A 144179-nucleotide genomic window follows, 5' to 3' on the forward strand; every position below is an offset into this window, starting at 1 on the left:
AATTTAGCGGTAAAATTAATTTTTTTTTTTTTAAGAATTTTTTTTTTGGGGAGGAAAACCCCGGCCTTGGGGGGCCAAAGCAGGGGTAGCTCCGCCCCTGATTATATACAATTATCAAGAAAAGTGTAAAAGATGTAAAAAGTTATACATAAGAAGAATATAAGTAACTGAATATGTGTCTAGTTATCCAAAGTCATCTTCCACCACAATAGTAGCGAGCCAGGATTTTTATTTACAGAAGCAAAATTAAAAGATAAAATTGAAAAAAAAAGTTAATTAAAAGCACCGGAGAATATAAATAAATAAACAATTCAAAAAATAATAATTACCATTTAAAACATAGAAATATAACTAATAATTTAGGAAAAAATTTCACTTGTAACTCCTGATCTTTCATCACTTTTGAAAAAATGTACTCAAATTTTAAAAAGTTTCAATTTAAGGTATCTATCTTTCAATTTTTTTCAATTTCAACTATCCATTATAATTTTCTGTTAAATCATATCAAAATTTCTAAAATACATCTATGTTTATTTTTTTATAAAAATTTATAAAAAAAAAATCAAAGATTCGAGCATAGGTATTTTTGTGAATTTCGTTAAATTCTGATCAACACCTAAATCCTAAGATTTTTTTTTCTTATAAAAAAAATGTATTTTGTAAATTTTGAAATGATTTAACGAAAAATTCTAACGAATGGTTGAAATTAAAAAAATAAATAAATTAAAAATTAAAGATATATACCCTAAATTGATACTTTTTAAAGTTTTGGTATATTTTTTTAAAAATGATGAAAGATCAAGGGTTATAAATGAAGTTCTCCCTATAGTTTATTTATTTTTTCACGACTTGCGTTAATTTGTCCGTTTCTCTTTATAAAGCTTGGGTTAAATAGGGTATTCGTACCAGTGGTTTGATTTTTTTTTTTTTTTTGTTGCCCCATGTGCTTCAATTTTTATCGTAGATGGTACCTGGGCTATGGGAAAAGATATAGAAGTGTAGTTGGACATGGGCTGGCAGTAGTTGAATTGGTTATTGCAATTGGGCTGAGCAATTGGACTGGCTGTTACAATTCAGTTAGTTAGTTGGGCCGAGGAAAATTGTATAAAAGGCTGCTTCCTGTAATAGAATACTCATGCGAATTGATATGATCTTTGTATTAGCTTTAGGGATTCGGTTGGTGATAATGGGAGGCCGATCTACCTTGAATCTGATCATACTTGTAATTCTCCATTTCCATTGATTTTATATACAACAATCATCCATTGAATTCCATTGTTCTTTATACAAATTTACCAAAATAATCAAAGTAATCGTCCAAAAACTAACAGTAATCCAAGTGTTGGGGGTGTTTTGGCCATTAGTAAAGGTGGTTCAGCCACCACTAATGGCCAAAACCCACTTGATTTTTATTTTTTTGGTTCTTTGGCCCTTGGGCGTGACCAAATCACCTTCATAGACCACGAAGGTGGTTCGGCCACTCTCATACTGCCCAAGGGGGTGGAACCCTCATCTTTTTTCTTTTCTTTTTTAAGGTTTTTTTTTTAAAAAATAAAAATAAAAAAACAAGTTTTTATTACTTTTTTTTTTTTATAAGTTTTATTATTTTCAATTTTTTTATTAATTCTTGAAGCTTTTTATTTTCATTTTTTTTTTAATGTGTATGACACATATGAACACCTGAGAGTAGATATATCATCTCTATCTTTTTTCATAGTCCAAGTATTATCTTTGATAAAAATTAAAGTACATGGAGTAAAAAAAAAAAAAAAAAAAGAAGTCAAACCAAAGGGAACAAAAAGGTATTTAACCCTATAAGTTTTCATATCTTGAAATAGCTGCATGAAATTTAACTATCATAGTAATGTTTGTCTTTGGTTTTTAAACAAAAATTCCTTACAAAAGCATGGGAAGCATGTGTTGTCACATTTTAAATTACAAATTCATGAGAAAAGCACCTTTTGAAGGCGATGCCATGATGACGATCCAGTAATGGAACGCATCTTTCGCCAAAGAAGCAATGGAGTAGAAAAGCAGAGGTTGGTCTTCTTGGTAGCAACAGAACAGAGTGAACATTGGATGGATAATACCACAATCAGACCATGAAAATGGAAAGGGAGATGAAATTGTGATTATTGGAACAACGAGAGCGCTGAAATAAATTAATCATCCAGAATTGACAAGAATGGAAGGTGGTGTAAGAGAAGATCGAGCACCTTCACCTTGGAACAGAGTGTAGAAAAACAGAGCACCTTATTAGCATCATATATGAATAGGTGGTGCATATTTAGGTTACGGCTTGAAGCCTCCAGAATTTGAAAATTCTTTTAAAATCTATACAAAACTTATCAACAAGGAATGATAATCTCTGGACACAAGATCAAGCCATAAAGGAACAGAGAGATTGTAACCCCCCACACACATAAGCAGTGTCGGGAGCATATTGCGAATGTCCGCCCACTCAAACCAAATGGCTCCTAGTGCTTGTTGTAGATTCCAAGTTGTTCAGCTTCTTGACCTGCTTCAGACATCGCTTTGCAATGTCATTTATTGGTCTTTAGATCAAGATGTAGAGGACCGGGTCATTTTTTGCTCATTTCTTATTTATTGTTTGTAATTTTTTTTTTTTTTTTTTGATATGTCCACACAAGAGGGGGAGAGAAAGAATTCGAATTAGTGATCTCTGCTTCATGAGGTGTAGTCCCCGACCAATTAAGCTACCCCTCGAGAACAAGGGCAATTTATTTTTGAATTGGATCAATACTTCCAATTTGAATGAGTATATAAGTACTAAAGGATCTATGGATAAAGAGTGCGTAGATTCATCTCAATACCAAACACTGCCTGATCAGCTACGTTGAGCCAAGCCGCCATGAACATTGAAAGTTTGAAACAATTAATTAAAAAAAAAAAAAAAAAGTCGAAACCGTTTCCACGCAATATTGTATATAATAGTGGTAAGCAATTACAAATATTTATAGGCAAATTATTTTTGCGTTAAATTTCACAATTTACGTGAAATTAATTGTAATCACCAATTAGTGCATTGATCGTAACTCGAGGAGGCGATCCTATAGAGACATATATTTTTGTTCGTAAACTGCCAATAGCAATATTTACGGCACCGTTTATGGTCCCTTCTATAGCCGTAGATCATAAACGCGCGGGTATTTGCTGTCCACACAAATGAACAATTATAATATGTAGTCCCCAAAATGTCTGGTCTGAATCGAAACTGGAAGAAGGCATGTGGTTTGATTGTCTGATTCCCAAGATTGTCTTCTGAATGACAGTTAACGAAAGCGTCCTGGGTTGGAGCCAATTCGTTAGAGATTCGGACGGTTGCAATGTCTCTTTGGAAAATATTTGCTGCAGCAATAGTAGACAACACCAGCCACGTTAGGAGCAACGTTACATTTTTGGCTGACGAAATCATGTTGCTGGTTTGTTCTTGTCTACGTACGTTGTCTTGGGTAGCTTTCTAAGAGAAATCTGAAGACGTATTCTACATATATGTGTATATATATACGGTGGTGAAAACTAGAGGTTAAAGATGATAAAGTTAAAAAGAAATTGAAGTGGTCAATGGATTCTATTTGAAGGAAATGTGAACGAGTCAATTTAGTGATCGAATTTTTACATTACTTATTTTTAAAAAAAAAGAGGGGGGTTTCGGTTAGATTAGATTTACATTTGCTAATTCAAAACGTATTTCCTTAGTTAGACACGCAGCTTTAATTAACTATTTATCTAATGTGCCTTGTTTTTTTTTTTTTTTTTAATAAAAATTTATCTTTTTTCAGATAATCCCAAATAAAATCTAGACAGTAAAATAGCTTATTTCTATTCCCATTCATTTCACTTTTTTTTTTATTATTATTATTTTGGATCGTATTCCATTCATAACTAACGAATTTATTTATGGGTTTTTACTATAGCTAAGAAAAGAATAAAAATGAAGTAAAATAAATAAGATACGTCCCCAATAATTAATATTCAAATTCTCCAAGTTATTCATGACAAGAGATAAGAATTAATATAAAATGATAAGATTTTGCTCCTCTTCTCCAACTTGTTTGGGTTCTCAAATCTATTATTTAAGATTTATATAAATTTATTTAGTGGACCTCATGGCAAGAATTATATAAACTAGAGAGTCAAATGTTTCATTTGGGTGTGGTGTGCTTCTTTTTTCTTTTTTTATTATTATTATATTCAAAATTATAAGGGAAAAGTACACATAACCCCCTCAAACTACCATATCATTGTCAATGTACCCCCCAAACTACCAATTGTGTCAATCTCCCCCCTTAAACTACCAGAAAATGTCAATGTCCCCCTAATGACAAAAATGCCCTTCATAAAATTATTAAAATAAAATAAAAACAAAAAAAAATTATTAAAAAAATATAAAGGGAAAAGTACACATAACCCCCTCAAACTACCACTCAATTGTCAATGTACCCCCTAAACTACCAATTGTGTCAATCTCCCCCCTTAAACTACCAGAAAATGTCAATGTCCCCCCTAAGACCAACAAAAAGACAAAAATGACCCTAATTTTTTTTGAATAAGACAAAAATATCCTCATAAATTCAAAAAAATTAAAAATAAAACTAAAAAACGAAAAAAAAAATTAAATAAAAAACGAAAAAAAAAATTTAAAAAAAGAACTAATTTTTTAATTTTTTTAAAAAAGTAAACAAAAAATAACTGATTTTTTTTTTTAAAAAAAAACAAATGAAAAAAACAAAAAAGAAAAGCCAGTTTTTATTAAATTAAAAAACGAAAAATAACAAATTTTTTTAAAGAAAAAAAACGAAAAAACAAAAAATAACTGAAATTTATTTATTTTAAAAAAAATAAAACAAATGAAAAAAAAACCAATTTTTATTAAATTAAAAAACGAAAAAGAACATTTTTTTTAAAGAAAAAAAAAACGAAAAAAAAAATAATAACTGAAATTTATTTATTTATTTTTTAAAAAATAAAACAAATGAAAAAAAAACAGTTTTTATTAAATTAAAGAAACGAAAAAGAACAATTTTTTTTTTTTAAAAAAAATTATTATTTAAAAAAAATAATAAAAAACAGTTTTAATTTTTTAATTTTTTTTGGAATAATTTTTTGTTATTTTATATTTTTTTAATAATTTTTTTTTGTTTTTATTTTATTTTAATAATTTTATGAAGGGCATTTTTGTCATTAGGGGGACATTGACATTTTCTGGTAGTTTAAGGGGGGAGATTGACATAATTGGTAGTTTGGGGGGTACATCGACAATGATGTGGTAGTTTGAGGGGGTTATGTGTACTTTTCCCAAATATAAAATAACAAAAAATTATTCCAAAAAAAATTTAAAAATTAAAACTGTTTTTTATTATTTTTTTTAAATAATAATTTTTTTTTTTTTTTAAAAAAAATTGTTCTTTTTCGTTTTTTTAATTTAATAAAAACTGTTTTTTTTTCATTTGTTTTATTTTTAAAAAAATAAATAAATAAATTTCAGTTATTATTTTTTTTTTCGTTTTTTTTTTCTTTAAAAAAAATGTTCTTTTTCGTTTTTTAATTTAATAAAAATTGGTTTTTTTTTTTCATTTGTTTTATTTTTTAAAAAATAAATAAATTTCAGTTATTTTTTGTTTTTTCGTTTTTTTTCTTTAAAAAAATTTGTTATTTTTCGTTTTTTAATTTAATAAAAACTGGCTTTTCTTTTTTGTTTTTTTTTTTTTAAAAAAAAATCAGTTATTTTTTGTTTACTTTTTAAAAAAAATTAAAAAATTAGTTCTTTTTTAAAAAAAATTTTTCGTTTTTTATTTAATTTTTTAAAGTTTTTTAGTTTTATTTTTAATTTTTTTGAATTTATGAGGATATTTTTGTCTTATTAAAAAAAAATTAGGGACATTTTTGTCTTTTTGTTGGTCTTAGGGGGGACATTGACATTTTCTGGTAGTTTAAGGGGGGAGATTGACACAATTGGTAGTTTATGAGGTACATTGACAATTGAGTGGTAGTTTGAGGGGGTTATGTGTACTTTTCCCAAATTATAAAGACAGAGTGAACTTGTTTTTTGAAATTTTGTTTTGATCGTTTAGAAAACGAGACAAAATTAGAAAAAGTTGGATAAAATTTTAGTAGAATTTGAATTTTAAAAACAACCCAAATATGTTTTTGAAAAATAATAAAATATAATAAGGGGAAAGTACACTTTACCCCCCCGATGTATCCACTCATTGGCAATTTGACACCCAATGTTTAAAAATTGGTAGATGACCCCCCTAATATAACCAGCTTTGGCACTTAAAACCTTCCGTCCACTTAATTTGTCAAAAGTGACGGAAAAGAAGTCACATGATACGCACATGACCTTTTAAAGCCTAACTTTTCAAAATCACCCCTGCTTCTATTCAAAACACACCGTTTCATTTAATAGTCAATACACACCGTTTCAACAAGCCCTGTATCCTTCACCTCCAATGGCCACATTGGCCAGAACACAGTGAAAAACAAATCGACTTAAGGTACTTTTGTCTTCTATCAGGACCACCTGCATGCGAACTCCATCTTTTTATGTAACTTAGTTTGCAAACACTTGTTGTTTATGATTTCTTTTCGTATTTTATCTTTTAATAGAGAGAAACTATATATAGGGACGATCATAGTTAAGAGAGTGAGAGAGAAGCAATTAAGTAGAAAAAGAAACAAGAAATCGACACACTACCTACGTACATCCTTATTATTTAGACGTGCACACAAAACCAAAACATGCAAACGACTGCATCCTTATTATTTATGTTCGGACTTTTATTTACTTTATTTATATATTCAGGTGAAGCCTTCCATATTTAAGAGCAATTATATATAGAGGGATGGTCACAGTAATAACCAATTAAAACTGAGAGAAGTAGAAAAAATATATATAACGTGAGAAATAAACTACAAATATTTTATTACGTGGTCCTCGTCATATTATATATACATGACAACAAGAATCATTGACGTTCTTCACATAGCTGCTGAATCTTTGGTCACCGGCGTTGGCGTTCTTGTTGTAGGCCAAGAACGTGTGGGCATGGCCATTGGAATCGTCAGAGTAGAAAGTGAACCAGAGGTTAGGGACATTCATGTCGTCAGCGTGGAGGCGCAGAACTCCGGCAAGTGTGAGTGAGGACAGATCATTCTGCGCCGCAAGCTTGACGAAAGCCGCCGAGTCCACCATACTCAAAGGGGACGCCTTACAGTGAAACACAGTAGTGAGACTTGGCAACTACAAATAATCACACACACACACACACACACACACACATATATATAATTGGCCAAGTTGTATCAAGTACAAATTAACAAGTTTCTCAACACTCTGACACCAGAAGAAATGAGCAAAGAAACAAAGAAATGTAAAAAAGATGTTGTCACAGCAAATTAAATGCAACAAACCAACTAGGTTACATGGAGTGTCAGGGGTTGCTGGGTTACAGTAAAAGTCGTGTGGTATTTTTCTTAGGCATGAATGTTGTTTTGGGGACGGACGTGGATATGAAGGTTGACGTGGTGGTTTTGGTTAGGCCTCGCACCATAGTCTGCTGCGGGTAGTGTTGCTCGAGCTAGGGATGGTGTCCACAAAATGCCGCGGTTTTGGTTATCTCCTTTTCTTTATTGCAACTTATTATTATCTGCAAAAGAGATAATCACTACTTTACATATCTTTTTCTCCCATAATGGCAATTATGGAAAGGTAGAATTGGCTGACAGTTATGGAAAGAGTGGGTAGTTAGAAGCTGAGAAATGGTCATATGTTCAGCATCCAAGCATACTCTTTTCATTTCAAAAGAAAATAATAGCACTGAGAATATTGCAACAACTAATGGAAAAGAAAGATGAGGCTAACGGAGTAGTAGTAAGAAGCAGTGAGAAAATTAGTAGAGAGAAAGAAGGAAAAGGGAAGGATAACCACCACCCACTTCCTCTAATGGCCTTAAATCACGTATCAAGACTACAAAATTGTGAAAGAGTCCATAAATTTCTACACCAAAGTTCTGTGGTTTGTTTTAATATAGAGCTAGAAAACCCTCTGTTCTCCCCTGTTTTATAGTGTGCGAACAGAGGATGCGTTTTAACAAGGAATGGGTTATGGGAACACAATGTCCAATGCTGGATAGATTGCAAAACAAGATCTTTTGAGAAAAAAACATATAACTGATCGATGATTTCTTCGATGCCCAGATAAGTATAGCTCTTGTGTTATTGGATGCTAAGCTTGAAGCAGGGCGGCCCACATCCAGAAAAGGAGCCATGAGGTTCCATTTTGATCTCAATTTTGTGAGTGAAAATTGGCGAATAATCCAATGCATTCCATACGAGGGCAACAAAACCATCTACGACGTTCTTATAAATCAACGTGTTGAGGTTGGCACTCTGGTTAGTATTGTAGCAAGAGATGGGAAAACCCAAATGGTGAAAAGAGAGGAAGAGCAGCAACCTTGCGAGAAACGATAGCTTCATCTTCTCGCTGTTGCTGCTTGCAAAATGACTTGGGTCTGTGAGGGACATGGGCTTTTGATGTTTTCTATAGGCCAAGGGCTTTTGGGTTAGCCTTGCCTTGCACCATGATGGTGTTCTGAGAGAGAGCGAGAGAGAGAAATGGAGTTGCAAGAGAGAGAAATAGATTTTTAATTTAAATGGTGCTTATTAACCAAACTCTCCGTTTTGAAGAAGGGATAATTTTGGAACTTTAGCTTTTAAGTGGCCACGTGCAACACATGTAACCTCTTTTCTGTCTCTTTGGACGGATTAAGTAGACAAAAGGTTTTAAGTGTCAAAGTTGGCTATATTAGGGGGGTCATCTACCATTTTTTAAACATTGAACGTCAAATTGCCAATAAGTGGATACATCAGGAGGGGTAAAGTGTACTTTGCCCATATAATAAAAAAATAATTGTTACCCAAACATGCCCTAAACCATTACATCACGAATTACAATCACAATGTACAAGTCACTACAACATAAAGAGAGATTTACTAATATCAAGTCAGTGCCATACCAAACAGTAACTCGAAGGAGTCTCTTCGATGACTACTTAGCTCGCACACAATCTATTGCACACGACACCTAAACCTGCAACAAAAACATCTACACAATCGGGATGTTAGTCACGTTCGCATAAGTTTTCGTAATGCGCTGAGATTTCTCTCTTTCTACCATGCGCTTACAGTAACAACTACCATTGGTATAATACTTCATTTTAAAATATTTCGTAACTGATAAGATAAACGCTGGTGTTTTATAAACATGTGAAATCATACTACGCTATTGTAAACATATATACGCGTTCCAATCTCCCGCTTGGAAGCATAAATATATAAACTCATCTATAACATACTATATATACATATATATCATGTGGCTCAACTATACTTGTATACAAACTTTTCAAACCTCAAACTTTTGGAAAATACACAAGTATACAAATATATCTAAGCAAGAAACAAATGACATCATAACTCAATTATACTCATATACAAGCATTTTAAACATTTGTGAAATACAAGTATTTAAGTACACCTAAGCATGACGCCACATAAACCATTATATGCAACCCAGCTGCAATAATATACATATGTTCTGTTCCATTTAACTCGTAGGCATATTTATACATCTAGCATGAAATACCACATAAATCATTATATGCAATCTAGCTGTAACGGTATACATATGTTTTATTCTATTTAAACTCATATACTACATACTAATACATCTAGCATGAAATCTATCATAAAACATGTCACACATCATCATCATGTCATGCTTGCATTTAATTCATTTTCATCATTTCATACTGCCTTTGGGACTTGAACCCATACGGTCTTACACTTGCTCTGCCGATGGGACTTTTTTTTTTTTTTTTTTGAAGTTAAAGATCTCTTTCAATAGATCGAATCGAGACCAAATTGGTCTAATGTCCAGGGTTACAAAGAATCCCTAATAAACTAAGTGAAAGGCACAGGGTTAGAGTATTCTCCACCCAGGCAACATCAGACTTAGACCACCATAACAAACCACAACTGCTACAAAATAACCTAGATAACAGCAGATGCCTCCACATATACATAAGCCTCTACAAGATCAAGGAGAGGTCACGCAAACTGTGCTATACACTAGCTTTTACAGACCAGGTTTGATTAAAATACAGAGCAACTGCCTTACAAAACAACAAACACAACAGGGAACAAACGACAAATCCGGAACAAAACTCGGCCATGCCATCAGACCAACCAGAAGAAACCGAACCAACACCCGGCAAACACGCCCCCACGAGCTCGCCTAAAAAGACCCATGTACACAAAGAAAAGCCTTTCTTGCAGGGGAACGGTTCCCCCTAGAAGATAACCGTCACTCTAGCCAACGATCCAAACCTGCAAGACCATCGAAGAAACAAACAGGGGCATCAACAGACAAAACTGCCGGAAGTGGAGAAAACGCTAGATCCAGCACCGATGTCCACCAATCAAACTGGAAATCCAATATGTAAAGCCCTTCCCGTTAACAAAGCCCCCAAAGCACGCCCGAAAAAATGCCCTGTACACAAAAGGCCCATTTAATAAGAAAACGATAAATTAAAGAAGGAAAACCATCCCCCGAACCACCAATCCGTCGCCGGCGAGTCTAATTAGACCAAACAGGGCAACCTTCAGACAGTGCCGCTGATGTGGAAAAACTCTAGAACTCAGACCCAAAATCAGCACCGGTGGTCACGAAGCAAGTCCCCAACGACCGCCGTTAACCCCAACAAACCAACACTACAACATCCTTCTCAGACCAAATAAGGCCGAGAAAAACAAACCATTTCTCCTCTAGGGTGCCGATGACGCCCAAAGAGAGAAAACTTTTATTGGGAAAAACAAAACCTAAACAAACAAACGGAGGAGGAGGGAAGCGTAGGGCTTCCCTCCTCCAAAGCACGCTCCACAAAGACGATTTTCTCAGAGGCCGAAGAATCACGAAATCGCCAGAGCAGTTTTTTTACAGTTTTTCTCACTGCTGTTTAATGAGGGTAGTAATTCTGCCGATGGGACTTGAACCCATGGTCTTACATTCAACGTTCATAATTTCATTCATGCTCATGCTCATGCTTTCACACATTTATGCATCAATTAACATCATATAATTTGCATGTCATTTTCTAACTCATCATAAAAGCTCATAAAAAACATATTTCATTTCTTATTTTCATAAACATACTTTGAAACCCATAAATCATCATTAAATCATATCTCAATTCTCATTTACATAAACATACTTTATAGCTCATAAACCATCAGAAAATCATATCTCAACATAATTCAAAGTATTGGAAACATTCTCAAACATATATCATTACAAATATTATCGGCTCAAATTTATAACAAATATAGCATTTTGTAATATCATAAAACCCCAAACCTTAGTATCTTTTCTCAGTGAGTTAAATACTCACCTATTCTTGTTTTGTTGCAATGGACCCCCAACTTGAACAATGACTGAATTAAAACATCACTAACCATGCACTCGGACACAAACACCTAACATAGACAATACAATAAAACTCAAATACCCCCCCTGAGTATTGATGTTTCCTATCACAACTTATAGTAAAACACATATGTAAAACTAAGGTTAATACCAAAACTCACAATTAACCATTCACATAAGAGGTTCTAGGGTATATAATAAAAACCTCCAATATATACTACTCTAAACAGTGGCGGACCCAGATAACTGACATTGCAGGGGCCAATAAATATAATTTAAAATAGAAATTGAATAATTTGTCACACAATATGTATCACAAAAGTACATTATAAAAATTCATTATAATCTGTGCCAAAATTAATATATTAGCAACAAAAACATGTTGGCACTAGTACAAAAAGACAGAAATATAAAGTGTTCAAAAACCTAGTTTACGTCCTTTTAGAGAAACAAAATCATCAAGTATCGAATCTAAATTGAAGCTCTCAGCAATTTCCCTTTCAATATACACAACTAAACTATTTGCAAGAAATTCATCTTCCATTTTGTTGCGAAGTCTTGTTTTAACAATTTTTCATAGCTGAGAATGCTCGTTCGGTAGTCGCTGTAGACACTGGAAGAGTCAAAACAAGACGAATCAATCTATCAATAAGATAGTATGTCTTTGATTTTCCTGTCTCTACCAATCCTTGACATAATTCTGCAACAGAAGACAAATTTTGCAACTTCAAATCATTATGCACATCAAGCTCAAAATACTTCAACTGGAATCCCAAATTAATTTTCTCCTGCTCAGAAAAATCAAGAGGATAATACACCTCTGCAAGACTACATATATCATCAATTTTAAATGATTTATAACCATCATTTGGATCCAAAGGTGAGCTAAGTGTCAAAAGTCTGACTGCCCTTTCACCAAACCTACAATTAAGCTCTTGCAGTTGAAAGTCTATAGCAGAATTGAATATGTCAAAATGATAATGATGCTCCACTGTAATGTGATTCCGTTGATTACGACCTCGACCTTCAATATAACGAGCACTCAAGTCTGGGATGTCAATTTCAAATTTCTTGGAGAAAGAGACAACGCTCTCAAGCAATTTCTCCCAATCATCATCTCTCAGCTTCTGGATAAGCTTTTTTGCAGTAGAAACTGAATTAATAGCATTCAAAATGTCTTGAGATTTTTGCTGCAAAGCTTGACAAAGAATATCAGTGATACCCATAATTTCCTTCATCAAATGTAAAATAAAAATGAATTCGAAGGATGTAATCATTTTATAAGCAGCATTAGCATCTCCCCGTTGAGAGTAATTAGCTCATTCTCTTCTAATTATTTCAAGCACTGAACAAGTAGCATCAAACATACTTATTAGGCTGCAAATAGAATTATAATGAGAACCCCAACGAGTATCACCAGCTCGTTTCAAAGTGCCAATTTGGTTAGCTCCTTTTCCAGTTTCAAGATCACCAATAGCTCGCATATGTACAATTTTTTCTGCTTGAGCAGCTTGTAGTTGATCGTGACGTTTACATGAAGCACCAACCATATTGATAATGAAATTCAAATTTGTGAAGAACTCATGAACAGAAACCACTTCTCTAGATGCAACAACTAATGCTAATTGCAATCGGTGAGCAAAACAATGAACATAGTATGCATAAGGACAATCATTAATAAATAATGCCTGCAATCCTTTCCATTCACCACGCATATTGCTAGCACCATCATATCCTTGTCCACGAATATTTTGAATGTCAAGTCCATGATGAGAAAGAACATCAGATATTTTATTCTTGAGAGTCAATGCCGATGTATCTTTAACATGAACAAGATCAAAGAAGCGTTCTTGTATAAAACCATATTTGTCAACAAATCTCAAAACAATAGCCATTTGTTCTCTTTTAGACTCATCTCGTGCTTCATCAACAATAATACAAAATTTAGAGTCTCCAATATCTTCACGAATTTTATCTCGCACTTTACTTGCCATGACTTGCAAAATCTCCTTTTGAATTCTATTAGAAGTATACTTTGCAGATTTAGGAGCATTTTCCAAAACAACTGTTGCAACTTTTTCATTATATGATGCCAAAATTTTAATCATCTCAAGAAAATTACCCCGATTTTTTGAATCAAGAGTCTCATCATGACCTCTAAAAGCACATCCTCGAAATGCAAGCCACCGAACAACATCAATAGAAGTTTTTACACGTAATCGATTATTTTGAATTTGTTCAGTACTTTGTACATTCAATAATTTATCGATATGCTGTGATTGTTGTTTTAAATCCTCACAAGATTTCACAGCATTATTATGGGGTGAACAAGGATCCTCTCCAATATGAGTCAAAAAGGCACATTTCTTTCCATCGTGAACCTTTTTCCAATTTCTAAATCCCTTGGTGATAAATACATCCCATCCATGACGTCCAACTGGTTTCATTGTAAAAAGATAACATGGTAGACAATATGCGGCATCCGTAGTAGGAGAATACTCAAGCCAAGATGAAAATTGTGTAAACCATGAAGCTTGAAAACGACGGGGATGATTTTCAGGTCCAGAAAATGGATAGTCTCGACGCAAAATTTGATATGGACGTGCTTTCAAATAAGCCATTCTTATTTCATCACGTCGATTGACTGGATAGTCCCACATCGGAGGACGTTTTCCTGGATCCCGTTCTATAGAAAAACCATCAACTTCGTTAACATTAAGCGTGGAGGATTTAAAAGGAATCTCTTGAGCTTCCACAATTAGAGATTCATAAGGATGTTTTTCAACTTCAATCCTTTGAGATTTAAGAGGACGTTCTTTGAGATTTGAAGTTTCAGCATTAAAATTCAATGGTGGATTACTTTCTGGAACATCAACTTCTTTTCTTTTGAAGAATGACTCGATAGTTTTAAACTTTGACATGCTTGATGAACCTAAATTTTCCAAATTAAATTACAATCCCATAAGATACAATCAAACTATCAAACAAAACAAAACAAAAAAAAAATTATCAGAGTCTAATAAGTAACAATCATACAAACTAAAAAAAAAAAGCCAAAAAAAACAAGAGTCTATATAACACTAAACTAAAAATAATAATATGAAAAACTAAAAACTTCAAAACTAACATCATTGATAATTTCATATATAATCCAAAATCAAAAAATATTCTGAAAATTTGAATAGAGAAATTACTTTGTAGACAAAAGTCACAAGATCAGCACAAGTATAATAGAGAAGCAATGCCCAAAAATAATGAAAAATCTCTTGTCCTCTTCCTTTTTATGCTCTTCAAGACTTCAACACCTACAAATCAGTCAAACCTCAAAACTAACCTTTTTTTTTTAAAAAGAGAAAAGTTTTTCATACTCATTGAACACTAAAAAAAAATACCTCAAAAAAATGTTAAACTTCCACACTTTAAAGTTTCTAAGTTTCACACTTTCACTTCAGCTTCTTTTTCCACCACAGGTCCACAGCCACAAAACTCACGGTACTCACCTGGCAGTCACTAGCAATGGCGCAGTGCAGGCTTTTTTTTTTTTTCGTTCGTTCGTTCTTTTTTTTTTTTGGTTTTTCGTTCGTTCTTTAGTTCTTTGTTTAAGAGCTTTTACAGATTTTTTTCCTTTTTTTTTTTTTTTTTTTTTCTCTTCTATCATTTCATTTCTTGAGCCGTGCGTGCTTGAGGTGCTGCAGGGCAGCAGGTCTGCAAGTGAGATGGGCTGTGCGTGCTTGATGTGCTGCAGGGCAGAATCGTGAGATGGGCTGTGGACTGATGAAGCGACTGATGGAGTGTAACTGTGTAAGCAATGAACTGATTCCAGATTGAAAAAACCATGTTGTGGGCCCCTTTAAAAAAAAAAAAAAAATCTATTGGATTGTAATGATGATTATGGTGGGGCCAAGTTTGAATTAACCTTAGAACTTAGTATAGTAAATTTTTTTTTTTTTTTTCTCAGGAGCCAGCAGGGGCCACGGCCCCTGCTGGCCCCAACGCTGGTCCGCCACTGACTCTAAAAACATAGCACATTGCACCCATTTAGCATTCTAAACAATAAATACTCTAAGTAGCACTTGAATTGCTCAAGAGCTATACTGTTGGATTATCCATAAAATTCTAAGGGTTCCAAACATATGCCTATAAACAATATTCACTAACCCAACCGCAATAATGTTAACCCATAAGAAAGTTTTAAAGTTAAACCCATCAAATACTACTAAAATAAAATACCTATAGATTTAGGGTTTGAGGAAACTTACCAAAAGTTCACCTTAAATCAACCCGGAATTTGTGAAAACTTTGAGAAGCTCCAAATTGCCCAAAACCTAAAGATTAACTAAGATTAAACTCACATTTATCAAGATTTAGCCCAAAATCTCAAAAATAAGAATTTAGCGATTTACCTCAAAATAATTGGTCAAAACGTAGATCCTCTTGCGTAGATCACGTTTATGAAGTTAGATTTGAGGTATGAGGCTTGAATTTTTGTAGATCTAGGGTATTCAATTGTGTTTAAGGTGTGATCCGACAGAAATGAGTCCAAAAAGACTTATTCTCGCATTTATCTTAGGTGCCGTCTAGATGGGTTAAGTGAGCGTTCGAACACCCGTGTTTTATGTCAAAGATTTACTCTCTATGACTGCCGTTCGAACGGGTGTTGTGGGCCTGTGGCCGTCCGGACGCCTACCCCAGAGAGCAAAACATTGCTCTCTGTGGCTCCCATTCGGTGGCCGTCTAGACGCTACGTCCAAGAACTCTATTTGTAGTACTTCTAAGTGTTTTTCTTGCATTTTCACGACATCTAATTAATTCTAATAATTTAATCACTCAATTTTTATACTTTAAACATTAAATAATGTCTCAGATATTACACACACGCACGCACACACACACACACACACACACACAGCCATCTTGGAGGATTGTCTCCTCAAAGCTTTGAAAAGCTCTTACCATGTTGTAAGAAGGCTTAACCCAATTTTGAATTAATCCTCTATTTTTATGCATGCTTTTTCCGTAATTTTCGTAACTAAATATGTTTAGCTATTTCTCTAATTGCATGAGTTAAAGTTAGTATTTTATTTTAAGAAAGTTTAATTCTTTCATACAAAGTATGAACTTTAGAGGATAGATTTCCTTTTTATGTCAAAACAATATCAAAGCATCTATATTTTAGTACTTTAATAAATAAATAAAAATTATTGGTTGATTTGCAATGGATTATGATTATGAGAACAAAAGCGAGCATCTTTTATGTTTTAAAGCAATGTATGGGGATATGATCGATTGAAACACATGTGCATGACATTTGATGTATATTAGGATTTCTGGGATCATTATGAGTCTTATTTGAGCATGAGACTAGGTTTTGATAGAGGATATTTAGTTATTATAGCTATTGGTAGAGCATCGATCAATTGACCCTATAGAATTGATCAACCGATGAAGGAAAAGAATGTATAATTAGGTTGAGTAATACTAGAAGTCCATCTTGTGTCCATAAAAAAATGAAGTGGTTTTTAAAATTACTATTGGGCGTGTGATTGATCACTATTGAATTTTGATCAAGTAGTGATTTTAAAAGCTACCTCATTTTTAAATGGACATTTAGAATTACTCAATTATGTTAAGTGCATGATTATAGTTTTTTAGATGCATGATTAAGGTTTCAAGTGTAAGATTATGATGTAAGTATAGAATGTGTCTAATATTATAGTATGATTGCAGAAACATGAAGTTAGACTTTTAAGATGGTTCAGGATTGAGGATGAGCGCTTAAGGTAAGTAAATGCTTACGAAACGGTTAATTATTTTTTAATATGCAAACATGTTATTTTTGTAATACCCGAACATTAATTAGGGTTAAGCACACTCTAATTACAACTTTAGGATATTATGATTGGTTCTTAGTTTGCAAAGTGTGAGATTTTATACTTCTAAGAATTTATGTGCTTGCCGAACGTTCGAGTAGAACATCAAACGCTCAATGACGAATGTTCGAGTGAGATGTTGAACATTTGATTGTAGTCCAAACTGAACATTTGATAGTACAACTGATTGTTCGCTTAAAACCCTAAGACCGTTAGTCCGATAGTACATCGAATGTTTGATGGTACAACCCGAACGTTCGATGCCTACAATACTTGAAAAATCAGATGGTTTAGTCTTATCCTAAACTTTATATGCCTATAAAGAGGACCCTTGCAACCCTTAAGCCTCATTTTTGGTTTCCTCTAGTTTTCAAATTGGTAAGAGGGAGAGAGGGAGAGTGATTTGGAGAGAGAGAAAGAGCTCTCTTGGTTATTGTTCTTAAAATGAGGTAACTTTTCTAGCCTAACTTGTTTTTATCAATGTTATTAGGTTGTTATCTTGTTTATAACCTATTATTTAGTTAGTGTTCATATCCTAGCTTTTGAATCTCTAGTTAGTTTTGGATTAGTGGCTTAATGATGTTTGACGTATCATGTTATGCATGAGAGTACTATTGTGGTTTTGGACCATGTTAGAGATCATATAAGGACTTTTGGTCGTGTCATAATGAAGTCTAGAAGGGACTTTTAGTTTAGAATGAGTTTCTGTCTAACACCAAACGTTCGACCCTCTCTTGGATGAACGTTTAATGTCGTGACCGGACGTTCAACATACTCTGTCCGAATGTTCGATGGTCTGGCAATAAGTCTATTTTGATTAGTTTAGGACATTAGGGCCTATTTAGCTCAAGGATAGGAACTAATGTCAGGTCATTTCATAGATTTAGAGGTTGGAGAGTGCCAAGTGGATTACCCGATAGAAACCTACGACTTAAGTGAGTAAAACTTGCACAAATACTTGTTATTAATATTCCGCATAGCATGATTATTTTATATATCAAACTTGAATATTTACAGAAGGTTCAAGTCGGTATTTAAGTTTGCGATAGGTACCATTTGTAATACTTTTTGAAATCGAGATACCAATTTGATTTTGGCCCTAATTACAAGTACTAAAAAAGTGTTTAACCTTTTTTCTTTTCTTTTTTTTCTTTTCTAAATGGCAAACATGTAAGTCCCATCACAAATTTCTTCCATCTCGTTTTCTCTCTGAAACCAAGAAGTGAAGCTGTCGGTCTCTAGTCCATAACGAGCTTGGAGTTGTCGTATTGTCTTTTTGTGAGGTGAAACTGGGTAACCAGAGTCTTTTGTGAATGGCAGATGAGCTTACTGCCATGTGGGAGGACTCCTCGCTGCTGGATGAGGAAAACTTGGGGGTCTCTATGGAATCTATAGAGATATCCCCTTTGGTGTCTCGAGGCAAGGCGTGCCTTGTAGGGAAGTTGATATCGAACATGATTGTTCTGGAGGAGTTTTTGAAAGCACCTGTAATGCGGGTCTGGTGGCCGAAGGGCAATGTCAATTTTAATATTCTAGGGGAGAATAAATTTGTAGCGGAGTTTGAATACTCGTAGGATAATGCCAGAATTATGGAGGGCCGACCTTGGCTTTTTTATGGTAATTTGGTGTTATTGGTAGATTTTGATGGACTGACGCCACCTTCCGTATTGTGCTTTGACCATGAATCCTTTTGGGTTCGGATGTACAATATTCCCTTAGCCTGCATGGGGAAGGAGATAGGATGGAAGATCAGTTCATATGTGGGGACAGTGGAAGAAGTGGATGTCAATGATGAAGAAGCCGGTTGGGGGGAATACCTCCGTGTGAAAATGAGTTTGGATCTTTCCAAGCCATTGGCAGGCGGTCGTATGCTCCATCTTCAAACTGGATCTACATGGGTGGGCTTCAAATATGAGAAGCTTCTGAAATTATGTTTCCAATGCGAAGTTATTCGTCATGGGAGATTTGGCTGTGACAAAACGGGAGAAAAGAAGTTAGGATCAAAGAGGGGTGATGCTCCCTAAGGGCGCTGGCTGAGGGTAAATTTCCCGACAAAGAGAGGTCCAGAGGGTGGTTTCAAACTAACCAGACCTGAGGCTGTTTAGTAGGACACGGAAGAAGATGCTTGTTCTGGTACCAGAAAGAGGCCGACAATGAGTCAGAAGGATGACTCATTGTCGTCAAAAGGCGGTGAGTCGACTGGTGCGGAAACCATGCATATGTTATGGAATTCAAAGCTATTGATTCCAGAGAATGCCAATATGGAAACCATGCAAACGTTACAGAGCAATATTGATGGGCAAGGTATAAAGAGGGACGACCAGCGTGGAAACATAAAGAAAGAATCTCGTAATAAAGGAAAGAAGGTGCGAGCTGGGGGTGGGGAATTTAAGGCTGTGGTTTGGAAATTAGTCGAAAAAGAAACTTTCAAAAGTCAAGGGTAGCGAAGATCATGCGATCTGCTTGCAAATAATGCTAGTAATGAAAAAGGGGGGAACTTCTGCCATGTGCCTTAACCAAATGCCCCCTACTGCTGCCACGTGCTTTAAACATATGCTTCCTATGGAAAGTGTCGATGAAGTAGCAGAAGGGGAGACAGGTGGCAATAACTCCACTAAATATTTGGGCCACTGGGACTCGGGATTGGGTTGCATGGTTTGGGAATCAATTGAAGCAGGTCTCATGGATTTAGCAAAAGATCTAGTAACAGGAAATTATTTTCCATGTGTTGTTCACCCACAGAGGCACTCCTCTACGACAGTTTCTAAAAGTGGAAACTCACCTTCTAGTTCGAAAGTTCTAGGCAGTGCCGAGCCTCCTTAAACAGAGGTAAAACAAAACTTTTCTACTTTGGGTGTTTATACAAGATGGAAGAAGTGTGCTCGCCAATCTCAGGCTTGCCATAATCAGGCAGTCCAGATGGGTCAATGGAAGGGGAACGAAAGGGAAAGTCTCCAGCTCCTAGGGGGGATGATTATCCTTCTAAGAAAGGTAGGAAAACCGTGAAAGGACATAGGCACTCATTGAATGTTTAGGTGGAGGCTGTGGCACAGCCCCGCCCATCCAAATGATTCTACTTAGTTGGAACTGTCGAGGGCTTGGGAACCTCCGGGCAGTTCGTACTCTCACCCATTTGGTGAGAACAAAAAAACCCGATTTGGTTTTCATTATGGAAACCAAACTATTGAGTCAGAAGGCAGATTTCTTAAAGAATAAATTAGGGTTCTTTAATCAATTTGTGGTGGACAGTAAGGGCAGAAGTGGGGGACTGATTTTACTCTAGCATTCGACAGTCAATATGGACATTCAAAACCCCTTAATTTACATATATTAAACCCTAATTTGTGTTGTTAAATAATATGTTATTATGTTTTAGTGTTTCATCTCTTTTTTAGGTTTTAATTGAAAACAAGAAAAAAAATCAACAAGTTAAGCCTAATGAAGACATTTGAAGTTCAAGTGCTCTAGAAGAGGAAAATCGATCAAGTACATTCGATCGATCGAAATTTTCAAGGCAAAATAAATCGATCGATCGACTTCGGATATTTCAGAAAAGATCTTCAGATGTCGACAAATTTTTGTGTGGCCTAAAATCATCCTCAAGTTGTGCGGTCCTAATCAGAAGTTGTCACCATCATGTTGTGCGGCTGAGAGTGATTGTTTAAGCTAAGTTTGTTGTACCAAATCCTTTATAAATAGAGGATGGACGTGAGAGTTTAATAGAGAGATAGTTTTTAGTTGATAATCTTGTTTTTAGTTTTTGTGCATTCAAGTGATGCACCATTTTCTTCATATTTTCCAGAGAGCTTAGTTTTAAAGGTATGTTGATGTTGTAATTTATTTTAAATTCGTTTTTAGTAAAGTGAAGTTGGAATTTAGTTGATGCAAGTTCTTTACATTTTCCAGCATTTCTTTCTTCTTCTTTGTGTCATTTTATGTTTACTACAACTCTGGAATCCTAAAATTCCAAAGTCTTGAGCTAGTTCTTTAATGCTTTTCTATGTTTTCTTTCCTTTAAAGCTTTTATTGAGTACTTTTAGTTGTTAAGTTAGATTCCTTCATTAAAATTAGTTGTTTTACATCTTGTTAGTGTGGGTTATAGTTCTTATACCTCTTAGAGAAATGGGTTCTTCTTCTTCTATAAGAGAATTCCATATCTCCATGAGTAGCTAATTTAGTTGTAGGGTGTTGATGAACTCTTTCTAAGTGCCATGGTTTGATTGTATTGTTCTTAGATTTCCATACAAGTGTAATGATTACATAGCCTAAAGATGGTTATGTAATGATGCTTATGACACAATTTATGTGGACTTGATAACTCATGCTAGGAAACACATATTACTCCACACTCTTTTAGTCTAATTATTGCTTAAATGCTTTTCCATTCTAGTGTAATTTCCTGTGGAGATTATGTGTTAACTAAGATGGTTTATGCCTTTTCCATAGATGTGTATGCTTATTAAAATGTCTTATAATCCATACTAGGGAGCATGAATCATTCAACCCTAGATATAAGTTGAATGACTTTTGTATAAATAGATGGATTATCATTGTGTTTAACTAAAGTAATTTCATGTTGAGGTCGTCGTGTGATTGACAATCATTACGCGCTTGTGTTACATTTGTGAAGGAAATCCGGGAGGAATATAGTATGCCATGTGTATGAGGATTGAGTGAAACCAATGCCCTATACTTTCCTTGTTCTTAAATCTCTCCATTTTACTTGTTTTAGCCTAGTGATAAAACTAAACAAATCATCTTTTTCATAATTAAATTAGGCAACGTCTTAAGTATTTCGTAACTAAACAACCCACCAATCCTTGTGGTACATGATGAGTATCAAATATTGCATATGTGGACCCCTTAAATTGCATTTACAAAATCTTTAGCCTTGTTATTTTCTAATGTTTTTTGTTAGTTTTGGTATTTTAGTATTTTGTAGGTCATTGAGAGAAAACAATAGCTTTAAGGTGAAAGAGAGCATACTTTGAGAAGACCTAGATGATGTGGTTATGTTCAACCAAATCAAGGAGATAACTAAATCAAAATTTCTCTAATTGGAGTCAAAATCGGATTAGAATTCAAATTCTGCACATGTTATAGTATTTTGGCCATAACTTTCCGCTCAAATATTTGATTGAAGTGAATCAAGCAGCGTTAGAACGATATCTCAATTTTCTACAAATAATTGTGAAATAGGATTTTCCTAATTCGGACGCGTGCAATGTCAAAATCACCTCGTAATAAAAGACCGTAAATCTAGACGAATTTGGAGTCATTTTCCTTCTTGGATTGAGTTTTGAGTCTCCTACTCAAATTAGAAGACTAACCTCTGATTTTTTTCTATTTTCTATCGCTTATAGGATTTGTTTTCTCCCTATAAATAGACCTCTAAGCCTCAAGAAAAAAAAAGGTGTGAAGCTAGAGTTCAAATATATTTTATTCTTTTTAGTTTTTCTTAGGGTAGGTTTTATTTTCAATAATCATGTGTAGCTAGATTTTCAACTAAGGTTGAGGATGAAGCCTCACCATTGAAGAGTAACAATATTTTCATGTAATGCTCCGTTTGTTTCGGTGTAAAATGGTTTCTGTCGTAAAATAGTTTCAGGGAAGTCATTTTTCAGAAAAATATTTTCCGTCGAAATCATTTTTCGATGTTTGGCAAGTACGAAAAATTAAAAATATTTTTTATATTTTAATTTAATCATATTAATTTAAAAAAATTAAATTTTATTTACAAAAATAAAAAATATTAATAAAAAATAATATATATATATATATATATATATTTTATTTGGAAGATACAAATTCCGGCAAAAGTAGCCGGAATTTGGCCATTTTTGCCGGGTTTCGGCGATCTTTGCCGAATTCTGGCCAGTTGACTGGAAGCCGGCCGTCCTAGCCAGTTTTTGGCCAGAACAGCCGGATCCGGCCAGATGCCGGGGGTCTGGCTGTTCTAGCCAGATCCAGGTCGGATCCGTCTTGGATTCCGGCCAGATGGCTGGTGATCCGGCGTTCTAGCCGGATCCTGGACGGGATCCGGCCAGATGTCCCGGATCGGGACGCTTCGGCAAGTATCCCGGCCAGACAGCCGAATCCGTCCAAGATCATGGCCAGATGGCCGGTGATCCGGCGTTCTGGCCGGATCCGGCCAGGTAGCCGGAGATCCGGCCAATCCGGGCAGCCTGGGCGGAATTTGGCATTGGTATCCCAGGAATTTGGCGACATCTGCCGAAAGTTGCCAGATTCCGGCATCGACCGGAGTCGAAATCTGACTTGTCGAAATTCGCCAATAGTCAACTGCTTGAACGTAAAGATCGACTGCGTTGTTTAAAAGAGAGTCGACTGCATCTACCATCTACGGAAAATGATTTACGCTTTTAAAAAGCGTAAATCATTTTCCGAAATTTATTAAACATTTTTCGTCAAATGGAAATCATTTTTCGGTTGACTATTATTTTCACCCCTACCAAACACCGGAAAATACAGAAATCATTTTTCATAAATCATTTTACGCCGAAACAAATGGAGCATAAGTTTATACTATCCGATTTTATTTGGTTTAATTTTTCCAATGTTTTACTTCTTTTCAATTTGTGGAATGATTCTTGGATATCTTTTGTGATTCAAGGATACATTTGATGATTTGAGATAATTTCACATAATTGATTGCTTGGGTTTTTATTTATCAAAACGGTGGATATTCATTGTGTTTCGTTCTACGAATACATTTGATGATTTGGTTTAAACCGGATATTTTTTTTGATTTGTGCAAAGAACGGATTCATTGATTGATTTAATGATTTTTTGAAGCATAGTAGAACATACATAAGATTTATATGGTGAGAACTTCATATGTGTATTGATGAACATGAGAATATATTGCTATGATTTGGTGGGTGTGGATTCCAAAACCTTAGTACCTTTTGATTTGTTTTATTTTGGTTTTATTTTATTTATGTTTTTCTTTTTATCATCAAAAATCTTTTCTGGAACTACGTTAAGATTTAATTAGTTTAGAAACAAAATTGTTTTTCAAGAACACAATTCTCTGTGGGATCGACCTTGCACTTGCAAAACCTTTTATTGCAAACGATTCGTGTACTTGCAAGTACAATTAAAATTCACATCAGTTCGATACCCTCCTTAGTTCTATACTGCAAAGTCTCGTACTATTGCGAACGGTTTCAAATATTGAAATCCACGTAGTTGTGAAAACCGATAAATTGCAAAACCAAAATTCTTATTTTTAATCATCGGTTGGAACGCTACTACCGGCATATTAACGTTGTTATCTAGTGCCGAGATGGTGAGATGTTCTGGAAGCTGACTGGATTTTATGGCCACCCGAAGACTGCTCCCAGGCCTGAGGCTTGGGCTCTGCTTCGCCACTTGTCTCATTTAACGCCTATTCTGTGGTTATGCCTGGGTGATTTTAACGAAATCCTTTCGAATGGGGAGAAATTGAGTGGTCCTCCCAGACCTAACACTCATATGGCTGATTTTCGAAGAGCAATAGAGGATAGTGGACTGCATGATCTGGGGTTCAATGGACCTCAATTCACTTGGAGCAATGTTCAGAGCGTCAATGATTTTAATTGTGAAAGACTGGATCGTGTGTTGGCAAATAATCATTGGTCTCAGGTTTTCAATGTGGTGAATGTAGAAGTGTTGCCGAGACATTGCTCGGATCACAACCCTGTGTTGGTTACCCTCTTGACGTCACAGGATATAAAATGGCAGAAATCCAGGACGTTTAGGTTTGAAGCAGGATGGCTGAAGCACAAGGATCATAAGGATTTAATAAAACAGGCTTGGAGGATTAGTCCGAACCAGACAAACAAGTGGAGGAAGCTTCAGTCAAAGTTAAAAGGGTGCAGGAAGACTCTTCAGGTTTGGGTCCGAAAACAGAAAAATGAAACTGCTGTCCAGGTGCAAAACAAGCTTGCTGAACTCCAAGTCCTACAAGCTCAGGATCCTCATGCGTTGTTTGAAGAAGAAGCTCATGTTAAAACAACTTTGAAAGACCTCATGGCGGAGGAGAAGATGAAATGGAAACAACGTGCAAAAGTATACTGGCTCAGAGAGGGAGATCGAAACACCAAATATTTCCACATGTGTGCTAATCAAAGAAACAGACAAAATCAGATAGTGGAGATTAAAGACATGCATGGAACTCAATGCACAACTCAGGGGCATATTGAGATGGGTTTTATTCACTATTTTCAAGAACTCTTTCTGGCAAGGGATGCTTTGGACATGGAACCAAGTGTGGAAGCGTTGGAATGCAAGGTGACCACCGAGATGAACAACAGGCTCATGGCCGAATTCACAGTGGAAGAGATCACTAGTGCTCTTAACCAAATGGCACCAACTAAGGCTCCGGGTCCATACGGGTTTTCAGCTTTTTTCTATCAACAGAATTACGCACTATTCATTGTAAGGTTTGTAATGCAATTCTACATTTTCTAAATTTTAGTGATATGAATGTGAAAATAAATTCTACATACGTAGCTCTTGTGCCAAAAATTGTATCTCCTGCTAGTGTGTCGGACTTCCGACCCATTAGTCTATGTAATGTCTTCTACAAGCTTATTTCAAAAGTTCTAGCGAACCACCTTAAGCTTGTGCTTCCAGAAATTATATCATATACGCAGAGTGCCTTCATCCCGGGGCATTTGATCACAGATAACATCATTGCTGCTTATGAAACTCTGCACTCTATGCAAAGTCGTATATGGAACAAAACAGGATTCATGGGCCTAAAGCTGGACTTGAGCAAGGCTTATGACTTGATGGAATGGAAGTTTCTGGAGACAGCCATGCAAAGGTTGGGTTTTGCTAACAGGTGGATCAAGCTCATTATGGCATGTGTGTCCTCGGTCTCCTATTATGTGCTTGTAAATGGAAATCTAGTAGGAAATATCAAACCTTTTAGGGGACTCTGACAGGGCAACCCAATACCACCTTATTTATTTTTATTGTGTGCATAGACGTTGAGCTCATTACTTTCAAAGCAGAGAATAAGGGATTCATCACGGGAGTGCCAACATCCCCAAGAGGGCCTCGTTTAAGCCATTTGTTTTTCGCAGATGATAGCTTGCTTTTTTGCAAGGCTAACTCAGTTGAATGGCGAAGGCTCATCAAAATCTTAGGAGTCTACGAGGCAGGATCGAGGCAGAAATTAAACTTGCAAAAGACTTCTCTATTCTTTAGTAGGAACACTTCCATAGCCTAAAAACAGGAGATTGTGCAGCTCTAGGGGATTTCGGAGGCTAGTCTCCTAGATACTTATTTGGGTGTTCCAGCTTGGATTGGCAAGAATAAAGGTCAAGCTTTTAAAGAGATTGTTGAGAGGGTGCGGAAAAAACTAGTAAATTGGAAGGTCAAGTTTCTATCCCAAGTTGGAAAGGAAATTTTATTTAAGGATGTTGTTCAGGCCATTCCTACATACACTATGAGTGTTTTTCAAGTTCCCACCTCTCTATGTTCGGAGCTAAACCGAATGATGCAAAATTTTTGGTGGGGTCATATGGAAAAGTCGTCCAAAATCCATTGGTGCAGCTGGGAGAAGCTAGGAAAGTCCAAAGCTATAAGGGGTCTTGCGTTTAGAGATCTCAGACTTTTCAACAAAGCTCTTCTTGCTAAACAAGGATGGAGGCTCCTTAACCAACCTTCTTCAATCATTGCCCAGATTCTAAAAGCCAAGTACGTCCCTCATTCCAATTTTCTGGATTCAAATTTGGTGAACCGTCTTTCCTTTATTTGGAGAAGTATGTTTGGTGCTAGAGAACTTTTGAAAGAAGGGCTGATTTGGAGGGTGGGAGATGGTCGAAGCATAAAAGTTTGGGGAGATAGATGGTTGCCAACTCCTGTAACTCATGCTGTACAAACTCCCCTTAACAACTTGGCAGACACTTCAATGGTAGAAATGTTGATAGATAAGGAACAGGGCGGTTGGAACTCTACCTTGGTTCGGAATATTTTTTTCTCCAGTTGAGGCGGAGGTGATTTTGAACATCCCACTAAGCCCCATCTTTCCCCCAGATAGGCTCATTTGGAAGGGCACAAAGGATGGTGTTTTCTCATTTGTAGTGCTTATCACTTGGGGATCGAATTACAGGCGAACAGTAGAGGTCAAAGTTCCCATACAGGTCCAAGTAATGAAATCTGGAAATTCCTTTGGTCCCTTCATGTCTCTAACCCGGTTAAAGCTTTTCTTTGGCGGGCTTGCAATAATCTATTGCCCACAAAGATGAATTTGTTTAAAAAACGGGTGGTAGAGGAAGCTCTTTGTCCTATATGTGGGAGGGAAGAGGAAGACACGACACATGTGGTATGGAACTGTCCAGGTGCACGTGATGTGTGGGGAGGAGATGCTTCATGTGATGACCCTTTTTCTTTTCTTCCTCTTTATTTTTAATTTATATATATATATACAAAACATTTCATGAACATTAATCTCTTAAAATATAAATGGATTTTCATAGTGGCACGACGATATGTCGCAAAGACAACATATGATACATACCCCATAATATGTACCTGGTAAATCAGAGTATGACATCTATCTAACTATGCAGCAGAAAACATAAATTTAATAGCGGAAATCACATCTTAATCATCTATCATAAATTAATTACAACAATAGCCATTTAACATCTATCTGTTTAAGTCTTTCCTCAATATAATAAATACGTAACAGAAATGGCTTGACAAAGATTAGGTGACACAAGCGTCACAAGCCATAAACAAATTATCTAAAATAATGAACATCCCGCGGTCAATCACACTACAACCGTCGCGTCGAGCTTTGGTCATAATATCCCAAAACACATCTATGAGACATTCAACTACGACTGGAGTACTTGCAGCCAACATCAGAATTTGCACGGTTGCGGGAGTTTCGCATCCACACAGGTAGAATTATGAGCCCACTGTCTCCGTATAAAACATATTGAGACATCAGTGATATTAAACTAACTGAGTTTTTGCAATGAACCAACTTTTTCTTTCTAGTCTCACGTACACTATAACAGCTACCAATTTATAAAATTTTGTTTGAAAACCCCATAGCTGATATAGTAAACACCGACTATCAGAAAATATTTAAAACATACTATGTAGTTGGACCTATACGTAGAAGTTTCATTGGCTTGGAAGCAAACTACGTACACGCCCATCTACAATAATACTTTTATGTTGGTAGTTCAAATGCACAGAGAGCTAACGTTATTAACTGTGATATCACCATGCCTCAGGGCATTACAACTTCATATCTATGGCACATAGTTGTCTATGCGGTTACTAGAGTAAAACTCTGATATCCAGACACTTCTTACTGATGTGCCACGACAATCCATCTACCTACTCCAAGTCACACTGATATCCCAACCAATAGCATCACATCCAAGTACACCAAGCTTAAAACATGCCATTTTGGTTTTTAGTACGAGCATACTATCCCCCGAATATAGGTAACACCGAATCCTAGGGCATTACAACTTCATGTCCATGGCACATAGTTGTCCATGCGGTTACTAGAGTAAAACTCTGATATCCAAGCACTTCTTACTGATGTACCACGACAATCCATCTACCTACTCCTAGGACACTGTATTACTCATACCGGAACAATGAAAATACCCTTGTGTGTCCAAGTTCAATGTTCTTAAATCATGCAACTAGACGATAGAAGTATACATAAGTTCTTTACTAGTAAAACTCTTAGGCATACAAATACGTCTAGCATAAAAATTACAATATTCTAGATCATGAAAAGATTACACGATTTAAACAATGACATGCATGCTCATGATTGTCTTTTTATTCATTGTGAGGCTTACCCTCCATTTCATTCTTATGTTTATGCTTTATGTTTTACAGTTCAAACTTTATACTCCTATTCTTTGCAAATCATGCTTTCTTCAAATACGATAAACCAATTAACATATAATTTTGTCACTCTACTTTGCATAATTTAAATCCAACCGCAGCATACATTCAAAAACTTTAAATCAATTCAATACCTTTCATTCATGCATCATTTCATAACATCATTAATATTATTTGAATGTAATCAAAACTACTCAAATCAACCAAAACATATATATTCAACATACAGTTGGTTTGGATTTTCAAAATAATATATATATTTTGCAATTCTAATATACATAAAAATAATAGTTTCTTAGTGAGTAAAATATCACCTGGCTGCATTATACTCCTGACTTGAACATCCCCTCGGATTCTAGTCACTTGGACTCTACATTGGAGAATCAATTGAAGTCTCCAATCCAAACACTTTCCTGCAAACACTTGTGACGTTAGACTATGCTATTGAACTTCATACTCTATGTGACACAAACTACCCGCGTGCTCACACGTTGCGTTATTCGCCCTAAAGCTAGCTAAGTGCCTAAACAATTATTAGATTTTTTATTGGTTCTAGGTTCTTATTATATCTTGCTTATTAATTAGAAGATGCATTTACTATTTCATTTGCCTACTTATTATTATTAAGTCACCTTATCATTGTTAACCCATTAATGACTTGCTACTTATTTACTAGGGTTAACAATATATATTTAACCCATATACATGTATGTGAATATATACATTTATACATATGCACACATAACATTTAAATCTAAACTAATAATACACATAAGGTTGGTTTAGTAATTCCTTATATGAGCTATGTCTCTTACGCTATAATCTTTATGCCTTCCATTTATTTACTACACTCTTTCACTTACTTATTCTTTTCTTTAACTATTCCATATTCATTTATTCAATTTGACACCATAATAACCTATTCTCTATTTCCACCGTATTTGTCATTTATATAAAAATGATCTAAACACTTTAACTTCAAACTCTTCCATCTTTTCCTAACTTCCTATACTCAAACCGTATTCATCAAGAATTCCCATTTCAACCAAACACGGCCTACCAACTAAACCAATCCATCATCATCAACCAACCCAAAATCCAGCCATCACCCATGCATTCAAAATCCACTACAAACTCACCCTATGTCATACAACAATCAAAGTCAATCAACAATTATATCCTAAAGAAAATCAACACCTAACATGAACTAACCATAATTACCTAGATAGGAAATCCACACCAGGTTTGCGTTCTACCAAGAGCATGCCTCAAAATTCATTTCCAATAAAACATCAATAATCTACAATAAAGCATTTCTCATAGGCTAACATAATCATCAATTTACAATTTCAAAACCATATTTCAATTTCACCAAAACACCTATCAAAATCTCTAATCCAAGATTCCATCATTGAATCAATCCTTCAACAAAACAATACAAGAATCAATTATAATCATCAACTAAACCATAGTTCCCCAAGCACTCCCCATTCTCCTAATCGGGTATCAACATCCATAGGTAGATTTTATTAATATAGAACCACTCCAAAGCTTCTTCAAGATTTCTCCAAATCAGCCCATAAAGATCATTCCATATGAAATACCAAAGGCCCAACTATTTACAAGCAATATCAACCTGAAATCATTAAAAACCATCAACGAATCAACTAAACACATATCCATGGTTAACACAAATTAGTACTTAAAGGAATACTCAAAAATCAACTCCAATCCATCAATAATTCATTACAACTAAACTAAATACCCAACAATTTTAACAATAATATTCTCAAACCAATGGTCTTACAAATAAACCAACATCAACACCGAATTTACAAATCCAAGCCAAAAATCATTTAATCACATGCCCATTCGGTTTCAGCAAACAACACCCATAAGAGGACCCAAATTCAAACATCCAACTTTAAGAACACCAACTAAAGCTATTAAAACCGAAACCCATAGATTCTATTCCCCAAATTTGCCGGTATAAATCCAAAACATAACACTACCAAGCAAAACACCCACTAATTGAAACCCAATCAGAAATAGCAACCAAAATACCCATCAAAACACCCCATAAAACACACACCCAACCGATTGCTAGAAGGACTCAAGAGAAGACCCATTCGATCCTTCCACTAAAACTCCCATCAAACCAAACAATCCAGTACAACTATGAATCGGAAAAATGATTAAAATAATGGTATTCAAACAAACATCACACAGTCAACAAAACAGGGGATTGAACTACAAAATCACACGAAAATTACCTCTGTAAGCTTCTTAGAAAACTACCGGAAATCCCCATTGATTTTCATCGGAAATTTCTTCACATCGCCGGAGATCGTGTCTCCTGAGTTCACCAGCAACGACTCACCAAAAATCACATCCCCCAGCCGGCCACTCGGTCACACGGGTCACGTTTGATCTCTCCCGATCTCAAGCCTCTCCAAGTCTCTCGGGTTTCCAGCTCTCCCTCTCTAATTCGGGTCTCTCTCTCTGTGTGTATCTCTCTCATCTTCAACATGTGTGTGAGGAGAAGAGAGGAAGAGAGAAATGGGAAGGGGGTGCTGTGTGACGGAAGAAGGAAGGAGAAATGGAGAGGGGGAGGGGGTCGGGTCGTGCAGAACAGGGAGAGGGTGAGAGGGGCGTGCGGTGTGAAAGGAAGGGAAAGAAAGGGAGAAGAAAAGAGAAAAAGAAGAAGGAAGAGGCGTTGGTAGAGAGGGGGAAGAGAAGAGAGGAAAAGAAAATAAAGAAGAAAAAGAAAAAGAGAAGAAATGTGATAATGTGACATATGGCACCTTGTGAGTGGTTGGGAGAAGATAATGAAATCTCTCCAACCAATCGGGTTGTGACACATGGCAATGTGAGATTTCTTTTATTTTAAAACCTACACTTTCAATAAATTACTGCAGTACCCCACTTTATATTATTTCATCATTTACTAATTAACATTTGACCCCATATTTAATTTAAATACATTTTACCCATTCAATTAATTATTTGTTCCACTAGGACCCATTATTATTATTACTATAGTTCTCTTATTTTAATATAGACTTATTTTATTTTCTTAACATAAATATTATTACCTAAAATATAATTATTAGTCTCATTTATTTAATAAAAATAATCTATTAATTGCTAAAATCCCTATTTAATTTCGTGGTCTTTATACTTCAAGTTTTCAGAAATGTATATGGAATGGAAACAGCTTCCAACAATTGCTCAGGTACGTAATGTTGAAATTTGAGAAGGATAAGGTGGAGCTTTTTGTTGTGGTAGCTCGGGGAGTTTGGTTCGGTAGGAATAAATGGTTATTTGACGGCATCTTTCTTCACCCAAATGAAGTTTACAACTTGGCAATGTTGTCCATGGAGGAATTTCGGAATAGCAACAATATAACACCCTAGAAAATATTTATTAAGAATAATATTATTAAAAGAGATTAAGTTTTATAAATATTTTATTTAGGATAAATAATAAGGTGTTGTTAATAAATAAATTTATAGAAAACTAGAAGAGAGAGTGACGTGGAGATTTTTTTTAGAATGTTGCTCCAGGAGAATCTTCTAAAGAAATGGGTGAAGGCTTGATTTATTAAAGGAGATTAGGTTTAACTAAACTCTTTATAAAGACTTTTAAATAAAATATTGATAGGTTAAAAATATATATAAAAAGGGAAAAGGTTCTAGAAATGCTGTGGACTTAATTTGGGTTTTAGTTTGGACGTGATGTCCTTCATGCATGGCCCACCAGCCATGTAAAAATATCTATATTATATATATATATATATATATATATATATATATATATATATATATATATAGAGAGAGAGAGAGAGAGAGAGAGAGAGAGAGAGAGAGAGAGAGAGATGTGTAGAACCAACTAGAACCATGCCATCAAGAGTCTTCTTCTTCAAGTTTAGCGATTTTGTCCCTGCAGGTATTTTATTTTCTTTTCCTCTCTTTCAGCCACCTCACTTTTTCCTCTTCTCGACATGGCTGCAGTCCCCCTTACACCTTGCAACCATGCATTTCCACCTTAGTATACTGCTGCCACGAACTTCTTTACTTCATATGTTAATAATAAATCAGGTTTGCATCTCCTTCATCCATCTTCCACGTTTCATCCTTCCCCCTCATTTTCTTGAACACTTGTCTGTCATGCAGACTCATGCTTGTACATTTTGGGACATTTGTCTGCCCCCATTCTCTACTAAAGAAAATCGCACTTCTTGTCTTTTTTTTTTTCCCACTCACAAGCAAGTCAGTCAGATTCAATCTTCCGCAAACAGAACTTTTACCCCGGTAAATTACTCATTTTCATGATTGATTTTATTTCGGTGAAAATTTTTGTAGTCTACATCTTGTCTCTTTTCCAAAATTTCAATTTCTTTTCTACCAATGATATGTACAATTTCTTGTATCATTTTGATGTCTTGTGCTTTGTTTAGACACTATTTAGATGGCTCCTAGTACTCGTGATAAATATATATATATATACACTCTTTGCTTTCGGTTTGTCATCCGCTTCTTGGTATTTAGTTTATGCCAAAATTGTTATTTCGTCAACATGTTTATTTTCCCTTATTGTTTTGCTAAGGGGAAATGTCTTTCTAATAAAACCATGCACAATGTCTTTATTTTTCTTGCTTGAATTGTTTTTAATTATCTCTCTGTTGTGTTCATCTATCTAAGCTATTTGTTTTTCAGCTTTCTTTGATGAATTTTGGCTCGTATTCCATTGAAATTCACTGGGCTTGCGTTGGCTAAAAACACACTGTTTTTTTTAATTAGGCAAGTTTTGGAGTAGTAACTTGGACTACAAATTTCGTGAGACTGAAGAGATATATTGGTTCCATATATTAATTTAGACCGGAAGGTAGTGGTCTTATTAGTCAGGTGTTGTTGCATTGCCGTCCCCACAGTGGCTGTTGTGGAGGGGTTAATAATTATGGTTGTAGTCCTAGTATGGTTTGCAATATTGGTTATCAATTTTTTTAGATTATCAGTATACTTTTTATCATTCATTTTCGTACTATTATGGAAACGATTCTTGTGAATATTCATTTAAGTGGGGCCTTTTTCTGTCTTCACTTTTATAGAGTTAACCTAGTCATGTCTTAAAAATGATGATTATCTATAATGGTATTCTTGCTATAGATGTTCGTTACTATTATTTAAGAAGCCGTTTTTGAGATAATTGCAATTATTGATTCTGAAATGCTTAAATTTTAATAGTTATAAGACATAATTTAATTTTCCTTTGGATGGTCTCTAAGAATAATTTTATGGTCTAATCTAGGTAGAGAAATTTAAGAGCCTGCTCAGAAAATCCAGGTAAGGGAACACAACCTTAAAAACCCCGGCAAATTTTTAAATAAAATCTTTTCAAAAGAAAAGTGTCGGGAATTTTTGAAAGACTCTTTCACTTTAATATTATTTGTTCTATTATCTCAAGTATGAAATAATGAATATGTTATCTTAATCACATGAATGAATGAAGCTAGTGATTATATATTTCATGTGCACCATAAGAATGGAGAGGACGACGTAATTATGATTTTCAAATATGTATATGATACATATGCACCATGAGAATGAGGATGATGATATATGTGTTACATGTGCACTAAATGAACATGATGATGAATTTATGATTGAATATTTGTTTTATGTGCACCACACAAAGTTTTGTCACTCGGTACCATAATGCTGCGATCCGGATCTTATGATGATGATGATGGGTAGCGGGGCAACCACACCAAAAGTGTGGGGCTATCAGCCGGGGGGTTCTCAGCTAGGGAGCTTTCTAACCCGGCAGCTCTCCCCTGTGATGACAGGATGAGCCATGGGTCTTTCGGGATCGGTCCTATGGACGAGCCCAACGTGCACCGCTCATGGTAAAAATGCGGAAGTGGGCCAGTGATAGACAAAACTTACACATTATGTCTGATGATATATATATGTACATTGCTTGTTAATGCTGTTATTTTTATACATGGACTCTGGAAATTTTAAGATATCAAAATGTAGTATACCCCCATATATTTTGTTGTGTCACTTACTGAGTTGTCAAACTCACCCCTTTCCCCTCAACATTTTTTTAGATGACAGTATACATTATAATACTGAGGGATGGAGTACCTGTAGGCCTGTTGACGGTTAGGGACCCCCAAATTTGACCCTATGAGTGGGAGACTTGGACATATTGTATTATAGTGTAGCGGATGTAGCTGTCCAATCATAATATCAGTTTAGCAGCCTGGAGACCCTATCATTACCCTGGACTGTAGAGCGACTAGTCATGATGTAGTACAGCTTATATCTATTTTTTTGTAGCTGTACATCATATCGTCCTTTATGTATCTGGGAGGATTATTCACAACTTCGATTGTTGATTTTTGATGTATATTTCCTCTCTTTTGTGTAAAAAAAAAAAAAAAAAAAAAAAAAAAAAACTAGACAATAGTCCCCAGTAATAGACTTATATTTTGATGCTGCTATTATAATTATGAAAATACTCCTTTCATGTATGCCTCAAGTCTTTTATGATCTGTTTGGATAGAGAGAAGAAATGTTATTCTTCTCCGGGTTTTTTTTCAAAATCCGAAACCACGGTTCAACCCGGAAAAAACCCGAATATTATTGCTTTTCAAACAATCAGAACTCGACTTCCCACGCGAGAAATAAATGCCCCGAAACAGCTGCCTTAGTCAGACGTCTGCTCACATTTTTCCATTATGCTGCGTCAGCCATCATCATGATTTGTGCAGGGTGAGAGATTTGCGCCGAGCATATATTATTATAGGTCCATCTATGCTGTAATTCAAAACACCTATTATGTAACTATGCCCCATTAATAGCCATTAGATGAATGATTCGTGGATTAGATCTAATCTGTTCCTTCGGTTCCCTATGTACCTGTACTTGCGCCCACACCCAATCACTCTCACTTTGTCTCGTAGACCAAGGTTTGCACGAAAACAAAAAAATAAATAAATAAATAAAAAAAATGAAAAAGTGGTCAGACGCGTGAAGGTGGCAGATTAGACTAGGTGTAAAATATTTACACCATATTTTTCAGTTTACGTGATTATTAGCCCTTGGATTTATACAACAATGGCAAAGATATCATCTGAAACGTCCAATCTTTATGCAATCTGTCTAAGCACCACACCCTATAACTCCCCATTTCAAAGGAAGCGTGTAGAAGCCAATTTGTATCCCCAATGCATCAGATGCCATTATGCTTCAAGTAATTCACATGTTTTTTCCTCACCTTTAGAACAATCTGATGAACCCGAAGCTGAGATTCATTTTCATCTTCCCAAAATAGACACTCCTCATTTTACTTCCCCTCCTCTACTGTGCGAGGACATGGCTTATCAGGTAGCAGCGTGACGGGGTTCTTTCTAGGCATCCATCACCTCTACAGCCGTTGTCCTCACAAAGTGCAATATTTTGCATATCTTCCCCATCAGATCTTGAAAAAGATTTTGTTCGGTATGTATTTTTTTCTAAGTTTTTTCCTTCAATAGCTTTTACTTCTTATTACTGACCTCAACCTACTGATTTTGGGGCAGTGTGTTCTGAGTATCCTGTGGCTGAGTTGAGGCTGATTTGAGGCCTCGCACAGTGCCGTGCACTGTCTATAACTTCGAGCATTGGAAAGGCAGAACCCATCCATGACATCGAAGAATGCTCTTCACTCGGAATCACCTTCTTCATCCAGTGGCTCCAACTCCTCGTGGTACCGAGTTCCTCCGGTGAAGCAAGTCCACGTGGTCGGTCCGAGAACACGATCTTGGAGGGTTAGTTTTATAAATTTGATATTAGTATGTTGTTCCATTTTTTTTTCATTAGTTGTCTGTAATGTTGCCCAAGAACACTGCCAATGATTTTCGATGGACTATTATTGGGTTTTTATTATCATGGTCTATTTATTCCTTTGCAATTATTTCCGTTTGAATGTTGTTCCTATTTGTAATTTCCGTTTGAATGTTGTATTCAATGGTGTTCTTCCCACTAATTATGCAATGTATGTATTTATCTCGCGGTCATTTATCTTGAATGGTGTTCTTCCAGTATGATTTTTTTTCGTTTTTGTTTTATTATATTTTTATTTGTCACCTACTAAAATTCTGTTCGTTCTGCAAAATAATGCATTTTATCAATTTTTAATGGAAGGAAAAATTGGGACGACAATAACAAATATTTCGCTACAAGAAGGAAAACGGGAACGGGAAAAAAAAAATTGCCAAATTATTTGAGTTTTGGAAATGCAACAACAATCTGCTTGTGTTGATTTGTTTGTCAATATTTTTACTTTTTACTTAAAAAAAAAGTCCTAAAAAGCATTAACAAAAGACGAATAAAAACATCTCCACTTTCCAGCAAAAATACACTAGTAAAAAAGTGTAACTCTCCATTTTAACTATGCTTTTTTTATACACTAGTCTACCTACTTGTTTTTTAACTATTATTTCTCAATCTTTTTTTCTTACATTATATTTTTTTATATTATCATTTGAAAGAAATAAAATGATGAGAAACAATTTTTTACTTGGACATCTTGTAGCACCCGTATTTTAGTACTCCTCTAACTAATCTTCTAGAAATAAAAATAAATAAATAAAAGAAAAAAGGCACAATATTAATTAAATTTAAATAACATTAACATTTTACCTCGTACCCAACATTTATCTTGGGGTTGATAGAACTGCCATTTACTGGGACAAATATTTCAATGTGAACCGCATCTCGTATATTCAATAAATTCCAGAATTTTATATAAATTATGTGTTGTTGTTTAATGAAAAATAGATACACAGTTTCTATTGAATTTTGTTCAGGAAAAAATAGAGTTCCACCTTTTTTATGTTTTGTTATTAATGTTATTATCAACTAGAACCCATCTGTTATTCTAATTTAACATATACAATTGGTCGAAAATTAGATCCCCTAATTGACATAATATTTGGGTGTAAGACATTTTAAAATTTACATGGTCGTTAGTACTGGTTAATTATAATTATAGAGTTGTACATATAATTTGTGCATCTTTTTTTTCTTTTTCTGGTTTTATTATTTTTTTTTTCTCCTGAATTGATTTTTTTTTTTTTAAATGATTTGATGGTAGTGCCTTAAATATATGTACGAATAACAAAATTTGATCGAATATAACATGGGTTTCAGCCTAGGTGTTATTACTCATAGTTAAAAAATATAACATAGTTAAACAAATTAATAATAAATAAATAAAATCTAAAGTAAACATGGGTTTCAGCCTAGGTGTTATTACTCATAGTTAAAAAATATAACATAGTTAAACAAATTAATAATAAATAAATAAAATCTAAAGTAAACATGGGTTTCAGCCTAGGTGTTATTACTCATAGTTAAAAAATTTAACAGAGTTAAACAAAATAATAATAAATAACCAAAATCTAAAGTAAACAGGGGGGCCAAATTGAAAGGAAAAAATTGGGGGGTCGAGACTAAAAAAAATAAAATAAAAAAGTTGGAGGTAAAATTAATTTTTCAATCTTAATTTTTTTTTTTTTTTTTGGGGAGGGACCACCTTGGGCCTTGAATCTTCATATGGTAATTTGATAAAATACCAAATAACATGAATCTCTAGAGTCGAACATTTTATTAAAAAACAATACTGGTTTTCTATAAAAATTAAATTTATTTTTAATTCAAGAACTCATGTGTCACAATGCTGGACTAATTGAATTTACATGGTGCACAGCCTTATTTAACGAGAAGTGGGAAGCACAATTTATTACGAGTGACTAGTTCTTCTCATATTCGAAAGGTATTACGCACAACCTTCTCCTGTTTTAATTAAAATACAAATTTCAGTTATATGTTAAAACATGTGCCTTTAATAGGATTTCGGTTATTACTATACATCTATAATAGCCCTACTCTTCCTTACCATACTAGAGAAAACGAGACTCAATGTCAAGCGATAAATCAAATAAGTGGCCACCAGAGGATGAGGACCTACTTGTCCAACTTTTACTCCAATGTGTGCACAACGGTTCCATTATTCGAGGGACCGCGAATAAGAAATTGTGGGTGTCCCTAGCAAATGCTATGGCTCCGAGTGCGAGTAAAGTCTGGACTCCTAGCCAGATAACATCGAAATATGGAAGGTTGCGAGACGACCACAGCAACTTTTCTGCTCTGTTAAATCATGAAACTGGCTTTGGCTGGGATCCAATACTAAACACAGTTTCAGGCACCCCGACGCAATGGGAGCGAGCGAAGATGGTACGCTCTATTCCGAACTAGCTTGGTATGATCACTCCTATATATTATTTGGGGATAATAATTTCTCTGCGTTTCCGTAGGTGGATCCGAAAATTGGTTGGTTCAAAGCAAAAGGGTGTCGTAACTATAAGGAACTCGGGGTCATATTCAATCGGTCCTCAGCAACTGGCATTCTCGCTAGGTCCTCCGCACGGTCCCCGCCAAACACCGATGAGGAAGCAGATCTTATGCACCGTATGCAAACAGAATCCATACACGTGTGGGATGCTGGGGTAGGTTGTACAGGTCAACCCGAAGGTCATCCGTCACCCACATTTATTGACCTTGACAATCCGCATGATGAGGAGATTGGTGGACCTTCGATTGTTATGGGTCGTCGTAGAGGGAAGGAGCCAATGGTGGAGGCTACAAGGGGTAGGGAAAATGCCCCGGCACGTAGTATCGGATTGGGCGTCAGCATGGGATCTTCAGGGAAAGGATCCTCAGGTAAAAAATCCTCCAGGGAATCAAAAGCGAGTGTAATTCGTTCGAAGCAGGCTCTGTATGATGAGATGAAGGAGCTGGCGATAGCAAGAAGAGAATCCATACAGCAGCAAATTCCGGCGGACTTGAGTTCGACGCAACATTTAAGCACTGGCAAATCCTCACCTCCAATAAACCAAGCAATCGCCGTGCTTAATGAGTTGCAGGATGAAATTACACTCGATACTTACGTGGCTGCATCAATTCAGCTACTAGATGAAAAACTTCAAAACTTGTTTCTCCTTTGGAACAAAGAACACAGAATGCTTTGGCTATCAAAGGTCAAGCCCCTGGATTGACAATCTGTGTTAATTGGTGGCATGTGTTATTTTATGTTAGTTTCATGTATTTTAGCTATTAACTATGAGACAAGTTAAGTTATGTTCAATAGTTTAATGTATTTTCGCTATTAGCTATGAGACAAGTTATTTGATGTTAGTTTAATGTATTGTAGCTATTAGCTATGAGAGTAGTTAATTGGTGCAATGTGTTTTACTACGTGCATATGTGACAATAATTAATTGTTGAATGTGTGTTAGATTGTATTATTCACCAAATTATTTGAAACTGTATTGAACTAAGTCTTTTTTAGTAGGATGGACGGATCTAACCTGCCTTTCGTACCCGCATATGGAAATATAGATGATGAAATTGATGACGATATTTTCTTTTTACTGAGTGCGATTGACTCATCAGACGACGATGAAAACACCAAAATGCCGCAACGCAACTTGCCATTACGAGGGGGCATGTACATAACATACATGCTGAACGGTCACCCAGAGCCGTGTTTTCAAATGTTTCGTATGGAGCCACCAGATTTTATAGCTTTGTGTTTTGAGTTGAGGGAGCGCCGACTCATAGAGAGTACAAGGAATCTTGATGTTGAGGAAAGTGTTGCTATATTTCTTGTGCTTACTGGGCACTGCCAAGGGCAGCGGATCGCTGCAGATCGATTCCAACACTCCACGGAGACAATAAACCGGCATTATAATAAGGTGTTGAAAGCACTGGGCCATCTGGCCAAGGTTTACATCAAAGTGAGACATAGGACTGGGGTGCACCCACATGTACAGGGTAATCCTAAATATTATCCTTGGTTCAAGGTGAGTGTCAATCTTTATAACACATCGGCCCTATCAACGCTACTGTTTATGAGTTGTAAAACAATGTACATGTTTTAGTTAATTTTTGTTTCAAAATTATTACAGGATTGTATTGGTGCAGTCGACGGCACACACATAAAGGCCCAAATCCCGGCTGAGCACCAACGCCTCTATCGTGGCCGGAAAAAGGAATGCACACATAACATTATGGCAATATGCGATTTTGATATGTTATTCACGTTCGTGTACGCTGGCTGGGAGGGAACCGCGAACGATGGCCGGGTTTTCAAGGATGCTGTTACAACTGACCAAGGCTTTGAGTGGCCTACAGATGGTTAGTACGTTGCATACAATTGCGTAATTTTCTATATATCATAAAAATTCATGCTCTTCAATAAACTTTGGCTATTTTATTTATGAAGGGCACTATTATGTGGCTGATTCTGCATACCCATGCACACGAGGTTTCTTGCCTCCGTATAAAGGGGAGAGGTATCATCTCTCCCATTTTCGTAATAGGCCTCTGCCCCGTGGGTACAAGGAACTGTTTAATTTCAGACACTCCTCACTACGAATGATGATTGAGAACTGCTTCGCTAGATTAAAGAGGAGATGACGTATTTTGTACGATATGCCTAGGTACTTATTGACACTTCAACCTGGCATTATCATGGCATGCTGTACACTGCACAACTTCATCGGGACACGTAATCCAAATGATCAAATATTCAACGGCACTGATGCAGCAGAACCAGAGACGATTGAGCAGCCTTATGCATATGGCAACAATGATGAGGCAGGCCCCTCGCATTCGGGACAGTATGACTTCTCATCTGCAGCTGGCATTGAAATGGCCAATTTTAGAGAAGGCATTGCACAAGCAATGTGGGATAATGCACATGGAAACGAAGATGGAGATAATTAAAAAAAGGGGCAATTATAATGTTGAAGTAATATTTTTTAGAATGCCCGTTCATTTTGTTATGGTTGAGTTTGTTTTATGGTTGATAAGACTTTTCAATGTAAGACAAATATGTGAAATTGACTGATATGTATGTTGTTTGTGTGGGTCATTTGAATTACATATTTATGTATGTAAATATATATATATTTTTTTGGTCCATAGATTTAAGTAAATTGAGCCATATATTAGTTTTTTAAACTTTTTAAACCTAAAAGACAGTAAAGAAAAAAGAAAAAAACAAAAACAAAAGGAGCCTATTTTATAAAAAATTTTGAGGTTTTTAAAAAATTAAAAAAAAAAAAAAAACTCCTGATTTTATGTTTTTTTATGAGTTTAACTCTCCAAAAAAAAATCGCTGCTCCTTGCTTTCGAACCACTCGATCACTACCTACAAGCTTTGCATGTTGATAACGTAGGTTGACAAGATAAAAAAGAAAAAAGAAAAAAAGAAAAAAAGAAATATACAATAATATGATAAAGAGGAGTGCTACGTATGAGAGGCGTGAGTCACTCGTATGCATGCATGCATGCATGTTAATTGGGAGTAGCCATAGATTAGATTAAGTATAAAATTTAATTTAAATTAAGTATAAAATTTTCCTTTTAAAAGTCATTTTTTTTATTATTATATTTATTTCAATCATAATTCCACACTACTTTTCATAACACCAATCATTATACACAACTTTTCATATCTCCAATCATTTCTAATCATTTCCTACCATTAAAAAATAATACTTTTCAATCTCAAAATTCAACACCCAAACACAATTTCAAAAAAAACTCTAAACTCTATTTGCCTAGAAATTCGTAAAGAGAATAAGAATTCAATTCTGATTCTAAAAATTCAATACCCAAACGCACCATTAGTCTTTAATTATTGTTATATGCTTTAGTTCGCGTTTCCCTTATTTTCTTAAAACGGGGGCGTGACAAACAAGGCTCAACAAGATCTGGCCGATTTGGTACCCGGCGCCTCCAGTATGACAACCCCCTTCGTCAGGCATCGTGAAAATAAACTGGGATGCATCCATTAATGAGAAGGACGGTTGTCTTGGGGTGGGCTTGGTAGCTCGGGATGAATATGGGGTTGTTTTGGGAGCTCGATGTTTAACAAGAAGTCTATGAGTGGACCCACAAACTGTAGAGGCAATGGCAGTGCTTTATGCGGTGCAATTCAACATGGAGGTGGGTTTCTTTGATGTGGTGTTTAAGGGTGATGCTCAGGCGGTAATTAAGGAGATCGACTCATAGCCCCCACACCTTTCCAGAATAGGGCATTTCATAGAGAGCATTACCTTAGAAAGGCAACAATGTAGAAAGTCCAGCTTTGTTTATGCCCATTGAAGTAAAAATGGGGTTGCCCATGTTCTGGCATGTGAGACAGCTTTTGGTAATGTAAATGAGACTTGGTTAGAGGATATTCCACGGAATATCGCTCATATTGTAACTAGAGAATTAATCCCTAGATCCTAATTCTGTTTGGGATTATTTCAATGAATAAAAGCATGAAGTATTTGTTAAAAAAAAAAAACCATGTAAGTCACTTAAAACATACAATGTTAGTCAGTGTAAAATAAGTGTGATAAATGCGTATGGAGAATAACATTATTCTTGAGCAAAATTTTACAAAGATGACGCAAGGTCTTTGTTTTCATTCTATCTAATTAGATATATTAGATTAGTGAATGACTAATAGACTTTTTGTAGTAGAATAGGATCTTCTCCCTTATAGGTGAAATTGAGAGGAGTTATTTTATTGTTAAGATTTCATGTTGTTGTATTTAATAATAAAAATAATACGACATTCAAAAAATATAAGTAATGTAACATCATTTATACCATTTGAAGCCTTATTTATACCGTTAAATGCAATAATATTAAATATTAACAATCAAATAATATTATTAAGATTTAATATTATTGTATTTAACGATATAAATGATACGTGACTCAAAAAATTTAAATAATTTAACATCATTTATACAATTTGTAGCATTTTTTAATACTCTTTTTTTTCTCTATTATGGTGAGCCACTTTTTTAAAATTTTCACAGTAGCCTTACCATTTTAACTATTCACTATTCTATTTAAATAATATTTTTTCAGATTTCTTTACCCTTTCTCTATTTAATATTTTTATACAATAAGCTACCATACACATTATTCTTAAGATTAGATCATTGTTAAGAAATTCGCAGAAGTTTTTATTTGTTTCTTAACCAAATTCAAGAAAGAAAGAAAGAAAAGATAAATGAAAGAACCACAAAGTTTATGTTAGGGACAAAAAAAACTTTCATGTCCATGAAATAAGATCATCATCGTGTGAGAGAGATGGGAGATGAAAATGAGAGAAAAAAGGAAAAAAAATGTTGCTTATCATGTGAGAGATAAATAAGAAACAAAATTGGTGAGAGAGGTGAGAGAGTTGGTGAATGAATATTACTCATTAAAATTATTGAGTATTTTCATTCACCAAAACTTTTTGGTTAAAGTAGCGAGGTTGCTTAGAGTGATTTTTTAACATTTTCATCAAATTACCTATTTTAACGAGACTACTAAGAATGCTCTTAAGCGTAACACGAAGTCAACATCCAACCTGTGGTAACGAAATCACCACGCACCCCCAAAACCCCATTAAACCCTCGACGGAGATCTTAGCGAACCAATTTCTACACTCTCTGACTCTCCGACACCATGAGAAGAGCTTCCACTCTCGCGTCCTCCGTCCTCTCCCGAACTGTCGCCACCGCCCACGGAGGCGCCACCGTGAACCACCGGATCCTCCAGGCGGCGCTCTACGGAAGCAGCAGCAAGGGCGGCTCGTACACCCGCGGGCGGTGGTTCTCTTCCTTCTCTAGCTCTCCGGCGCGAGCAGTTTCTCTCGGTGTAGCAGGGGCCTTGATCTCGATCTCCACCGCCGTGTCACTCTCCAATGAGGTCCACGCGAAGGAGCCACCCCCGCCGGAGCTCGTTCCCAAGGAAGTCGTTCTTTACCAGTACGAAGCCTGCCCCTTTTGCAATAAAGTTAAAGGTAAATATCTCTTATTCTAATTTTCTTCTTGAATTCTTTGATAAAGTTGAAGATTATTGCATCCAAAATCTAATTTCCTCTTGCTACGAATTGGAAATCGAGGCTCTATGTGTTGGTTTTCTGTGTATGGAACTGCGTAAAGAGTCTGTTAGGAGTAGGATTGTTTTTTATGAATTGTGTTAAGAATAGGAAATTGCAATGGATGACTGGGAAAAAAGAAATTCTTTTTTGTCTGGAAAGACAGAAATTGAAATTGCTCGTTAATTGTCCGTTTTAGTTGGATTATACCGAGTTAGAAATGGGATTCTTAGTTCCTCCCTTAAAGGTCCAAAATGGTGGAAAACTTGATATTAGATAATGTGAAGGCACACACTTCTTTTTTGGTTTATTAAGTTTTCAAGAAGTTTTGATTTGGTCCATAAAATTATTTCCACTACTGCAATTAAGTTATTTTTGCTGCCGATTTGGCAACCTCTTCATGCTCGTCCTGCCCCTCTTCCTCTACATGGACTTCCGGTTGCCAAATCATTGACAATGGTGGAACTACATAAGCGTTTGCTTAATATGTTATATCTTTGGATAGTGTCCCATCATTGTTTGAATGGTTTTACTTATGTAAAAATTTTAAATTTACTCTCTTCTCGTCCCATTTATTGGGCTCTCTTGTATACTTCCCGTATATAAGGGTTGCGCCCTTCCGCACTTTCATTTAATTGATTTGCAATTACTTATAAAAAAAAAGTAAAAAATAAAAAATAAAATTAGGGACTTGATTGTGAACTTTTTAATGTTAGGGACCAAATTAGAGACCAAAATAGGTGTTTGCTCATTCTGTTATTTATTTTCTTTCGTTTCCTGTCTTTTCTCTGCTACCAAGTTAGTGGATTATCCTCGAGCAGCTTCATTTTCACCTTTTGTTTTTATCAGTTGAAGTAACACATTTAGTCAGTAATAGTTACTATTGTGCTGGTTACCTCTTGATGCGTTGTATTGTTTTGTATAAAGTTTCTTACAAGTTGGTGATATGTTTTTGCCATCTCAGCTTTTCTTGACTACTATGACATACCATACAAAGTTGTAGAGGTCAATCCAATTAGTAAGAAAGAAATTAAATGGTCTGACTATAAAAAGGTGCCGATATTGATGGTAGATGGGGAACAGCTGGTTGACTCCTCAGGTACTTGTCTTTGAATGATCATGGGCTTGTTTATACTTGTTGAGTTCCATTTTAAGTGTCCATTGAACTGATATGTGACATGTTTGCAGCTATTATTGACAAGTTGGGCCGTAAGATTCTTCCGGGAAGAAAGGCTGATTCAGACTTGGATGATGATGATAATGAAGAGAAAAAGTGGCGTAGGTAAATTTTTTTTTTTTCACTAGCTTATTTTGATGATCTATTATTTTTTTGCCTTGGCCAAGCAAATGCTCATGATCAAAGTACTTCTATGTGTTGCCAGAAGCAACTCTGGTTAGCAGTATTCTTTGAGAAGTTTGAAATTTCTGTAATAAACTTCACTTGTTAAGCAAACAAAGTTTTATACAAGGTATTGCAAGTTTATGCATAAAATGTTTGTTTTCATGTTTTAGAGTCCTCAAAAGTATGTTTCGTTCGCAAGAGTATCTGCAAATATACTTTAATGTTTATGTTTGCATGTACTGACATGTATATACATACTCATATATATTTATACATGTGTGTGTGCGTGTGTATATATAGTTATTTATAGTAAATAAAGTTATGTACCTTGATTGAAAACATTCTAAAATGATGCTCTCCTCCTTCTCCTGCTCTGATTTATCATTTCTAAGCTTCCACTTGAGTTGTGTGGCATAATTATGCTTTATTTGGCACAGTATTATCAACATTTATATTTGTGATCATGTTTTAGCAGGTATTACGCTTGCAACTATGGCTTTTGATAAATCCAGTGTGCTAATTTTTATGGCTTCATGATATAGGTGGGTTGACAATCACTTGGTGCATATGTTATCACCAAACATATATCGAAATACTTCTGAGGCACTTGAGTCCTTTGACTATATCACAAGCAATGGTAAGACTTGTGCTGTTTGTGTATAATTATTTAATTTTTAGAATTAATTTATCAAATTTTCTTTCTTAATTTAAACAAAAAAATAAGTGTTCTATATTTTTTTTACTTATAAATAAAATAGGCGTTCTATATATTTTCTATCAAATAGATGTGATGCTGAAATCCTCTTTCTTGAGAATGTTGTGGCATTGGATGTTGGCCATAAGCAGTGTTTCATGCTTTTCTTCGTTCCTTGAATATTTTGATTGTCTGAAATTTAGATTGTAATTCTTTAAGGAGATCTATTGTACATGTCCCATGTATTTAGTCTCTTGCTAAGACAACTAATGCATAATATCAAGTATGCTTCCCTGATATGAAGCATCAGAAAAAGAAATAGTGATAAAATTCCATATTTAGATTTATAGTCTGCTTGGCAACTGTTTATTTGTGCTCTTAGAAGGAACACCTTTAGAAGATCTGGGTAATAAGTAATAGTTGTTATTGTGTTGCTACTAATACTTTGTGAGTGGTGTGGTGGAAATGGAGAGGTGGTGTTGCGTGGAATCTAAGACGTTTGTGCTTTCGGTGATAGAAGGTGCTTCGGTGGTAAGAGTGGAGGAAAGGAGGAGGAGATGTACAGGGCTCGTACTGCTTGGTGCCCAGAGCAGTGGGTGGCTGTTTTCGACCCTGGAGAGTGTGCTGAGGTTTACAGGGAAGGATTTTGTAAGGTCTTTCAGGGAGGGGTCCAAGGTCTTCATCGTTAGGCGAGGAGGCAACATAGCTGGAAGATTCATCGAAGTAGCAGCCTATGCCTTGGGTGGTTTGAAAGGGATTATTTACATTCCTGAAGGTCGGAATGGGTGGGGATGGAGCAGATTCCTAGCAGAGCTGGGTAAGATCAGGGATTTCCTCTTAGAGTCAGCAGGGAAAGATTTGGTTCGGACTGGACCTCCGCCAGCGATGGAGCGGGTTAACGGAAATGGAGCCGTCACTGATGCTGCTACTGGTTCAAACGCCTCAGACAAAGCACCATCTTACGCAGAAGTTCTATGCACAGGTTCTCGCCGACCGGAGGAGGAAGGGTTGAAGCAGGTTCAGCCGGTGTACCATTTGGGTAAAGACCATCATGACCGTTACGCCTTCGACAATGTGCAGGGGGTAAGAAGATTTCCTAATTCGGAAGCAAAGTTCCCTGCTGTTTTCTGAGGCAAGTCAGACTACTCTATTGGTGAAACTAGCGATGGGTTTCAGATGTTTGGAGGGAAAGACACGTTACCCTCCCTGCTGCTCTGGCAAAGCCAGCTGGAGAAGTTGAAAACTGAGGTGGACCGAGCACTGAGTAGTGTGCGTGAAGGGTTATTGTTGGTTGGGCCGGGCTTCAAGCCCAATGGTGATAGGCGGAAGAGAAAGAAGAACAGGAAGAAGAAAAAGCAGAGGACTTGTTGGGTTCCGAAAACTAAGCCCAACCCAAGTGTTTCAACGGCCGATCTGGCTACGCCTCCAGCAACAGGACCGTTGTCAGCGATGGGTTCCGGTGGACAAGAGAGTGTTCCGGAGAGAGCGACGACTTCCGACGGGATCTGTCATCCACCTACGACGATCACGTCTTCGGAGATCACGCTCGCCGAGTCTGTCTCCAGGCCAGAGCGGGGGTCTCGACCTAATACCACAGTTGCGGATATGAGGGAAGAAAAGGAAGAAATGGGTATAGCCAGGAGTGTGGTTCAGTCTGTGGGATGCACAGAGGCTGACGGTGGTGTTTCTGCTCCTCTCGAAATCCAAGCACCGATAAGCAACACCAATCTGTTGGAGTTAGGTTCCGGGCTAGTCATCAACGTGGTGGACACCGTCATTTGCCCACCTCTGCTCTGCGCCGGAGGGCCGACTGTAGTCCCTGCCTCGGAAAGCTTAACCTCCCAGCCGGTTCCTAGTAATGGGTTTGAGCTACCCGTTTCTATGTTGGAGGTTGTTCCGGATGCCCCTGCCACAGTTCAGATGGATTCAGACTCAATGATGGTTGTCTGGGCTGGTCGGAGTTCGTTGGATCCTTTGGTTCCTTCGGGCTTTTATCCCTCGGTTTCAGAAGTTGACAATGCCTCTATTACCCTCTTCTCCCCCTCCGGTTTGGGGCCCACGAATGGAATGGAGCTTATTGAGCCCCCGGAGGAAGAGCCGGCTCCTTTGTGTTGCTGTCCGGGTGATAATATCAGGGGTTTTTCCGGTAAAAAATCTCCAATGGACTTCTTGAAGGCGATTCTGGAGTATAGCCAGTCGGTGGGGGTCACGTGCGATGGCTATGAAGGTCAGCTTTCAGCCGTGTTTGAGGCTATCCTTGCTGAAAATGACAAGAAGGAGACGGGTTCTTCTCTGAAAGCGGGCAACAAGTTCAATAGAGAACTTAATAGATTATCTTGTTCTATTAACTATGATGCGCGAAGCGGAAGCAGTTCTCAGAGTAGGTGTAAAGGGAGGGCGATTGGAGGTTTTTTATGAAGCCAAAAATTCTTTCGTGGAATGTCAGGGGCTTAAATGAGGGTAGCAAGCGGTTGAAAGTTAAAAACTTAATTAGACAATGGAAGGCAGACATTATTTGCTTGCAAGAAACCAAATTGGAGTTCATCTCCAACAGTTTAGTGAGGAGCCTTTGGGGACGTCACTTCGTTGATTGGTGTTACTTACCCTCCTGCGGGGCCTCTGGTGGTATCCTTATCATGTGGGATAGAAGGGTTGTTGAGAAATTAGATGTGTATGTGGGGGAGTTTGCTGTTGCTTGTTCTTTTAGGAGCGTTGCCGATGACTTTACTTGGGCCTTTGCGGGGGTATACGGTCCTAACCTTGATTCTTTAAGAAGCTCGCTCTGGGACGAGCTGGCTGGCCTTGCTTCTTGGTGGGAGATGCCTTGGTGTATTGGGGGTGATTTCAATGTCACTCGCTTTCCTTCTGAAAGGTCTAGGGAAGGTCGCCTCAACGCTGCTATGATGGAGTTCTCAGACTTTATTTTCGAGCAGGGCCTCATGGACTTTCCTCTCGCTGGAGGGACTTTCACGTGGTCCAATAATCAGGAGAACCCTTCTTGGTCTCGTATTGACAGATTTCTTGTCTCTCCAGATTGGGAGGTCAAGTTTCCAGGGTCTATTCAGAAAAGGCTTCCTAGATTGTGTTCTGATCATTTCCCTATCCTCCTGGATTGTGGTGGCATTCAATGGGGTTCCAGACCGTTCAAATTTGAGAATATGTGGTTGAAGGCTGAAGGGTTTGTGAATAGGGTCCGGCTTTGGTGGGAGTCTTATCGCTTCCAGGGTTCTCCTAGCTTCATCTTCACTCAAAAGCTTAAGGCCTTAAAGGCTGATCTCAAGAGATGGAATGAACAGGAGTTTGGCAATGTGGAGTTTCGCAAAAAAATGCACATGGAAGAGTTATGTACTCTTGATAGGTTGGAGGAACAACAAGGTTTATCTTCCGAAGAAAAGGAGAGGAAATGTGTGGTCATCAGAGACTTGGAGAACTCTATCTTGCAGGAAGAGATTAGTTGGAGACAGAAGTCTAGGGTTCTTTGGCTGAGAGAGGGTGATAAATGCACTAAATTTTTTCACCGAATTGCTAACTCGAATAGGAGGTCCAATTCCATAGAGTCGCTCTCTATCAATGGCTCTGTTTCTTCCGACCAGCAGGTTATCAGAGAGCATGTTGCTCAATTCTATGAGTCTCTCTTTACAGAACCTTTCCCATGGAGACCTAGTATGGATAATATTGCTTTCGACACCTTGGATGCAGCTGAGGCCTCTACTTTAGAACTTCCTTTCGAGGAGATGGAGGTCTTAGAGGTGGTGAAAAGCATGAATCGAGACAAGGCACCTGGTCCAGATGGGTTTTCTCTTGCGTTTTTCCAAGTCTGCTGGGATGTGATCAAGACAGATCTTATGAGGGTCTTCTGGGACTTTCACTCTCAAAGCAAGTTTGTCAAAAGTGTTAACGCCACTTTTATTGCCTTAATTCCGAAGAAGTCTGGGGCTGTGGATCTAAAGGACTTTCGTCCTATCAGTCTTGTAAGTGGTGTGTACAAGATCATTGCAAAAGTCCTTGCAAATAGACTTAAAAAGGTGGTGGAGAAGATTATAGCATCCCCTCAAAATGCTTTTGTGAAAGGTAGGCAAATTCTTGATTCTGTTCTTATTGCCAATGAGTGCTTGGATAGTCGAATCAAATCCGGCGAACCAGGGTTACTTTGTAAGCTGGATGTTGAGAAGGCCTACGATCACGTTAACTGGGATTTCTTATTGTATATGTTGAGAAGATGTGGCTTTGGGGAGAGATGGTGCTCCTGGATAGCGCACTGTATATCTACGGTGCGGTTCTCTGTGCTGGTGAATGGCTCCCCAACCGGTTTTTTCAGTAGCTCTCGTGGCCTTAGACAGGGTGACCCACTGTCACCACTATTGTTCGTCATTGTGATGGAGGCTCTTAGTAAGTTTTTCTTTGCTACTGTCCAAAAGGGCTACCTTTCAGGGTTTTCTGTGGGTTCTGGCAACAGCGAAGCTATTAACATTTCTCACCTATTGTTCGCAGACGATACTTTAGTCTTTTGTGGGGCTAGTTCTGATCATCTTCATTATCTTCGTATGCTTCTTATTTCTTTTGAAGCTGTGTCAGGATTGAAGATTAATCTGGCCAAATCTGTTATGGTTCCTGTGGGTGAGGTGGATAATATGAACGGTCTAGCTAACATATTAGGCTGTGGAGTTTCCTCTCTTCCTATAAAGTATCTTGGTCTTCCGTTGGGAGCTCCTTTCAAGGCTAAGTCTTGTTGGGATGAAGTTGTAGGGAAGATTGAGAGGCGGTTGGCTAGCTGGAAGCGGTTGTATTTGTCGAAGGGGGGTAGGGTTACCCTTATAAAGAGTACTCTCTCCAACCTTCCTACATATTTTCTCTCTCTTTTCCCTATTCCATCCAGTGTTGCTAGTCGCATTGAGAAGCTGCATCGAGACTTTTTGTGGGGTGGCATAGGTGACGAATTCAAATACCACTTGGTTAGTTGGTCCAAGGTTTGTCATCCTATTTCTGAAGGTGGTTTGGGCATACGAAACTTGAGAACTTTCAACAAGGCGCTTTTAGGGAAGTGGTTGTGGCGTTATGCTTATGAGAGAGAAACTCTGTGGAAATCCGTGGTGGATGCAAAGTATGGCTCTACTAGGGCTGGTTGGTGTTCCTTAGATCCCCTTGGGTCTCACGGTGTGGGGATTTGGAAGAACATTAGGAAGGGGTGGAGCTTGTTTTGTAGCTATACCAGACTTATCTTGGGCAATGGGTCGAGGATACGTTTTTGGGATGATGTATGGTGTGGAGAGATGTCCCTCAAGGAAGCTTTTCCAGTTCTGTATGATATAGCTTGTGTCAAGGATACTTTGGTAGAAGACCATTTGGTAGTGGTAAGTGGTTCCTATCAGTGGGATGTCAGATTTTTCCGTGATGTTCACGATTGGGAGGTGGACGTTATGGCTTCCTTTTTCTCCTTACTGTATTCATCCAAGATGGCTCAAGATGGGGGGGACCGGCTTTGGTGGTCCCTCTCTCGCAAAGAGTCTTTTGATGTTAGATCATTCTATAAGGCTCTTGCCTGCAAAGAAGCTTCTTTATTCCCCTGGAAAAGTATTTGGCGGACCAAGGCCCCATTGAAAGTGGCCTTCTTCGCTTGGACGGCAGCGTTAGGGAAAATCCTCACCTTGGACAATCTCAGAAAGAAGCGTGTCATTGTGATTGATAGATGCTGCATGTGTAAAATGACCGGGGAGACTGTGGATCATCTTCTTCTTCATTGCGAGGTTGCACGCGCTCTTTGGTATGTCATCCTTAGCCGTTTCGGTCTGTATTGGGTGATGCCTTTTCGGGTGATAGACTTATTTGCCTGTTGGTGGTCGGGGGGACGGTCCCGAAGTGCGGTCGTGTGGAAAATGGCTCCTTGTTGTCTTATGTGGTGCTTGTGGACGGAACGCAACGATAGACAGTTTGAGGACAAAGAAAGAACCATAGAGGAGCTCATTTCCTTTTTTCTTCATTCTTTGTACTCCTGGACGGCTGCGTATCTAGCACCTCTAGAGATCAGTTTTAACGATTTCCTTGTATTGCTTTCTTCTTCTTCTTAATTGTCTTTCTTGTATACCCCCTGTATACTTGATTGCGCTTTGCGTTTTTCTAATAAAATTCTCTACTTACTTATCAAAAAAAAATCCTAGCCTTATTTGTCATAAAAACATCTGAGGGTGGAGGAGGAGCTTTCTAGGTATGTGCAGTACTCCTTTAGTTAATGGTACATTATCATGTTTGTGTCGAATAAGATATGGTTGTGGATTATATAGTAGTCTGTTTTTTCTGGTGAGTTACATATCGTTCAGTGGGGATTTTGAGCCGACAACCCCACCCTCCATCCCATTCTTATTAGGGAAATGCCGTTGAGCTAGAGCTTATTGGCAACTGAATAGAAGTCTCCCCTTTTAAAAAATGACAAAAAGGTAGCAGTTCTTTTGGTTTACTACCACAAAAGGCAGAAGAAGTGTAAAAGAAGTAATAGTCAACTCCGCTAGCACTGAATCCCCAGTAAGCAATCTTCTAGGGTTCAACACCTATGTCAAGACTTAGTTGGCTTCTAGAAGGGTTTTTGTTGAGCGGTTGTTTCCAAAATCAGTCTCTTATCAGTGGAAATGTGTATTAGGGCAGTTGTGTGATTGGGATTCATGATTTGAGTTTGTTAATACATCACTTTCAATTGTCTGTGCTGACCTCTAATCCCGTCCAGCACTATAGCTGTAAGTTGAGGTGTAGCAGGTTTTTGAAAATGGACAAGAGCTTGATTGCAGAGGCAGTGTTTGTCATTCAGTGCCCCGCCTGTCTCTTCTGGTGAGATGACAAATTTGGTCGGTCCTTCTTTGGAGTTGGTGGATAGTGAAGAGGAGGACAGAGATTTCTGGGGTGTGGAAGACGGAGAATGCTGGGGTGGGGATGGGGAAGAAGGAGATTTTCCTTACCCTTCGGGTGATTCCCCCTGCCACCTGTTTGGATTGGGATTTGACAGGGGAGCCGTGTGAGGGGATTGATGTCACCTTAGAGGCTAACCCCCCAGAAGGTAAAGGGTAGAAGGGAGCTTCTAAATTTAGAATGGTCCATCAACTACGATGCTTAATATATTATTACTTATAAAAAAAAATTGTCAAGCTTTCTGGATCCTCATTATCACCATAAGATGTGAGGCTTTTTGCCTATCATTTGTTGTAGTGGTAGAAATAGATTTTGTACTAATGATATTCATGGTTTGGGGAAAGAATTGCATATATGGCGTTTATGGGTTAGGTTGAAGGTCCTGCATTTGTGTCTATGTTTGCTCAAACATGTTCAGAGCTTTGGCTTGTTATGTCTTTCTAGACTCCTGTTTGATTGTATGCTATGTGTTTGGTTCATCTGGTCTGTACTTTTCTAGTGTTAATTCGAAATCACAGATCTCTCTCTCCATCACCCCCTGTGGGGAGGGACCATTTAATGTATTCTATCATCTGCATACGTTTCTAATTTTTTAACCAGTTTTTCTTCTGCTCTTACATCCTCCAGTGAATGAACAGCTTGAGCTTTAGATTTTAGCTGATAGTCATGATTCTTATATGCTTGTTTCCTATTATTGTAGGTAATTTTAGCTTTACAGAAAAAATTACAGTGAAATATGCTGGAGCTGCTGCTATGTATTTTGTGTCCAAGAAACTGAAGAAGAAGTATAACATCACCGATGAACGTGCAGCGCTGTATGAAGCTGCAGAAACATGGGTTGAGGCCCTAAATGGCCGTGAGTTCCTTGGTATGCATTCAAGTGTCATATACACAACTTTTTTTACGAGCACATTAGCATGCATTACATAATTTTCATTATTTAATCAATTGATGTTCATGCATTGCATTCAGATTTTTTCTGTCTTCTTCTTCTTTTTATTTTTTATTTATTATTATTGGCTTGATAATTAACACATGCCCAGTGGATATCAACACACGACTTCACCCTTGATCCCCCCTCCCCCCACCACCCACCCAATCTTTAGTGGAGAGGAGCTGACACTTGAATGATATTGTCATAGTAAATATTCTCCTAACATGATTAAGGGAGCGGTACTATGAGAGTCTGAAAAAAGTATGTATATCATTCTTGATATACATACTTTATGTGAACATGCTCAAGGGTATTACCCTATCCAAGTCGCTCCAAAAACCCTAAAGTGGGATCCATACAGGGTAGTGACCTTTATATAACGGAAGATATAATACTTGAGAGTGGAGACTAGTTTCTTGATAAGTGAAACAAATTGGTTCATTGAAAACATAGAAAGGAGTACAACCCTATTCCATGGTGTTATACAAGGGAAACACCACAAAAATAAAACAAATATAGAAGGTAAAATTTTATCTCCTAAAATTCAAACATGTTAAGAAATCTAGCACAGTGAAGCAGCATCTGTTAGCACCCACCAAATTATAGATGTTTAAAAACTGTATTTCCAAAACTGATGATTCACAAACCTTTTCGACCATTTCTCTCCACCCAAATGCATTACATAAGATAAACGAATTTTCTTCCAATTCTTGCTACTTCCATGCCCAACGAAAAGCTCTACCCAACTTGCCAACTACCCCGAAAAAATAAAACACAAACAGCCAAACAATCAGAGTTTCAGGCATTGCCCCTTGTTTTCACCCTGTTTGATTAGTTCCTTGAACTTGTGGCCTTTCTGACACAATCACTTAAATTCTTTAAATTACTTAAGTAATAGTTTAATTTAATGGAGCGAAACATGGATTTTTTTTTGTATGTTTGGCAAAGTTTTGAAAAGCATTTCTTAATTTTCAAACACTAAAAAACACTTCTCAACAACATTTATCCAAATAGGTTTTTAGACGTGACACTCCACTAACACACTTTTCGAAAACAATTCATCAAATACTTTATTTCGAACAAATAGGTTGGATACAGCAGCAGATGTGCCTACTTCTAGTCTTGTATTATGAGATAGGCGTGTGGAATTCTTTCTCTTTTCCTCATCATGATCATATTGTTCATTCGTTCTTGTTTCTCATTGTGTCAGGGGGCTCCAAGCCTAATTTAGCTGACCTTGCTGTCTATGGGGTGTTAAGACCCATCCGTTACCTGAGGTCTGGTACAGATATGGTGGAGCACACTCGCATTGGCGATTGGTACACAAGAATGGAGAGTGCTGTGGGAGAGCCATCGCGGATTAAAGCTTAAACTGTTGGATAATTGCTGTTCTCTGCCTTTCTGAGTTTGTACGTTTTCTCAATACATATCCAATACAGGAAAACAACCGAATTTTTTTACAATAATTATTCTTTGTCCTTTGCAATTAGAGGGGCTTTTTTGTTATGTGGGAAATGGTTCTTATAAGCCAAATTTTGCTCTTACAATTGATTATTTGGAAACTGAACTGATAGTCATTACTGTAGGAATGTTCTTAAGCAATAAGAACAATAAAAGAATCGTGGATTGTGATATTCAAGGAGAGTTTCAGTTATTTCAGTTTATCCAATAGTATATGGACTACTATTGTAGATGATAATTGTTAGGTTTGGATTGTAATTATTTATTTGTTTTTGATATGTCTTACTACAAACAAGCAAGACTTGAGATTTGAGATTCCATGAGAGAAAATTTTATGACACGACAACGCATGGGTTGTTTAATATATATATATATATATATATATATATTGGGTGAATGAATGATAAATCATGAGTAAATGTGCAATTTGAAATCAATCTTTCACTTTTTAAAAATTAACTTTCACAACATAATTTTTTTTTTTTTTTTTTTTTTGTGAATTTGAAAGAGGTCTTTCTGTGTGTTTTCGGTCCAATTTACTTGCGTCTATTAATGTCACATTAGCATTATTGCCAAATTCACTTTAAAATAATATTTTTAATAAAATTAAAAAAGTTAAAAAAAATTCAAAAAGAAAAGTCATTGCCGACACAATCTTGGGCAAAAATGCTAGTGTAGCATTAATAGACGTCTTGAAATTGGACGAAAAACACACGGAGGGATCTCTTTTAAATTCGGGAAATAATTAAGCAGTGAAAGTTAATTTTTCAAAAGTGAGATTGATTTCAAATTGCGCATTTATTCATGGATTTATCTTAGTTAGGCTTGAATTAACTAGGATAATGTTCGGCATTTAGATGAATCCATGGATTCTTCAAATATTCAATTTGAAGTATCGATCCAATTCAAAAACAATTTATGTTTCATAATTTTGTAGTCTATTTATTTTTCAAAATTTTTAATTGACTCTTATGGGTATAAATCACGAGGAATGTCTACTCTTCTTCAAATCTTTCATTATAGGTAAATGATTAATTCCTTTCAAGAAATAAAGTTTTTTTTTATCATAGTATTAATTAAACAAACCGAAAAAAACTCCTTAATTATTAAAAGATTTATCCAACAAATCACACTTTTATTACTAAATTATACCCACTACAATGTGATTATTGTATATAAATATATCTTTTGTCGAACAAAAATATTGGCCATAATAATTAAAAAGACATGATGAGAAGAGAATCATGTTAGATCGTTGACGTGGCTTGTTCAAGAAGCACGGTTAAATTAGACCAAAAAAAAAGAAAAAAAAAGAAGCCCCGTTAAATTAGGGATAAATAACATATTTTTATCTTTTATGGGCTTTTTATTTTATTTTTTAATTTGGGAAGATTTATTAAGCAAGACAGTGTTGATTCGAGTAGGACAACGTACGACGTATGTGTTGTAAGGCCGATAGGCGCGCCATACTTAAGGTTCGCACATGGGGTCAACTCTCACGTGCTAAAGCAAGGGGTTTATACTTTACAACCCGGGAATCGGATCCTCTCCATTTCGTTTGAAATGGAGAGGAGCCGGTTGATGGTCCAGATGATCCAGATAAAAATCTAAGGCTATACATTTGACACGTCATTTAAAAGCTAACTAACAGCATCTGAAGAAAATTTTGAACGTTATCGTCAAATCCCCTCCTCTTCCATCCAAGTTCCATCTCCATGTCTGCCAGTGCTAGAGAAGCACGGAAGTTGTCGAAGAAGGAGATAGAGTCATATTAGCTTTTTTTTTTTTTTGGAATCCTAGCCGTCGTCTACGGCTTAACCGGCGAGTCCAGCTGGTTGATTCATCTCACCGCCGTTTTCTTCGCCAAAGCCGGCTTCGCCACCTGCGCCGTCGACCAACAGGGCCACGGCTTCTCCAATGGCCTCGTCGACATGGAGATGGAACTTGGATGAAAGAGGAGGAAGCTTCTCTCCTTGCAGTTGCAGACATGGAAATGGAAGACGAGAGGGACTTTTTTTTTTTTTTTTTTTGCCATTCTGCTCGTAATGTAAAATAGTCTAACGTTGTTGGAAAAAAAAAAAAAAAAAAACTTAACGTTAAAAACTGGCGTTAACTTTTTCATCCTTTAGTCTGTTAACGTGGCAGTTTTTTGGCCTTGGATTTCTTAAAGAAATCCAGGCCGTCAACAGGCTCTTCTCCCAGAGGATCCGGATCCCAGCTCTTCATTTTAGGGTTTTGGATTAAGAATCAGGGTTTTGGCCGGTGTTGGATCCGATGGCGAAGAAGAGGAGCAGACATCAGAATCCGCAGCCTTTCCTCGCAGACGACAATGCCTCCCTGGCCTCGAAGAAGCGATCGAAAGCGCCCAAGCAGCACCAGGCGGAGGAGAAGCTGATATCGTCGGGCATGAGCTCCAAGATCCTGAAAGAAGCCTTGGCTCAACAGAGAGAGATTCAGGACGAGGCGGAGGGGCGAAGCCCTAATGACAACAGCTCCTTGGTTTTCGCTCAAGGATTCACTGAGGCTGAGGAAGCACAAGATGACATCGATGAGTTTGCTGGATTCTCTGAAACTCAGAGCCAATTTGGCGCTTATGATGTGAGTGGCATCGTTTTGCTTTTAGTTTATAATGTGTGGTTACTGAGAATCTGTGGGAAAAAAAAAAAGAAGTGAAAATTTTGGATTGTGAATTTTAAGTTTTTATCGTGTCAGAACGGAAGAACAATCTAATTTGTAAGTAGATTGAAATTCGAGCTTGTATTTTCTTCAGTAAAGAGGAAATTGGGGGGGGAAGGGGGGGTGTTGAATGTTGAGTTTTTGTCGAATGAGGTCCTAGAATACGGTAAAGCGGCCAAACTGCGTCACTGACCCCAGAGTGGTGTATTGGTTATTAATTTTTGTAAACTCGACACTTTAAGATTCTAAACTCCTATATTTTTTTCCCTTTTAAGTTTTTATTTGTGGCTTGGCATTTTGCATGAAAGTAGTATTGGCCAATCATCATTCTAGGAAAATATGAATAATTAATTTGGCATCATATAATTTGATACTCTTGTGGGTGAGTGATACCACTAGCGTACGTCATTAAAGATCAATTTTTCTTTGCCCCTCATGGAAGCTTCTATAAGAGTCTACAATTTGATATTGAAGCCTTTTTTTTTTTTTTTTTTTTTTTTTTTTTTTTTTTTTTTTTTGGCATGGGCTACCCTTGGTGGGTTTTAAATCTATTCGTATTTTTTGTTTGTAATGTGGGTTTTTCAAATTGCAGGAGATTGATGAAGAGGATGATAGAGTACTGGAGGCATTCTTAAGAAAGGATGTGGGTCCCCAGCGTACTCTTGCAGATATCATTATTGAAAAAATTAAACAGAAAGATGCAAACGCTGCTTCAGGTTGAAATATTTCTTTTATTTTTTTCCATTTTTTTTTTGGGGGGGGGGGGGGTGGGGGGGTGTTCATCAATAAGTGATTAAGGGAACGATGATTACCTATTCTAGAATAGGAATTAGTATTACTAGGAATACAAGAAGCTCGAATGGAATGACCATTCATCTTCATTCGTTTGGTGACAATGCAGGAATGACCAAATTTTATAAGTGGAATGGAATCAAATTTCAACCAAATTTTTCTAAAATACCTTTACTATAAAATTAATATAGGAATAGCACCCTTGTCCTCCTAGTTGGCGCCACCCCCAACCACCGTGGGGGTGGGGGGGTTGCTACTACCGGATGGCACGCTAGGGGTGGCCGTGACTACCCATTAGGTTCATTTGGGGTGACCTACCATCCATTGTGGAGACCATAATGAAAATGACGAATTTGGATATTATTTTTAGCGTTATTCCTTTCATGGGGAAATACCTATTTCCTACTTTTGAGAGGAATGTTTATTTCTCATTTTAGGGGAATAGCTTTTCCCGCACAACCAAATAATGGAAGAGGTATTCCATAGGAAGAGCTATTCCATTTTTGGGTCTATTCCTGCGTACCAAACGTGCCCCAAGTGAATCTTAGAAATAATGTCATTTAGAGGTCTGGATTTTTTGCTTTATTGTTGTTCAGTTGTCATTATCTCCTTTATTGATTCTATTTATTTGATTGTAGAAATGCGACCTTTGCCTAAATTGGATAACTCCATCATCGATTTATACAAGGGGTATGTAAGCAATATATTTTATTGTTATTAGATTGCATCACATTGAAATATCTTATATATGATAAGGGTAATGCTCATTTATGTTTCTATTTTGAGTTTAACTTATATTGATTTTTTTTCTTGACTATTTGAATCTTAAAATGGTTTTGTTTTCATAAACAGTGCTTTTGCTATGTCATGCCTGAAATCTGTGCATTTTTTTTAAAAAGAAATATTATTCTAAATGACAAATTTATTGAAGACGAGTACAAATACTATGCAGAGTTGGCAAGCTTCTTAGTAGTTACACAGCAGGCAAAATACCCAAAGCATTCAAGCACATCCCTTCAATGCAACTTTGGGAAGACGTCCTATACCTGACTGAGCCTGAGAACTGGTCACCAAATGCACTGTATCAAGCAACAAGAATTTTTGCTTCCAATTTGGGTGCGAAGAAGGCAGAACGCTTCTACAGACTAGTTTTGCTCCCACGAGTGAGAGAAGATATTCGGAAGAATCAGCGGCTTCATTTTGCTTTGTATCAAGCTTTGAAGAAGTCACTCTACAAACCTGCCGCATTCTTCAAAGGAATATTGTTCCCTCTATGTGAGGTACACAATCTCCAACATATCATAGAGATCTTTTACTGTTTTCTCAAGTTCACTATCCAAAATTATGTTGAATGTGCTGATATATGTGCTTCAATATTCAAGATTTACTGTTGAACACTGTTGTACAAACTGTGGATGCTTGTGCATAGTTTCTTTTTGAGACATGGCTCTACTGAACTTGACACTTTAGTTTGTTGGTTGAATTCCATGTTAATGGTTAATTTGAAATGGATTGTTTGGCTTTTATGGGATTTTTTTTTTTTTTTTACATTCCTCTTTTTCCTGTAGTGGTTACTTTATCCTTTGATGGAAAAAACAGTCTTCATGTATAATTGTTAGTTTAAGAGGCATCTTCCTGTAATTTTAGAGCCAACTTGCACTAATATCTTTATACTAAAGGGAATCTATTTGAACTCCCTTATTTTTTTTTTCTTCATAGTGCCTGTGACCCTTGAATACTTCACTTCTGAGATACAAATCTTCAGCGTAATCCATAATTTTTGGATTTGGCATTTACCCATACTATAGTGCAATCATTTGATGTCTATCTCGCCGAAGAGTACAAGCCATTGACCACACAATATTTTCAGTCAGTTCAGTTTTTATAATGGAGCGGTTTAGGAGATCAATACTGATTTGTATTGCAGTGATATGGATTTATTGATAAACACATAGGAAGCCCCTTGGACACGGATAAGATACTATATGGTGATGGGTATTAGTAAAATTTATGACATGATAGGTAGAGACACATTAATTTTGATATGCTCTTATGTCTTGGGTTATGCCTGGACGGGTTATCGACTTGCTTGCTTGTTGGTGGTCCTTTGGAAGGCCAATGAGTGTTGCGGTGTGGAAAATGACGCCTATTTGCCTCTTTTGGTGTTTATGGAGGGAAATGAATAATAAGAGCTTTGAGGATTTGGAAAGTACCTTGGAGGAGATTCTATCATCGTTTTACCATAGTTGTACTTTTGGACTACGGTTATGTGCACCTTTTGTCGTTTAGTTTTGATGACTTTCTTGCTCGCTTTTATCGTTCTAATTAGGTGTTTTCTTTGTATACTCCCAGTGTACTAAAGGGTGCCTTACACTTTTAATGAGATTGGTTTCTTAGTTATCAATTTTTTTTTTTTGATATGCTCGGTGTCTAATGGCTGATAGTTGAGATGAAAAACCTTTTTTTTTTAATAAGTAATAATCCAGTCTTATTAAAAGCATAAGGCACCCTTGAGTACACTGGAAGTATACAAAAGGAAACACCTTAACTAGAAAGAAAAAAAGAAAAAAGGAAATCGTTAAAACAAAGCGACAGTGGCGACACAAAAGCCATCGTCCAAAGATACAAAGTATGAAAGAATGAAGCTAAAATATCCTCCAAGGACCTCTCCAAGTCCTTGAAACACCTGAAATTCTATTCTTTCCATAAGCACAAAGAAATGCAAGTCGGCACCATCTTCCAAATCGCAGCACTCAGCCTTCCAGAAATCTACCAACAAGCAAACAGGTCGATAACTCTTCTAGGCATAACTCAAGACAAACCAAAGTGAGTAAAGAGAGCACTCCACAGAGCGGAAGCCACATCGCAATGAAGAAGAAGATGATCCACTGACTTTCCATTTCTCTTGCACATGCAGCATCTATCCACCATAATAACATGCCTTTTCCTGAGATTATTCAAAGTAAGGATCTTGTCTAGGGCCGCCGACCACGCAGAAAAAGCCGCCATCGAAGGAGCCTGAGTCTACCACACACTCTTCCAAGGGAAGCGACTACCATCAGAACAAGCCAATGACCTAAATAAGGATTTGACCTTGAACAAACCTCTTTTGGAAGAGACCCACCAAAGCCTATATTCACTATCTCTTCTCACAATGATTGAGTGCAGGATCTAGAAAAAGGAAGCAAATACATCCGCCTCCCAATCATGTGCCTCTTTAGAAAAACTCACGTTCCACTGGTTGGAATCGCCTAAAAGCTCCAAATTAGCCACAATAGAGGCATCCTTCGCACAAGCAATACCAAATAAACACAGGAAAAGATTCCTTAAGAACAATATCCCGCACCACAGATCATGCCAAAATTTTGCCTTCGCCCCATCCCCCACCTCAAATCTAAAAAAGCTTGAGAATGTCTCCCACCCTTTCCTGATGTTCTTCCACAACCTCACCCCAAAGGAACCTACAAGCTTAGGGGAGCACCACCCACCCCAAAAATTGCCAAACTTAGAATCCACCGCAACTCTCCACCAATCTTCTCTGTCAATCCCGTAGCGCTAGAACCATTTATCCAACAGAACGGGGTTTAACATCATCAAATTTCTAATACCCAACCTTCCCTCTGAAATTGGGGTACAAACCTTAGACCAACTCACCAAGTGATATTTGAACTCTTGATAAGGGTGACTCTACTGCCCTTGGAGAGGTATAACATTTTTCAGCTGGCCAATTGATGTTCTATCTTCTCGATAACATCGTCGAATATATGAATAGCCTTATAGGAAGTCCCCAAAGGAAGACCTAGGTACTTCACCGGCTGAGTGGCAATGCTAGCTGGCCAACTGATGTTCTATCTTCTTGATAACACTGTCCCATATATGAATAGTCTTATAGGAAGCCCCCAAAGGAAGACCTAGGTACTTCACCGGCAGAGTGACAATAAGAATGTTATTTGTATTTGTATATTTTATTTATTTAATCTAGGGTAAATGTATCATAACTTCTTGAGTCGGAGCGCAATTTGAAACTGGGGGTGGCCTGCTAGCCACCTCCATGCCACCTCTAGGGGTGATGGCTAGCAGGCCACCCCCCTTTTTCTTTTTTTAATTTTTAATTTTTTTAATTTTGCTTTTTAAATAAAATTACTAAAAAAAATAATATTTTAAGATGATGTGGCGAAAATGTTGACGTGGCACTAACGGATATTGCGAAAATAGAAGGAAAAATGATGGAATGACTCGTTTCAAATTTGTGAAAAAGTTAAGGAGTCAACATTGATTTTTAAAAAGTGAGGGATCGGTTTCAAATTGCTCTCCGACTCAAGGAGTTATGATATATCTACCCTTTAATCTATAGTAGGTAGAAAGTCATTTGTATAAAGACGTACATTTTATTTATTTGCCCATCACCGTTACTATTAGGAAAATTTTGAAATCTCTTAGCAATGCTATATGTGAAGGGAATACATGCAATTTGGCTTTCTCTGCATTATTCATATAATTGCAGTGCATTAGAGGTTGAATACTTTAATTCCTTAAAATGGGGAATTAAGTGTGAGATGATACAAACTAGATTGCCTTTTGTAGCATAGATATTCTCAGTGATACCTAATATCCTGTTTTTTTAGAATTCAATCCTTGTTCCCATTAAATGTTGGGACTACCACTTATTAAGTGGAGGATACTTAATATCATGTTGTCTTTCACTTCAATGCTTGTGCTCTTTAGTCTTTTTCACTTAATTGATACTGCTTTTTTTGATAAGTAATTGTTGCTTCCCTTGACCATTAAGATGAAAATGTACCGTTGCAATTTGTTTCTTTGCTGTCTCTGGCATTTCAGATATTGGATGTGATTAGTCTTACATACATTTACGTGTACCAGTCCTAGGGTCAAATCAAACCTTAATCAAGCTTGGGGATTATGGGATGGGGGAAGGGTTGCCATTGATTGTGTATCCTAGAGTTTGGGCTTCATTTATAGAAAGTATACACATGGTTCAAACTTATGTATTTATACTAATCTAGTTTAAAATCATTTTGTAAACTAATCTATAAATGGAAGGACAGTGTAGAGAAGGCTGATTAATTTAGCTTTGGACAATCTCATGGTTATGTGAGCAGGGAAAATAGCCTTGTACAGTCATAAATTTTTACTGTTTAGATTTTAATAATTTTTTTTTTCCTGCCTGCAACATAGAGTGGGTAATCCCTAGTCGGGGTGGTGGAGTTATTGGCTAATTGGTGTGACTGGTTTGGTAGTCACTGTAATTTAGAAGCCTGGAGGATGGCTCCCATTGCGTGATGTGGTGCATTTGGAGAGAACACAATTCCCGAAATTTTGAAGATTGTGAGAGAATGGTGGTAGAATTAAAAGATATTTGGTTCAAAACTCTTTATGGGTTGGTTGCTATCAATAGTTTCTGCTTTGCTAACTTTGTAGAATCTCTGGATTTGTGTTCCTTTTCTTCTCCCTAAGTGTATGTTTCTCGTGTACTTTGTGTACTTGGATTGCTCCCCTCAGCCCTTTAATAAGATTGAATTACTTACCAATTTTTTTTTTCTTGATGTGCAGTCAAGAACATGTAATCTTAGGGAAGCTGTCATCATTGGGAGCATTTTACAGAAGGTCTCCATTCCTCCACTTCATTCAAGGTATGTCTAGTGGAGATCTATGGACACAAAATATTAATCAATGGACTGATAAAGTGTGGGGGTACTGCCTGTATTTTCTGGGGGTCCTGGATCTAAAGATTCGGGATGAGTTTTATTCGATGCTTACAATGATGAAAGGGCAGATTTTATCCACCAAACTGATCAAAAGATTCTTTTATTCTAATTTTATTTTATTATTATTATTTTATCATGAGGCCAACCATGCACTTTCGGACTTGCTAAAGAGAGTTTTCTTTGTTTTAAGTTCTCCTGCCCTGTGCCAAGTTCTAAATGATAGAAACATAGACATTTTCTGGATTCTTTTGTTCCTCAAAATTTTAGAGGCCTGATTGATATAAAAGAGTTGGCCTGCTGGGAATAACAAATTGGCAGTGGCGAGAAAATGGATAGACTAGCCTGTTACTTGGTCAATAACGAAAGGGTATTCATAATTTAACTATGAATGGTGGTCATGACGTGGAGTCGTTGGCAATCCTTGATGCTTTTACATAGGAATTTTACCGGGATCAAATGTTAGCACGCCAAAAGACCAAAGGCAGGAGGGAGCTTTTGAATTTGAAAAGCTCCGTCAACTATGGCGATGTGAGCGCTCCCTCCAGGCGTCGGAAAGGAAAGGCTCACATGACGTAGGGTTGGGTTTTTCGGGTTGTAGGGTTTGTTTGGGCTCTTTTGGGTTTGTTTAGGTTTTGTTTCTTGGGTTGGCTTTTAGTTGTTCTTGTGTATACTCCCAGTGTATATAGGGACGCCTTACACTTTATAATAAAACTCTTCTTACTTATATAAAAAAAAATTTAACTATGGAGTTTCTTGCAAAAACTGTCAGGCCTATTGTTTGTATAATTGTCTTCTTTTAGAACGTGTTCTTGTCACATAATAATATCTTTTTAATTAATAAAAGTGCCTTCCATTGGACATTTGGTGAATATTTTGATAAGATTTAAATCATTTGTGTAGTTTTTAAAAAATCCCTTAGCAATTTTGGCAAGAAATATGGCCTTGTTTTATTGTTTTATTTGATTATATATATATATATATATATTCAAGGACTACAAATCTGTGGCAAACATTTGTATTGCTTAGCTGTCACAATAGCCCTATGTAGCATATCTGCCAGTTAACTGTGGATGCCTAATTAGCTGTATTTGTTAACAATTTAAACTTGTCTTTGCTCTTACTAAGCATATTCCTTGTTTGAACCTTTAGCTTTTCAATTTAAAGTTCACTTGTGGTTTTTTCCAGCTGGCTTCTTTGTTGTGTTTGTAGCTGTTGATATAATTTGTTTGAATAAGTTCTTGTGAGTGGTGGATACCTTATGTGCATGTCTGAGTGGCTGTTGAAATTATTTTAGATGAATAGTTTAACCTCTTAACACTTGGGAGATGTCTAACACAATTTTTGAATGGATTTGCAGTGTTGCATTATTGAAGCTTGCAGAGATGGAATATGGTGGTACAACAAGGTAATCAATGATGTAACATTTATTCATTTACAAAGAATGTAAACATGTTTGAAGCTTAATGGCTTGTGCCATGTGTGGTTTTTTTTTTTTTTTTGATGAATGATGCCATGAGTTTTATTGAGTATTTAATTGAATGGCTTTTCGACACTCAAGTACTTGAGTGTTCCATGATTTGGTTCGAGGACTATGGGGAACTGTAGAAGCTGGGCAGAGAGCTGGGTCATAATGCTTTTTTTTTTTAATAGTTTCTGCTCTTTAAGGATGTGTAGATTTTCAAGGTTGCTTGGGTTTTCCCTCTCTTTTCTGTGCATTCTGTTCGTGGGCTTTGTGGTATAGGATGTTCTGGTTTGTTTTATTCTTCTACATGTGCTCTATTCTCTTGTTTATTTTTGTGTTTGTATTGATAGGCAAATTATTGAGTGTGTTTGCTTGGATTAAGGCTTAGTTGAGTTGAGTTTATATATATATATATATATATATAGAGAGAGAGAGAGAGAGAGAGAGAGAGAGAGAGAGAGAGAGAGAGAGAGGGTCCAAGTATCGAGCTGATGCATTATGGCATTGCGTGGGTGGAGCTCTTGTGAGATTAATGGGTCCTATAGGGTGGGGTTGGGCTTTGAAAGTTTATCAAAAAGGGTTGGGGAGTTATCTAGATACACTAGATTTGACGTGGGGAATGACTCTAAGATTAAATTTTGGCATGATGTGTGGTGTGGGGAGCATTCGACGTGGGGGATGCCTCTAAGATTAGATTTTGGCATGATGTGTGGTGTGTGGAGCAAACCTTTATGCCTCATTTGGTTTGCGGAATAAGTCATTGGAATTGAATGACTATTCCATTGGAATAGCTACTCCTTTATTTGGTTGGGACTTATTCCTTAGAATAGCTATTTCATGAGAATAACTATTCTCTTACGAAGACGAATAGCTATTCCTCTAAAAATGAGAGGAATAACTATTCCTGAGGGAATAGACAACCTTTTAAAAAAAAAATCAGATTTTTCTTTAATTTTTTCAAACTAAACTTAAAAATAAAAAATAAAAAAATTAAGAAATTAAAAAAAAGAAAGCAAAGAATTTAGATCAGATTTGTGGTTGGCCGACCACCCACAGATCTAAGGTCCAACATTTATTTATTTATTTATTAAGATTTGAGTTTTTTTTAAAAATAAGAAATTATGTAGGTTTTTTTAGTAATTTTGGGTCAATTTCAATTGTGGTATATGTATTGTCACCAAACTAAGGAATTTGAATAATTATTCCATTTCACTTTTCCTCATTCCTACTAATAACTATTCATTTTCCTAATGAAATACCTATTCCGCGAACCAAACAAGGCCTTAAGGTAGCTTTTTCGAAGTTATTAAGTAGAGCTTGCTTCAAACGGTGTACTTGGAGAGAGAGAAATGATCGTAACTTTGAGGATTGCGAGAGATCAGTGGTGGAACTAAATACGTTCTTCAAAACCCTTTACTAGTGGACAGCCGCATGTGATTGTCTTCATATTTTTAGATATCATGATTTTCTTGATTTTTTATTTTTCTGATTAGGCATTTCTCTTGTATACTTCATGTGTTATGCCTCTCATTTTTAATAAAATTTCGATTACTCATTAAAAACAAGTTCAATGCATGTTTGGTATGCTTTATTGGTGTTTGGGCAGTACTATGCATGTTTAAGGTTTATATGCACTCGGAACCTCAACTTATTTGGATCTATTTTACTTTTGTCTGAGTACTGGAATGGAGTTTGATATAATGCTTACTAAGAAATTAAGTTTTTTACTTGCAAAAAAAAGAAAGTTAAGTATTTTAGAGACAAGCATTTATGTTCAGGTGTCAGATAAAACCTTCGTTAACATGGTCAGTATCTGGATATGCTAATAGCAGAAATGACGACAAGATCAATGCAGGGATCATGGTACACTGAAATCAAGTCCAACAGAGAGCGGGTTTGGCCATAAGCTTGTTCCCAATGTGTTTGTATAGTAATATCTTGTTAGCATGAAGTCAAATGGACAACACTTGCTCTTTTTAGTATGTTGTTACTTAGAAGTTACAAGGAGATAGACTGTGTGATAGAACAAGGTTATCTATGCATTGAGAGTATGTGGTTTATTGGCATAAGAGGGGAGACACCCATATATGTTAAAGGCTGCTGATTTAGTAAAAAGATGTAGAAGGTCCATGGGATAAATCCCTTCTTACTTGATACATAATTCTCTTTGACTTCCTAATTTGACATTTCTCTATGATACATGACTAATCAGGAAAGGAGAGAGTAGAGCTTGGTAATATGAAGTTCGGAAACCAAGTGATTAGTATTATTGGGATCATCATATTGCTTTGAGATTAGTATTCATGTTGATTGGTTGATTTATGAATGCACTTATTATAATAGTGATGATATGTGTTGGCAACCTCTTTTTGGTTGCAAATGCTTTTGAAACTACTTGACAAAGTTTCCTTCTTAACAATTGCAGCTATTTTATAAAGCTTCTTTTGGAGAAGAAATATGCTTTGCCACATCGTGTGCTTGATGCTACTGTTGCTCATTTTATGAGATTTCTCGAAGATACCAGGATAATGCCTGTAATATGGCACCAATCACTACTTGCATTTGTGCAAAGGTTAGTAACTTTTACTAAAGAGTGTCTTCTCTTACCTGATTGGCATTGAGAAGAATTTTTATTTCCCAGGATAATATGTTCTATCGAACATACATTTGGTTCACTTACACCATTTTAGAGGGAGGGAAGGATGAATTTTTTTTATTTTTTTGGGGGTGGGGGGGTGGGAGAAGGGAAAAAGGAATGAATAGGTAAAATACATCTGTTTGGTAGGAGAGAAAAAGGGAGGGAAATGAAGACAAAACGTCCCTGGGCCCTCCATATCAGTCCCCACCCAGTAGGGAAAAGAAAAAAGGAAAAACCAATATCTTTCTCTAGTTGTAGCTAGGGTTTGAACCCTGTACCGATTCTCCTACCATCCCAAGCCCTAAAACCACGACTTTCTAACCCTTTACCCTTTATTAGCCATCCATTGACAGGTTTTAAATCTGTCCTACCTGTCCTCCTAATAGAAAAGGAGAAACATGTAACTAGGATTTACATTTTATGCTTTTATCATGTACATCATAGTATTAGTTTAACTGCATTTCCTCTCATATGCTGTTGCTAACTTGCTATGCCAAACTGCTTTCAGGTACAAAAACGACCTGCGGAAAGAGGATAAAGATAACCTTAAAAATCTACTTGAAAAGCAAAAGCACAAACTAGTAAGGATGTTGTCCCTGACGTCGCAGCTGCTTCCATGAATTCTCTTAATTTAATTTATGTCATATATAATGCATATATATATACTCTCTTAATGCGTATGCCCTCTCCAAATGTAGGTTACTCCTGAAATCAGTCGGGAGCTAAATAACAGCCGCAACCGTGGTGAAAAGGAGGATGATCTTATGTCAATATATATCCTTTTTGTCTTTTCTAGGCTTTGCTTAAAGCTTGAATTTTTCTAATAATTTTTTGGGAAATCAGGTGACAAAACCCCTTGAGTTTTTGCCATTTTAGCCTTAAGACCCAAGTTTTCAATTTGATAGATTTAAGACTTGAGTTTAGGTCCGTTCTAAATTCGAGACTTCTGTCAACATTTTCGTCATAAATGACTGTAAAAAAATAAAAAGAAAAAAAGAAAAAAATTGTTGGGCTTGCCTAGTGCTACCACATACCAAGCTAGCCATGGTGGTGGTCATGGGTGGCAAAACCCAGCCATCTGAGTTGTGCTCCTAGCCACCCACGGTGGGTCGTGATCACCTCGGTCAGAGGGGGTGTAGCCACCCCTTAGATCCGTGTGTTTGCGAGCCAGACCTTTGCTAAGGGCTTCCTTGCAGCCATCTCTTAGATCCGTGTGTTTGGCTGCAAACCACAACCTAACAGAGGGGGTGACTCTCTCGCGGCCACCCCTGTTCTGATGGGGTGACTCCACCCCCTCTGAATGGGGTGGCCGGGAGCACGATCCAGCGATGGTTGGGTTGTGCCCCACAGTCACTACTTTTTTTTTTCTCTAAATTTTTTATCTGAGGGGCATAATTGTATTTTAACATCCATTTCTAATATAAGTGATGATAGAGGTCTCGAATTTGGAATGGACCTAAATTCATGTCTTAAATCTATCAAATTGTAAATTGGGGTGTTAAAGTCAAAATGTCGAGAAGCATGGTTGGTAACATGATTTCCCTAACTTTTTATAGTGTTTCTAAAATCCACATTTTCTCACCCGAGAATTTATATGCTATGTGGGCTGTGTTTGTTTTTCACATGTTTGTTAAGAGATAGAAATCATTTATCATGTGTTGATTTGCCAATAAGTTTGTAGTTTTTAGCTTCTGGTTATTGATTTTCAAGTTTCTTAATAGCTTGACTTCAAGTTGGTAAGGTCTCAGCTTGAGGAGATATATGTGAATTGTATTTTTAATATAGAATTTGCCTCCTAACTTATTGAAGCTAGAAAAGTGATGCAGCACAGTTGCAAGGGTTGGCAAATCATAATGTCTTGACCAAGACAAAAAAGGGATAATCCTGGGAATCATTTGTTCACCTCTAACGGAATCAAATTGATTGTCTTAAGTCTAATGCTTGAATTGAAAGAAGGGTGTAGCTCATCAAATATAGCACGATTATAAGATTCAGGACTCACCTCTATAATTTCCAAATTAAGCTAGACTATGAGGTTATTAGGCTTCATTCAATGAGCTAGGCTTGGGTTTTGCTTCGTGGGATTCATTAAATAAACTATGCTTTAAATGAATCATATTGGGAGAAGTTGAAAGTTTGTAGACTAGGAATAACCCAGGAAAAAAAAGGGGAAACTCATGAAAGTAATATGCTTCAGTGATTGATTGTATCAGTACAAGCTTGTAGTTATTGTATATGTATGTGATTGTCTGATTAAAATATGATTTAAGGGCTATGTTAATCATGGACCAGAGAAAAAAATTACTTGCACAAGCTGCATGTAATCACACAAAGCAAGGTTATCAGTTTTGTACTTAACGGAGCATGAAGACATTGATGTATTATGGATTGTACAAGTTGCTATTTGCTAATCTGAATTAGTCATCATCTGTTGCTTCATAAAATTGAGTTTGCATTGATATTCTACTGTAATGATGCATCAAGGAATTCATCACATGTGGAACTGCTTTTGTTGGATTAATTTTTTTTTTTTTTTCATTAGATTCAATGACGAGAAATTCTTGTTTCCTTGACTTCCCATACCCTCTCCTGTTTCTGTGGTCAATAAAACTATTGAAGAAGATAGGTTTGATATTCCAGAGGTTCCGATGGAGGAGGATTGATTGACTGCCTGGTATGAGTACTGCATTTTGGATTTTGTTATATTGTTCTTGCTATCGACAAAGCTTGGATTAATCAACAATGTGTAAAACTAGTGATTCTTACAATTTTACAATTTTTTTGTGGGATCCATTTTTCACTAGGTCCAGTTTAGATTACAAGGTCTCCTCTAGCTTGTCATGCAGACCCATTTGTAAAAGTAGTCATTAGTATGTCCCTAAATTAACTATTTGTGGGCTTCATTTTTCACTATATCCAATTTGGATTATATGCCCTCCTCAAGCCCTTCACGCGCACCAAATATGAAATTAATCGGATATTAGGAGCTGTATTATCCATGTGATTTCCCAAAAATTACATGGAAAGAAATGTTTCAACATGGAAATGACATGGAAAGAAATGTTTCAACATTGTATAGCTTTGATAAACTTTTGAGTTTGGCGAATGCATGACAAGCATATTATAAGGTGAATTTAATTTTCATAGGTTTAGAGATACTTGACCCTTGAAACCTGATGGTATTGAGTAATAAGCATTAGCATGTTTGGCGAGGAGAATGTGCCCTTGGGATAATTGTAGGTTGTTTTCTTTTTCTTCTTCTTCAGGTGGATCTGCATGTTTGCTGGGAGAGAAAAAAAAAAATGCAATTTCATGCCAAATTTGTGTACAAGTAACACACTTTTGGATTTATGCCTTTTTAAATGTTCTCCTTGAGCGCTTGCGGAACAAATTTTTGCTTTGAGGAAAATCCAGAAATGCCATGATTGTCCAATAGTGCTTTTGAAGCTTGAAAATGCAATGCTACTGAGGTTTGGTTAAGCTCAGAGTGTACTTTAGGGGAAAAATTCGACTTTATTCTCTTCAATCTATATAACTTGGGTCTCCTACTTTTTGTTTTGTTTTGTTATTTTTATTTTTTAGTTTTTTAGCTATTGAAAGATCGAGTCGGGGAATGGTGGAAGATATTGTTTGGCTTTTGAAGAATTGGCTCAATGTGGCCTTAATTATGTTTGATGGGCTCAAACAAGTTGCTCCCGAATTTAATTATTGCTTTTTTATTATATGGAACTTAATCTTACCCTCCTTTTTTTTTTTTTTTTTTTTTTTTTTTTTTTTTTTTTTTTTTACTTTCTGTGAATGGACAACATTGTGAGACTATTAGATAGAGTTTTTGTATGTTTATCAAAAGAATACCGATCTCGAATTTATTGATCACAACAAAAAATTTCTTAACATAAACAAGAAAAACTCTTTATCTATCGAGGTTCTTGGAAAGTTGAAGAGCATGTGGGACAAACTGACCAGTATGTGCAAAGCACAATTATGGTTTCCACTCAATTTCAGATAATCAAATAATCTAAATTTCTTGATTTATGGGATACTAATCAATAGTTATTTCAAAGGATTTTTATCATTTAATAGAAATATTTTGAGATAACCGTTGATTTGTATTCCATAAATCAAGGGATTTAAATGATTTGATTTCCGTAAATTAAGGGATTTGTTAACCCTATTCTAAGTGATATGTTTGTATTTGAAATTATTCAAATCACATGTAAAGTTCTATAAATAGAGTCTTGTACTCATATCAAATATAAAGAAAAGATATAGTTTATAAGTCTTTAACGTGTGGATGTAGGCTGTGATGATTTTTTTGTTTTAAATACAAATGAAATCATCACAAGTCGAATGACGATTAGTCATTAAGTCAACATCAACCTAACACATCTCGTAACATACGCATAATATATGAGAGATAAACCTGTAGCAGCAGAACTAAATTCACTAACTAAAAATTGTAAATACAACATCAGAGACATACATTTGTTTATCTGTTTAAGGCTTTAATCAAATATTATTTACAACAAGAATGACTATACAAAATAAGTGTCACATTCAACATAAGCCATATACAAAATGTCTATACAAAAATATGGACTATCCAAGTCCGACACACGTATATTGGATTAGACTTGTTATTCAAGAATGATAAATGTAAAGTGTTAGAGTTAGATCAACATTCTTCCTCTATGGATAATCTTTAGATTAGTTATATTCTATTAGTCTAGGTTTCTTTAGTCTTGTGATAAGGTAGATAGTTTTGGTACTAGAACTCTTCATGTAAAACATGTCTAGTGTAATCTAGATGATCTATTCTCTATATAAACTTAACACTGCCATACGGTTGAAGTATGCAGTTTTCCTACATATCCTATAATCTTATATGGTATTAGAGCCAATCAAGACCAACCTCTATGGCTGTTCCTACCTCTGAAACCAATTCTACCAACACCTCAAACCCACCTCCTATCTCCATCCCAGTTGCTTCTCCTATTCCTATTCAGAATGTGCACCATCACATCTCTGAAAAACTCACCCAGGATAATTACATCCTATGGCAATTCCTCATGGTTTCGTTTCTAGAAGGCCACAACTTGTTCGGTTATGTTGATGGCACCTTTCCTCAGCCTCCATAACTCATTCCTGGCTGAACCTCTGGTCTCCTCATCCTCAATCCCAATCATTCTCCATGGTATCATCAAGATCGCATTATCTTCAATGCCATCATCTCCACTCTCTCTGTGGAAACACTGCCCCATGTTATTGGCCTTACAACATCTTGGGAAGTTTGGGTCACTCTGGAAACTCTATTTGCTGAGCAGTCCCAATCCCGGATTCTCCAACTTAAGCAACAGCTCTCCAATAAGAAGAAAGACACTCAAACTGTCTCTACTTATTTCAAAAAAGCATAGGGAATTGCAAATCTCTTGGCTGCCATTGGCAAGCCCATCGAAGATTCCAAATTAATCTCCAACATTCTTGCCGGACTGGATGCTGATTATGACCCCTTTGTTACCTCTATCACGACAAGGCAAGATTCTATCTCTCTCACTGATCTTTATGGCTACATGTTATCATATGAACTGCGTTTGGACACTCACAAAACAGCTCTTGAAATCACCATCTCTACTGCCAACACTGCTCTATCTCGCTTCGAATCCTATCTATCATGCTCGCATAAAGCAAATAGAAAAAATAGAAATTGACTATCATTTTGTCCGCGATATGGTTGCTAAAAAGTTACTTGAACTATGTTTCATCTCTAGAAAAGATCAATTGGCCGATATCCTCACGAAGCCGCTTGTTGCTGCCCGATTCATCATGTTACGATTCAACCTCAACGTTGATCCTCCCACGTCGAGTTTGAGGGGGCGTATTGAATTAGACTTGTTATCCAAAAATGATAAATGTAAAGTGTTAAGAGTTAGATCAAGATTCTTCCTCTATGATAATCTTTAGACTAGTTATATTCTATTAGTCTAGGTATCTTTAGTCTTGTGATAAGGTAGATAGTTATTGGTACCAGAACTCTCCTAGTGTAATCTAGATGATCTATTCTTTATATAAGCTTACACTGCCATACGGTTGAAGTATGCAATTTTCCTACATATCCTATAATCCTATAACATACAACTAAATGCAAAGAGCCTCAGTCATAGTATCTCAAATACAACGCCATCAGGTCATCGTCGACATCAACGATATCTGCAGCCAAAGCATCAATATCTACACGGTCGTGGTGATAGCCACGTCCGCATAGGTGGAAGTGTGAGTCCACAAACTCAACAGTATAAAATTCACTAAGTCTTCACAATAAGCCAACTCTTTTCTTCTCTACCTTACGTAAATTATAATAGCTACTATTAGTAGGAATCATTCTTTAAAAGTTTCGTAGCTAATATGGTAAACATAGGCACTTCGTATTCATGAGGAATCTTACTACTTATACAGTCATTTATACATATATCATATGACTAAGCTATACTCATATACAAGCTTTCCAAACCTTCGGGAATAACAAGCATACGTGTACGTCTAAGCAGAAAAATGAGTAGTATCATAACTCAGCTATGCAGATATATGAACATTTCCAAACCTTCAGGAAATACCTGTATCCAAGCACAAATAAGCTCAATGTCATATAAAACATCATATGCATTCTAGCTGTAACTATATATACATATGTTCTGTTTTATTTAAACTCATAGGCATATCGATACGTCTAGTATGAAATTCCATTTAAATTATCTATGCAATCTAGCTGTAACTATATACATATGTTCTGTTACATTCAAACTCATAGGCATACTGGTAAATCTAGCTATGAAAACATCATAAAACATAAATCATGTCACACATCATGTCATGCTTGCCATACATCTATTTTCTTTATTTTTCTATTGTTGATGCCGTGGGGCTTTATTCCCACTGGTCTTAGACTTGCTCTGATTGCTATGTGCCGTGGGACTCGAACTCCCGACCTTGTTTTTGATGCCGTGGGGCTTTATACCCATTGATCTTTCACTTGCTCTGCCTAGATATTTTTCAACCTTGATCTTAAATTTAGCATTAATGATTTCGTTTTATGCTCATGCTCATCATATCTCACACTCATCATGATCATGTTATCATATACATATGCATCGTATAACTTTGTATGTTTCTCTATCCTTGTTCAAATATATCATGAAAACATAATTCTCAACTCATTTAAAATCATATAAAGACATAACTTAACATAATTGAAGGTATTGAAATCAATCACAAGCATATATCATCTCAAAATATCATTGGCTCAGTTTATCATTAATCTAACGTTTATTTAATTATAAAAACTTCACAAAATATAATTTCTTTTATCATTGAGTTGAATACTCACACAGGTTGCTTGACAATTGTCTATGAAGAAATTTTCCTTGTAAGCCACATAATGTATCAATGTACAATACATTGTGATGAAAATTAATACTAACACAGTGTTTTCTAACTCTAAATTTCCACTTAGCTTTTGAATTGCTCAAGAACTAAGACCCATGGAAAACCCATAATTTTCTAGGGTTCCATTTGACAACCCATTAACTAATAACAATAGCCCATAAGATTATTTTAGGGTTAGACATACAAATTGCTAATTTTACAACATTTAGAAAAATCTAGGGTTTTGGGATTTTACCTTGATTTTTCACCAAAAATAAACCCCATGCTTGGAAGTTGTCTAGAGCACTTCGAAATACTTAAAACCTAGAGAAAATTGAGATATTAGACTCAAACTCTAAAAAATCAACACAAAATCTAGAGGAATTAGGATTTTCAAATTTACCTAAAATCAATCGGTGAAAACGTAGATTTTACTTCGAGGATCACGTTTCCGAAATCGAATTTGAGTTTGGAAGCTTCAATCTACCACAATCAAGAGTTTTGGGTCAAAACCCTAAGAAAATGGGAGAGAAAACGTGAGACAACCATTTCAATAGAAGCCTGTCTGGACATGCTTGTGCGTGGTGCCGCTATTGGATAAAGCTGTCCAGAAGCATAAATAGTCCGTCTGGACACGCACATGAATTTGAACTCACTGAGAGTTTCGTCCGCTGGCCGTCCGGACAAGACAGCAAACATGGACTTTCTGGCAAGTCCGTCCGAACACATGTTTTGGTCTGTCCGGGTGCACTATTCAAAAACTCTTATCTGAACGTTTCTAGGTGTTTTTCCTCTATTTTTCCTAATTAATCACTTAATTACTCTAATTCGTGTTTTTGACACTTAATTAACATATTGGATGTTATATAGGCCATAGGCCGAACCCCCTTATCTCTGTGTTTTCTCTCTTTCTTTTATCTCTTTATTTTATTATAAGTTTCTATATGGTATTAGAGCTATAGGCTAACACCAATTTTTGTTCCTGTGATTTTATTTTTTATTTTTTTTGTTCTCCTCTTATCGTTTTGTCTCAAGAAAGAAAAAAAAAGAAAAAAGGAAAAAAAAAAAGGAGCCGGCTGGTCACATTGTTAGTTCTTGGATCCGAGATCTGTTCAAAAAAAGCTCCATCAGAAACAAAGGGTACAAGCCCCTCTCGACCAACGTGACAAGAAAGGTGCAACTTCAATGAGATTTGTTCTCATCTTCTTTTTTGCTTGAACAGATTTGTTCCATGTAAAAGGAGGTCAACATTTCATTATGTTTTTGGGTGTGATTCTTGGAATGAGACCTTCCTTGGGAGTGGTTTTGAAAAAAAAAAAAAAAAAAAAAAAAAAAAAAAAAAAACCCGAAAAGAAAAGAAAAGAAAAGAAAATCGGTGAAAAAGAAAGAAAGAAAAGAAAAAGATCAAGGAGTGCAAAAAAAGAAAAAAAAAAGCCCAAGAGACTTTGTGTGGCCATGTAGCTCATTCAGGCCCATAGTTGGCCCTGTTCTGGCCAAAAAAACCTGAAGTCCAAATATAGGTCAAAGACCGATGTCGGCTAGAGTTGTCGAAGTCCAAATTCTGGTCAAAATTTCGATATCGGTTAAAGTTGTCAAAGTCAAAGTTTCGATTATAGCAATTGACGTTTCAATTCAGGCCATAATAGCCATTTTTAGCCATTCGATGTTCAAGATCAACGATCACTAACGAACCGTTCATCTTGCGGGGGCATGTTAAAGAATAGAAATTCTTTGAGATAACTGCTGATTTGTATCCCATAAATCAATGGATTTAGATGATTTGATTACCAATGATTAAGGGATTTGTTAACCTTAATCTAAGTGATATGTTTGTATTTGAGATTATTCAAATCACATTTAAAGCTCTATAAATACAACGTTGTACTCAGATCAAATATGAAGAAAAGATGTAGCCTATAAGGTTTTAACGTGTGCATGTAGGCCATAGGCCGAACCACCTTAATCTATGTGTTTTGTCTCTTTTCTTCATCTTTTTATTTTATTATCAATTTCTATATGTGGATACATTTTATTGATAGTATATTGAATGAACAAAAGGTCACGCCTCTTCACTTATCTTAGCCATTAAACACCTTTTCAAATCTTATGAGAATGCATGACTATATCACTAAAAATTACTTTTTGCTATATATAACACTTATCGAAGCTTGCAACCCGAGCCAAGAGACATTACTTTAACCAAAAAAATGCTTTTCTTGAATAACTCTTCATTTAAATAATTTTTTTTTAGAAAAAACTTTTTTTATGAATAAACCAATAAACAAGCAAATATATATATATATATATATACACTAGAGGGTCCGTACGTTTAACCCTAATAAACTATTTATGCACGCATTTAACTTGCAAAATAAAAAAGCTTCTCGAGTACGTACTGAGACCCAATCGATGGCCAAGAAATGTGTGAAAAAAGTTGTATTAACGGTGATGATGAAGTACTTGATTATCCTCGTCATAGTATTTACAGTGCAAGCGAATGACCTTACTACCCCTCTTTCTCTCCACACCTCTTCACATCCCATCCGCCTTCTTCATCCTTATGAGTCACTGTATGATTGCCTCAAAACCAAACTTCGATATTCCATGATAACATATAAATATGGAAGCCTAATGTTCGCCAAGTATACTACACGTAGCTTCTTCTTATGCATGTATAGCCACCGAAAAGAAACTGACGCTGAAATTTATGATCTGGCTAAAAAGTGCATAGAAGAATGCTTCTCAAAATTGACAGTTCCTGATGTCCATGCTGGAACTTGTTTGTTCGACTGCTTTGATAGGAAGATTAGGATGAATTGAGACGTATTGATCAACATATAGAGTCAATGAGAGCCCCTCCAAGGTTTGCTAAAAGATTCCTAATCACTTCCTTTTCCATCTCTTCATATACATTAATGTGCAGGATAGCAATAAAAGGATCATTATACCTCATTGATTATCAAATTAATCATAGGCTAATTAAGCTTGTCTAACTCATTTGGTTTTGTGTTGGTTGTGTTAGGGTCAGAAAGTTTGCAGGGATCTTGGACTTGGTGTAGATAACAACTCTAAGTTTTATTGCTATATTTACATATTTAGGTTTTTTCATTTTTTTTTTTTTACAAAAGTTGGAACTTTTATTAGAAAGTTATCAAATCAACTAGGGACATGAATATCCCTGTCTATGATATCACAAATACAATTTGCAGTTTCTTCAACCCAAATCCTATCTATGACGCACAAAATATTCTCTCTCGGACTGTGGAATGAGCAGTCGCATTTGCACTCCTCTTGACATGTACTATTCTCCACGATTTTAAATGGTGCAAACTCTCTTTGATTCCATCAACTATATGTCTAAATTTGCTCAAATTATTCCTCTCTACTTTAATCGTCATTACAATCTCTAAGACATCCCTTCCAAAATATTGTCATTAAAACCCATCTCTCGACATAACTTCACGGCATGTAAAGAAGCCAAAGCTTCCGCCACGATTGGGTTGGCTACCACGTTTCTTGTAGTACTACGTGCAGCTAAGACAACGCCTTCATAATCCCTGACAACAATAGCAAATCCAATGCGTCCATAATTTTTATCCACAACCACATCCCAATTAACTTTGTACCTTCCTGCCAAGATTTATCTTTTCTATACTAGTTACACTTATTGATCCAAGTCTCATTCATATACAACTTGTCATTGTTTGTATTTAAATGTTAGTCAAAATGTATATAAAATCATTTTTTTTTTTTTTTATAAGTAATTGGTCTAAAAGGGAAAGGGAAGGGAAAAATCGAACTAGTCTTGTAAATTAGCATGAAATATATTAAGAAAACATATAGGAATTATTGTGGTAACGGCCCGCAGGAGATATGCATTATTTTAAAAATATCCACGTGGTGCTACTATTTGTATTTAGTATCTTGATAAACAATGCTGCGGAATTTGCTATGTACAATTTTTGTTCAACGTATTCAACTTACAATTGCATTTACACTGTTCATATGTCCCAAAACTATAAACATTAATATCAGAATGTGATAGGAATAAGATTAGGTTTAGTCCATTCCAACTCATTAGGATTAGATCATTTTAAATTAGGATTATGTTATTTAAAATTAGGATTAGGATTAGGATTAATTAAGAGTTTATAACCATTTAGGTGTATTCATCTTATTGTATATATTTAAATATCAGTTTGTGATTAATGAGGCAAAAAAAATATTGGTGAATTGTGGTGTTATCCTATAATGGGTGGAGTCTTGTAATCTCTCCCACATGAAATGAGCTACTCGAATTCCATTTCACGTCACAACCCAACTTCAAGTATCCATGGCTTTGATACCAAATAAAAACCGGCTTGTAAGGGTAGGGTGTCCAACAGCTTATATACACATGGTTAAGATTGTATTTAAGTCATGTTGGGCACTTAGGATCGGTCAAAGTTAGTTAAGTGGTTCAATTAACCAAAGAAATAAAACTTCTACCGCCTACTGAACCGAACCGATGTCGAAACCTTTATTTTACTCTGATTACGGATAGCCGGAAGTTGGTAGGCAACAATCGGATATTCTGTCCAATCCTACTTTTGTTGCCAAAAATAGCCTAGCCAAAATTTGAAAATCCTACTCCACATTTCAAGCATGGCCGATCAACCTAGAAGAAATTCTCATAATAGGAGTTTGACAAATTCATTCTCCTAAACTCATCTCAAAATTTAAAAATTAGACAAATTTGGCAACATAATTAAAAGTTGCTAGAAAATATGGTGATCATGCCTTAAAAATCCAAATCCCTTTAAGAGACTTGAATCCAAAAATCCATCCTATATGGCCGGCCACCTAATGCTTCTCTAAAATTCAATTTTTTGCTGAAATTAGGGATTATCCATAAATTTCCCTAATTAGCCTCTTAGCCAAATTTAGAATAAAGTTTATACAAATTTCAAGTAGAACTCACATTTTAAAACTAGCTTGCAAGGGGAAGGTGCCTAGGAAATTATATACACACGCTTAAGATTGTACTTAAGCCATGTGGGACACTTAAGATCGTAACATACTACGACGCTCTGCAGCCAACTTCCACGGCAGCTCACTCTATCCTATATGTTGCCCCCTTCGTGACTCAAACCTGTGACCTGGTGCTTGACTCTGATACCAAATAATACAAACTTCAGGTAGAACTCACTCTTAAAAACCGGCTTGCAAAGGAATGGTATGTACCTAAACGTTTATATTCACATGGTTTAAATTGTAGTTAAGTCATGTTCGACACTTACAATCGTAACACACTTATTCAATTGCCAAAACCCTAATTTTCACTCTAAAACCACTTTTTTACTTGAAGGAAAAATTGCACTATCAGTCCATGTGGTTAGACTAAATTACAATCACTCCCTATCATATCAAAATTAATTCGAAGATCATTGTGGTTGACCTAATATATAAATCGCTCACTAGAATTAAATTCCGTTAAAAATTTTGACAAATTTCGTTAGGCCCCACGTCAGCACCAATAATATGGCGACACGTATCACTCTTAATAAAAAAATATATTAAAAGTATAATTAAATATTAAAAAATTATTTTAAAAAAATAGAAAAGGTAAAGGGGTGGCTGCCCAACCGTTCCCTTTTCCATTTTTTTTTTTAAAAATAAAAATAAAAATAAAAAATTGGCCAGGCGACGATTCCTCCTCCCAAGAAACAAAATATTTTGGTTTGTGTGAAATTTAGCCAAAAGAAAAATGTATATTTGACATTCTTTAAGTTCTTTTTAATATATATTATCTTTCATGGAAGTTTTTTGAAGAACGTCACAAGAATGGAGTTTTGATATGTTTTTAAGAAAGTTTTCTAACAAAATAACATTCCTTAAGTTTTAATCAATTTTAGTTGGTGTTTGGGCCCTAAAACTTGTTTTTGGAATTCGAGCCTAAGCTAGTAAAAGTTATTTCGGCCTTGAGTTGATCTAAGTCCATAGAGGGCCTTAGTTAGGAGAGAATGATAACCCAAGTGGGTCAATCCAGACCCATTTCTCATGTTTTAGCGTAAGCTCATCAAGAATGATGAGGGACCCAATTAGGGTTGGAACAAGGATTTGTTGGGTTTCCACTTGTAGGTCCAAGCCTGTTGGACCTGAAGGGGATGGACCATGCGCATTGAGGGGCCTAACTTAGTTCATGTAGGGAGCCCAAGTTCATATCTTTCAAAAAAAAATTAATGATAGTTAGAAAAGACGATATGCATCATAGGGTCAATCCCTAGGCTTAATTAGGAATTATCATAGACACAAAAAATGGGAAAATGTCATGATATGCTAACTTAAGTTTTGGTCAACTCCTAATTAGGGTAGTAAGGGTGTCTAACTGAACGCATTTGGTTCAGTGCTAAGCAATTTGTTTAGTCCCACCCCAATCAAAAATCGAGATAAGTGATATATATACCATGCTCCTTCTAAATAAGTATTGTTTATAAATTAAATTTTTGCCATATATGCTTTAATTTCCAACATGATTTCAATATGGGATTATATGCTTTATTTTTATCCTATGTTATTGCGACATATTTGAAATATTCCTCATTTCAAAAGTAATTCTTGGCTTATAAAAAAGATATTGTTTGTGACAAGTTATATGTAAGAGTGTTTTTTTAGATGAAGAATTAGATTTTTTTTATTTTTTTGTCAAACGTACTTCTAGACATCCTGGTAGAGTTATAAGAAAAAAAGGAAAGTTCATACTGATTGATTTTTGCATGTCTAAGTAAATGAAATGTTTCAAACATTCAACCTAAGAGATAATAGATAGCACGATATCAGAACTCAAGGACGAAATGCAACCACTAAAAGTGGTCCATCACCAAACTTGTCATGTTGAGTACATCTATAAGTTAATCAGATACCCTAATGACTCAACTCGTGGCCACAGGCCCACGGGTTGAAAACGAATCCATCGCGGTCATCCACAAACCTTACATATTGGGGGTTAGAGTGTGCAAGGCCACATAGTGACAACTAGAAGATAAGTCTTTAAGTATATGAAAAGCTTAGAATTACTGTAAAGTTTTCAAAAATAGTATTTATGCTAAATCAATTTTATTATTAAGAAATATCTTTTTCACTCAACTGTTTTAAAATAGTTGGTTATATTCCCTACAGATTTTTTCACTATCTTTTTGTTCATTTTTTCTTCCTACAGATGTCGTCAAGAAGTGCAAGGAGGACAAAATAATTAGAACTAGGGGATGGGTTGTTGAACATCCTTTTACGTTCAATAAGTGCATTTTGTTGACACTAAAACATTTTGAATTATAATATTTATGATGGACTACAAATGTTTGTTAAGTTTATTTTGGAATTTATGAAAACCTTTATGCTTCCTAAGTTTTTAAAGAAAATCTTTATGAATACTTAGTGGTGCTCGAGGTTTTTTTTTTTTTTTTTTTTTTTTAATTCTTTGTGCCTTTGAGTTCAATAAATTAATAAACCCTACCCTCACGAGTTGGGAGCATTATATATGAACAACTTCTTATGGTTGATTAACTACTCCATTATCGGTAAAATTGGTTCTCTTGTTGAGAAACTTGCTACATTGTATTTAATCATTTTTTTTTAAAAAAAGTGTCATTAATATACTTTATATGGGTAAGAAACATGAGAGTAGTATGAGAAACCCACTTGGGGGGATCCGATGAGACATTTGGAGATGAGGTTGAGTGTAGGCCACAACCGAAGATTAATGAGAAAGCACCGAATCATTCTCGCCTTAATTGTGTCACTTATTCATTTTCTTTTCCATATTCTAAGGATTAATTGAATGTGTGACGGTGTGTATCACAAGTGAGGTTCGTAATTGCAAAGGATTAAGAATAAAAATACCACTATGAACTATTTCATTTTGTAAAATTACTTATGTTTCATTGCGAGTTGTTTGATTTTATGTTTCAAGATTTCATTAACAATGAAAACTTTTGTTGTAATATTGCTAAAGTCTTTATTGAGAATTAATAAATCCACTTGATTTATAAAAAGATCAAGGAGTGAAAAAGAAGAAGAATAAGAAGAAAAAGGCCCAAGAGGCATTTGTGTGTGGCCATGTAGCCCATTCAGGCCAATAGTTGGCCCCATTCTGGCCAAAAGAAGCCGAAGTCCAAATACGGATCAAAGTAACCGATACCGGACAGAGTTGTTGAAGTCCAAATTCCGGTCAAAGTAACCGATACTAGCCAAACTTGTTGAAGTCAAAGTTTCAGTCATAGTAACCGACGTTCCAATTCAGTCATAGTAGCCATTCTTTAACTATTCAATGTTCAAAATCAACAACCACTAATGGACTGTTCATTTTGTGGGGGCATGTTAAAGGATAGAAATCGTTTGAGATAACTGTTGATTTGTATCCTATAAATCAAGGGATTTAGATGATTTGAGTACCATAGATTAAGGGATTTGTTAACCCTAATCTAAGGGCTATATTTGTATTTGAAATTATTCAAATCACATGTAAAGCTCTATAGATATTAAATATAACCTTGTACTCATATCAAATATGAAGAAAAGATGTAGCCTATAAGGCTTTAACGTGTGGATGTAGGCCATAGGCCGAACCACCTTAATCTCTGTATTTTGTCTCTTTCCTTCATCTCTTTATTTTATTATCAGTTTCTATATGTGAATACATTTTATTGGCAGGATATTGAATGAACAAAAGGTCACGCCTCATCACTTATCTTAGCAATAAACACCTTTTCAAATCTTATGAGAATGCATGACTATATCACTAAATTAAAATTACTTTTTACTATATATAACACTTATCGAAGCTGGCAACCCGAGCCAAGAGACATTACTTTAACCAAAAAAATGCTATTCTTGAATAACTCTTCATTTAAATAAATTTTCTTTAGAAAAACTTGATCCATTAATGGAAGCACTATTTAATAAATGAAAATTGTATTATTTGTTTTAGACAACCTCTTTTTGTGGATACATTTTTTTGATAGGATATTGGATGAACAATAGGTCACGCCTCTTCACTTACCTTAGCAAATACCATTCAAATCTTATGAGAATGCATGAGTTTATCACAAAAAAAATTTCTTTTTATTATATATATATATATATATATATATATATATATATATATAACACTTATTGAAGCTTGCAACCTGAGCCAAGAGACATTACTTTGACAGAAATTGCTATTCTTGAATAACTTTTTATTTAAATAAAATTTCTTTAAAGAAAACTTGATCATTAAAGCACAATGCAATGCATATCACGCAAGTGCCAACAATTCACATGTCACAAGGAGCCAACCATTTATATGTGTGTGTGTGTTTATATATATATATAAAGTAATAAGTCAATCTCATTAAAAACGTGAAGCGCCCCTTAGTATATTGATAAAATAATGATACGTGTAACTCTTACTAAAAAAAAATCAATGTATTAAAAATATATATTTATAAAACTAAATGGAATAAACAAGTAAAAAATATTTTTTATTTCAATGGAATAGAGCCTATGCAATAGCGATGATAACTAGAGGTTTAGTCCCAATAAATAGCGATTATGACTAGAGGGTACGTTTAATCCTAATAAATTATTTATGCATTTAACTTGCAAAATAAAAAAGCTTCTAGAGTACGTACTGAGACACAATCGATGGCCAAGAAATGTCTGAAAAAACTTATCTTAATGGTGACGATGGAGTACTTGGTTATCGGCCTCATCATAGTATTTACAGTGCAAGCGAATGACCTTACTACCCCTCTTTCTCTCTGCACCTCTTCACATGAATCACATCCCATCCGCCTTCTTCATCCATACGAACGTGTAATTGGTCATGCAGAAGAGTCATTATATGATTGCCTCAAAACCAGACTTGAAAATGGCATGACAACACATCGATATGGAACCCTAAGGTTCGCCAAGTATATTACACGTAACTTCTTCTTATGCATGTATAGCCACCGAAAAGAATCTGATGCTGAAGTTTATGATCTGGCTAAAAACTGCATAGAAGAATGCTTCCCAAAATTGGAAGTCCCGAAATTGGAAGTTCCTGACGTCCATGTTGGAATTTGTTTGTTCGACTGCTTTGAGGAGAAGATTATGAAGAAGAATTGAGATGTATTCAACATATAGATCAGTCAATGAGCTCCTCCAAGGTTTGGCAAAAGATTCCTAACCACTTCTATCTTCTTTTTCGATCTCTTCATAGACATTAATGTGCAATACTTATGTCATGTGTACGTACATATCAATTTTTGTCATAAATATATTTCCACGATAGTTCATGATAAGTCTTCACTCCTTATGTAATGTGAAGACTTTTCTCACTTTTATGTATTTTCACGATAGTTCATGCATTATCGTTATTTATTTTATTCTTCCCAACATTAATTAGGACTTGTTCCCACGCTCCTCATTATCAAATCATAGGCTAATTAAACTTGTCTAACTCATTTGGTTTTTGTGTCGGTTGTGTTAGGGTCAAAAAGTTTGTAGGGATGTTGGAGATGGTGTAGATAACAACCCTTATTTTATTGCTATATTTATATATTTAAGTCTCTTTTGAGTTATAACCATGTTTAGGATTTGGCCCTTTGGGGTGGTTTCGGCCACCCCCATTTTGCCCTTTGGGGATGGCCGAACCACCCCCAAGGGCCATGGGGTGGCTCAGCTACTCTCTTGGCCAAAATGAAGGTGGCCGGCAATTCTCATTGGCCAAAATTTTATTTTAAAATTTTAAAATTTTTCTTTGATTTTAAAATTGTTTTTAATTTTATTATTTTTTAATTGAATATATGACACGTGGCAAGGGTATTATAGGAATATTTCGACAAAATAGGTATTTTTTGGCACTCTTTGGTAGTTTGGGAAGTCATATTAGTACAATTGGTAGTTCAAGGGGCTACTTGAAAAACGGCTGGTAGTTTGTGAAACTTTTTTTTATAATTATCCCTAAACTAATCTTGTAATTGGGCTTTAAATCTTTTCTTAAATCCATTTTTTCTATTAATTGTGAAACTACTTGAGAACATAATATCACGTGAAACTACGTAAAATACAGGCTTATGTCACAACTTAATAACATCTGATTTAAAACTATAAATGTTGCATTTATTTTTAAGGCTGGGTATCGGTTAAATTGGTAACGGTATGAGTATTTTTGCCCAACGAACCAAAAAATTTTGTTAAGTCGGTAAATTAACCGACTTCATACTGATGGTGTGAGTATTGGGATGTGTAACATTGCTCTTTGTTAAGTCGGTTAAATGTCGTGGGATTTGTATATTGGGTCGAGCCTATTTTTATAGGCCAAAATGGGTTGTTTTTGTGCCTAAATCATTTTTTTATTTATTTTTGGCTAAACAAGTGTTTATTGAACATGTTTTTGGGCAAAAAACTGAGGGTCAAAGTCAGTTAAGTCGGTTTGGTTAACCAACGAAATAAAAATTCTACCGCCTACCGAACTGAACCGACGTCAAAACTGTTTTTTTATTCTGACTACCGATCGCCGAAAGTCGGTAGGCGACAATCGGATATTATGTCCACCCCTACTTGTGTTGCCAAAATAGCCTGGCCAAAATTTGAAAATCCTACTCCACATTTCAAGCATGGCCGATCAACCCAGAGGAAATTCTCATAATAAGAATTTGACAAATCCATTCTCCTAAACTCATCTCAAAATTTAAAAATTAGACAAATTTGGCAACATAATTAAAAGTTGTTAGAAAATATGGTGATCATGCCTTAAAAATCCAAATCCCTTTAAGAGACTTTACTCCAAAAATCCATCATATATGGCCGGCCACCTAATGCTCTCTAAAATTCAAGTTTTCGGTGAAATTAGGGAGAATCCATTATATTCAAAAATTTCCCCTAATTAGCCTCTTAGCCAAATTTAGAACAAAGTTTATATAAATTTCAGATAGAACTCACCCTTTAAAACCAGCTTGCAAGGAGAAGGTGCTTAAGAACTTATATACACACGATTAAGATTATACTTAAGCCATGTGGGACACTTAGGATCGTAATATACCTCCACGCTCTACAACCAATGTCCACGGCAGCTTACTCTATCCTATACATTGCCTCCTCCGTGACTCAAACCTGTGATGCGGTACCTGGCTCTGATACCAAAAATCGGCTTGCAAAGGAATGGTACCTAAGAGCTTATATTCACATTGTTAAGATTTTACTTAAGCCATGTTCAACACTAACAATCGTAACACAAGCATTCAATTGCCAAAACCCTAATTTCCACTCTAAAAACACTTTTTTACTTGAACGACAACCTCTTTCCCCGTTGCCCAAAACTTGTCTTTATTTGTTCTAGTAAAAAAGAAAGAAGAATAGCCATGCCTCTTGTGTTCCAACCCAAATTAACGCCGTGTAACTTTTTTTCTTTTGATTTTCTATTTCAACAAACCTTTAGATTTGTGAAATTATGTTCATTGAAATTGTTTGGTCGTAAAGAAAATTTGTAGAAAAGTAGTTCTATGGGGATATGTGTGTGTGTGTGCGCGCGCACGCAAAATATTTTGGTTTATGTTGTTGAGAATAAGGCTGTATATTGAATCACACATAATACTGTATATGAGGGGCCTATATATATAGGCTAGTAATCACATAGATACATATCAATAACCCATGTGGGACAAGGTATATACGTACACATAATATAACATAATATAATCTAACAGCCTCTTTTAAACTCAAGGTGGAGTGCGAAAGATTATCTTGAGGTTGGACACAAGATCACGGAACTGCCCTAGGGAATGAGACTTTGTGAAGAGGTCTGCGAGTTGATCATGAGACTTAACAAAATGAAGTTGTAGAGAGCCTTGAAAGAGATGATGACGGACAAAGTGACGATCAATCTCAATATGTGTGGTCCGTTCATGTAAAACATCATTATGGGCAATCTGAATAGCACTTTTGTTGTCACAGTAGGCATGAGTAGCTGAGGAGAGAGAGACACTCATATCTTGTAGAAGCCATCGCAACCAAAGGAGCTCCGAGGTGGTGTCAGCTAAAGCACGATATTCTGCTTCGGTGCTAGATCGAACAATAACAGACTGTTTCTTACTACACCAAGAAATAAGAGAGGTGCCAAGTAGGAAACAATAACCAGTGGTGGAGCTACGGTCTATAGGATCACCGGCCCAATCCGCATCAGTATAAGCATGTAACTGAAGAGGGGACTGAGAGGAGAAGTGGAGCCCATGAAATAATGTCCCCTTGAGGTAGTGAAGGATGCGAAGGATGGCAAAAAAGTGAGTAGAGAGGGGAGCAGCCATGAACTGACTCACCTGATGGACAACATATGAGATATCAGGCCTAGTAATAATAAGATAGACAAGGCTGCCAACCAAATGCCGATAGAGAGTGAAATCACGAAGAGGCTTGCCATCATGTAGATTAAGACGAACATTGAGCTCAATCGGCATGTCGACGGTCGTACAGTTTGTGAGATTGGCCCATGAAAGTAGATCAGAGATATACTTGGCATGTGTCAAATAGTAACCATCAGAAGAAGAAAAAATCTCAAGACCAAGAAAATAGCTGAGAGTGCAAAGATCCTTCATCTCAAAATGCTGACTGGGAAATTGCTTGATCTTCAAAATACCAATGGAATCATCTCCAGTGATAATCATGTCATCAACATATAACAAAAGAAGAATGACGTCTCGATTTGTGCAACGAATAAATAAGCCGGAGTCATAGGAGCTGATGGAGTAGCCAAGACTAGAGACAATGGCACTAAATTTAGCAAATCATGCCTGAGGAGCTTGCTTTAGGCCATAGAGAGCTCGATGGAGGCAACAGACCTTGGCCGGAGGAGAAGAAAGGCCAAGAGGTGGCTGCATATAGACTTCCTCACTTAGATCACCATTAAGGAAGGCATTTTTTACATCCATTTGAGAAAATGACCAATGTCAAGAGGCTGCAACTACCAATAGAGCAAGCACAGAAGATAGGTGAGCAACAGGAGCAAAGGTCTCTTCATAATACACACTATACTCCTGAGTAAAACCTCTGGCCACAAGTTGAGCCTTGTATCTGTCAACAGTATCATCAGAACAAGTCTGAATTTTGTAGACCCATTTACACCCAACAACAGACTTCCTTAGAGGCAAGTCAACCAGATCCCATGTATGATTCTTGTGTAAAGCATCAAGTTCCTCTTTCATTGCGTCCTGCCAAAGAGGGTTAGTCGAAGCCTCAAGATAGGAGTGATGCTCATGTAAAGCAGCTAAGGCATGAAAACAATGAAAGTCTTGGAGAAGGGATGGAAGAGACTTTACCCGAATGGATCAGTGAAGTTCAAGTGGGGAAGTATGAGCGGGAGCCTCAGATTGAACATAATCTAGGGACTCGAGCGGAGCGGCGTCGTGAGCATTTGATGGGAGCGGCTCGAGCGAGGAAGACTCTGAAAAAATATCACCAATGGTAAAAGGAGAGAGAAGCGTCTCTAGAAGTGTGGTAAAGGGTGGAAAAAAGGGCATGCAAAATTTTCCTACTTCGTGAAATAACTTATGCTCCCAGAAGACCACATGACAGGAAATGCAAAAATGGTGTGACACAGGATCATAACACCGATAACCCTTTTGTTCAACCCCATACCCAAGGAAGCAACACAACCGAGAACGAGGCTCGAGTTTGGTGCGTTCATGAGGTTGGAGTAAAACAAAGCAGGCAAAGCCAAAGACACAAAAAGGAAGGTGTATGGATAGTGCCTATTTTTTGAACAGTCATAGAAGAGCCATCAGCTGTGTGAATTAAGGATGTATGTGGTGGAGGAGCAAAGGTGGTAAATGAGGATATATAGGGCGTCATGTGATTGCAGCGGGCAGAATCAAAAAGCCAAGAGGAAGATTTACCTGGCAAAACGAAGAGGACAAAGGAAGATGCATTACCAGAACGAGCGAAGACTTGGTAGACTATTGCCTCAAAGTCAACTGGAGATAAGGTGTGACCAGATCCTGGAGACTTGCCAAAGGGAGTAGCTGGAGAATGAGCACTCTCAGTAGTGGTAACAACTGCAGTAGATGCAGAAGATTTGGTCTTGCTTCAACATTTGTCAATAGTATGCCCACGGCGGCGACAATAGCGACAATAATTGTTGTCATGATTCTTGGAAGGAGGTCCGCGACCTGACCTGTCAGAGCCCTTGAGTGAAGGAGATGAGCACCAGGGAAGTGAGCAGCTAATACTGAATGAGTATGCTGAGTGTGCTGAGAGCGCAAAGTAGACAATCTAGTCTCCTCTCGGACAAGCTTACAGACAGCCTGGTCCAAAGTGGGAAGAGGAGTGTGATGCAAAAGTTGCCCACAAATTGATTCAAAATCATCACTCAGAGCCATCAGAAACTGATAAAGACGATGTTGATCCCTGCGTCCAGTATACATCTAAGCATCGGTAGGATCCTTCCAAGCAGGATCAGAAAGATCAAGCTGGTCCCATAAGAATTGCATGCGAGCAAAAAAATCAATGATAGTCTGGTCTGATTCTTGCTTCAGACGATAGAGATCAAGAATAAGCTGGTATTCTCGAGAACCGTCAATAGAAGAGTAACAAGAAGCAAGCATAGCCCAAGCACCCTGAGCATTATTAAAATTGCCAAATAGTGTCGCAATAGAAGGAATGGTGGTGTTACGAAACCACGTAAGAATCTGATGATGTTTGCTCTCCCAATCAATGAGACGAGTGCGCAAAGCGTTAGTAGATTCATTAGTGACTTTAGTAGGCTTGGAGATATCCCCAGTCACATAAAGCCAAAGCTTGTGGCTTTTGAGAAAACTCCGCATAGATTGGGACCAAACAGTGTAGTTGGTGCCATCCAATACAACATGAATAGGAGTAAGAATCTCGTTTTGTGCCATCTGGAGATGTCAAATGCATAAATAGACTAGAAATATGAAATCAAAATGAGAAAATAAGTAGGAAACACTTAGTCAACTGCTGTTGTGGTCAAAGTCAACGGTCAATGATGACATGGCACTAGTGTTGACGTGGCAAGTATGCTGACGTGTCACGTATGCTGACATGGCACTAGGGCTGAAGTGCCAATGCTGAAGTTGCCTAGGACTGATGTGGCACATGATTTGACAGAAGCTAGGGCTGACATGGCCAACGAAAAAGCATGGTAGGCACGTGGATACATGCGCGGTAGGGTGGCGGCGCGTGGACGCATGAAGCAGAGATCCAGAAACTTTGGACGGTGCGTGGCGACGCATGGTGACACATGGTTGGTCTGATTGAGACGTTCTGGATGTTGCTGGACAGCTCGACGGTGTATCTATGGAGTGGAGCTGCAACCGGGATGATCAGCCGTCGGGAGCGGCATGTGGTAGCAGCAGGTTGTTCTGGCGGCATAATCCTCAAGCGGCACGTGGTAGCTTCGATGAAGGTGATCTCAGCTGCTTTGGCATGATTGTCGTCCAAGGTTTTGAGTGGTGTAGTCAGCTCATGATGAGGACCGGAAGAGGAAGAACCGAAGAAGATAGAGCGATGAGGTTTGGCGGAAGCAAGAGGTGGTGCTGGAAAACTGTTGGGAAAATGTCAAAAGAAAAAAAAAAAAAAAAAAAAAGGTAATTTAGAACTTCTGCTCTGATACCATGTTGAGAATAAGGTTGTATATTGAATCACACATAATACTGTACATGAGGGGCTTATATATATAGGCTAGTAATCACAGAGATACATATCAATAACCCATGTGAGACAATATACATACGTACACATAATATAATCTAACATGTGTAAAATTTTGCCAAAAGAAGAATGTATGTTTGACTTTCTTTAAGTTTTTGTTCAATATATATATATATATATATATATATTATCTTCCTTGGAAGTTTTTTAAGAATGTCACAAGAATGGTGTTTTGATCTGTTTTGAAGAAAGATTTTTAACAAAAGACATTCTTTAAGAGCATTTCCAATGGATTATGCATTTCTCACTTTTAGCTAGAAAAGCTAAGCAAAATTAAAAAAAAAAAAAAAAACAAATTAAAAAACAAAAACAAATTAAAAAAAAAAAAAAAAACGTTCAATCCCATTATCTACTAAAAATGCAAAATAGATTTGTCTTGGATTTGTGAATAGTTACACTATTCATAAATGCATCTTTTTCTTTAATACTTCTCTTGGGCCTCTCTCCTTCTCTCTCTTTCCCTTTCTTTTTTTTTTTTTTCTTCTTCTCTTCCTTTTCCTTCTTTTCTCATGGTTGCTTGTGATTATAATTAATTAGCAGTTTTTTTTACTTTTTCACAAAAAAAAAAAAAAAAAAAAAAAAAACTCATATCGGCATTTACAGCTTTTTCCAATTTCATTGAGGATTTTACTTTTAATCGAACTTTGTCACTACAATATAAACAGTTTAAGGATTGCAATTCTTTCTATAACATGGTGCAGAATAATAATGAACTTTAATAATAGTTAGAAAAATGACTGTTAAAAAATTATTGCGTTATAAAAATGACCATTTTAACGAAACAACAATTGTAAAATATGGTCGTTAGAAAAATGTCCATATGGCGAGAGAGAGAGAGGGAGAGAGAGAGAACGTTTGAAAAAAGGACAGTAAAAAAAATACAATGTACTATAAGGGAAAAAGGGAGGGGTTCATCTCCTGTATATAAATCAAATGTACTGCTGGTTTCTTTCATCAAGCAAAATATAACTTTTTTTGTCAAAGTTTTTCAGTTTGGAGTGATATTTGACTCATAGCTTCTTTAATACTAAAAAATAACCCATGCTTCTTCAATCCTGTAATGCATGATCGTTATTTGGTTTCTTGTGATGGTTTTTCAGTGATATTGTGTTGGTGATGATGATAGGACGGTGATTATGTTGTTAGAGATAAGAGTTTTATCTTTTTTTTTTTTTTTTTTTTTTGAGAGATGGGTTTTTAATTAAAATATTATAAAATTTATTATTTTAATAAAATCGTAAGGAGTTTAGATAAGCTGTTGGAGTAAGGTCTTGAAAAGTGGTTAGCTAAGTTAGCAAAAGTGGGGGGGGCCTAAGTCAGTACATGTAGGGGGCCCAAGTTCAAATCTTTTGAAAAAAAATTAAGGATTGTTAGAAAAGATGACATGCATCCTAGGGTCAAACCCTAAGCTTAATTAGGAATTATCATAGACACAAAAAAATGGGAAAACGTCAGGATATGCTAACTTAAGTTTTGGTCAACTCCTAATTAGGGTAGTAACGATGTCTAACTGAACGCATTTGGTTCAAGTACTAAGCAATTCGTTTAGTCTCACCCTAATCAAAAATCAGGATAAGTGATATATACCATGCCCCTTCCAAATAAGTATTGTTTATAAATTAAATTTTTGCCATATATGTTTTAATTTCTAACATGATTTCAATATGGTTTATATGCTTTATTCCTATGTTATTGTGATATGTTTGAAATATTCCTCATTTCAAAAGTAATTCTTGGTTTATAAAAGAAATATTGTTTGTGACAACTTATATGTAAGAGTTTTTTTTTAGATGAAGAATTAGATTTTTTTTTTTAAATTTTTTTTTTTTAAGTTAGACCAAACGTACTTCTGCACATCCTAGTAGAGCTATAAGAAAAAAAATGAAAGTTCATAATGATTGATTTTTGCATATGTCTAAGTAAATGAAATGTTTCAAACATTCGACCTAAGAGATAATAAATAGCACGGTGTTAGGACTCAAGGATGAAATAAAACCACTACATGTGGTCCATCACCGAACTTGTCATGTTAGTACACTTATAAGTTAATCAGATACCCTAATGACTCAACTCGCAACCACGGGCCCACGGGTTGAAAATGAACCCATCGCGGTCATGCACAACCCTGGCATACTAGGGGTCAGAGTGTGCATGGCCACACAGTAACAAGTAGAAGATAAGTCTTTTAAGTGTAGGGTTAAATATCTTATTGGTACTTGAGTTTTAAGTGTTTTTAAATTTAGTTACTTACCTGAATTAGGGGTAAATATCCATTTGGTACCTCTGTTAGATTTTTCGTCCAAATTTTAACGGCTCGCCACGTGTCAGCTGTTGAATCGACATGTGGCACTATATAAAAAAAAAAAAAAAAAAATCTTTAAAAAAAATAAAATAAAAAATAAAAATAAAATTGAAAAAAGAAGAAGAAGAAAAGCCACTTTCTTGGTCGATCTGGGGTGGCTGAACCACCCCATGGGTGGTGGCTCGATCACCCCATGGCAAAAAAAAAAAAAAAACTCTAGGTTTTGGCCCTTAGGGGTGGCGGAACCACCCCCGTGGCCCTAGGTTGTGGTTCGGCCACCCCCAATGGCCAAAACCCTCAAAACAAAATTTTAGGGTTTGCCCATGAGGGTGGTTCGGCCACCCCCAGGTCGGCCGGTCTAGGGGTGGGCAAACCATCCCTGTGGGCCTCGGACCACCCCCAAGGGCCAAAACCCATCATTTTTTTTTTTTCTTCCAATGGGGTGGTTTGGCCACCCTAGACTGACCCAGGGGGTGGCTCACCCCCACCCTTCTTCTTCTTTTCTTTTTTTTTTTTCAAGTTTTTTTTTTATATAGTGTCACATGTCAACCTCAAAGGTTGACACGTGGCGAGCCGTTAAAATTTGGACGAAAAATCTAATAGATATACCAAATGGGTTGTTCCTAAGGGGTAGTTCAATTGGCTGGAGACCACACCTCATGAAGCGGAGGTCATTAGTTCGAATCTCTCATCTCCCTTCCTGTGTGGACATGTCAAAAAAAAAAAAGTATCAAATGGGTTTTTACCCCTAATTCAGGTACTACCAATGATACAAAACAAAATTGAGGTACTAAATTTAAAAACACTTAAAACTCAGGTACCAATAAGGTATTTAACCCTTAAGTATAAGAAAAGCTTAGAATTACCGTAAAGTTTTCAAAAATAGTATTTATGCTAAATCAATTTTATTATTAAGAAATATCTTTTTCACTCAACCGTTTTAAAAGAGTTGGTTATATTCCTTACAGAGTTTTTCACAATCTTTTTGTTCATTTTTTCTTCCCACAGATGTCGTCAAGAATGTGCTTGGAGGACGAAATAATTAGAACTAGGGGATGGGTTGTTGAATATTCTTTTACGTTCAATAAGTACATTTTGTCGACACTGAAACATTTTTAATTATAATATTTATGATGAACTACACATGTTTGTTAAGTTTATTTTGAAATTTATGAAAACCTTTATGCTTCCTAAGCTTTTAAAGAAAATCTTTATGAATACTTAGTGGTGCTCAAGGTTGTTTTTTTTTTATTTTTATTATTTTAATTCTTTGCGCCTTTGAGTTTAATAAATTAATAAACCCTACCCTCACAAGTTTGGAGCATTGTAGATGAACTACTTCTTATGGTTGATTAACTACTCCATTATCGGTAAAATTGGTTATCTTGTTGAGAAAGTTGCTACGTAGTGTTTAATCATTATTTATTTATTTTTTTTAAAAAAAAAGAATATATATGTCATGAATATACTTGATATGGGTAAAAAACATGAGAGTAGTATGAGAAACCCACCTGAGGGGATCCAATGAAACATTTGGAGATGAGGTTGAGTGTAGGCCACAACTGAAGATTAATGAGAAAGCACCGAATCAATCTCGCCTTAATTGTGTCGCTTATTCATTTTCTTTCCATATTCTAAGGATTAGTTGAATGTGTGACGGTGTGTATCACAAGTGAGGTTCGTAATTGCAAGGGATTAAGAATAAAAATACCACTATGAACTATTTCATTTTGTAAAATCACTTATGTTTCATTGCGAGCTGTTTGATTTTTTGTTTCAAGATTTTCATTAACAATGAAAACTTTTGTTGTATTATTGCTAAAGTCTTTACTGCTTTCCTTTTCTTATTATTCCCCAAATATGATCGATTCAATATCATAATTTAACGTGATCAAGTGGGTTTATTTATTCTCAATAATTCATAATTTAAAAGAGAAGGAAATCGTATCAAAATCGTGAGGAAAAAAAAAGTATTTGTAATATGAAAGTATCCATTTTTCAAGAGAAAAGATCAAACTATCTCTTTATGCTTTTGACATTATCGATTAGTTTTCTTGGTCTTCAATTTTATTAAATAACTCGCATTTTACACCATTATCAAATAAATCATTTCATCTATATTTCATCAATTTTCTAATAGAATGTCTATTAAATTTGAATTATCCCCAAAAGAAAAAAAAAAATTCAAAAAATGAAAATAGACAAACAAAAATAAAAATCATAAACAATTCGTGGAGGGGTTAGACCACGTAGGAGAGAAGGGGCAACCCACCTCTTCGATGATCCACCTCCCATTACGAGAAGTAGTGATTCAAGTTGTGCAGAGGGTGGCCTTGCCCCATATGTGATCTAGCCACCTCCTATCCCTTTTATGAGGGGTCAAACACTACATTGTAGATTGGGCATCCCACCCACTTGTGACCTATCTCGCTCCCATTGCGGGAGGGTGCTGGCCAGATATTGAAGAGGGTGACCTACCTTCATATTAATGAAAAATTGATAACAACTAAATTATGATTGAAAATTTTCTTTCCTTCGAGGAATGGGGCTATTTGATAAAGTTGGAAAGAAAATGAACTTTTTGATAACAGCCTAAAGTAGAAAGAGCTAATTTGATTTTTTTTTTTTTTTTTCCTTTTCTTAATTATGCAAGTTTTCTTTGTGTGTATATATATATATATATATATATATATATATATATATATATATATATATATATATATATATATATATATATATATATATATATATATAAAATTTCAGAGTATTTCACTTCTATATTTAATTTTGACCATAATTAATTTCTTTTCATAAAATTATATATACTCAATATATCTCAATATGATAAACATCTCACTTTTTTCCCAATGAAAATATTTTTAAGAAAAAAATTATCGTGAACTTACAAACTGACGTGGCAGTCCACGTAATACTTGTAACACCCTCAAAATTAATTAATTAGGATAATTAAATCTGGGTGTTACTCGTAGTGCCCCAATACTAAATAACTTATAATTAGCTGGATTTACTACCTTAAACACTAATAATCAATGTAAAATATAGCGGAAAGTGAAATAATAATGATCTAAGTCAAACGAAAATAACTTCGATAATTTTATTCATTGTCACCCAGTATAAACACAAAGCTTCCAAGGAAAAAATAGCTACAATAATCAACATTATCTAACTATACTATATAAACCTAACTAGATAACTAGATGAGCCATTCGCTCACCATCTTCATTCCAGTGAAATGCTCTAACCTAATAGTCCATCAAACCTGTTAATCTGCAAAATACCGTGATATTTCACATGTGAAAAAGTAACTGTGTAAGTCCGCGACTTAGTAAGTGAATTATCACAGAACTTATTATGCAATGAGCCTTAAGTAAAAAATATATTCCTTGAGATTTGGTAATTGAGAATATCATGGGTTTTACAAAAGGGTAAGTGTTGCCTCTGTTATTATGCTAATAAGGAACATTGGCTTATTTTGAAATAGAATATGCATAATCTCATAGATATATTACATGTTATTTAATGCATAAATCTTGCTAGTGGAATTCTTTTACATAATTATACATAATCATAACTTTCTTCCATATGGTCTATTCGAGCCTTTAACTCCTTAATAGGGTTAGCGATTTCCCGAGATATCTGTAGTACAACACCGGTGCCCTGGTGAAGCACACATATCATTATTAACTAATAGCCTGACCAGGTCCAATCCGGGCGTCCCACGCTACTAACAATTCCATCTGTAATGAACACCAATCAAATATGGTTGCACTGGTTTTCTATAAATTGTTAGATCCAAGGCCAAACTATAAACATAAATATCTAGGACCATAGGGTCAACCTCTTATACACATGGGACCGTCATTCGCATATGATGATTTAAACTATATGGTCAATTATTATAAATCATTCATCATTTGCAATTATAATCGTTTGATGAAAATATTAGGCTCATAACATAACTTATTTTAAGTAAAAAAAAACATGTATAAAATTTCTCATACTTTATAAAGAGAAATATCGCATTTGTATATTAAAAGAGTTTAATCGTTCTGTAAGCATTTACTTACTTCGAACGCTCATCCTCAAACTTAGACATCTTAATCTTCACATCACTACAATCATACTCTAGTGTTAGTAAAAGATAAAAACACTAAGGGTCCGTTTAGGTTTGTGATTTTAAAAAGTGTGATTTAAAAATAGCGATTTTAAAATGTGTTATTTGAAAAAGTAATTTTTAAAAACGCAGTTACGCATTTGGCAAAATCGCATTTTGGCCTTTAAAATCGCAGGTTAACCTTTTAAAATTCTGCATTTTCAAAAAAGCACCTCATTGCCTGCGATTTGAAAATTAGTTTTCTTCGTTTTCAAATCGCAATTTTTAAAAAATGCAATTCCCAAATGGTTCATTTTCTGTGATTTGGTTTAAAATCACACTTTTTGTCTACAAAATCACAATCTCAAACGCACCCTAAGATGCTTTGTAACTCTCTCACTTTCTGTGTGATTCTACTAACAGTATACGAAGCAGTTTATACACGAGTCATTTGTGAGTTTATAGGTCAATTTCATATATTGGAATTGTTTAATTACAGATATGGTAGGCTTTGATTGTTGTTCCTTATGTAGTGAACTGACAACTTCCTTGCTGGGATGCAGTCCTTTTCTGTTTGGAGTAATTGAGGATTCTACATAATGTAATGTCGCAGAATCTTCTCTTGTAGGGTTGATTGATGATAAGGCAAGATCTTTCCTTGTTGAGTTTCCATTGTGATCTAGCTCTTTCGTTGTCATTACATTCTTTACATGATATGAGTTACTGTCAACGTGATTAACAGATATGGTCTTAATAAAATGATGATTTAACATGGTATCAGAGCAGATGTCTTGAGTTCAAACCCTGACTCCATCAATTCACCCCCATTTCAATTAAATATTAATCATGTGTTGGGCTTCACCTATTAAAAAGGAGTTTGAACACACACGTGAAAGGGAGTGTTAAAGTATTGATTAAATGATTAAATTTACTTATTCCTATAAGCTTAAGTTTTTGGGACAAGTGGTGATTTCACAATTAGGCATATTTCTGTGACGTCCCATATCGCTTGGAAATAGGGATGTGCTTATATGTATAAATGCACCCTTCTTGACACAACGCGTTTTAAAGCCGTGATGACCATTAACCTATCAGAACTCTGCAGTTAAGCGTGCTTTTGCGATAGTATTACCAAGATGGGTGACCTCCTGGGAAGTCTAGTTTAGAAGGAGCCAAAAGCGGACAATATTATGTCATTGGGGGTGAGTTGTTACATATTCCACACTTGAAATCTTAATCGTACACTTGAAATCCTACTCATGCAACATGAACCTTAATTATGCATTAAAAATCCTAATTAACTTGCATCGATTGTTTGATCCTTAGGGGTTGAACATTAGATGCATTGTAACTTGTACAGGAACTAAAACCTTCCATTCAAACCTATTTTCAAGCTTTAACAAGACTCCTAGCAGTCATAGCAAGTCCAACAATCACCATCCATAATGTTGTAATGTATTAAACACGAGCAAGCATCATCCATTCCATAAAATATCTAACCCATTATATCAAATTTATCATGAATCTTCAAATTAATTCATAGGTCTACGTCTAAGCTTCCAACAATAGGTTAATCATGCAATAATAACAAGATAGCACATGCTTATCCATAAACATAACCTACCCACGCATTAACCAACATTAATCCTACCATATTAAACTTAGAAGTTCAAATCTACAAGGTAAGATGTTAAATCACGACGGGAGTTAAACATTATGATAATAGGCTAACAATAATGATGTGAACCAATTAATACAAAACGTAGGAATGGAAAAGTTGGCTGTTTCGAGTGAGCCAGGAACTCCCACAAAACACAGTGAGACTGTATTTTACTTAACAAAATTCAACATACCTTTTATTCCATAATCATTCCTTTAAATATACAAAAAAGCTAGCAGACTCCTCATCGGAGTATAACTCTATTCTAGATAAAGTTATCCCATGAATTAATCTAGATAACCTATTGCTATTCAAGGATAGAAACCTATAGCAGATAACACTAAATTTTACTTAACAAAATTCAACATACCCTTTATTCCATAATCATTCCTTTAAATATACAAAAAAGCTAGCAGACTCCTCATCGGAGTATAACTCTATTCTAGATAAAGTTATCCCATGAATTAATCTAGATAACCTATTGCTATTCAAGGATAGAAACCTATAGCAATACAAGATAACAATAAATAAAGACTACTACTCAACTTCTTCCACTATAAGAGATGGGAACCTTATTCAAACTATACTACTTAGAGATCATCTTATCCCATTATAATAGATAAGACTCTTATTCAACTCTACCACTTATAGATAGACCTACTTCGATAAAATAGATAGATATATAATCCTAATAGGTTAGGACTATATCATTCCCCTATACTAACATTTCCCTTATCCTCAAGGGAAAAACTAGGAGATTGTGTCTAATTCTTCATTCATATATATATATATATATATATATATATATATATATATATATATATATATATATATATATATATATATATATATATATATATATATATATATATATATATTTTATACTTTTTCGAAGCCACACAAAGGCTTGTCGTTGCTTTCTGATCTGTTGGCAGCGCGAGCTGAAGAGATTGTTGTAAGGTGGACACTTGTAGTGTTGTCGGCGTTGCTGGCTCCGATGATGTTTGGATCTGCAGCTGGGATGGCCGGTATGAGGTGGTGGTTGTTGGATGGAACTGCGACGGTAATTAGCAACGATTTGGCGACGTGAGTTGCTAAGGGCGGATGAACGGTGGTGGAGATTCCGATCTAGCATTGCTAGCGTCGTTGAGGAACGACGACGACGTTGGCGCGGATGGATTTTTGTTGTTTCATCCCCTCCTTTCTTCTTCTTTATTGTGATGGTGGTAGCCACTGGGGTAAGCGTTTTGGGCAATGATTGGATTGCTGGAGAGGGGCATGGAGGAGGAAAACTTTCAATTTTTCTTTTATGCTCCTCCATCTGCTTGGTGGATTCAGCAACCATCACTAGGAAAGCTGATCTACTCTGTTCTAGCTTTGTTCTTCCACGTGAATTCTCGCCATTGGATTGTTTGGCAAGCATCTCGTAGATTTGTGTCATGCGATCTTGCATAGTCTGTTGATTCTTACGGAATTCCTCATGGCTATCTGATAAGCTCTTCATTGATTGCTCTATGTTTTCCAGTCGTTGATCCATCTCTTCATGTTATCTCTCTTTTGTTACAGAACGAGTTGTTGGACAGGTTTGTAAAGAAAAATCCCGAATTGCCCAACTCTTGTTTTTTGATTTTCCTATGTTATCTAATATCTGGTTTCTTTTGAGGGAAACCGGTCCTCTTGGGTTAACAATTCTTGATATTCAAGAGGAAAAAATCTGGCTCTGATACCAATTGATGTGAACCAATTAATACAAAATGCGGGAATGGATAGGTTGGCTGTTTCGAGTGAACCAGGAACTCCCAAAAAACACAATGAGACTGTATTTTACTTAACAAAATTCAACATACGCTTTATTCCATAATCATTCATTTAAAAATACAAAAAAGCTAGCAGACTCCTCATCGGAGTATAACTCTATTCTAGATAAAGTTATCCCATGAATTAATCTAAATAACCTATTGCTATTCAATGATAGAAACCTATAGCAATACAAAATAATAATAAATAAAGACTACTACTCAACTTCTCCCACTATAACAGATGGGAACCTTATTCAAACTATACTACTTAGAGATCATCTTATAGATAAGACTCTTATTCAACTCTACCACTTATAGATAGACCTACTTCAATAAAATAGATAGATATATAATCCTAATAGGTTAGGATTTTTTGAATTAGGATTATATCAAATAATAATAACAAAAACGATATTAGGATAAGGGGTTACCTCTCTTGAAGGTAAATTAAAGCTCCCAAAAATCTTCCTCTCTCTCTATCTCTCAAACTCACTCTCTTTCTTTCTCTAGGTATGAAGTCTCAGAAGAATTGGTGAAAATGAGACCTAGGCTTCATCTTAGGTCCTTAAATAGAGTCACATGCACACACAAAATGACAAAACCTTAAAAATTTCCATGCAAGCTGCCATTGATTGCTCGACATTGAGGATCGAACGTTGGGAGGACAACTGTGCTTCAATTGTTCGAATATATAAACCAAAATTAAAAAAAACATACGCAAAGAAATAAAGAAAAGGGTATGAGTTTTGTATCAAGTAGTATGGACAGCTCAAAATATGATCATAGGATGGAAAAGATAAACCCACGTTCATAAGATCTCATCCCGTAATCTATTTATTACGTATTATCAATTTTTAATGTGGTAAGAAAAAAGAAGATATATATATATATATATATATATATATATATGGAATTGAGAGATGTATTTATGATATTAAATATTTGTCTTTTCAAAAAAGGGAAATATCACTAACATTTAACATTTTTTATAATAAGATATAATTAAGCACAACAAAAATTCCCTTATTATTTGCAAAAGAAATTTCATGAAAATATAATTACAAAAATTAATGTTCTTAAGATCTTTATATGGTCGACAAAGTGGTAATTGAGTAAATATGGACAAATATCATGAAAAGAACAATGAGTATGTTGGGACAATTTCCAAATTGGTGACATACGCCTTTTTGTGGTTGTTTCTCCGATTGTTGCAAGACATATAAATCAAACAAAGGAGTTTGCCGGTGAGGTCCGATTTCGATGCCTAAATCAATATCTTTATATAATTTGTATGGAAGAGAAAAAAACACAATAATTCAAAGTTATGTGGGGTATGGGTTTATTTATAGGGGGGAGTCCTATTCGACTTGGGATAAGACTCCTACTCGACTTGGAGTCTGATCCGAATTTGATTGTACGTTCCATATTTGAATTTGAATGGGACTCTTATCCCAAATCGTGTGAGGTAAGATTTCGCCACAACCTTCCCAAGGATCTCGAAGTAGATTCTCTCCGTGAATCCCTCCTAACATATCGGGATGAAGATCTCGCATATCTTCTGTCTTGGCTTATTCTCGGTAGTCCCCTGGTACACACTTTTGCTTCGAGACCATCTTGCGATATACTCATCGTTCATGGTCTTCTGAGGCATATCTGCCAGTGTTTCCGAGATATGGCTATTCCAGGATGTCTTCTATCCGATGCTGGTGAGCACACAACCTAAATAAGCTGTCTTCGTAGGCTTCATGTGATCAAGAAGTCTTGATGGGCCTGTGAAAACTTGACCAATGAGATTATTTCCCAAGAAGTACTTACATGAATTTTATTTTAACTAGGATGGAGCTAATTTGGTGAGGTATGTAGGGGTGTGCAAAACCCGCAATTCCCGCCCCACCCCGCCCCGCAGAGGACCGGGTTTTCAGGTATTTTTGCGGGTTAGGGTCTTAATTTAAGAAATTTATACGGGGCGGGTTGCGGGTTTTAGCCTTTTAAAAAATGCGGGTCCCCGCTCCGCACCGCACAAAGGAGAAAAAAAGAAAAAAAGAAAAAATCATGTTTCTTAGAATTTTATCTATAATTGATAGGGTTTTTAGTTTAGTTTACAAGGCTAATTCCATAGAAAATGTTCTTGTATGGAAGTAGGAACGATTGAAAGATATGTGTCAACATGTCGAAGGACTAAATTTAAGGAGCTTTGAAATTATAATTTTTTTCACAGAGTTGATTTCCTAAAAATTTGATTTTGCATTCATAAGATTATGTGAAAAATTAATATGAATTTAATTTTTTTATTAAAATAACCAGTATTTTTTCGAATTTTTATTTTTTACAAAATAAAATCAAAATTACATAAATGCCACTCAAAATACCCGCCCCGCCCCGCGCGAACCCGCCCTACACGGTTAGTCTTTATCAAGTGCAGTTTGCGGGTTGGAAATTTCCAACCCGCAAAGGTGCGGGGCAGGGCCAAAAAAGGCAGAAACCCGCACCGCCCCACCCAATGCACACCCCTAGAGATATGGGAAAAACAAATGAAAAAATAGTTAACTTAAATTCTTCAAAAATATTTAAATACGATACAAATATGAGTGATATTCTTTTTCCTAAGCATAAGATGCATTAATTCAAACAAGATAATTACAAATAATCAGGTTCACTAACAAAATTTAGGAGGTCTTGCTGGAGATGACCAAAATCAATTGAGTCACAAGATAATTCTGAGCTATTTACGTTGGCAGGACAAAAATATTAACAAGTAATACAAATATAAAAAATACTCATAAAAACACGAACTGTTTATCTTTAATAATACATTGGAATATATTTTCAAAATAATACAAAAACACCTTTTAAAATAATTATCTTCTTTTTTTTTTTAAAAAAAAAAAAAAGTAAGAAAAAAAAAAAAAAAAAAACAGTAAGAAAAAATATTTAAGAAAAAATATTTTGAGAAAACTTAGCGCCTAATTATAATGTGATGATGATATTCTATTTTCTTCATATTTTGATTTTTGGCTAAAACCCTACCCTCCATGCTCCCATAACAGAGCTCCATCTCTACTCTCCCAGCCCTACGAAAATGTCAGCCTCAAAATTCTTGCACTTCCTCCGTACACCGACGCCTCTCTCCCCGCTTCTCTTTCCCAAACCCTTCTCTCTTAAACCCCTACGGTTCCTCCGCTACAGTTCCTCCTCTGCGGTCGAGAATCTCACCGCCGACGCCACAGAAACCCTGTGCGCCTCCCACCCGTGGCCCGAATGGGTGACCTTCGTCGACCGCTTGAAGACCAAAGGTTACCTTATCGAATCCCCTCCCGAGGCGAACCATGAGGGTGATGCGGAGAGCGTTTACAAGGACATGAACCTCGTCAAGGACGCTTGCTTCAGCTTCGCGCGTGACCGCTACGATATCTTCAGGTACGTCCATTTCCGTTGTTTGCTGTGTTTGTTTCCTGAGGAAAACGGTGCTGCGAAAACTTGAGTCTTCGTTTCTAATTTTTTAAAATGCTCGGACTTGGTTGAGCTTTTGTATCTTCTGAATAGCGTATTAGCAAGCACAATCAAGAACCTGTTTTCCTTGATTTTTCTCAGGCTTGTGATTCTTGCTCTGTTTCGTTGTTATGGAAACGTGGATAAAGAAAATAAATGTAGACTAATAGAATTGGAGGTTTCACTGTATGGACCTGGACAAGCTGAAATTTCTCTTTAATTGTGAGCTAAGTCTATTTTGATTCGTGAAAGTGCATTTTTTTCCCTCAAAGTTTTAAGATAATCTTCTTGTCCCTTAAATTTGAGCTTCGAAAATATAATTGTATTTTTTTGTACTTTGTTTCATTGTACTCTCAACAATCTTATCTATTTTTGGTGGTAAGACTAGGAAAATAATGCAGCTGATTGTTTGTGGGTTCATTCCATGACGTAAATAAAGGCTACAGGAAGGGTTTGATAAATATCAACATTTAAGCTTTAATTTATTGGATATTTTAGAGGATATGTTGTATTTGATATGATGGTGCAGCCTTGTACATCTTTAAAGTTTGACCTTCTATGTCTCATATGGGAAAGCGATATGATTGTTTTAAATGAAATTCGATTGTTTATCAAAAACAAGGGAAAGTGGCATAAAATAATTTCTGCCTATGTAAGGGAAGATTGTTAGAATTATAAACTATAATTTTAGATGTTGAACTATGATTTTGAATGGGCCTGATTGTGATTTATTGCGGGGCGTCTAGTAAAATGAGCAAAACGTTTAACAATGGCAGAAATTTAGAGAAGGAAAAAAGTAATAGTGAGAGAGAAAAGAATAGAGGAAGAATACGAGAAACTAGTGGCCATGCCAAAATTCTCAAGAGTCAATAGAAATTGAAATTCCATTGGTAAAGAAATATATAGCTTGGCCAGAAATTGCTCCCAAGAGTTAAGCTCTTAGTCACATAAAGGCAATTGTAGAATTTGGAGATTTATTGGATAATTCTGCCTACTTCAACTGTAGGTCAGAGACTATATTTATAAGAAGAGAGTTAGTCCTTGGATAGGACTGTACAAATATATTCTGAAACCATAGAGAAGTCCTTTAATAGGACTGTAAAATCTTTAGATAAGAGACCTAAACTATATAACTTATGGTAGTAGAAACATAAGAGAACTATACAACTTGTAGTAGTAGAAACATAATAGAACTACTTATTGTTAGATTTATCTTTATCCGGAGATAAAGATATATCTGGTCTAATAATCCTCAACCCCGACCTCAGCTTGCTCTTTGGTTTCATTACTTGCAACTTCCATGAAGTGCATAGTGTTTTCTCTTTTATACTCTGTGTACTTGGTTGCACTCCTTGTGCTCTTTCAATGAACTACTTATCAAACAAAATTTGATGTTACTTCACTTATCAAAATGAAAGAAAAAAATTGATGTTACTTCTTTGCTTCTTATGCAGATCATTGTCTACAAAGGATATTCAAATGGTTGTTGAGAGCGGATGTCCTAATCTTTTGCGGAAAGCTGTTAATTCAGGAAAACGGTTGAGAGCCTATGTGCTATTGGATGAAGGCAATGTATGTTATCACTTGATTTATAACATATATTCATCAGAAAAAGGAAATGATTATACTGTATTGAAGGGGGCTTATTATTTGTTTCCCCTTTTTGTTATGCTTGAGCGGCCATTTCATTGCTGAAGCATCTGACAGGTTGACTTATGATCAGGTTTGTAGTACTTGCACTCTGCGGGGATCCTGTGATAGAGCTTATGTGATTTTAAAGGAAAATGATGCAGCTGCTCGTACTGTGGATATAGTGCGTATACTGCTGTTTTATGCACTAGATCCACTTGTTATTTCAGGAGGAGAAAAACCTCCTGGTAGAGATATAATTGAATCATCTGCAAGAAAACTGTTTTCTGAGTTGGTTGCACTGAGTGAAACATCCCCAGATCCGGCACTTCCAAAGCCTGCTGTCAAAGGACCCAAGCGAAAGGAAGACTATGTAAAATTTGTGGATGATAAACTGTCTCAAGATGTTGAAATGAAGAGAGGGGATTGGATGTGTCCTAAGTAAGTCGCATTTAAAGTTTCTTAGTTGTGCATGTGTTTGCGGAACCTGTTTAACTTGACTTTCTGCTTTTTGCTTAATCGTTTCATAAGAGGGGGATTCTCTGCAATTGAGGGAGCCAAAGTAATTAAGGCCTAAAGGGAAACCAAAAATCTTAATTGCCTATGACAGTTAAACTCAATAAGAGATAGCAATAATATTTGATTGTTACTCAAAGCAATTGCAAAAAGGGGAGACCATGTGTTCGACCTTTAAGTGGGAGTTGAAAGGATCAAGGGATAGGGGCAGCTATCTCTTAGGTCTTAGGCTGTAAATGAACTGAGCTTGAATATATATTTAGGATCGTTTATTAAACAGGACAAACTTGTATAAACTCAACTTAGCTTGTATAAATTCGTATAATTTTTGAAGACCTCTAGAGAAGGGTGGTGGAACTAAAGTCTTTCTTCTACAATTCTCTTTACTTCTAGACAACTGCTTTAGACTTTCCTAACGTGTTTGATTTTCATGCTTTTCTTGATCTTTTTTTCCTTTCTAGCTAGGTGTCTCTTTTGTGTACTTTCTGTGTATTGGGGTTGCGCCTTTACGCTTTTCATTGAAATTTTGATTGCTTATATAAAAAATAAAAAAAATAAAACTCGTATAACTTCATTTTTTTTTAATTAATTAATTTATTTTTTTAAGTATTGGTTTTAGCTTTGTAATAAGAACATCGTAAGTATTTAAAAAGATGAAAGGGAATCCTCTTGTTAATGTAAGAGATATATGCGTCTTTAAATAGATGTCTGTGTAAATGAATGTATATATACTATAAAACATACTTATATAGACTCGATAAGTATGTTTGTACCAACTATGATACTGTAATGTTCTCTTTTATTGGTTTAGTTGAACTGCCATAAGGAGGTTTGGAAAAAAAGTAACCATTAGTGCCATGATATCACTAAAAGTCTTCAGCAACATAGCAAGTTAAACTTATTGGGGAAAAGATAAACTCCTGTTAACTTTTATTGTCATCTTAGAAGCATGGACTGGCCAATGGACTATATTTTTTTTCCTGAGTACCTAACCCACAATGAGAATTTTTTGAGACACATGAATTTATACTGGGGTAGAATCAAACTTTTTTTTTTGTTAAAAAAAAATAGAGTACTATGAACTTAGCAAAAAAAAAAAAACTTAGTAGTTATGAACTCAACCATTTCCCAATCACATCTATATCCGCTACAAAGACAGCTAGCTGATATTTTTAGGTAACATACCCTGCATTTTCCTACCACTGCATCTGCAATTATAAATTTTGTTTGTTGAAAACAGAAATACCTGAAGGGTCCTGAGCGCACGCGCGCACACTGACACATTCTCTATCTCTTGACTGGGTTCTGCATTGATCTTGTCAAAGGCTGTTAGCAGCACCAGACCTTTTTGATCCCCATTCGCACATCCATGCATCCCTAAATCTGATTTTCTTCTGGTCACTTGAACATTTTTTTAATTTTTTTTTTAATTTTTTTTGAATTTGTGTTGTTGCTGCTGTTACTTGATATTAGTCTATTTGGGTTGGTAATCTGAAGTTGGTCAAGATCATTAGTTTGTCTGCTTAGTTTCACGGGATGTAATTTTAGTCTAGACAACAATAACTTTCCCAAGATCAATGGCGTTTCTTTTAATTTAATTTTTCATTTGTCCGTATGATGAGATTCACCAAAGTCTGACCTTTAAAACGATGGGGAAAATGTCGATACTTTTAACTTAACATTGCATTTCCTTTTTCCCATTGTGCTGGTAATAATCTATTCCTTGCTTTTCAAATCTGTCATGTTTGATTTTATAGTCCATGAACTGATGCCCTTGCCATCTTGTTGCAGATGCAATTTTATGAACTTTTCTAGAAATGTACAGTGCCGAAAATGCAATGAAGATGGCCCTAAAGGAGTTGGTGCAGGTGATGTTGAAATGAAAAAAGGAGATTGGACCTGTCCTGAGTAAGTCCCTCCTTGCGTTATCAGTTGCATATAATAATTCATAATAAATCCTTTTTAAGTTGCTGAACTCACTTTTTAACTAATTGTTAGTTGACAACCACATTATACTATTATATAGGTTTAACTTTGACTTTTTGATTCTTTAATTGATAGAATTGTTTAGTTGTTGCCACTGAAAGTGACTTCAATTGATACTGATTTGCCTATGATTATTCTTGACATTTGTGTTATTCTAGTTGCCATATTTCAATTTAGTGGCATGGATACAAGTGTCATATTTGAACAGGCTTTTCTTGTGTCTTTGCGAACATCCTTATTGTCTTTTGGCAGTTGAGTGTATGTAGATGCAGCTTGGAGAAAGAGTCATGCAGAAAGTGATAATTTGCGAAAATGTTTTTATTACCAAGAGTTCTTTTTCTCCCTAATCGAAGGTCTCTCTTATGTACTTCCTATATACTAAGGTTGCGTCTCTCTCAGCTATCTAATGAGATTGAATTACTTATATAAAAAAAGGTTTTTTATTTACCAAGAGTGATTTCACTTGCCTTCTGCATGCGCGGTTGAAGTAAATAAAAGTTGGATATATTAATTTTGCAAACTGTTGTTGAAGGAAGGAGATATGGAAGTCATGTCAACAAGTGTATGATAGCCAATTTTTGCTAGGGAGAAGTTATCGTATCCCTTCCATGATGTTGTGGGATTTTTGCTTGATTGATTTATTACGCTTGCGTAGATCTATAATATTTCAGAATGGTAAGTTTGATGACTGATCCCACTGTGAGATGTTGAGAGGTTTTTTTATTACCAAGAGTGATTTCACTTGCCTTCTGCATGCACGGTTGAAGTAAAGAAAAGTTGGCTATATTAATTTTGCAAAGTGTTGTTGAAGGAAGGAGATATGGAAGTCATGTCGACAAGTATATGATAGCCAATTGTTGGAAGGGAGAAGTTATTGTATCCCTTCCATGATGTTGTTTGATTTTTGCTTGATAGATTTATTACTCTTGCATAGGTCTATAATATTTCAGAATGGTAAGTTTGATGAATGATCATACTGTGAGATGTTGAGAGGATTCAGTGGTAAACAGTTTCCAAGAGTACATGGCATTGCAAATTTCCCAGGGGAGTTGCATTTTTTGTACGGTCAGTTGCTTTGGGGACGATCTTAATGGTTGATAACCTTATCAAGAGGAGTATCATATTGGTAATTTGCATGTAAGGGTAGTTGTGATATGGTTGATCATCTATTGACTCATTGCAATGTTGCGAGTAGTTGTGTTCTTTTATCTTCTCCACGTTTGGGGAACAATGGATGATGCAGCAAAGGGCTATTGAGGTCTACCTTTTTGGAGAGGAATGTTTGGAAGAGATCGTGGTAGTTTCCTTTGGAATGCAGCTCTTGTTTGCCTTATGTCACCTATTTGGAAAGAAAGAGGAACAATCACGTCATTGATGTTCATGGTGGAACTTAAATCATTCTTTGTGAGATCTTTGTGTGAGTGGATACTTGCTTTTGACAGGATTCCTACTCTGTCTCTTGTAGATTTAATTGATCTTTTAAACTTCAAAGTACAATGACCTTCTGTACACCCCCTTTTCTTATTAATTTTGCTAATCGATGTATATTGAACAAAGACTAGTAAACTAAAATCGATTCTTTACTTGTCTTTCCAGAAGTATTTTAATTCACAGAAAAGATACAATGTTGTCTGCCAACTATCAGGTACTAAAGTTTTTGTCAAATTTGGGAAGTACGGTGCCTATGGCAATCGCAAAGATATTTACTTTTACATAATATCTTTTTCTTTTTCTTTTTTGGTTCTTACAATTGTAGATGAGACATTGGTTTCATAATAGTTCGCAGTTTTCACCTAGTTGTTTGGTGTTCTCGTCTGTTTTTTAAAGCAGTCATGAAGTTACCCACAAAAAAAGAGAGGCAGTTATGAAGTTTGATACTTCGTAATTCGATATCTTGTTGAGTGAAATGTTGTTTTGGCATAGTTTGATTCAGACTTAATACTATGTTTTCATGCTTCTACTTTTCTTTTCCTAGTCAGTGAATGCTTTCTTGGTCTATTATATGCAAATGGGTGTTAGCAGACGCAGTATTACATACGTTTTTCCATTAGCCTGTAATTGATGGGTATGCCATTTAATGTTTAATTTAGCTATGGTATGGTCATTTGTGGAACTTTACTTTTCATATTTGATGTGCTACTGAAAGTGGTACCATTGATGTGCTAGTGCCCCATATCCTCCTTTCTTTTTCTCAACTATGCTGTCATGAGATGCTTGTGTTCCATGTGTCACATGTTCATACGTTCTGACTGATGCCCTTGGGATTTATTACAGATGCAGTTTCATGAATTTTTCTAGAAATATACGTTGCCTAAAGTGCAAAGCTGAGGGGCCAAAGAGGGTTAGTGCAGATGAGGCTGAAATGAAAAAAGGAGATTGGACCTGCCGACAGTATGTTTCCTATTCTTCTTGTCCTGCAATCAAAATCATTTTTAAATGTTGTTGATCAATGGAAACCAGTAATGCACTCTATTCACTGTAATTTGAATTGGCTTTAACATTCTTGTTATTATAGATTTATTGTAGTTCTACCCTATTAATTGCTATTCGTTTGATCGTTTTGGTAAACATGTATTTTCCTTATATGGCTGCTTCTCTTCCTTATTTTGGGAACTGTAGGGTCAGGGCTGGGATCTATTTTGATTTGATCCTTTGCCGCAAAGAGTGCTAACAAATATATGATATAATGGTTTTTGCTTTCCTTTTTCTTTTTCTTTTTTTCTTTTATCTTTTTTTGTTCTCGCAGTCTGTATATATTTGTGCTGGAACAAATTTCATTCTCTATGCTTGTGAAAGATGAAATTTGGGATAACAATGCTAGTTGTTTCTTTAAAGAACTTTTCAGGCAACTATATTCTCATGAGGTTCCTCTGGGAAAAGTCCTAAATTTACCACCACCCACTATGTCATCCAGTTTTCATTTATCAAAATATATTCAGTAAACTTTGTTATTGTGAGCATATTGTACTTAATTTTTTTTAATGACATGATGAAAAATTTAACGTAAAAATATCAAGCTGTTCTCTACTTGGGTTACAGCAAAAGCTGTTAAGAGGACTGAGCATAATCTAGATCTTGGATTATAATCTTAACAAAGGATTAATCTCTCTAGTATTACAATCAGCATTTTTATCATGGCAAATATACCATTTGCTTGTGAATTGCTTCTATCCTTCTGAAGTAGCTTCTTTCTGCAGGTGTGGGTTCATGAACTTTGCTAGCAATAAGAAGTGTTTGCGATGCCCAGAGCCACGGCCTAAAAGAGAGCTAAAGCCAGGAGACTGGGAATGCCTCTCGTGAGTCTCTCCCTCTCTCATATGTGATGTTGAATTTAGAGGTTAACTGAAGAATTTATTAAGACATGGGTTGCTTTCTGTAGATGTGGTTTCCACAATTACAGCAGGAACATGGAATGCCGGAAGTGTAACGGCGAACGCCCCAAAGAAACAGTAGCTTCCGAGTACAAGGAGCAGTTATGGAGGCGGCCTCAATAGTAGTTCTATCAGACGGCCAAACGAATTGGTTTGGGGTGCTTTGGCATTCGCAGTATCAGGTGTTATCCAAATAGAGATCTACATCAAGTGGAACTGTTTTCTCTCTTCAAATTATGCTCATTATGATGTTTTCCTGGGCGTCCACAGCTACACGATTTTGGCCCTGGAAAATCAATGGTAGGAAGGATTTCATGCTGCAATTTCTTTTTCTTTTTCTTTTTTTTTTTTTTCTGTTTTTTTAGAGAGCAGGATTTGGTGATTGCTGTGTTACTGAGTAATATTGTATAGCTTGCGAATGGAAGTGGGCATTGCAGCTGAAGTATCTCGTTGCTTTCTTACCGTGAAGAAATGTTCTATTTTAGGGTTTCAGCTCACTAAACATGGGAGAGCCAATATTCATGAATCATATGATTTAATGAAGCATGACTGACTGAATGGGAATGGCTGGTTGGATGTTAAAAGAAAGTTAACGCATGGGCTCCTAAACTTTCTGCAAATTGTGAGATGTATGAATGAAGAACACGGGTAAAATTGAGACTTATGTAGTATTCTTCCATCATTCTTTTTTATAATCGGTCTTACAGATTCAATATTTGATTTTCAAAAATGATAGAGAAGAATGAGAAAAGACTAAATAGCATTTTTCGGTTAAATTGGCTTGAAGCTAGAAATAAATAAGATAAGAGAAAGAGGAAATTACATTTACCTCCTTAATGGACACATTATTTACTGGACATAAATTTTTTACAAATTAATTTCTAATTGTGATGTCTCTTTTGCAGGTAAGAAGCATATGTTTTTCTAATTGTATGTGTTTTTTACATCTTTTTTAATAGCTTAAATGACATGCTTCTCTTAGAAGTTACAGGAAATTTGTGTCTTAATTTACAAGTACTCCAAAAATACCATTTAGGATATTGGACTTCTTCGAAGTACCATTTCCTTCTAATTGATGCTCTTTATTAGTGTATAGCGTTGAGATTGACGGAAAGTTGCATGTGGTTTACATATTAAGTGTGTGTTTGGAATTGCGATTTTGTAGACAATAAGTATGATTTTAAACCAAATTGCAGAATATAGATCGTTTGGGAACTGCGTTTTTAAAAATTGCGATTTGAAAACGCAGAAAATCTACTTTTTCAAATCACAGATAAGATGGTATTTTTTTGAAAACGCAGAATTTTAAAGGTAAATTTGCGATTTTAAAGGCTAAACTGCGATTTTGCCAAACTTTTAACTGCGTTTATAAAAATCACTTTTTTCAAATCGCACATTTTAAAATCGTTATTTTAGATCGCATTTTTTGAAATCGCAAACCCAAACGGACCCTAAATTTTAGGGTTAAATATATATTTGGTAACTGTGATTTAAAAATTTTATTTTTTGGTATTTCAGTTTCATTTCGCTTCACAGATGGTACTTGATTTTTGGGAAAAAATTCACTTGGTATCTTCGTCTATTTTTCAGTCCAAATTTTAACATCTTACCACGTGTCAACCTCTGAAGGTTGACATGTGGCACAATATAAAAAATAAAAAAATCAAAATCAAAATCTTTAAAAATTAATTAAAAAATTAAATATAATAAAACTTAAAAAAATATAAAAATATTAAAAACCAAAAAAAAAATTGAAAAAAATAAAAAAGTCTAGGGGTGGCCGAACCACCGCTGCCCCTCTTATTTTTTCTTTTTCTTTTTTGCTTTTAATATTTTATTTTATTTTTGTTTTATTATTATTATTTCAATTAATTTTTAAAGATTTTTATTTTTTTCATTTTTTATATTGTGCCACGTGTCAACCCTCAAAGGTTGACACGTGGCAGGACGTTAAAATTTGGAAGGAAAAATAGACGGAGATATCAAGTCAGTATTTTTCGAAAACCTAGGTACCATTTGTGAAGCGAAATGAAACTGAGGTATCAAAAAATAAAATTTTTAAACCAAAGATACCAAAAAATAAAATCTAAAAACCACATGTACTAAATATATATTTAACCTTAAATTTTAAATAGAGATATGATTTCCAATTAACTTTTCACATAACTATCCTATGTTGCAGGGAATTATAGGATAGTTGTAATTTCTTCAAAGAGCCTATGATTCCCTGCCACATAGGATAGTTGTGTTTTTAGTTGTGTGAAAAATTGGCAGGTAATCATATCTCTGTTAGATATGGTGTCACGTTATTTAAAATTTTAAATGTGACAATGTATACATCGTTAGATCTCTTAAATATGATTTGGACTATGAAATTGATCATCTTTGTTTCACTTAATTCAATGATTGAGGGGTGGTTGAACTAGCCTCTTAATCCCCTCTAACATTATCCTTTGAAAATTCCTAATCTTGAGATGGTTTGGCCACTCAGGATGGTCTGGGCTATGGGGGTGTAAGATAGCATTACTTGTAATGCTTATACATCATCTCTCATAACCTCAAGCCTATATGGCGTGGTCCCCGTAGCATTTTGTACATTAAGGTTGGTTTTTTGATTTAGAAAACAACACCGCATAGACTTTGGAAGTATAGAGGTGATCGAGGTTATGTATAACATTACTCATTGGAACAATGTGAATAAGTTGTCACACGACAAAAGCTCCCTCAGGTAGACCACCTAGCAAAGAGAAATCTTGCGTACTCTCATTCTCACATTTCCTGACGTGACTTTTAAAATTGTCATTAGATCAATATTTAATAGTGATAAAGAAGTTAATAGTTGAACCCAAAGTGGCTGAAATCATTGCTACTCTTGATGTAGTAACATTTAGTAGAGGCTGAATTTTTTTTATATTATTTTTTAAGGGGATGCGTTGCAAATCGTTAAAGAAGTTAATTCAGATTCTCCAAAAGAGTCATGGATTGGCCATTTCGTGGAAAGCATCAAGGAGTTGAGTTTATTTATATCCTCTTGTATGATTTATGTTTTTAGGGAGTCAAATTCAGCTCCTCATGTTCTTGCTAAAACGGCAACTTTTAATCACATAGAATCGGTATGGTTGGAGGATATTCCTAGGAGTATCACAGTTATTGTACTTAGAATAAAACAACCTGTCCCTAGATTCTAATTTGGGGTCAGATTTGAAGTTAATGAAGATTGGTATTTTGTTTAAAAATAAAAAATAGTGATGAATCCAAAATTCAATCTCTTTTATGTTAAAAAAAAGAAAAAAAAAAAGAAAAAAAGGGGGTCAAGCAAAAAAAGTGCGAGAGTATTAACCCCCCCAAGCAAAAAAAAAAAAACACGTTGCCATGTAAAAACCCTAGAACTGACAAAAACCCTATAAAAGGAGGGTTTTGGAAATGGAAACAGAGCGAGAGAGAAAGAAAGAAATGGGGGATAGCGATGACTACAAGTTCCTTCAAATAAGGGACGCCATTGCTGCCATCAATCAGAAGGTGAACCTTATCGGAGTCATCATCGAGTTCGGTGTCCCAAAGAAAACCAAGGGCACTGGTACTCTCTCTCTCTCTCTCTCATTTTTTTTTTTCTTAGAGTTTTCGGAAGAGCTTCTAATATAGCTGTATGCAAATACGCATTTTACATTTCCTGGAAATAAATTATCATGATTGTTTGTCTGTCTCAAGTCTCAAATTTGTGCTGCTAGTTTATTTTTTCCCAAGTAGAAGGTCCATGTTTTATTTTACGTTTCTGTGTCATTAAATTTCTTTGCATTTTAGTTTATATGGAAAGAAAAAAAGTGACATTGGATGAATGGGTAATTTTTGCTGGCGATGATGAAACAAAGGCCGGACTCACGGCTGCTATCAGTTGGTTGCTTGGTAGTAGGGTGATGAATTTGCTGTAAGGTACACGTTCTGAGCCAGTTCATAAAGTGTTGGAAATGAAAAATACTTTCTTTTTTTTTGACATGATTTATTTTACGTTTCTATGTCATTAAATTATTTGCATTTTAGTTCATATGGAAAGAAAGAAAAAAAGTGACATTGGATGAATGGGTAATTTTTGCTGGCGATGATGAAACAAAGGCCGGACTAACGGCTGCTATCAGTTTGGTTGCTTGGTAGTAGGGTGATGAAAAGTGCTGTAAGGTACACGTTCTGAGCCAGTGCATAAAATGTTGGAAATGAAGATGCTTTCTATCTTTTTTATTTTTTCATTTTCTGGGTGTATATATTTGGAAGATGTTGAACTTTTTCACCATTTTTTTTTTATCGAAAAAATATTTCAGTCAATTTGTTGGAGAAATTATAGATACATTGGTAAGAATTTCTCAGAACCGAAAGACTCAGAGCACCCTATCTCAGTTAAATTTCTCTTTTGAAACTCATTTCTGGTCACAAATCTAGAAAATTACTAAATGATAATGGTTGATTGACCATGAATATTTTTAGTTATCTCATTGCCATTACATTATATTTTCGCTTCAGATCCTTATGCAACTCCAGCTTTTGATCTTAGAGGAAAATAATTATTTGTGGAAAAAGCAATGAATTCGTGCTCATTGCAGTGCATGTTGATTGGGCAGTGCTTAACCTATGAAATCTGATTGATTCTCAACTGCATGGCTCAACAATTCCTTGTGATTTATGAATTCTAAAGTTTTGCGCATTCAACGTATGTCAACTTTTATAATCATGTCACTTTGGGATCTTTTATTTGAAAAGTAACTTACCTTCTATGCTTTGGTTGAGCTTTAGTGTTCTTTCAGGTTATTACTGCAAATATTATTTTATTTTAGTACTCTTAGTAAGAATTATGATTTGTTTGCAGATTGCATTTGTACACTAAAAATAGTTGATGAATCACATCCAAAACCTGGGATTTCAGTTAATATATTTGCTGAAAGTATGGAAAAGCTTCCCCATGTTGTGTCAGCTGGGGGTATAATTCAGCTTTCTCATGTTGTGGTACTTCCTGATTTTGAACTCTAAAATATGATTTACACTTTCTGGGCCAGCTCTTTTTATATGCTATTCATATACAGGCAATTACTCAATTTTCTTTTTCCTCGAAGTTCTCTGGTTATTTCAATTAGTAGACGTGCCCAGGGTCTGTATTTTTATATGTTCTGCTATTGATTAGTTGATATTTGATAATCATAAATGGTAGAAAAATAGTCAGCTCTGACAAGGTTTATGGGATTTTAATAGATGAAACAGCATAGAGTGGAGAAGAAGAAGAAAGGTAAGAATTAGAAAGAGTGGAGAGCTTAAAATTTCTAGCTTATGGTCATTTTGTCTTAGGAAATGATGGGTATTTGGCCTTGCGATTAGCTTCAAAATGCTGCCCGTTCTATGTCCACTTGGTTTTATGGGTAAAAAATGTTCCAGGAATAAAAGCCGTCCAGAGTTGTCGATGGATATCTTATTTTGAAACAAGATGGAAGTTCTTCATGCATCTTGGAAATTTATTTATTTTTTCCTTTTCCTGAGCCATGTATCTTGAATTGGCTTATGTAGTATACTCTTTACACCTGTAATATGCTTTTTGTATGGTATATATGTTCAGTGGAAAAACTTACCTCTGAAACAAATGGAGTCGAGATGTTGTGAATATTCACTAATTTATAGTTTAAAATGACTTTGTCATCTATATTGCTATAGGATTTTTAGGGGTCTTATTTTCCTCATATTCAATGAGATTAGCATTGTGAAGTGTGCTAAAAGTTTAGGTGGCTTGTTTAACAGATGAAAACTCATTGTGGGGAAGTGAATGCTGTTTTCAACAAGAGGTTTTCTTCTTTTGCTTTATATGAAGGGAAAGATGGCATAGACTTTCTTCCTTTTCAAGTTTCTTCTAAATTTTGCCCTAGAGACCTGGACAAGAAGTTTATAGAAGGGCTGCGAAAATGGTTGGTTGATTTTCAGCTTGATGAAGGTATTTTTAAAAATAAATACATTGATATTATTAGCAATGAATTCATCCCTCATATTTATACTATCTCCTTAAAGTCATAATAAAATTGTATTAATATGTTATAAAGGTATAGGTTGGTGAAATTTAATCACAAGTACATATTATAATGATCCAAGGAAAATGCTAGCCACATCTGCATTATTTCCAAAGGACCAGTCAAGTTACAATTAGAACTCTCTGAAATCACTTATAAAGCACTGTCTCATCTAATAAGGAATCAATGTAGGACTTGCCACCCATGTGATACATTTATAATTCATTCACTCCATGTGAGCAATCCACCCATCCATTGTGGGAGTTAACTTTCTGTGGTATCTTTTGAATAGCGTAAAAGTTGGGTGTCTTTTTCTTTTTTTCTTTTTATTTTTTTTTATAATAATGTTATTAGGCATTCATCAAAAGAATTTGGAACCTGGGGCCAACCTTTATTAAGATTAGAATCTCTTAAGTTGTTTGGTTTGAGTTGGTGGTATATTTTCTTAATGGTTGGCTGTAAATAGAGTTTAGGTTTTGGCATCCTCTTCTAGCTCTTGGTTGTGTATAGAATGACAATCATTCAGGCAATTGTATGGGACAATGGATTTAGAGCATGTTTGGAATTGTGTTCGAAAATAGAGCTTTTTAGAAAAAGCTTCATTTTTAAGCTTTTTTTCAAAAGTGCATTTTGACCTTTTTTAGAGCAAAAAAGTCAAAGAAGTGCCTTTTGAGTTCTTTTACCAAATGGACTTACTTTTTGTTTAGCACGGCTTTTTATGTACTAAAGTTACTTTTTAAGCTTTTTAACGCAATCCCTAACAGGCTCTTAGTGGGTTGTGCATTCTAAAGCAAGGGAAAAAAAAAAACTCGCAACCGCGACACTTATGTCCTGCTATGTATCATTCTGTATGCCTGCTAACATTATTGAACATGACTGCATCCACCATCCACAACCATCAGTGCAATTTAAAACAGTCCTTCGCCATACCTAACTGCAAGCCAAGTTTAGAAGAAACTGAATATATAAGCTATAGATTAAATTATTTTCACAGTATATAAATTTGTATTTTTCTTCAATGAGTAATGAGGTGATACTCCTTGAGAGGATTTCTTTTTAAGCCCTAAAGCTCATAGTATGTGTTTCCAATATCTGTAAAATGAAAGAGTAATCAATCATCGCTAAGTTACGATAAAGCTCATATTATTATGTTGGGGTTTCATCATAGTTTTCCTTTCTGCATAACATGTCTTTTCCCTCCTTTCTTTTATGTTGCGGGAGTTCAACTATGCATTTCATCCTGACGTAAAGCTTCAAACTATGCATCTGCTTTGTAGGGTTGAGCAACTTCCTATTTTTGAGAGAGATCAATGAAGGACACCACATTAATTTGGCATGCAAGGTAATTCAGCAATTTTTTCAGGTGTAATTTATCTATGTCAATGAAAAAAATTACCACAGTTTATTCTTTGTTTAGTTAGTTGTTCATTATTTTTTGTACTTTGAAGATTTTATAGGGTCTAACTTGATCAACACACTTTGACATTCTTTTTTCAGCTTCCTAAAATACTGATAATTTTGCGTCCTTTTAATGTATTGTGCCTAAGATAGTTCATATCTGTGAGGTTGCTAAAGATGAGTGGATGGCGTTTCTTTGGGATGGAACTGATGCTCCACCAATAAGTCTTCCTACAAAGTGAGTTGATCAGTATTTTGTCATTATACTCAATTTCTCTGATTACGAAGCAAATGGATTGCAATTGAACTGAATTATTAGTATAATTCTATATGGTACTCCATAACTTTTTACAGTTTGAAGACAAAAACAGAAAGGTAATTCAACGTATGCAGCTTTTCTCTTTATATCACAACACCTGTGGGGTTTTTTATTTGTGTGACCTCTAAATCTCAATGCAGTCTTTGTATGAAATAGTGTGATGTAGGACTAGGATCATCACTGTGTGTGTCCATTTTTAGTTTGAGATTTTACTGAATTGACTTATTTATCTCGTGTTTAAGGGGATAACATGCCACTAATCATGGCCAGAAGTAGATTTGTGCTTCAGATATGTGATTTACAAGTGATCTCATTTTGTCTTCATTGCACACGTTTGTTTATTTCACAATATCTTCTGGGTGTGAAATTAATTTCATATATATATATTTGGATATATGATATTAAACTCCTGGTTTTATAAAGAGTAATCTTAAGGTTTTTAACTATAAACCACAGGTTAGAAGATGAGCTGAGCAACCTGCTTCCTTTACAATTGGAACCCGTGCCCTTGCCAAGAGATCTGTTATGTACTTTTCCTGCTGTTGGAACCATCTTAAGGGTGATCTTTGACCGAGGCATGCAAAACCAGTTCCTCCACTTGCTACATTCTGGGAAATGGGTAAAATTTGTGAACGTACTCTGTGAAGTGCAGTCAGGATTATGGCTTGGTATGTTGACATCTTTCACAAAGCTTCGCTATACACCAAATGATGACCATCTCATATCAGTGCGCCAAAGGTTGTTGCTGCTTTGGATTGACGCATTGGTATATTGCGCAAACTTTTTCTAAGAAAATGCAGCTTACAATTATTTGTGTCAGGTTATACAATGAGCGGTTATCATCAGAAAGGGGATGTATTCCATACTGGTGCTTTCCTTGGTCACGTGTTACAGGTTTCACATTGGTTTTGTATTTCTCATCCATTAATTCTGTGATTCAAGGTCCTTAACAATATCAACTTTGTTTTCTGGAAGTTTTTGACGGTTTATGTCCTTTCCCCCTCGCAGAGGTAGATTATGACCATGTGCCTTTTGTCACATTAATGGATGTTCTTACCTACTCAGAGGTATCATATATGTCCCCCAGCATATTCTTTTTTTTTTTACAAATGCTTCCATACATCTAAACTCTTTTTATTTTGATGCCCATGATCTTTATGATGGTTAATCTTTGTTTTTTGGGGGTTAAATAGCTCAGAGGTATCTGTGGTTACGCTCTAAATCAAGTTGCCGCCTTGGTTTCAAAAAGCATCACAGGTTGTACCTGTCTTTAATGGATATTCCCAATTAGTACTTCCTTCAGTCTTCTGTCCATTTTTTTTAATGGACCTCCACGTCACCTACCTTAGAATGTCGACACCCGTCTTCATTGCCACGTGGCCACGTATCGCAAATGATACTTATGCTTTCAATGCCACATAGAATGAGAAAAATAATAATGATAAAAAATACCTCAATTATATATATATAAACGATTTTTTTTTGAACAAAAAAATGGGGGTGGCCGCCAAGGAGCCACCCCCTATGGTCAGCTAGGGAGTGGTTTCGGCCACCCTAAAAGGCATAAGAAAAAAAAAATAAAATAAATTTGAGGGTCGGCCAAACCACCCCCAAATGGCCACAAATAGGGTTGGCCCTTGGGGGTGACCGAACCACCCTCAAGGAGCCACCCCTAGACCGGCCGATTGGTTTGGGATGGCCGAATCCACCCCCAGGCCAAACGGGGGTGGCTCGCCTTGAGGGTGGTTTCGGCTACCCCCCTTTTTGGGGGGCCACCCCTTGGCTGGCCATTGGGGGTTGCTCGAACCACCCCTTGGCCAACATGTGGGTGGCCGGCCACATTTTAGCCACCCCCTGGCTGGTCATAGGTGGTTGTTCGAGCCAGCCATTGGCCGACATGTGGGTGGTCGGCCACCCCATGGCCAGGCCACCATTTTTTTTGTGCCAAAAAGAGTTTTTCTTTTAAAAAAAGAATCATTTTTCTCATCCTACGTGGCATTGACAGAGTAGGTATCATTTGTGATACGTGGCAACCGGGACTAGTGTCGGCATTCTAAGGTTGGTGATGTAGAGGTCCGTTTAAAAAATGGATGGAGGGCTGACGGAAGTACCAACAGAGAATATCCATTAAAGACAAGTACCACCTGTGACGCTTTTTGAAATTGAGGTAGCGATTTGATTTATGGCCTAACCATAGGTACCTGTGAGCTATTTAATGTATGCTTCTCCTGATCTTTTGGGCTGGGAAGCACATTTCATTTACTGATTTTTATACAGTTTTCTTTTTCTTTTTTAAAATTGTGTCAACAATTCTTGTATAAGAAGAGTTTGTGCAGGAATTATGAAGGTTTTTTTTTTATATACTTCCTATGAATTTTTAGGTGTTACATAGTAGTCCATTTTCTAATAGGTTTTTGAACGTGGGAGTCCTATTTGTTCTACATATTATTAAATAGAGTAATGCTATATACCACATTTTTATCTCACTATTATTTTACAATGCTGACGTGACAATCTCAACTAACCTTTGGATTTTATTTTATTTTTTAACTAAAGGGTTATTGGGACAGCCAGGTTTGTATTATGGGATACTTGTAAGATAAAAATGTAGTTTCCCACAATTTTTTTTGTTGTCTAAATGAATGTGTGGAGGATGCCAATTTCCCCCCTAAACTTCATGTGTTACAGGTAACAGCTAAATTCAAGTGTGTAGCCCGGGTGGTTGCAGCACTTCCATGGCAGGCTGAGGACCTCCGCTCTCCATTTGGGACTTACAGGATCAGGCTGACCCTAGAGGATCCAACTGCCAGACTCCATGCTCTTTTGTATCGTGAAGATGGGGTAAGACATTTCAACAACTGGCTTCATGTAATCTGAACTAAAATTTCCTTATACGGTGTTCCTGTTATTTTCGCTGTAGTGTTGTAAAACTTCCCTGTGAAATGTCCCTATGTTTCTCATGTAAATAAGAACTTTTCACTGAACGTTTTAACTTCCCATCCATTTGCCCTCGTATTTTTTGCTTTTACACGAGGTTGGTGTCTCTTTTGAACAAATTAAATAATCTCTTCCTCTTGCTCTTGCTTCTTCATTTCCTGCTTGGCAGGGTTGAGTCTCAGATTAAATTTAAACATACTTTCCGGCCACTTAAGATTGCCCCCTAACAGAGTTGTCTTATTGATAAACGGTTGTTTTCTGGGCTACTGCTGACCACATTTCTCTTACTAGTGCTTTTACAGAAGCCCATCTTTCCTATATAGAAAGATCTGATGCTTCAGTTTCTTCCCATCTTTCCTAAATTTTGCCAACTACTTTAAGTGATTCATATATTCAATATCTTCTACATGGGAATCCTTATTCATATGCTTACCGAGTTGATTAGAGTTCAACAATGCATTAAAATCAACCAGTTTCATATGCTACTTTCTTTCATCTATGCTCTTTTTACATGGTTGGATTCTCTTTGATTATGTCATCTTCATCCATTATAGGAGAAATTTTTTGATGGCTATCCCTCCGTTGATGTATTGAAACGGAAGCTAAACAAATTACTCGGGCTAGCTGTGAGTGATGATGGTAAGGAGATACAAAATGCTCCAAGAAGTCCACCATGGGCACAGTTTTGCCTGAAATCATATTACCACTCCAAAAATGAAGCTTGGGGAAGTAGACAGTATCGAATCTTTGGCACCAAACTGGAGTAAGGAGTCTGACAAGCATGCTAGATCTTGTTTTTTGCCGCCCTTTTTTCCTTGCACGATCCGTGTAGTTGCCGAACTTAGAATTGTTGTATATAAGGTATGTTCATATTTATAGATTGCATATAAATTAAGGGAGTTAAAATCTTTTTCGTGCCCGACTGATTCTAGACTAGATGGCAGGTTGTAAATATTTGCTTATTCGTACAGATTTATCTTGTAATGTCAAGTGTTTTTCGTCATTTGTTAGTAATTGTTGTTTCTTTAGTCCAAGATATTTGATCTCTGCCTTCTTAATTGAGGCAGAAATACTGTGGATTTTACGTTATTACCAATGGAGAGCAAAGCACCAATTATGGGCAAGATGGTAATTAAAGGGAGTCTAAAGGCAGCAGACGAAATGATGATCTAGGTTGAAGGCTGGAAACGCCATATTGAGATAATTTTGATTTATTTAAGTTGATAGAATAGACAATTGATCCTTCCAGCTCTCAGATTCAAGAAGAAAAGGGAGATCTAGGGTTTATACAAGAACAATTGATCTGCAAAATCACAGTCGAATCTAGGCTCTGTAATTGGTATTGAAAATTCTTTACAAAATGACGATCACAACAATTAACAAGCAACAAAACTATTTTTAATTTTTCTGTTTTTAAATTTAAGAATGACAGAAAATGCCCTGCATCAACAATTCAATAAGCTGGTAGGATCACTTACAATCTGCCTTTCTCTTAAAAGTGTCACCTTGATGATGCATAATTTTAAGATTGCTACATTCCATTGTTAAACTTGGAGATTGAACAGTGAAAAGGTGTATAACATTCAAGATTATTGGCCAAACTTTGGATAGCCAACAAAAGACAGAAAGCGGGGCAAATGTGAGTAGAATCAGTTGAAAAGGAGGTAACGTTAATCCCACGATTCCTACTATGTTTCTCACAAACCGTATCATCTTTATAATTGCCACTAGCTGGCAAATCTTCTTTTACTATTTTGCTGGCAAAATGTAAGCTGACAGATTTTCTTTTACTTTTAGCAGATTTACTTTTTTGCAATGAGTTTGCCAAGCTTCTGCCATGCTTTTTCATCATTCTATCAAGTTGATACCGTTGTACTCTTCACTATCTAGTGAAAAGTGAAAAGATAGGACTTCTACTGTCAACGAACAGACGCAAGTATTCTATGTCATCTGTTAATAGAGAAATGATTGAAGGGGAACCTTTAACTGGTCCCCCTCCCCCCTTTTGAATAAAAAAATGCAATTCTATTCAAAAAGTGCATTTTTTTTTTATTGTTTTTTTATTTTATTTTATTTTTTTTTGAATAAAATTATCTTTTTCATTCAAAAGGGGGGAGGGGGGCCGGTTAAAGGTCCCCCTCAATCATTTCTCCCGTTAATAACTCTAAATCATATGACAAATCAAGATTTTTTTTTATTTTTTTTTGTTTGTTACCATATTTTCAAGCAGTTTTTCACGCTCGTCAAACAAATGAGAGCTACTTGAACGTAGAAGAAATGGGCATGTCATCCAACAAACTGCTTTCCTTGTTGCCTTCTATTACTCTGCATCTATTCCCACCACCAAGTCGATGCTTCTACCTTGAATTTGCATGCGACTAATTTATAATTTGCTTTTCTTCTTCTGGAAAAAATGTTTTGACTTCATCAAGCCAATTAAGAAAACCTTCCATATGGAGGTTTTCATTTCATTGAAAGTTGGTAAATCTATTTTAATCGCTAATCTTGGGGGAGTTGTGTTTACAATTTTACTTTCCATGTTTGTTTCCATCAAATCTCTTGAAAACAGCTCCCAATTCTCATCAATCAAAAGAATCCACGTAAGTTTAGTGTTGCTCCACTAAAAATTCCTAACTCCTTGGTTAGTTTGCTCTTAGGCCAATGACAGGACTGAAAAAAAATAAAAAATTTGGATCTACATTGAATCTCACCAGAATCGCCCGATCCATCCTCCTGAGGAGAAGTTTGGTTTCAAACCCTTATCTGGTGGTGTAGGAACATTATTCCCAATCACCTTAATAACATGATCTTGATCATAGTTATGGTTGTTGTTGTCATCTATCCCAGGTCCAATGATTTGCTTGTCCAATCTCCTGCAACATCGATTCTATTTGATTGTTGTTTTCGAGCATGAATGGCGCTACCTAAAGGGCCTACACTCCATGATAGTAGTTGTTATTTTCATCATTTACCATCACAACTTGAAACAACAAAATTAACATGCTAAGGTTACGATTACGTTTGGTATGCAGAATTGTATCTCTTGGATTCTTCCCAACTTTTTTATTTCTAGGTCTTGTATCCATAAAATCTGGAATTGCTGCCATGCCCCTCACAGGCAGTAGGGGCCAAAAATGAAAAACACAAGTTTCAAAAACTTCATTTGGGTGTAGAATCCATAATTGGATCTTACAAGATACCGTAATGTGAGGGACACTAGGGATTTTGTGCTCTAGTTCTTTGATGCAAACCAATTCGACCAAAAAAAAAAAAAAAAAAAAAAAAAAAGAGAAAAAAGGAAAAGGTGTCAAACTCAGTTGTACCTCCCACGACAGAAGTTGGCTTGTAATAAATCAAATCTATGTAAGATGCATGGTTTAAGACTCTATGGTACAATGTGCACTATAACAAATACCTGTACATATCGCAGAAAAAATCTTTCTTTCTCAGACGCAGCAAATTAGCCTAGTAGCTTCGGAAAACCACCAGTGACATAAATTAATTAGGTACAGGTGCACCATGCTCGTTAGGGTTGTGCGGTACTGCTACCTCACCCGCGGCAGGAACAGCATGCCTCCGATGCCGCTCGCGAAGATAAAGGACAGTAAGGAGGCAAACGAAAAGGGTGAGTATGGTTGCATTTCCTTCCTCCAAGAGCACATCTTCCACCCATGCTTCTATTTTTGGATAGACTCCAGGCAATGAATCAATCAAATGGACCTAGATTTACACAAAACAAACCCCTCAATTCAGTCTCAAAAAAGAAGAATGGCTGATTTCATTTTTCATAATCAACGAGATCAAGCACAAATTAGAAATTTCGAGTTATCCCAAAAATACAGGAGAGAACTAATTTAGCTCAAAAAAGAGTTCTAAACATTATCAAGCTCTTAGGATTGGAGTAAACCAGACAAGTAAACTCACCAGGAAACTGTCGGCATAGTTCTTTCGTATCCACAAGCTTGTAAGGGCAAGTGTGACAGGCAATTTTGCCGCAGGATCAATCGTAAGGGCTTGATCATAGTATCGCTTGGCAAGATGGAGATCAAACGGAAGTCCTTGGCCATGCTCATGCATGTATCCTAGGTTGAACATGGCTTGTGCATTAGCTTGGGATTTGGCATGCATGTAAGCCTTTGCTGCACGCTGATAATCCCTCTCAGTACCCTAAGAAAAGATAGAAGGTTAATGAAATCATGAAGTGGGAGATCCGAGTACATGTCTTAAATCAAAATCCTGAACCTTCAGCATCCAGAGGCCTATTTCATCTTGAGACACGTACCCGACCATAGTAATATGCATCGCCAATAAGCAAAGCAGCATGTTCATTACCCTGCTCAGAAGCCTGCCACCACAAAGAATGTGCACGCTGATGCCTTTCTGCATCTGCACAAAACTCAGATTCTCCCATACACATGCTACGTTCCCCATATTTGTCAAGTATCCATGCAGCATTACTCTGTGCTACCTCATAGCCTAGCTCAGCCATCCTTGCATACAAAAGGAATGCCTTACCCACATCACCTTTTAAGTATGATTCAAGCGCCCATCTAGACAAGGAACTCCACGGCCCCCGTTCTGCAACTAATTTGTATAATGCAGTTGCCTGAAATAAAACAAACTCAATTATTGATTGATTGATATTAAGTGTTACACACCTTAACAATAATGATAATAACTACTAGAAATTTACATGCAATTCAAATATGAATTCTGTCTTGCTCAAGAAAATTCTAAAACAATTGTTGATCTCAAGGGGAAAAAAAAAGTACTTTTGTGCTTTAATGAACCCAATTTCATTGGCGAATGCAGAATTTTCAATTTTGTCCTTGGGGAGACACAGCATTTGTCAAAGTAATTGATCTTGCAAAATAACTTGATCATGCTATTTGAAACAGTATTAACGTTTACTTGTACAGACATGGTTAAATTTTCAAGTTTGAAAAATAATGCAGATCAATTCAATGAAGGGCTTGATGATTTATGTGTCTACTTTGAAATTGTCACGACACATTGGAAATATCGCGGGGCAGGGGGATGGCCATAATTAAATCTGAGGGGACTCCAGGCAAATAAATATTATCTTTTTCTTTTCATAAATAATCAAAATATCATTTTTTTTAAAAAAAAACATTACTCAGATACACAAGAAGTATACAAGAAAAACACCTAATTAGAAGAAAAAAGAACAAGAAAATCATAAAAACTAAGCAAATTAGGATAAACAAACATAGATATCCAAAGGTAAACTCCACCATCGTCCTTTAGCGGTTCTCAAAACTTCTATCATTTATTTCCCTCCAAAGACACTACAAAAGGCAAGAAAACATCATTTTTCACAGAGCTGCACTCTGTGGGCTAGCATAAAACCCTCTTTCCAACAAGCAAGCAAGTTTACAACTCGTCTAAGCATAAGCCAAGACAACCCAACACAACTGAAGATAGCACTCTATAAGGCACAAGCAACCTCATAATGGACAAAGAGATGATCCACAAACTCTTCACTCTTCTTACACATATAGCACCAATCGACTACAATCAAATGTCGTTTACCTTTGATGAATTTCTTGTTCGTTTTTCACTTTCTAGCTAGATGCGTTCTCTTGTATGCTGCCGGTGTATTGAGGGGCGCCTTACGCTTTTAATAAGACCAACTTATTACTTATCAAAAAAAAGATTATCCATAGTAAAGATCTTTCCTAGAGCAGCTAATCAAAAACAAAAAGCCACTTTGAAAGAAACATTAATCCACCAAATTATTTTCCAAGGGAAGGGAGTGTCATCATGAGGGACAAGGACGTTGTAGAAAGATCTAACGTCAAACAACCCTCTTTTGGAGGAGGCTCAAGAAAGCTTGTCTTCACCTCCCGTCTCAATCTTAGGGAGTACAATAAAATGAAAAACAAAACAAAGACATTCATATCCCAATTATGAGTCGCTCTAATAAAGCTTACGTTCCATTGGTGAGAGCCACTAGGAAGCTCCAAATGAACCGCTATGGAGGCAGCCTTAAACACAAGCAATACTGTATAAATCTATAAAAGCTTCCTTAAGGGCTTGATTCCCACATCTCAAGTCATGTAAGAATCTAATCTTATAGCCATCTCCCACCTCAAATCTGGTATAACTAGAAAACACCCCGAACCCCCCCCCCCCCTGATATTTTTCCATTAACCCTACCCCATATGGCCCCAAAATCTCATTAGAACACCACCCACCCCATAAGCTGCCATTTTTAGAATCCAACACAACTCTCCACTAAGCCTTTCTCATATGCATAAAGTGTCGGTCATTTTCCCAAAAGAGCATAATTGAACAAGAAGTTTCAGACCCCTCCCTTAGAAATTCTAAGAACAAACCTTGGACCAACTTACTAGGTGAAATTTGAACTCTTCACCTACCCCACCCCATAAGAAATTTTTGTTATAGCTTATCTATGTAGTTTGCAACACCAACAAGGAGAGGGAAAAGAGACGATAAATACTTAGGCAAATTGGAAAAGGTTCTCTTGATTAAGGTAATACTACCACCCTTAGACAAGTATGACATTTTCCAAATAGCCAAATGACGCTCTATTTTCTCAATAACACTGTCCCAAAAAGACTTGGCCTTATAAAGGCTCCCAACAAAAGACCAAGATAAAGGCAAAGAAGAAACCCCGCAACCCAGAGTACAAACCAAACTGTCCACATTATTGACATTACCCACAATAACTAATTCCGAATTGGCCAGATTAATTTTCAAACTGAATACAACTTCAAAGCATAAAACTTAAGGCACACATTTTGTGTAGGCAGTCAGGGTTGGCGCTACAAACAACCAAAGTGTCGTTCGCAAACAAAAGGTGGGATATGTTAACACCACTAAAGTGCCCAAGCTCCACAAAAAAGCATTTTACTTGAGGCCTCGATAACGATAACAAACAGAAAAAGAGACGGGATCTCTCTGTCACAAACCACGGGAACTACTAAAGAACCCAAATGGACTACCATTTCCCAAAATGGAAAAACGCATCGAAGAACTACAATGTGACATCCAAGAGCGTCATTTCTCCCCGAATCCACACCTCCTCAACAGATATAATAAGAACTCCCAATTGACATGATCATAGGCCTTCTCAATATCTAATTTGCAAAGCACCCCTGGCTCACCAGATCCGATCCTACTATCCAGACATTCATTAGTTATGAGCACAGAGTCAAGGATTCGCCTACTTCTAAAAAAAGCATTCTAAGGCTTCGAAATATTCTTCTACACAACCCTTCTCAACCTATTGGCTAGGACTTTGGCAATAGTCTTGTAAACTTCACTCACAAGACCAATAGGTCGAAAGTCCTTAAGATCAATAACCCCGGGTTTCTGTGGAATGAAAGCAATGAAAGTAGCATTAATACTTTTTTAAAACTTATTACTAACATGAAAATCACGGAACACCCCCATAATATCTGCCTAGATCACATTCCAACAAACTTAGAAGAATGCCATAGTAAAACCATCAGGACTTGACGCCTTATCACTCTTCATACCTTTAACCGCCTCAAGGACCTCACTCTTCTCAAACAGTCTCTTTAACAAAGAGGCCTCCTCCTCATCAATGGAATCAAAAGCTAGGCCATCTAGTTTGGGCTGCAAACTAAATTGTTGAGAAAACAGTCTATCATAGAAATGCACAATGTGATCCCTAATTGCAGTTTGATTAGAAGAAACGGAGCCATCTAATAACAGTGACGCAATGGAGTTGTTTCTCCAATTCGAGTTGGCCACCCAATGGAAAAACTTTGTGCATTTGCCACCCTCTTTTTAACCAAAGAGTCCTTGACTTTGGCCTCCCAACTTATCTCCTCCAATAAAGTAGCTTTTACCAACTCACTAATAACTAGTGACTTTCATCCATTTTATGGGTCTCCACATTACCAAACACCTGCTCATTCTAGACTCTTAAATCAGCTTTCAAGGCCTTAAGTTTACGAGCCAAAATGAAGCTCAAGGAGACTTGAATGTGATAAGAAGTCCACAAAATTTGCATTGGGAGACTTCGGTTTTGATCACAACGGAGAGATTGTGGATTGGGAGAAGGAGGAAGATGACTTTTGGGATGGATCGCCATTGGATTGGGCATTGGAAGGGGCTTTTGGGGAGGAGGCCTTGGCAATTAGGGAAGCCATGGAAGAAGATTTTCAGCGGGAGAAGATGAGGGCACGCCAAAAGTCTAAAGGGAAAAGGGAGCTACTAAATTTGCATAGCTCAATCGATTATGGTGATGCTAAAGTTCCTTCTAGGAGTAGGAAAGGCAAGGCACACATGATGTAGGTTTGTGTGCTTTGGTGGGTGGGTGGTGGGTTTTTTTTTTTTTTGTTCTTAGTTGGTTTTATAGTCTGGGGTTTTTCTTCGTTTTCGAGGGGTTCGGGTTTTGTTGGTTCTATTGGGTTTTAGCGGGTTAGCTTTGTTGTTTCTATGTATACTTCTTGTGTACTTAGGGGCGCCTTACGCTTTTTTTAATAAAATATTCTTACCTATCAAAAAAAAAGAAGAAGTCCACCACTGCCTTACCTTGTTCACAAAGCCTTCGGCCTTTAACCACATACTCTCAAACTTAAAAGATCTTTTGCCACCATGAATGCCACCACAATCAAGGAGAATGGGGAAATGGTCTGAGCACAATCTAGGTAACCATTTCTGATGTAAATCAGGGGAACTTAGCATCCCATTCTGGAGAGACAAGAAACCTAACAATTATAGACCAAGAAGGTGAATCCCAATAGTTTGATCGCGTGAAAGTCCACCCTACAAGGAAAAGGTTCATGAGGCTCTATTCTAAAATAAAATCAAAGAACTCCATCATTGCGGGACAAAAACGAGCTTCACCTGATCCCTCACTAGGAAAATGGGTGACATTGAAGCCTTCCCCAATGCACAGCGATAGGTTCCATCAATTAAGCAAGCTAGCTAAATCCTCACATAAAACCATCTATCACAATCGAATTTAGGCCCATAAGCCCACAAAATCCTAAGAAACCATCTTCAAGGTTTCTCAAGAAATAGGCAACAGTAAACTCCCCCCCCCCCCCCCCCCCCCCCCCCCCCCCCACCCCACAAAACACTCTTCGATCTTCTCCACCACCTTCCTATCCCACATAAGCAAGATTCCACCAAAGGCCCCTCTAGAAGTTGAATAGCACCAATCCACATGTTGACACCCCCCACAAACTACGCACAACACTAATGGAAATGAGCTCCAATTTTGATTATTGAAACAAATAATATTTCCCTTCCCATGTCTAAGCAAATTTTTGACTCCCACTGAGACCCACCACGTCAACCCCTCGTACAACCTCATCTCCTTCTGTAGCATGAAACTAGGGCATGGACGTGCCTACCAACCTATCTTGAGCAACCTCCATCTGAGCTTGGGGTATGGAGGCAACGTGTAGAAGGCACCTCGTCCAAGCGCGGCCTTCCCTATGGGGCAAAGTACGAGGAAACTACACCATTGTCGCAGGCGATGCCAATGGGCAACCCTGCAACTGCCCCACCCAACCTACCACCTCCACGAAAAATCTGTTGCCACCACCTTTCAACAAATTACTAGTTGAAACTAAGGAAGAGCCATCTACAGCGGAAGGCTACGAGCCACCAGTGGGTTGGCACGAGGACAAAACTCAACTCCCTTTGCCGAGAGAGGGTTCAAAGGTGAGCTCCTTTCTCAACTCAGCGACAAAGCTTCTCATCCCCTCCCTTCTCACCCCTCTAGGATAACGAGAATACCTCTCCGACCACCACCTCTAAACTCCCCCACCTCCAGAAACCGGCCAGACTTATTTGAGCGTCTTTGGTCTATCAAAACCTTATTACCATACCTTGACGATTTGAAAAACTCGCCCACCTTTGACAATTGAACCAACTCCACCATAGTCAACAACCAAGCAACACCCAACTTACCCATCAACAATGCTCGGGATACCTCTCGACTCCTTTCAACCAAACAAGCGTTGACCACACCCCCACCCCACCCCCCCAAAAAAAAAAAAAAAACTGAAAAGGATTTGGCCCATACACAAAACCAGCTAAAGAAACACATCATAGACCACCCAAACCAAAGACTACAACCACGCCAACATTAGAGCGCAAACACATATGAAAGAATATATCTAAATGGGGTTTTACGAATCCCTGAGGGTGCCAGGCCACCCTTATCCCAACCCCCACCCCCACGCGCCCTCATTCACCTTTGTCCAAATCCAACAAATTGGGTTAGTATCAGAATCCTGAACCTAAACAACTGTATATATACCATGAACATTCTTAAATAAACGTGTAATTAATGCTCTTTATATGTTCTTCAATGTAACTTTCCTCAGGTGTTATAGAGAGCCATTTTTTTAAGTATGGCATCATTGAGAAATTAGTGTTTCAATTTTCTTCTGGGTAAATTTTTGTTTTCCCAAATCCTTGCTCATAACATTTTTATTCTAGCAAACCAATGACATAAACCTCTCTCCCCCATCCCCTGCGCAAAATAAGGCCAACTTATTACTTCTTGTTTTCTTAAAGAGAAAAGAAAATAAGACTCATTTTCATAATAACAAGAATATAACCCTAAACTTTGTTGAATATTTCAATATAATCAAAACCATGGCCTTCTAAATTCTAATCACATAAATAATATTTCAGTTAATGCCAGTTATTGAATTCTGTATTTACCATCTGTATGATCATGATACAAGGAACAACTAATCCTAACACAAGCATGAGAATGGCCAATCATACAGGTGTTCTAACAGTACTGAGCAAGAAATCATTGATCTGAAAGAGAAAATTGTCGAAAGACTTACCAAAAAGAAAAAAGAAAGCTTGGTATGTACATAAAATATTAAGTTGGCGAAACATAAACACAAACAAAATGAAGACAAAAGAACATAATCAAACTCAATTTACCATAGGAAGGCTCTTCTTAAGCCCTACGCCAGTATGGAACATCTTTGCCAGCTGGTAGAATGCCTTTGGTTGACCCACGTTAGCAGCCATTATAAAATAGTTACATGCTATCTTCACATCCTTCTTTACCCCAATCCCTTTTAGATACATTACTCCTAGGTTATAGCGGCCGCCAGCTTCTTCATTTTTAGCGGCCTTCTCAAAGTACTCTTTTGCCTGTAATGGGAAGGATTAGTTTGTCATTCATACTCTGAAATTAGCCTATCAGTAGACCTAAAACAACTTGAGAACACGGGGGGGAGGACAAGAATTAAATACTGTTCAAGTCATGACAAAGTAAGAAAATGCTGGAGTAGTAGTAAAATTACAGTTTCCCTGCAGCAGATGTAGGTTAAGAGAAAGCCAGTTCAAAGACCAACTTCAAAACAAAATTAAAAGGCGAGAAAATTCTAATGTACAAACTCTCTGATTCAGGTGAACCAATGACACAGTTAAGCACTTCTGAATAATTGGGCGAAAAGAAACATATGACATGCTATATATTTTTTTTTTGATAAATAAATAGATTTATTGAAAGCGTAAGGCGCCCCTTAGTACACTGGAAGTATACAAAAGGAAACACCTAACTAGAAAAAGAAAAACGAACAAGAAAATCAGAAAAGCTAATCGACATAGGTGACAAAAAGGCCACCGTCCATAGATACAGCGTATGAAAAAACGAAGCTAAAATATCCTCAATAGAATTCTCTTGATCTTCAAAACACCTCAGATTTCTTTCTTTCCAAACACACCAAAAAATGCATATAGGTACCATCTTCCAAACCGTAACACTTCTTGGTCTTCCAGACTTCCACCAACAAGCAAATAAATCGATAACTCTTTTAGGCATAACCCAAGACATACCGAACCGAGTAAAAACGTGAATCCACAGAGTGGAAGCCACATCACAGTGAAGAAGAAGGTGATCCACAGTTTCCCCATCTCTCTTACACAAGCAGCATCTATCCACAATGATGATATTTCTCTTCCTGAGATTATCCACCGTAAGTATCTTGCCTAGGGCTGCCGACCACGAAAAGAAAGCCGCCCTCGAGGGAGCCTGAGTCCGCCACACACTCTTCCAAGGAAAGCAACTACCTTCAGAGCCATTCAAGGAGTTGAAGTAGGTCTTGACCTTGAACACACCTTTCTTGGAAGGAACCCACCAAAGCCTATCAGCACGATCTCTATTCACTGTGGCGGAATGAAGCACCTGAAAAAAGGAGGCAAAGACACCCACTTCCCAATCATGCGCCTCTCTAATAAAGCTCACGTTCCACCGAATAGAACCACCCAAAATCTCCATATTATCCGCTATGGAGGCATCCTGCACCCGAGCAATACCAAAAAGAACAAGAAAAGCTTCCTTTAAAATCATATCCCCGCACCACAGATCATGCCAAAATTTTGTTCTACCCCCATCCCCCACCTCAAATCTAATAAAACTAGAGAAAGTCTCCCACCCTTTCCTAATATTCTTCCACAAACCCACCCCAAAGGCACCAACAGGCTCACGTGAGCACCACCCCCCCTACAAATTGCCATACTTGGAATCCACCGCAACTCTCCACCAAGCATCTCTCTCTATACCAAACCGCCACAACCATTTGCCTAACAAAGCGCGGTTGAACTTCAACAAATTCCGAAATCCTAGCCCCCCTTCTGAAATTGGGGTACAAACCTTCGACCAACTCACTAGGTGATATTTAAACTCTTCACCCATCCCACCCCATAGAAAATCTCGTTTTAAATTCTCAATGCAAGAAGCAACACTCCTTGGGATAGGAAACAGAGACAAAATAAGTAGGCACATTGGCAAGAGTACTCTTAACAAGAGTGACCCTACCACCCTTGGATAGGTATAACCTTTTCCAACTAGCCAGTCGATGCTCAATCTTCTCGATAACCCCATTTCAAATAAGAGTGGACTTATAGGAAGCCCCCAAAGGAAGGCCAAGATACTTCGCCGGCAAAGATGCAATCCCACACCCTAGAATGTCGGCTAACCTTGGCACATGATCAACATTCCCCACGGGAATTAAGTTTGACTTGGCCAAATTAACCTTAAAACCTGAAATAGCTTCAAATAGAAGGAAGAGCCCCCGCAAATGACGCAACTGAGAAGAATGAGCACTACAAAAAATCAGAGTATCATCGGCAAATAGAAGATGCGAAAAAGCGGTATTACCAACTTTGAAACCTTCCAACAAGCCCCCATTAACTGCAGCAAAAATCATACGGCTTAAAGCCTCCATCACAAAAACAAATAAAAGGGGTGACAGAGGATCCCCTTGTCTCAAGCCTCGGGAGCTATTGAAGAACCCATGAGGAGAGCCGTTAACTAGCACTGAAAACCGCACAGAAGAAATATAATGAGCAATCCAGGAACACCACTTATCCCCAAAACCACACCGTCTCAGCATATACAATAGAAAATCCCAATTTACATGATCATATGCTTTCTCCAAATCCATTTTACACATAACACCTGTCTCTCCTGATCTTATTCTACTATCAAGACATTCATTAGTAGTAAGGATCGGATCAAGGATCTGCCTCCCTTTGATGAAGGCACTCTGAGATTTGGAAATGACCTTCTCCAACACCGACTTAAATCTGTTAGCTAGAACTTTAGCAATAATCTTGTAAATGCTTCCCACAAGACTAATAGGCCGAAAATCTTTTAGGGAAATGGCACCAAGAGCCTTAGGAATAAGCGAAATGAACGAAGCATTCAGGCTCTTCTCAAACCAACCTTTGGCATGAAAGTCATGAAAAACCTTCATAATGTCCAAGCTCAATACATCCCAACAAGTTTGGAAAAACGCCATAGAGAAACCACCAGGACCTGGTGCCTTGTCACCATTCATAGCTAACACTACCTTCCTCACCTCTTTCTCTTCGAAAGCTCTCTCCAACCATCTAGCTTCAGACTCCAGAATAGAATCAAAGGATAACCCATCCACCTTAGGCCTCCACTGAAACGGCTCAGAAAAGAGTTTTTTATAGAACTCGACCACATGCACACTTATATCAGACTGATTGGAAGAAAGAGTATCTCCAATCAATAAAGAATCTATAGAGTTGTACCTGCTATTAGAGTTGGCTATGGAGTGGAAAAATTTGGAACATTTATCCCCTTCCTTGAGCCACATCACCCTCGATTTCTGCCTCCAACTCACCTCCTCTAAAAGAGAACACCTCTCGATTTCACTGGCAATCTCTGTCTTCTTAAGTATCTCCTCCTCAACTAGAACCCATTCACCTTAGGCCTCCACTGAAACGGCTCAGAAAAGAGTTTTTTATAGAACTCGACCAAATGCACACTTATATCAGACTGATTGGAAGAAAGAGTATCTCCAATCAATAAAGAATCTATAGAGTTGTACCTGCTATTAGAGTTGGCTATGGAGTGGAAAAATTTGGAACATTTATCCCCTTCCTTGAGCCACATCACCCTCGATTTCTACCTCCAACTCACCTCCTCTAAAAGAGAACACCTCTCGATTTCACTGGCAATCTCTGTCTTCTAAGTATCTCCTCCTCAACTAGAACCCTGCTACTTTCAATAGCTTCAAGCGCCTGAAGTTCTTCAAACAGCTTCCTCTTTTTTCCCTCTACATTACCAAACACCTCTTCATTCCATTTCTTCAAGTCCTGTTTCAAGGCCTTGAGTTTACAAGCTAAGACATAACTAGGAGAACCTTGAAACGAATAAGAATCCCATCAAAGCTTCACCCTCTCCACAAAACCCTCCACTTTAAGCCACATGTTCTCAAATTTGAAAGGCCTTTTCCCCCTAGAAAAGTCGCCACAATCGAGAAGAATCGGGAAATGATCTGAATAAAGGCGGGGAAGTCTCTTCTGAGAAACCGAAGGGAACCGAGCTTCCCAATCTGGGGAGACTAGAAAGGAAAAGCCTACATATTGGTTACAAGAGGTTAATGCGGGAAGAGATGACCACACCATGGGCAATTAGATAAAAGATAATAAGGAATCATACTGACTTGCTCAAAGATGTAGTTAAGATTCTCAATGTTGTGGCCCACCCTAACCTCAGCCCTCACAATTGGTCAATAGCAATGCAGATTACATTACCCAAAAGGCCAAGAGGCCAATATTCTATGCTGGATTACTACATTATACCACTCAAATTTCTTCTCGTGAATCCAAGTTTTTGCAAGCCAGCTATTGAATGCCATGTCCATTCCCCTAACTAAAATGCATGTCACGTCACAGATTGACAGATACTGGCTACCCCTTCCATGTAGCTCTTCACAGGGGACTTCAATTTTATCTTCTTCTTTATTGACAAATCAATACAACTATGTGAACTTTCCAATATTCAATGCCCTTCCAAGTATAGTGGCACAAGTTAAAAAAGGCTATACCTTCGTTCTTTTTCCTTCTTTTTTTTTTTCTTTTTTTTTTTTGTCTTTTTAAATGATAAATTATGAAGTATTAGTAAACAGAGGTGCAGCAAGTGTTCTCTCAGCTCAACTACAGTGACACCAATTAATCTGATGAAGATAAAGAAGAGTATCAATTCTAATCCGTCAAGGCAGAATAAATTGTTTCATGCTAGCATTAACAATATGGTAATTTGAACTCTCTTGATGAGGCGGAAAATTAAACACATTAAATTCAAAATCAGATTCTCTCAGTCGTTCCACTCTTCATTTAATTGATGGAGGTAACTGATTACCACAATGAGAAGAATTGAGGGCAGTAACGTACACTAAATAATACCATACAAAGCAAAGAAGAGGAAATTAATAATAATAATAATAATAATAATAATAATAATAATAATAATAATAATAAAGGTATTGAAGGAGAAACATGCCAACAAAGAGGAAGACATAACAAGAGTAGAGAAAAAAGAGTTGGATGGGTGGGGCAGGTTAAGCAAGTCAGTCCAAAATCCATTGTATAGATAAACAAGTAAAGCTTCAGCATATAAATATGCATCAAACCAAGATAATCTTACTTTGGTGTAATTCTTCTTGTCTACTCCATAGCCTTTGACATACAAATACCCCATCCCATTATAAGCTGAAAAAAGTTGCTGTTTGGACGCAAGGGTAAGCCATTCAAGCGCTTTTGTGTAGTTCCTCTCAACCCCAGCTCCCCGAGCATATATCTCACCAAGAAGTTCCATTGACCTCGGCTCCCCCTTGTCCACGGCCTTCATAAACCATGACATTGCCTTGACATGATCACGCCTCAACCCTCTGAGCCCAAAGTAGTAAAACAGCCCAATCTTGTACATGGCTGCAGCATTTCCTTTCAGGGCCTGATATTCTAAAATCTGGAAGTCCTCGTCATCCTCCCCTCGAGACTTCCTCAGGGCCTCCTTATTCTCCTCGGCTCCATTGTGGATCCGTACCGGTTCAATCACGGGTGAATCTTTCGTGATCAAGAAACTGTTTACAGCTACTTCTGCTAACTCAGCATAAAGTTTAACTGCTTTATCATGCATCTGCAAATCATCATCAAGATAAATCAATTGGTTCATCATTAGAATACTCTTACTATAAGAACTTCAACATTCCTAAGCTACACACTTCACAGGAGAAAATCTTCCTCAACAATAATTAGAAGTAGAGAAACAAAAAAGATCTTTATTCGTTTTCCAAACCAATTATAGAGCTACGAATAAGTTTTCTTACAAAAAAAAAAAAAAAACTATCAGCTAGATTTGAAACATGAAACAAAACACATAATGAAAACAAATATATGCTTAGATTTTCTTTGTAATTGAAACGCTAAGCTCAACCAAGCCAAATTTAGTTGCATTAGACATAGTTAAGTTTAGGTCCTAGCTTTTCCTAGCAACCAAACAGAGCATAGTCCCTAAACCCTTGGGCTTTCATGCATCAAAAAATCAATTTGTCATTTCAACAACTCAATTCCAAATCTCTAGGGCTAAGGACCACTTACATCTTGGCGCAAGTATGTATACGCGAGGGCCATCTTGGACTGGGCGTTACCCCCCTCGGCAGCAAAGTGATGGTACAGAAAAGCCTTGGCTTTGTTCGTCTCCCTCATCATCCCCATCCCGTACAGAAACCCTAGCACCGACCTCGCGTGCGCGTGGCCCTCACTCCCCGCGGCCTCGATCTCCGCCGCCGCCTCCTCCATCACCCGCGCGTCGCCCGAACTCACCGCCGCGAACATCTTAGACACGCCCGAACTGTACCGCCCCTCGAGCTCGGAGCCAGGATCCACCGAGCCGGCGGCTGGAGTGGCCAAGTCGGGCTCCAAGATCGGGCGCCATGAGCCGGGGTCGAGCTCGTCCTCGGACTTGTGCGGTGAGTCGGACTCGCCGAACTCGTCCCACTCGGGCGAGTCAGGGTGAGTCGGATCGGGCGAGTCATCAGAAGAGACCGTGGTATCTTTGATGTCGTCCTGGGAGAGAATGAGGATGAAGGGGCGAGCGGTGAGGGAGAGAGGATAGAGAGAGACAATGAGGAGACAGAGTGAGAGCTTCAGGGTTGCGATACGCATCGTTTTGACGCTGATGAAGAAGAAGAAGAAGAAGATGAAATAACGGGTTTGGTAAGTTTGTGAAAGGACTGAAATTCTGGGAACGTGGAACGATGGTATACGATATAAATATATATGTTTGGTTGCCACGTCAAGTGTGCTCACTCGGCCCAATCAGATCTTGCCATGGTAGCAGACCGGCAGAAGCCTTCTCAGCTATCTCAGTCGAAGTAGCCAAAACCGTCTCAATCAATGGAAAATTCTTTTAAAATTTTAATTATTATTTCTAAATTAAATGTTGATATGTAAAATTTAAATAATTTATTTTAAAAATTATAATTAGATTTAAATAATTTTATAAGATATCTTAATTCAAATTGAATTTTACATATATTAAGTCCATTTATCTTATTTATTGTTGTAGGAACAAAGTTATTATGAGATAGATAAGAATTAATAAGGAATTGAAAACCAACCGATGGCTGGAATCTGATTTCTTTTTTTTTTGTGGGTAAATTGGGATCTGAATCTGATTTCTACTAATAAGTTTTTGTTATTTTTGTTTCTGGCAGAAGAAGTCCGTGAATAAAAAATAAAAAAAATTATATCTCACATTTTTATTTCACTTTGCTGATATAGTACTGTCAATTAACTCTTGGGTCAGCTTATGTTTGAAAAAATTAAAAAAGAAAAAGAAAAAGAAAAAGAATTAATTACTAACTGGCAATACCACATCAACAAAATAAAATAAAGTGGAATAAAAATAGAGTAATGATATTTAGTATACGAGTAATGCTAATGGTGCGTTTGGGTATCGAATATTTCGAATATGAATAATATTCTGAATCTGATCATGGATTTCAAGGCAATGAAAATGTGTTTGGATGTTGAATATAATTCAGATTCTTTTCGAATATGTGTTTGGGTGTTGAATTTGGAAGATTGAAAAAAAGTGTTTTATAATGGTAGAAAGTGGTTGGAAATGATTGGATTGTATGAAAAGTTGTGTATAATGATTGGTGTTATGAAAATAAGTGTTAATTTTTAAAAATTGAAAAAAAAAATGTTTTTTAATTATAGGAAATGATTGAAGATGATTGGTTTGTATGAAAAATTGTGCATAATGATTGG

At 36.4% G+C, this 144179-nt stretch overlaps 5 protein-coding genes, 1 long non-coding RNA gene, 2 other non-coding genes and 2 pseudogenes across 10 annotated transcripts; 8 read left to right on the forward strand and 2 right to left on the reverse strand.

Annotated features, from left to right (window-relative positions):
- Positions 1-11927: 11927 nt before the first annotated feature.
- Positions 11928-14430, reverse strand: LOC133866259 (uncharacterized; annotated as a pseudogene).
- A 30301-nt stretch (positions 14431-44731) lies between these two features.
- On the forward strand, positions 44732-56926 carry LOC133866453 (uncharacterized). Of its 2 annotated transcripts, XM_062302986.1 has the most exons (7): positions 44732-45189; positions 46232-46366; positions 46456-46549; positions 47152-47246; positions 54898-55065; positions 56342-56540; positions 56718-56926. In XM_062302986.1, the coding sequence occupies exons 1-6, from the start codon at positions 44853-44855 to the stop codon at positions 56500-56502; spliced, it is 990 nt and encodes a 329-aa protein (XP_062158970.1). In that variant the 5' UTR covers positions 44732-44852; the 3' UTR covers positions 56503-56540; positions 56718-56926. The 2 variants fall into 2 exon arrangements, with proteins under 2 accessions (XP_062158970.1, XP_062158969.1); XM_062302985.1 differs by lacking the exon at positions 56718-56926 and having other exon boundaries at positions 56342-56637.
- Positions 56927-58733: 1807 nt separating this feature from the next.
- LOC133866721 (bystin) lies at positions 58734-73625 on the forward strand. Its single transcript, XM_062303343.1, has 11 exons — positions 58734-59190; positions 59861-59984; positions 60699-60750; positions 61013-61340; positions 65632-65711; positions 67144-67191; positions 69674-69820; positions 70395-70467; positions 70585-70660; positions 72470-72560; positions 73153-73625. Exons 1-10 carry the CDS (start codon positions 58867-58869, stop codon positions 72547-72549), a joined length of 1332 nt encoding a protein of 443 aa, XP_062159327.1. The 5' UTR covers positions 58734-58866; the 3' UTR covers positions 72550-72560; positions 73153-73625.
- A 1708-nt stretch (positions 73626-75333) lies between these two features.
- Positions 75334-75432, forward strand: LOC133867540 (small nucleolar RNA Z247; annotated as a pseudogene).
- Positions 75433-79640: 4208 nt separating this feature from the next.
- LOC133867043 (uncharacterized) lies at positions 79641-84714 on the forward strand. Its single transcript, XR_009899980.1, has 2 exons — positions 79641-80168; positions 84504-84714. It is a non-coding gene; the product is annotated as an uncharacterized LOC133867043 (long non-coding RNA).
- Positions 84715-106906: 22192 nt separating this feature from the next.
- On the forward strand, positions 106907-115484 carry LOC133865255 (zinc finger protein VAR3, chloroplastic). Its single transcript, XM_062301628.1, has 7 exons — positions 106907-107322; positions 108849-108966; positions 109118-109464; positions 111331-111447; positions 113800-113916; positions 114723-114821; positions 114905-115484. The coding sequence occupies exons 1-7, from the start codon at positions 106985-106987 to the stop codon at positions 115017-115019; spliced, it is 1251 nt and encodes a 416-aa protein (XP_062157612.1). The 5' UTR covers positions 106907-106984; the 3' UTR covers positions 115020-115484.
- Positions 115485-118316: 2832 nt separating this feature from the next.
- Positions 118317-126619, forward strand: LOC133865404 (protection of telomeres protein 1b-like). Of its 2 annotated transcripts, none has more exons than XM_062301803.1 (10): positions 118317-118473; positions 119752-119888; positions 120669-120858; positions 122209-122273; positions 122479-122567; positions 123105-123386; positions 123469-123542; positions 123657-123715; positions 125337-125489; positions 126140-126619. In XM_062301803.1, the coding sequence occupies exons 1-10, from the start codon at positions 118320-118322 to the stop codon at positions 126350-126352; spliced, it is 1416 nt and encodes a 471-aa protein (XP_062157787.1). In that variant the 5' UTR covers positions 118317-118319; the 3' UTR covers positions 126353-126619. The 2 variants fall into 2 exon arrangements, with proteins under 2 accessions (XP_062157787.1, XP_062157788.1); XM_062301804.1 differs by having other exon boundaries at positions 119809-119888.
- Positions 118747-118844, forward strand: LOC133867547 (small nucleolar RNA snoR113). The gene has a single exon (XR_009900102.1). It is a non-coding gene; the product is annotated as a small nucleolar RNA snoR113 (small nucleolar RNA).
- On the forward strand, positions 118988-119087 carry LOC133867548 (small nucleolar RNA snoR113). Its single transcript, XR_009900103.1, has one exon. It is a non-coding gene; the product is annotated as a small nucleolar RNA snoR113 (small nucleolar RNA).
- Positions 126620-128902: 2283 nt separating the features above from the next.
- On the reverse strand, positions 128903-143140 carry LOC133866432 (ERAD-associated E3 ubiquitin-protein ligase component HRD3A). The gene is made up of 6 exons (XM_062302960.1): positions 142503-143140; positions 141550-142041; positions 136521-136736; positions 129868-130191; positions 129510-129752; positions 128903-129305 (listed from the first exon to the last, which is right to left on the reverse strand). Exons 1-6 carry the CDS (start codon positions 143067-143069, stop codon positions 129084-129086), a joined length of 2064 nt encoding a protein of 687 aa, XP_062158944.1. The 5' UTR covers positions 143070-143140; the 3' UTR covers positions 128903-129083.
- Between the last annotated feature and the right edge of the window lie 1039 nt (positions 143141-144179).

The sequence above is a fragment of the Alnus glutinosa genome, chromosome 4 (assembly GCF_958979055.1).
Source record: "Alnus glutinosa chromosome 4, dhAlnGlut1.1, whole genome shotgun sequence".
In the NCBI taxonomy this organism is placed as follows: domain Eukaryota; kingdom Viridiplantae; phylum Streptophyta; class Magnoliopsida; order Fagales; family Betulaceae; genus Alnus; species Alnus glutinosa.

Coding starts and splice junctions, on each gene's coding strand:
- LOC133865404 (XM_062301803.1), top strand. CDS start 118,320: ATGGAAACAGAGCGAGAGAGAAAGAAAGAAATGGGGGATAGCGATGAC. Junction 122,568..123,104: donor CCAATAAGTCTTCCTACAAA/GTGAGTTGATCA, acceptor TATAAACCACAG/GTTAGAAGATGAGCTGAGCA. Junction 123,543..123,656: donor TCCTTGGTCACGTGTTACAG/GTTTCACATTGG, acceptor TCCCCCTCGCAG/AGGTAGATTATGACCATGTG.
- LOC133866432 (XM_062302960.1), bottom strand. CDS start 143,069: ATGCGTATCGCAACCCTGAAGCTCTCACTCTGTCTCCTCATTGTCTCT. Junction 142,042..142,502: donor ATACATACTTGCGCCAAGAT/GTAAGTGGTCCT, acceptor GATGATTTGCAG/ATGCATGATAAAGCAGTTAA. Junction 129,753..129,867: donor ATGCATATTACTATGGTCGG/GTACGTGTCTCA, acceptor ATCTTTTCTTAG/GGTACTGAGAGGGATTATCA.
- LOC133865255 (XM_062301628.1), top strand. CDS start 106,985: ATGTCAGCCTCAAAATTCTTGCACTTCCTCCGTACACCGACGCCTCTC. Junction 111,448..113,799: donor GGAGATTGGACCTGTCCTGA/GTAAGTCCCTCC, acceptor GATTTATTACAG/ATGCAGTTTCATGAATTTTT. Junction 114,822..114,904: donor GGAGACTGGGAATGCCTCTC/GTGAGTCTCTCC, acceptor TGCTTTCTGTAG/ATGTGGTTTCCACAATTACA.
- LOC133866453 (XM_062302986.1), top strand. CDS start 44,853: ATGAGAAGAGCTTCCACTCTCGCGTCCTCCGTCCTCTCCCGAACTGTC. Junction 46,367..46,455: donor ACAGCTGGTTGACTCCTCAG/GTACTTGTCTTT, acceptor ACATGTTTGCAG/CTATTATTGACAAGTTGGGC. Junction 47,247..54,897: donor TGACTATATCACAAGCAATG/GTAAGACTTGTG, acceptor CTATTATTGTAG/GTAATTTTAGCTTTACAGAA.
- LOC133866721 (XM_062303343.1), top strand. CDS start 58,867: ATGGCGAAGAAGAGGAGCAGACATCAGAATCCGCAGCCTTTCCTCGCA. Junction 65,712..67,143: donor ATTCCTCCACTTCATTCAAG/GTATGTCTAGTG, acceptor ATGGATTTGCAG/TGTTGCATTATTGAAGCTTG. Junction 70,661..72,469: donor GGATGATCTTATGTCAATAT/ATATCCTTTTTG, acceptor GACTTCCCATAC/CCTCTCCTGTTTCTGTGGTC.